Source organism: Macrosteles quadrilineatus, unplaced genomic scaffold (assembly GCF_028750875.1).
Source record: "Macrosteles quadrilineatus isolate MER2022 unplaced genomic scaffold, UCM_ALF_1.0 Scaffold_2__2_contigs__length_208266976, whole genome shotgun sequence".
Lineage (NCBI taxonomy): Eukaryota > Metazoa > Arthropoda > Insecta > Hemiptera > Cicadellidae > Macrosteles > Macrosteles quadrilineatus.
In genome coordinates, this window is record NW_026542595.1 from 47,243,506 (window position 1) to 47,387,684 (window position 144,179).

At 36.3% G+C, this 144,179-nt stretch overlaps 5 protein-coding genes across 6 annotated transcripts; 2 read left to right on the forward strand and 3 right to left on the reverse strand.

Moving 5' to 3' along the window:
* Positions 1-1,821: 1,821 nt before the first annotated feature.
* Positions 1,822-6,596, reverse strand: LOC128984151 (uncharacterized). The gene is made up of 3 exons (XM_054403441.1): positions 6,584-6,596; positions 3,833-6,070; positions 1,822-1,940 (listed from the first exon to the last, which is right to left on the reverse strand). Exons 1-3 carry the CDS (start codon positions 6,594-6,596, stop codon positions 1,822-1,824), a joined length of 2,370 nt encoding a protein of 789 aa, XP_054259416.1.
* Positions 6,597-12,580: 5,984 nt separating this feature from the next.
* LOC128984152 (THAP domain-containing protein 2-like) lies at positions 12,581-17,199 on the forward strand. Its single transcript, XM_054403442.1, has 4 exons — positions 12,581-12,651; positions 12,853-13,090; positions 13,585-13,743; positions 17,137-17,199. Exons 1-4 carry the CDS (start codon positions 12,581-12,583, stop codon positions 17,197-17,199), a joined length of 531 nt encoding a protein of 176 aa, XP_054259417.1.
* Positions 17,200-17,586: 387 nt separating this feature from the next.
* On the reverse strand, positions 17,587-46,054 carry LOC128985851 (uncharacterized). Its single transcript, XM_054405794.1, has 3 exons — positions 45,928-46,054; positions 25,637-25,801; positions 17,587-24,494 (listed from the first exon to the last, which is right to left on the reverse strand). Exons 1-3 carry the CDS (start codon positions 45,998-46,000, stop codon positions 24,283-24,285), a joined length of 450 nt encoding a protein of 149 aa, XP_054261769.1. The 5' UTR covers positions 46,001-46,054; the 3' UTR covers positions 17,587-24,282.
* A 4,873-nt stretch (positions 46,055-50,927) lies between these two features.
* LOC128985879 (protein germ cell-less-like) lies at positions 50,928-82,662 on the reverse strand. Its single transcript, XM_054405840.1, has 8 exons — positions 82,302-82,662; positions 69,013-69,136; positions 68,171-68,267; positions 66,643-66,925; positions 66,005-66,189; positions 64,039-64,240; positions 61,578-61,793; positions 50,928-54,893 (listed from the first exon to the last, which is right to left on the reverse strand). Exons 1-8 carry the CDS (start codon positions 82,451-82,453, stop codon positions 54,701-54,703), a joined length of 1,452 nt encoding a protein of 483 aa, XP_054261815.1. The 5' UTR covers positions 82,454-82,662; the 3' UTR covers positions 50,928-54,700.
* Positions 82,663-84,001: 1,339 nt separating this feature from the next.
* Positions 84,002-119,082, forward strand: LOC128988032 (cytochrome c oxidase assembly protein COX18, mitochondrial-like). Of its 2 annotated transcripts, none has more exons than XM_054409205.1 (6): positions 84,002-84,711; positions 86,850-86,987; positions 90,006-90,153; positions 109,543-109,664; positions 117,404-117,514; positions 118,880-119,082. In XM_054409205.1, exons 1-6 carry the CDS (start codon positions 84,280-84,282, stop codon positions 119,045-119,047), a joined length of 1,119 nt encoding a protein of 372 aa, XP_054265180.1. In that variant the 5' UTR covers positions 84,002-84,279; the 3' UTR covers positions 119,048-119,082. The 2 variants fall into 2 exon arrangements, with proteins under 2 accessions (XP_054265180.1, XP_054265181.1); XM_054409206.1 differs by having other exon boundaries at positions 84,002-84,564.
* The last annotated feature ends 25,097 nt before the right edge of the window (positions 119,083-144,179 follow it).

Genomic DNA, 144,179 nt, shown 5'->3' on the forward strand with positions numbered 1-144,179 from the left:
ATATGGCACCTTTATTGCAGATGATAAACGTTGACACCACCGACTATGTGTATGGTAGTAGTAGATTCATGCAGTTTAATAGCCCGCACTATATATCTGTGCTAAAATCAAGTTTTGAAAGCATTGAAATTGATTTAAGGGACAACACAGGGAAAAAACTGCCATTCAAGTTCGGGACGTCCTGTGTTAAACTACACTTTAGGAAGAGAGCTTACGATTGAGATAATGTCGACTCTTAATGTATATGATCCTTATTTAGCTTACTACCGCAATCAGTTAGGTAGTGGTGTAAGTGTTGTGTATAAGGGTTCACCTTACCAAAGGTGACATGGTATAGGACGTTTTCTTGGTGGATTGTTTCGTACAATAACACCTCTCCTTCGGTCTGGAGCAAAGACTATGGGCGAGGAGGCAATTAAATCGAGTATAAATGTCTTAAAAGATGTTATAAACTCAGTGCCTCCTAATGAGGCGATATCAGCTGGCGTCAAACAGTTTACAACAAATTTAAAACGTAAGGCTGATAATAAAATAGACAGTGTATTAAGTGGGTCTGGTTATAAGAGGAGGAAAATTAATGTTACACCTCAGTCTTTGAAGAAACTTCTTGCAGTACACAACAAGAAGCGCTCACACGTTAAGAAGACATCACAAAGAAGAAAAAAGAAGAAAGCAGTTAGTTCAGCCCTTAAACAAGTGAAAGATATATTTGGATAATGGCATTTCTTCACCACCAGTCATGTGAGTGTGTTAAATCGGAACTAGATTTGTTTACTATACCTGCTACACAAACCAGTATTGAGAGTGGCAAATGGGTTCAATACAAACCAATATCATCATTAACAGACGATTCACCAATAGAATTCGTAGTGCCGGGGCATGGTGATGAGTATTCAGACTTATCTAATACCATGATAAATATTAAAGCAAGTATCCTTAAACCAGATGGTACAAAATTAGAAGCACTAACTGATACATCGGTTGGTCCGGTAAACAATTGGCTACACTCAATGTTTAGTCAAGTGGACTTGTATGTAAACCAAAAGCTGGTTTCTCCACAAAACAATACTTATGCCTATCGTTCATATATTGAAACTTTGCTCAACTATGATGATAGTGCAAAAAACACTCATCTCAGCTGTGCTCTGTGGTATGATGATACACCAGGAGAAATGGACGACTGCGAGAACAAAAATTCAGGCTTGGTAAACCGTAGATACTTTACAAAAGCAAGTAATACCGTCGATATGATTGGTCACTTACATGTTGATTTATTCAATCAAGAGAAATTTCTACTTAATGGAGTGGAACTTCGTCTACGTTTAGTAAGATCCAGGGATACCTTTTGTTTAATGTCTAAAAATGACAAATACAAAGTCAAAATTGAAGAAGCTAATCTTTGGATACGCAAGAATAAAATAAACCCCACAGTATTGTTGGCTCACAGCAAGACATTAGAAAGTGGGACAGCTAAATACCCCATAACACGTGTTGAAGTGAAAGCAATGACCATCCCTTCAGGCATTCAAGGTAAGACCTTGGACAATGTTTTTCTAGGACAGTTACCCAAAAGACTAATTGTTGGGTTAGTGAGCAACAAAGCATTTAATGGTGATATAAAATCGAACCCCTTTAACTTTCAGTCTTATAAGTTAAACTTTTTCTCATTGTATGTGGATGGTGTTCAAATACCCACAAAACCACTGCAACCGGACTACTCTGAAGATAAGGAATTGTCAGTAATGTCATATCACACATTGTTCAGCGGCACTGGAATTCATTTTTTAAATATGGGAAACAGTATCACTCGCACAGACTATTCTAAAGGTAACTGTCTAATGGCGTTTGATCTGACACCTGACCTTTCTGCCAATGCCACCAGCCACTGGAACCTGATTCGTCATGGAAGTTTAAGGATAGAGCTTGGATTTTCCGAAGCCCTGAGTGAAACAATTAATTGCATAATCTATGCAGAGTTTGACAACGTCATTGAAATTGATAAAAACAGGAATGTGACTGTTGACTATGGCAGTTAAATAACCTTGTGTTACAGTAACAATAATCAGTATTCATCTATAACTCATCAGATATGGATCGTGAGGAGAGTGTTGTCTTGGATATCCAGTGTTTCAAGGATAATGACGGAAATTTCATAATCAAGGAAATTTCAGTTTTAAACATAGCAACAGGATGTTTAATATTTCACCATATTGTTTGTCCACCATTTGACCGTGAGCTATTAAGAGTGGAGAAAGTTACTGGCTGACGAAATATTACCACGGCCTCGATTGGGACTATGGCGACATAACGTACCAGGAACTGCTGAGAAAGTTAAGATCTAATTTTGCTTCACACGTGTTTGTGAAAGGTAAAGAGAAAGCTGATTTCATCAAAACTCTCCTCCCCAGGCAATGTAATGTTATAAACTTGGAACAACTTAATTGTACTTCTTTACACACTCTCAAATGTACTTTTAGTTCAGACTCTTTAAGATGCAAAAACCACAAGAGTGTTGAGCTTAACTGTGCACTATCTAACTGTGTTAATTTACGAAAGTGGTACATACAAACTCAAACATGAATGCTACGGAGGTGAAATTTTACTTGGATAAACTACCAGTACAGAATATAGGTGTATATGCATCAGATTGTTTGCCAATCAAAATCGCTCCTTCAACAGCAATTATAGTCAACACGGACCCGCATACTAAGCATGGAACTCACTGGATCGCTATTTACTTGGATGAACACGGCAAGCTTGAATATTTTGATAGTTTTGGACTACCACCGAGTGTGCCAGACCACCTCAGATTCATCAGGAGAAACTGCTGGCAATACTTCTACAACCACAACGTTTTACAAGGAACCCTCTCCTCAGCTTGCGGACACTTTTGCTTAACATATCTATACTTTAGATCATTGGAGTATTCAATGCAAGACTACATTTCTTGGTTTACGAATGATGTAACTAAAAATGATTATATTGTATATAGCTTATTTAAATATTCGTTTTGGGATTTGTAAATAAATGCACAGTCAAATACAAAACATGGTATTTATTTTTACCTCTGTTGTAAAACCCTCACCTTAGATATAGTGTTTACAAATTTTTTAAAAATTTAAGTGCTAACAAGCCACTCAATTTATAAATTTCAATTCAAAAAGAGGTTTAACCATTGAAGTTTTACATCAACTAAATGTGTACTATATTTACAAGAAACAGTATTTACAAGAAACAGTATTTACAAGAAACATTATTTACATTAAAATTATTTTTTATAATTACAATACTTACAAAGGTCAAATGTGTATTGAGAGAAGACAATTACAAATTTAAAACAAATGTTTCACAGTAAATGATTATTGATATTAAAATAACATTTATACAAAAATAAAATATAAATATATTAAGTTGAAGATTACCGTACATTAATTTAAATTTAATAGGCCAAATAAAGGTATGCGTTTAGGAGAAACATGCTTTTAAAAGATATCCATATCTTGATCTGCACCCTGTGGTACGAGGCTGTGTCCATAGGGGTATGTAGTTATATTATCTACGAACAAATACCTTTTGCCATCGTAACCACTGAGAGTGAGTTTGTTCTCCCATCGGGTGCAGACCTTATGTTTAGTAGACCTAAATGTACTATTCATTGTATACAAATCTAGATTGTCTACTATACAATTTCTGTAGTGGTCAGCCCTCAACTTGTGCTGAACAACAGCCTTAGTAACACCTTTACATTTTTTTATATCTTTATTTTTTGAGTCCTGAGGAACAATGCAATAAACTTTAGTTCTAACGCCAAGGAATTCAAGAATGAACTCACCGTTCATCTCATCTTTCATTTTTCCTAACACCTTGGCGTTCGTAGGACTGTAAGCTGGGTTGTCTTTGTTGAGGGTGCTTGTATCGAGATGTTGCATCATCGATCGGAACTTTTCGTACATGTCTGCAGTGTACAGTTCAAGGATAAAACTGTCTGTATCCATGTACAACAAGTTCACGTTCTCCGCACCGAACTCGTTTACTAGCACATCGTAGAAGAACCAGTACATAAGCTCCTTACTAATATCTAATATGGAGGAACCTACATAAAGAGGCTTCTCAAGAACGATGCTTGTTTTAGCCAAATGGAGACCAGCCAATGATTCAGTAAATATTGTGCTGTACAGAAAGTTGGGCTTAGCAATGCATTTTTCCAGCTTTCTGTTGTCAGACACAAGTTTGAAGTTCATACGTTTACGGTAATTTTCCATCGTTTTCCCAAAAACAGAATTGTTAAACAATTTAAAAAGATCTTTTTCAAAATCGTTCTTGGCCTGTTTACGTAGGTTCGTGTTGAGCTCAATGTACGGTTTCAACCACGGAGACTGATTGAACTGAAGGGCTCTGTGAACTTTGGTTAGCTTTAAACCATGGTTTAGTGCCTGTTTCAGAATACGGTAATGTACAATGTAGTTACTTTTAGGTTCTAAAGTGGTAAGTAATTTGGACATCTTTCCGCCTGGAGGGACTTTTCTCTCACAAAGGAAGGGGAGACATCTGTGGGGTCCATGGAGGGATTCAGGGTATTCAACATCAACCTCAAAGATGTAGCCTACGTCAGCATCATCGGGCAAAGACTCCACTTCTAGGCTATCGATTTGCTCTTGATTGAGCCAACTGAAGCCTCCAGTGGGTAGATATTGTGACATGGCCCAACCGTATAGGTTATTAGCGTCTACATACGTGATGTATTTAGACGGAAGGGACGGATTGTAACCATCACAGTGTTTGTTGTTGGCTTTAGACCTTCGCTTACAAACCTGTGATATCCCTCCCCTGATGCTGTTTTCAAAGAAGAGGTACATATCGTGATCCTGAACTGTCTCTAGTTTTACATTAGTTTTGAATAACATTGCATCCCAACTGAAACTAGGTAATGTGATGTAGTGGGCGGGGTCAAGCTGGTGGGTCTGCAGACAAGTCTGCCGGAAATTCTCAAAGATGTCTGCGAGCAACAGAACATCAGTGAGGAGATAAATATCACTATAGTGTCCGAGGTCTTTTACATTGAAGGTACGCCACACCTTCTCAGCGTGGCTGTACTCTTCGTCTGAGATGTGCTCGAGGGACATTTTACTGTAGAACTTGACTTTTTCGGGGAGTTTGGTTTCATCTAATTTTGAAAGGGAAGAGACATACTCATATGGGAATACCCCCTTCCGAGTTAACAGCTCGAACTGTTCATCTACAGGGAACCGTTTCCTGGTCTCATTAAGGCAATCTTTAGGAAGGGATTCAGCCAACTTTGATAAACTAGATGGGAGAAATCTCAAACTATCCAGGAAACGAAGTTTTAGTACTCCACGGTTGGCTTTTTTAAAGGGAACGTACTTTGTGAAACTAATGTACTTTTCCTCGGAAGTGGGGATTACTGAAATTTCACCGGCATCACTGTCAAGTTCTGGTATGATAAAGTGAGAGTCGTACGAGAGATTGTGAAAGTAGCAATTTATGGTGTTTTGCTCGTGAAACTTAAGGTTGCACGAGTTGTGGGCAGCACCTCGGAACTTATAGGGAGCGGAATGCATGTGGTCCCTAACCTTGAGGTCTTCGTTTGTAAACACTTTACCACAAATGTGGCAATGCGTTGCTGCCTGAAACGAAGCCTCTTCATCAGGGGAGAGTTGCGGAGTCATTTGCCTGTCACCATACAAGATGTCGCCAATGTGCAAAACGTCTTTTCTTATGGATTTGACAAAATGTTTTGCAGCATCGTGACCTCTGTACTGGCGGATTTGCGTAAATACACCCTCAGAGTCTTTAACAAGGTAGCAATAGGAGTACGGGACATGTGTGTGGGTAATAGGGGAATCTGATTGGGGGTCTTGTTCATTAGGTTTGAGATAAGCCTCAAAGTCGGCGTAGATCACGAACCGCTTTTTCTGGCTTCTCTCAGGGTTTTTGAAGGAGATTTCCTTGTCAGAGGAAAGGTCCAGGCGCAAAGGTTTTTTAAAACTACAGAACCGTTCATGTTCATCCAGTCTCTGCTGACCACTAAGCCCTAACTTGTTAGGCGTGTCTTGAAAAAACGCAAAACACTTTTTACACGTATAAATCTTACGATCGTGTTTTGTCAATTGACTATGGACTAGCTGATTGAAATCATTAATATAAACATAATGGGTATCTTTATTTTTATTGGACAACAAAAGTAAATCTCTGTGATCCTCAAGTTCGTGGTCACAGACTTTTAGAGGGTACACAAGACCCTCATCGTCCAAACCGAAGACATTAATTGAAATATTGTTGACCTTTTCAAAGATGTGGATATCTTTTAACTTTACCGGGAAATTAATGCATTGCCAATTGTACTTTTCAAACAAATCTTGCGCGAAACTATTGGGATTTGTAGCGTCCCTATGAGTAACAAATTTAGCAAGCAGTGAATACTTAAAACAAAATTCATTACTGTTCCTGGTGTTGATGACACCTTTGTACCTCTTAGGTAACGGAATGTAACCGGATCCTCCCCTGAGTGGAACGTATCGATTAACCCTAACTTCGAATTTTGTGACTTTCAGAAATGTCCAACCTGACCCTTTCATGTCGCACTCTTCTTTCTCATGAAGGAGTTTAGCGAACACGTCAGAGCAGAATTGTTCAATGTCTGAAGTCTGCAGGAGAGGAGAATTTACAGTTTTGAAATTTTTACGGCATGTTTCTCCATGAATGTTTTCAAATTCACATTCCATGAAAATGTTAATCTTTACGGCATCATACATTTCCAGGACTTTAGCTAACAGTGTTGCCAGATGTTCAAAAATAAATGTAAAGAACAGCGGAAGCGTAAACTTACGGCCGAACCTCTTGCGCAGCTCGTAAGTCCGCAGCCGAGACTGGAAGGCCTTCTCAGTATTCACAAAGCCCGGAACCTCGTCGTCCCCGCCGTTTGAAGCTGACGGCAGCTTCGAAGTGATGCTTGTTGAAATATTCTGCTGCCGCTGCTGCAAGACAGGACACGAGAATTCCAGATGCCTTGTGAGACTAGATTTCCTCATGAAGGACCTTCCACAGTGGTCACATGTTACCGGATCTGAAACAGTAGAAAAAAGAGTATTAGTAAAATCCTATGAGTAATTGAAAGTTTGTAGTTTCGGTTAAACGCATTAATACTTTTCTCCTTCTATATTAAACATAAAAAAATAATAAAAATAAAAAAATAAAAAAAAATAAAAAATAAAATAGTTCAGTGGTACGTTTTGTTAATTCTGGATAGTTAAATAGTTGTCAATCAGTTAGTAAATATTTCAATAGAAATACTTTATAGACAGTTGTAAATAAATACAAAATTTATCAAGTATTGAAAAACAAAACAAAAGGAAAGAAACAAGTATTTAGAGATATTGTTATGGCGATCTTTCAAAGTAATAAAAGAAGAAAAAAACAATGCTTGATTTTGTAGTTAATTACAATTTTTATTTATTACTTTTAAAACTTCGTAAAGGGTTTAGTTTAAACATATACATTTTATATATTAATTTTTTTTTTACTCTTTAATTTGCTTACTTTCAATACATAATAGATAGATATTAAATTACCAATAGTGCCATGGGTCTTCATGTGAGCAACAAGGTTTCTCCTATGGTTGAATGACTTGCCACAGTCGTCACACTTGTAGCATGTTGATGGAGTATGGGACCCAGACGAAGTTGAAGGAGTCTCTCCTGCCGCACATTCTTCACCAGCTCTAGAAGTGCTGGGCAGACACTCGTCCTCAGCTACGCCTGAGTCTAGCTTCATACGTTCTAAAACATAATTTCCCCAGAAATGAAATAAAACAGAATAACTATAGTTGTTTACAATGTGTTCATATCATGAGAGTTTGTGTTTCAGAGACATGTTATTTACTCATTGTTTTTTCATTGTCACATCCTAATCATTTAGCACTAAACTTTGCTGAATTACACATACTATGTTGTGGAATTAAGAGCCTGTTAATTCAGAACCAACCCTTTATATTCATGGTTTGAGGCAATTTCTGTTTAGATTGATTTACGGTTACTTAAATTCCCAAAACATTACTATATTTTTATTCAGTATATTATAGAACCGTTTGTAAGGTAAACAGTAAGGTGGAGAATATATGAATGAACAATTTACTTTGTTATATTATGTTGTACGTATGTAAAAATCAAAATAAAAATAAAACATCAGTGTTAATAGAATGGTTAGACAAATGTTCTAGAATAATATGTCGTTGGTTCTTACTTGAGTGGAGGGTAATGTGACGCTGAAGATTGCGTCGAGACTGGAAGTCTTTGCCACACTCATTACACTCAAAGGTATCACCATCTCCATGGACACTCGACACATGACGGGATAAGTTGTGTTTTAGGGTAAAACTGGCATTACAAACACTGCACTGAAACGCCATCTGTAACACGCATTTAAAAACATATTAGAAAGCTTTAGTTTATATTGCGTTATAGAGATAAAGAGATCTTAATAAAAGTTTATTAAACTTTAGAAATGTACAAGTTGACAAACTTTTTTTATTTTACGCTAACTCAAAGCCAAATTTTATTTCAACAGAGAGCTTTATATTATAGGCTAACAAATATGATAAGAAACAGAACCTACTGAATGAAAGGTTTTATCATATTAGTAAACTTATGTAATAAAACGAAGAAGAAAAAAATTGATAATTGAAGTATTTGGTCGTCTTACATGAAGATTGACTTCAAACCGTTTTTATACAAATGTTTCATTATAAAAAAAAATTATTCTTACTCATAAACTTAACATCGAATCAGGAAAATGAAAAATCTATGTAACTTTCATATTAATAATAAATAGCGCGCTTGTATGTGTGTGTGTGTGTGTGTGTGTACTACAAACTATAGAGAGAATTACATGGGGATAAATACAAGCGATGTTACGTTGTTAACTCTTACCTTAAATAGTGTTGTATAGTTCTAGGAGGTCTAGCAGGTCTAGCAGATGTAGCAGGTCTAGTAGGTCTGGTTGTCCGTACTAGAGCGCGCAAACGAATGACTGAACAAGTCAGGTTGAGAGAAGCGCGCTTGTGTTGTAAGGGAGGGGGTGGCTCTGACAACACCTAAGTGGTGAATTCTGTCTCGTAGGGGGTGGAGGGGGCGGGGTTGGAATAACGAGGAGGGAAATTCAAATTTAAATGTTCAAGTCCCAATACACATACAATTAATAGCAAAATGATACAAATTGACAAAGAGTTCAATTCACACAACACTATATACATATATTTACAAAAGGTTATTTCACAACACTTGTTACTATTATTACTCCCTAACAACCCTAAGTCTTTTTACAAAACAATACACACGGTAGTCGTGCATCATATCATCATCAGAGTCTGACTCTGGATGGTGATAATTGGTCTGTACAACACAATCCTCCTTTTCAAGAATTTCAAATAGGGGACGATGCAAACAAATACAGCAATAATTCTCCTCTTTCCACAACACGTTGTAGAGGACCACGTCCGAATCAAGGACATCGTGGTCAGTGTCTCTCGAATATTGCCAATCATCGGCATCAACCCCCCACATGCGTTTGATGTCCCCACGGTTGTATGAACAATGCTTCCTAAAACAGGACTCACACATCCTATAGCTTCCCCTAGGATTACTACAAAAGTAGAACTTATACACTACATGACATTGCTCCGGGAGGAATTCTGGAATGCCAAGGTCCTCATCTGGATATCTCACAATCATCACAAACTCTTCTCGCGACAAGTTTTTTAAGTTGACGGAAGTATAATTAATGTCTTCAGGTGGCGTCATTGGTGTTTGACTCCACCAAAGATCATGAGCCCGAGACCGTAAATACTGTTTAACGCTTAGCGGTAAAGGTAACTCCTCAATCACCGACGCATCATTCAACGAAACACAAAACTTCACCGCAGATAGCTCCCACAACGCACTAACACCAGTCGAACTCATTGTCGGATCGGAGAGGTACTTCGCGTATAACACGGAACTTGTAGCGAGTGGCTTACGAAGAGCTTATATAGCGCTTATATAGGGGCGGTGTGAAATTATATTTAGGCTATGGCAGTTGTGAATGAGTTTTACTCTGTAACTAATGTCTTAACCCTGTCTACATAATATAATTGATAATTTAGCCTACGTTTACTTGTTAAATAAATTTAGTTTACTTAAAAAAAGGTTTATAACAAATAACACCACGATAAGTAATAACTGTTACAACAACATAATATAATATGCGGCTTTAATAACCCTAGCTTACTTAGTTACAAATTGATCATATAGGCTAACACAAGAGTGATAGCAATATTCCAGAAATCTAGTGGACCACTATTTCCACCCGGTTAACTTAGCGATTGTAATTACACGCACTTTATTTTATAAAAATTTTAGTGGACAGCTAATGTAGATATAGCAGTAATTCAGAATATCACAAGGTTACAATGTAACACAATTACGTTCTAGTAAATTATACAGTGATCCCCAACGATAAACACTATATCTATTTGAGGTAATTGTATCACATCAGAGTTTTTGTTTAAAACCATAAGATATTTTCAACTAATAAGTGGACAAAGTTTAGAGCAAAATTAAAACATATTGGGTAACTAATTATCAAAGTAGTTTAAAAGACCCTCATTATTACCATAAAATTTAAGATTACACCAACGGATTTACACTATTTCAGTCCAGTGAAATTATGCTCCCTAACGGATTAGGAAATTCTAGCAACCATTGTTAGCAGCTTTCACGCCTGCCAGCTTAATCACCAGATTCTCAAAGTGTGACTTACTCAGAATAGTCAAGTGAAACTATGATTCCTAGCGGATTAGGAATTGCCAGCCATCCATTGTTAGCAGCTTTCACGTGCATCAGTGAGGTCACCAGGTTCCAAAATCGTGGCTTAGTCTAAATAACTATTCTATTAATCCATCCAGGCAGGGTGGGAATAACCCTTAGTACCATATGTAAATATTAATTTCAACTTCCATTAGCGAAATATAACCCACAACAGAATATTCTACTTGTAGTCTACACGTTACATATGTACCGAACATCAAAATATGATAGTCCAATGCCATTAAGTATTTTTTTTCTCAATATATTTATATATTTTTATTTATTTGAAAAGAAAAAATTAATCCAATTAATTTGGAGAGGTATTGTATGTTTGACCGTGGCAGATGGGTTAAACAAGAAAAGTGGGGTTGGCCGAAGGTCAATCCCACTTTTCTTGTTTATCCCATCTGCACAGGGCAAACATACAATACTCATCTACTGATGTAGTTGTGCCGTGGTCTATATATAAGAGAAAAGAGGATTTTTATTTTAACTGTTAATTTTCTACAAAAATAAATAAAATCTAACAAAAAACCACTAAGTGGTAACACTTTCCCCGCCAAGTCAGCAATCCAAAAAAGTTAATAAATCATTACTTTTTCCGCCAAGAAAAACAATGTAATGTATGTAAGTTTGGCAACTTGGCGGCAGACTTTTGCTCAATCACTTTAAAAAATACCATAAAACTAGTTTCATTGAGCAAGTATCTCTCCCATTGCTAGGTGAGAGCTTATTTAACAAAATTTGACCTTATTTGTGCCACATTTCATAAAATCATAATAGTGATGGTTTTATATTTACTGATTACCTCGAAACTATTATACTTAGTTGGACTAATTAATTAGAGAAGTTGATTTGTTAGATTATCCACGAACGTAACGTAACTTTAATGAAAAAAACCAAGCAAAAGTCTGCCGCCAAGTTGCCAAACTTACATACATTACATTGTTTTTCTTGGCGGAAAAAGTAATGATTTATTAACTTTTTTGGATTGCTGACTTGGCGGGGAAAGTGTTACCACTTAGTGGTTTTTTGTTAGATTACAAGTTACAACTTGTAACTTTATTATGAAATGGGCCCCAGGATTACAATGAATTCGCCAATACCTATCCGTTGTAGGTTGGAGCAATTCAGGAGTCTCACACTACAGGCTGGCTACCTGTGTGCGTAAAAGTATTTTCCCTCCTCTCCCTTAAAAAAAGCTGGAATGGATCACTGTGGACTCCCATATCTCTTGATTCCAGTTAACCTTGTAAACATCGCAAGCTACCCTTCTCATTGATAGTAGTACTCCAATCCTGGAGTAGATGGAATGAACATGGACAGTGGCTAGCTCTGTAACAGAGCAATCTTGTCCCAATATAAGAACAGGTTGTTTAATTTATCAAAAAACCAGTAATCAACAGAGAAGAACAACTTTTAACACAGGCCTCAGGCAGATCGATAGAATCCATTAACTCTACCTACCTACACTACCTACGTTACGTTGTTACGTAGTTCCATCGATGTATATAACCTAACTGGATCGCGCCCTGCCACGAGAGCACAGCGCTGAAAACGAGCCGGCGCAGAGTAAGCTCCCCCCACCACTGGTGGGCAACCACGCGGCGCCGGCGACTGTCTCGTGCGTTGACTGCACTGTTTACATCCCATGTAATCACTGTCGTACTCGTGATGTTAGTGGTGGTATTTTTTGTTATGTCTAATGAAAGTTCTACATCATGCCACAGAGGTGTGTCGCATTCAACTGCAACAAAAGTGCCAAAAAGGGATCGGGAATATCCTTTTACAAGTAAGTACTGTTCTCTTGTATAGTTTATACTATTTATAGTTTCGTGGCATTAGCATAGGTCATTAGAATGCTGTGTTGAAAAATATTTAAGATTAAGTACACAGTAAAAACCTGTATTTAATTTTGTCAAATAGATTAAATATTTTATTTCCACAAAATAAGCATATCTTGTTAAGTCTCTGATTGAATACGTTTTTTTAGCTTTCCGAAAGATCCTGAGCTGCGAAGTAAATGGATATCTGCAACAAAAAGGAAAAACTTCAACCCTTCCAAGCATGCCCGTATATGCAGTTTACATTTTACCCAGGACCAATTTCAAATCCGACCAAACAGCAATTTTGAATTGTTAAAACCTGACGCTGTGCCATCAGTATTCGACTTCCCTCCTCATCTAGCTTCAGCACCACCAAAGAAAAGAAGGATTATAATTAAAAAACAGGTAATTATAACATCATGACATTCATGAACTGTGATACTTTTTAGGTGAAATCGTAGATATACAAAATGTTTGTAGCCTAATTTATTTCCTTACATAGAAATGTAAAATATCCAAAATACAATCATTGTTCATAAAGTGGTGATGATAACAAAGTACAAAAGAACACGTAAATTAAGTAGTGATTGCCCTGTAATGGATTTTACGATGAAAGTTTACTATCGATAAATCTACGATAGCCACACATTTTATTGGAGGTCATGCTGTTTGAAAATTAATAAGAAACATTTCACTAGGACGAAATGAAAATAACACATGTTTTACTACTAGGACAATCAAAATAAAGATTAAAATGAGTGTAAGTGCTATTATAAGCTATAAATAGTTTGTTGTTATAGATTGGGTTTTGCCAGTTTCACTGTGACCATTATGTGTTTATGTTGATAAACATTATAATGTTTACCTATTACCACATGATTAATATAGGCTATTTACAGGACATCTGTGTATCTGATGACATCTGTGTATCTGATGATATCCAGACACCAACTGCTTTGTTGCCGAAACATGACGATTCCTCTCCTAGTACATCAATTATCATTCCATCATGTGAAAAACCAGATGAAATCCAGTGTATTAGTATTACGAACAAACAGGTAAGGGGTTTTTTTAGAAAGTAGGGTAGAATATACAAAGATTCAACACTTAGTTAATATAAAGTCGATAACTTTACTCAGTCATACGTCTTTTGTATTAAAATTTACGTCTATACGAATCTTCATCAATGAACATATTAACCATAGAAACAACATGGAAGCTCTTAGCACGTTATCTGATTATCTTAATGCTTAATACTTTAATTTAACTCTTAATTTTAATATTTTTAGACGCCACAAACACCAACCAAAAATTTGCTTCGACGGAAAATCAAGATTCTACAACAACGGTTAAAGAGGAGAGAAAAGAAGATAAAAACAATGAAAGATGTGATTATTTTATTAAAGAAAAAAATTAATGCTCCAGATAGACTGTTAGAACTATTAGAAGATAAGTTTTCTGGGTTTCCTCTTGACTTAATTGTACATAGTATTAAGAATAAGAATGCTAGGAACTGCAGAAATTTTTCAGATAAAATGAAAGAATTTGCTTTGACCATGTATTTTTATTCGCCAAAGGCATATTCATTTCTCAGAAAAAATAACTTTCTATTGCCTCACCCTGCAACACTGAGGAAATGGATTGCAAGTTTCAACTGCCTGCCTGGTTTTTTGGAGGAGGTATTGAATTATTTAAAAGCAAACTTGGAATCAAAGCCTTTTTTAAAGAATGTAAATCTTACATTTGATGCCATGAGCATCAGGAAGCAAGTAATTTTTGACCATAATTTAGGGAAGAATTTCGGTTATGTTAACCTTGGCAATGAAGTAAATGTTGGTGAATCCGAAACCTTAGCTTCTGAAGCTTTAGTTTTTCAAGTTGTTTCACTAACAGGTAATTTTAAATGTGCAGTAGGCTATTTTCTCATTGATAAAATAGGTTCCGATATTTTGTCTAAGTTAGTTAACATGTGTGTATCGAAGTTGCTAGAAATTGGAGTTATCGTCCATAATGTAACATTCGATGGTGCCAGTTCCAATATAACAGCTGTGAAAAAGTTGGGATGCCAATTGCCTGAGAAACCTTATTTCTTTGTTAAGTGTAATGGCGTATCTCATAAGATTTGTGTCATGTTAGATGCATGTCACATGCTGAAATTAGCCAGAAATACTTTGGCGGACAAAGGTACCATTCAGACAGATGATGGAAATGTTAGTTTTAAGTATATACAAAATCTTAATTCTTTGCAAAAAGATGAAGGATTATCATTGGCTAACAAGTTGTCTGACAAGCATATATGCTATAAAAACAGAAAAATGAATGTAAAAATTGCAGCTCAAACGTTGAGCTCTGGCGTTGCTGACGCTTTACAATTTTTGTTAATGAAGGAACATCCCAATTTTGTAGGTTGTAAACCAACCATAGATTTCATTAGAATAATTGACCAGTTATTTGACATTTTCAATAGTAGAGACCCGTTTGGGAAAAATTTCAAATCCCCCATAAAGAAAGAAAACCTTATGTACATTAAGATGATCTTAGACAAAAGTTTAAACTATTTAAAAAGTTTAAAAATTGAAAACGTCCCCATCTTAGAACACCCTAGAAAGACATTTGCTCTCGGTTTCATTACTAACATCAACACAATTGGCATTTTAATTGATAAACTACTAATTGACCTCAAATTGAATTACATACTAACTTATAAATTTTCTCAGGACCACCTGGAGTTGTTATTTTCATGTATACGAGCTAGAGGAGGAAATAATAACAACCCAAATGTAAAGCAATTTCAGTGGGCCTTGAGAAAACTTATGTTCCGTAACAGTATCCAGCCTTCTGCAAAGGGGAATTGTTTGGTTTTTGACGAACACCATCAAAATTCGGTCATGAGCTTTGGAGAAGCAGCGCGGTTGCATAGTAATGAAACCGAGGACAACGACGACGACTTTGAACTTTTGATTAATCTTTACGAGGATACTAATAGTACATTTAAGGACAATGCATTGCACTATATATGTGGTTTTGTGACAAGGAAGATTATAAATAAAATAGAATGTGAGGAATGTACAAATCTATTGATTGATGACGAACACAACTTGAGCCCATATACACATTTTACAGATCATGTAAACAGGGGTAAACTAGTCAGAGCCTCGTCAGATGTGTTTAAGATTATAAAGTTTTTGTTTAATCAATTCAGAAGTTTTGCTTCAACCAACTGGGCTAAAATGAATGCCTATAATATATGTGCTTTGGCATCAAGGATGTTTGCTGGCAATGTATTCCGAGGCCACAAATCAAACGGAGATCTTGGTGAAGACAATCATGATCTAATGCTCATTAAAATGATAAGCATGTTGTTTTCTAAAGTATATTGTCATAAAGTGTCAAAAGAAAAAACCTTAAAAAGTAATGTTTCAAACCTCGGCGTTCGGCAGAAACTAAATAAACTTATTTTGTTTAGCCACGTCTAGCAAAATATTGAAAATCTTTCAAATTTATGATTGTTGTCTAGCAAATGATTTCTATTTGTAAAAGTTGTTTTTTTGGTTAGATTAATTAAAGTTATATCAGAACTACAAAAGTTAAGTTTTATTTCCTTTGATTATTCTACACTTGGGAGTTCAATACCGGTAGGCCTACTGAAGTTTTTCTCACTACTGTGAGAGTGAACAATTAATGTTATATAATATAATTTAACGTCAACTGATGTACTATATAACCCAACTGACTGAATAAAATAATCCATATCGATGCATATACATAACATCAAAACTGTGTTATAAATCCAAGACTACCAACAAGAAAGTTCAATTTTAAATATGTGTTCCGGGTCCCTATATTATAGTTTAGATAATGTACCTATGAGAAAAAATTACATACAATACCATACACGAAAAGAGAAATTCATTTAAACATTTTGGTGACAATAAGGAAGTAAAAAAGTGCGATGTGTCGGTGGTCACAATGCTACTTCAATGCTATGGCCCACTGCGGTTGCCCACTTGTGGTGGGGGGAGCGGCGCGGCGGCGGCGGACCGTTTTCGTTTACCAGCCGAGCGCGATCCAGTTAGGTTATATACATCGATGCGTAGTTCCTAGACTTTGTCACAGATGCTGGATTGCCTGCTTCCTAGACAATACTAAAAGTTGGAGCCCAAATAAAATTCTTTTGTGTTATTTACATCCACCAAAACCCTACATCCACCTAAGCAATGGAACTCGTCTTTTAATTGTTTTCCCCAGGTATGTCGTCAAAGCAGAAGGGATGCGGAGCAGGGAATGTGATATTTTCCCCTCAAATACTACCATAAATAGAATATAGGTGAGCTGTAATTAATTAGATAAACTCAATTAAATGTTTTATTTAATACCCAGCAACTATCAATTTTTTCTGGTCACTGTATGATTAGCTACCGTATGACCATTATTATCAAATCACGGCACAGGGTCAGATCAAGGCAACACTGTGTAGCCTGGCCAGACAGTGTTTACAGCTGGTGTTGAACTGAACAGATAAGCGAGTTATTTGGTTAGTATATTTGGATAGTTATAGTCTGATAGTTGTTTTAATTAATTCCTTAAAATTAATTCTTCTTATCTTAATTTATTTGATATTATAATTCCACATTGCTGTTATAACCTATAAGTCTAAATGTGGGAATAAGTGGAACATCTTATGCTCCATGCTCCAGGCTCCCTCCTCCATTCCCAACTTAGGCTGGTCCAACAGAGCACAACAGAGCCAATAATCAGCTCTGACCCCACAGAACCTTTCCTTGTTTTCTTAGTTTTGCCAATGAATACAAAAATTGGTTTTACTACTTAGCTTACTCTCAGCAACTAAGCTTTTGAGGCTGTAGGTCTGCATTCTTGGGGAATAGTAAATTAAACACATATTACAAATTATATAATCAACCTTTGTCAAATATATTTAATTTAAATAAAAGTGAGTCAACAAACCTTTATGTGATGCAATTAACTTAACAGCACTGCAGATAAAATTTTAAAATAACAACACTAAGTTCAAAAAGCTAATACAATAGATACAACACTAGTCTGCAGGTACTGTAACTATACATGGAACAAGTGAGTTAGTGGTAGAAATACTCTACTATCGATTGGATTTTATTCTTTCCTACAATAATCTAAAAAGCTTAAGATAAGGAAACTACAGTCATACAAACATCATTTTTAACAATGCCTGAATGTAATCTATGTGAATGGGCATTAAGTTAAAATGTATCTTTATTCATGTTTTATGATGCCTTTGCCTTCAATCTTTCAATCTACAATATTGAAAATGTTTGTGTGGCTGTGGCTAGAAATTGGACTGTCCACATTTTTATTTATATGTAATTAGCTATATGTCTTTGACTGATAGCTAAAAAAGTATGCAGCTTAAAGTAGCTTGGAGTTGTAAAAACAGTCTAATAAATAGCATGAACCGAAGTATCACTCGGCTTTCTGAGATAAGTATTTGCATGTGACGCACTATGGGCCGAGTCCGAGAGATATTTGCGCCTCCCTCTCTCCCCTTCCTTGAGGGAAAAATTGTTCTCTTCCTTGTAACCCCAACAAACCCACGTAAAACTTAGAAACCTCTTGCGCCCCTAGGGCCGGTAAGCAGCCCTCTATGTAAAATACCAGATCAGCTGATTTATGACTATTCTCTCTCTCTCTCTCTCTTTCGAATATTAGCTCCCTTTTTGCTTGCCAGTGATGCTCATGCAGACAATTTTAGCAACCTGTAGAAACGTGTATTTAAATGAAAATAGTACCTATTATCATTGCCTATACACTATTATTTTTTAGACTGTGGCCCAACTCTAATGTTTAGCAATAAATCAACTTGGCTGACAAAATTAACTCCGATACTATCATAAATAAAAGTGCAATTTGCCAGCACTTGTATAAATACCGTATTGGGTTTCTAAGCAAGCATTCCTCCTTTATAGTCATATCATTACACAAAACACAAATCCTCCACCCTGCACTTTACCAAATAGGCCCATATTTTCAGTCAAAGTGTAAGTAAAAACCTGATAGTTTCTCTCTACTTTTCAATACATATATATAGTTCGTTAGTGTTTAAACGCTATATAATTAGTTGTTTCTGGTTGTTTAAACATGCAAATTTCCAAATGTTTAAGAATATAATCTTCTGTTATTGCTTATAAAAAACTGTAGTAAATTTGCTTTGAGCTGTTTTTTTTTTTTTTTTTTTTTTTTTACTTTTGCAGGCTAAGGAAAATCTTAAAGGAATATTAAGACATAGCTTAAATTAATTATCTACCAAATTTATTGCTTGGATACTTTTAGAATAGTTAAACAAATTTCATTCAAATCAATAAAATTTAACCAGCTTCACTTAAGTGTACACATATCAGTACTTTATTTTAAAGTAATCTAAGGCAATAAATACAAGCTATAAATGTAAAGCTGATGAAATGGATCTTATTAATAATTAATAGGATGTCCTTTATTTTACAGTACTAATGCAACATGATATAAATACATTTACACTTTTACAGTAAACAAAGATTAAAATCTAAACATATAAAAGAAAATTGATGCCATGAACCAATGAAAAACGGTAAGAAACCGGTAAGAAACACAGGTCTCATGATCACACGCTTTAAACATTTACGTTCCACGGTTGTGCTACAAACTTGTGGTTTTGTAAAGGCAGAAATTTATTATTGTATTAGCTTGGCTATAGTAATTGTTAAAATCAAAAAGAGGTAGCAAAGTCTATGAAGTATTGATGATTTCCACTCTACTAAAACAACTGGTATATTATACTTTTTAATGGTGAGTAGTCTGGTTTACTTTTAACAAATAAATTGTGTAAAGGCCTAATAATAATAATAATAAAAACACTTCCAGAGTACATATGTAAAGGAACTATTTTATAGGATTGCCTGCAAGGAGATAAGGCTTCATGTTCATGTAACCTTACTAACAGCCCAGTCGCCCAGTGCCCAAACAGTATAAACATGAGATCTGTTTATCTTAACATTTAGAATTTATCAGTATAGCTTATAAGTTTACAACCTAATGTCACCAATATTAATTGATATAAATTAATTTTGATTATCTCAAAATTCTCTCTGGGAGCACAAAACTTGAGATTCGTAACAACAAATTTTCTTGCAATATAATTCAAACTATTCACTATACCAGATACTTTGAACGGGGTAGAGGTTGAAGAGAATTAAGTGTTTCTTGATTTAAACCTACTTTAAGAATAGTAACAGAACATAGTACCCATGGAAGTTTTAAAATTATAAGAATAAGAATGTTCTATAGGTATTTTTTTTCACGTGGATTGTTTTGTGCTCCATAATGTAACTGTATATCAATTAATTATTAGGACTAACACTGATAACATCAAAATAAAGTCACATTTACCGTAATGTATCACATCGTCATTAATGTTGTCATTGGTGTTTTATTGAAATGTACAAAACTGTTGATATGATGGGGGATCACAGGGGTCATAAGTAATAAAACATACAAAGTTTTCCTAGCAAAGCAATGTTAAACCTACAAATGGCAAAAGTTTGTACAAGTAATAAATATAATAATTACCAAGCACATGTCCACAATGGCAGACAGAAAAACTAAGCCAGTATCAAGGGAAATTCTGACACTAAAACTTTTACACTAGGTTTTTGGAGTAACAAAAAAATCATTTTTAGTAGGAATTGCAAAGACACAAATACACCACATTGGTTGTCAAGCTTCTTAAACTACCTAAACAATAAAGGAAATACAATTTAACTACTGTAGCTGATATAGCTGACACTCTGATAAAAGTTTGATTTATTGTCGGTAATAATAAAACCATACTATCTTATGCTTTGATCCAGTGAGCTACGGAGTACAAATAGTCAGATTTAGTTATCTTTGGTCACAACATTGCTATTAATTGCTGCGGAAACAGTTGTGAGGAACACTTGTCACAAAAATAACTTGACTCGGTATAACTTTAAAAACTGAACAAATCATAGCACAAAATTGAGTGATAGGTTACTTTTGACTTGGCTACATGCACCCTGCAGCTGATAAAAGTCCAAAATCAAACCATAGAGATCAAATTTATCTAAAAGAAGTGTAATAAGTGTCAATTTGTGGTCCTTCTAAACAATTATGAATGTTATAACCTAATTTTAGAGTTTCTCCTTGGTTTTACTTAGCCAATCAATAATAAATGTTCAATGGGAAATAGAGTGTAATTCATCTTGGGTCTCTCGGAATTCTGAATTCTGATTGTCTACTTTAACAGTAATTAATCCCATGTTCATATTACCAATTACTCTACCCCTTTCACTGGGATTCCTCTAACCAATGGCTATTTATCAATTCATCCTAGTTTAGTGAAATTAAATTACCATTTGATTTTTTTTTTTATTGAAACTGAGGTGCAAATTCAGTTTTCCGTTAAAGCAGTTTTTTTTAATTCCTCTAGCAATAGGTGGTAGTGATCCCCACATTGAGAGAAACCCAATGAGGCCAAAGTATTTATTATTATACTACTACTAGATATTTTTTTTTAATCCCTAGAAATAAATCCTGAATACTGGGTACTTAACTATGAGCAAACTAGTAATCTTAAATAAATTCTTTATTTTAAATTATCAACTAGCCACTTAAAATAGTCTTACTCTGATCTGTGGTAAATTTAGTGATTTTTATTTAGAAATAACACCTATTTTTAGGATTAAAACTGAAAATTCACATTACAAGAGGAAGAGTTTAAAATTGTTAACTTTTTAAAATGATTATAAGTTAATTTAATTAAATAAATAAATAGAGACTACTTTTAATATACTAAGAATAATTAAAACACGGTACGGTCATGAAACAACTGTTAGATTATTATTCATCACTTGTTAGCATTGAAACACAACTACTTTATGAGTAATATTAATTACAACTAATTCAAGCTATGGATGGAATTATTAAACATTTACAACAAAGTTAAAACTTAACTTACAAAAGCCTACTTACAAAGTTATTATACAAAATTATAGTAGCAAATACAATATTTTTTGTAAAATTCATCTATCATACCTAGGACCTCAACCATTTCGATGTGTTAGAAAGAACAAAAAAACTGTTGTAAGAACGTTACAATTGAGAAATATAAGATGTACAGTAGTGATAAACCCAATTAATGATTGTTTGTCATTACTCTAAAATACCAGTGTGAATGTGATATATGGTTGTTCACTTTTCCAAATATATCATCTTAGTTTTATGCATTGTAAAAAATATGAAATTTGTTACTTATTTGAAACAGAACGTGAAATCTTTTATTTTATTTTTTACATGGTTATTCGTTGTTAACCAATTTTGTGAAAATTTGAAAAGAAAACTATTTTGGAAGTTGGAAGAAAAATCTGTATTAGAGCATCAAGCATTGCTGTTGATATTAAAATTTACAGTATTAAACCATTAAAAAAACTCATATGACATATCAGTAAACCTATAAGGTAGAAGGACTGTAGTGGCCACTGTGTTGTCTTCTTTTATATTAATAAAAGTGGTTCTTAGTTACTAGTAATGATAACTTTAAATTCTATTCTTACTCTAGTCTAGATTAGAGGGTGAGTTCATGTATTAAGTAGAAATTAACCACATTGTCTCATTGTCATTGAGGGAGGGATTTTTAATAATGGTGTGGTGCTATTTTTATGTATTTTTTGGATTTGTAACAATAGAGTTTTTATAAAAATTTTAGAGTTTGCGATAGGTCCTGAGGTTGAAAATTATACAAAAATGATTGAATAATAGGCTACATAGGTCCTAGAATGCTATTAACATTGATAATGAATGTAGGTAATCTAAAGTCAATGCAATAAATTAACTTCCTAAAGGTTAGGTATTAAATACAAACAGAGTGGAAGCATGTGGGTTTTTGAAAGCCAAATTGCCCTGAATGTTTCTATAAAGCAGCCTCATTAAAATAAAAGAGCAATTTGTATAATACACTTAGTTTAACAACAAAAACAATATTTATCATCAACATAAGATGTTTTAAAACGTCTTTCTTAGGTACATAGATAAAAACCGTTAACATTGCCATAAAGACTCTCAACACCTGGGGAGTAGAGGAAATGTGTAAGTGGTGACGTAGGTACTGTGACTGTGTCACTAAATTTGAGGTAAAAATAAAGTCAATTCTACTTGCTTGATTTATACCACTCACTCATAGGCTTTACATAGTCATATCTCCACCTTTTTAAGTGAGTTCTTAAATTAGTTTGTCCGTCCCGTCTACAGCTTACACTTTATGATATGCAACAACATTCTCCAGAAATGGTTTTGTTTCATTTCAGAGTCTTCGTGTCAATGTTACTGATTTAACTGTCTTCTAAAATTACGATAATTATAATTAACACTCAAAATATGTCAGTTATTTAAAATATCGCAAAATTAATCTGTTGGTAGTAACCATAAAGCACAATATCATTTTTAGCTCGTACACATTCATTCCCACAAACACTAACATACAAACGCACACAACACAAGTATAGAACTGACAATAACACTCTTACAACTAGGATTGAAAAAATATATACAGTTGTGTTAGTGTAGGAAAATAGCAGAGGTATGGCAAGGCATCTCATCTATGAGTAGTTTCTCAGCTACTCAGGTAACACTCAAATGCTTTAAAACATTTCTGTGGACTGATAGTTTTCATTAGTTTTATATTTACCAATATCTTGTGTTTTTTTAAACTACTTGTAGCAAGGATCTTTACAAAACTGAAGGTATGTTAAAGTATTATTTGATATTACATTACTTTAAACACTCTGTTAAAATATCACTCAATAGTGTTCCTATTGTGAATGTGAACAATTACAATTTAAAATTAACTCACTTTCTAGATCTACATATTCTTGGAGTTTTTCTTTGGTTGACAACTAAAGTAATTGTATACTCAATTCATTTGTTCATACTTGACCTCCATTTGGTTGTTGAGGAAAGGATAAATAACAAATGAACAAGTGAAAATAACACTCATTATCAACAATGGCAGTGATTAAATAGGCAAAAACCCAAACAATAAACCAAAATTTGATGGATATAAGCATGAAATATAGTTTCATGATGTTTTGACCTTCTTCTCAAATGGATTTTCATACTATCTCAGGTGGGGTTTTACTGGCACGTTAGGTATGTGCTAAAAACTAATAACTTCCTGCAAAAAGACAACTGATGATTTTGCCAAACCACCTGACTTAAAATTTATTTTACATTTAAACATATTCTTGCATCATAAAGCAACAACTTTTGACTAAAAAATGCTAAAACTGTTAAAACTATTGCACATCTATATTTTGATATACCTACTGTAGAGGATTTTTGAGGTACTCTTTGTTTAATATCTACAACAAATTGCCTACAGTGTATTTTAAAGGAGGTTTAACAAAAAAGAGCAATGAACTCAAAGTATAAAATCATTTCGTAATTCTAGGTGACCTGAACTAGAAGCAAGCCGGTGTTACGACTATCATCCACACGCCTTGAGATCAGATCGGTCAACAGTAATAAGCGAACCAGTGTTAACAGGAATGGAGCTGTTATAACACGCTGGCCCCAATAGCAGACATGGCCAGCACCATGAGCAGTCCGGGTGCTATTGTCGTGGAGGCAGGATTGCAGATGTCACCCTTGCAGGCGCAATACAGCATCTGCACATCGTGGGTCCCCGACCTCCTCACGCAGGACTTCTCTTCTCTGTCGGGGTCCTCTATGAATCCACAGCTACGCACAACTCGGATCTTGCCATATACTGCAACAGTCAAGGAGTAAGATCTATTTGAAATGTTGAAACTATATTTATTTGAGTGGTTGGCTATCTACTTTTTTGTTTGCTTGAACAACATTCTCTAGTTACAGTAGGTGGACACAGATACTAAGGGGCATTAAACAGGTGACGCACTCATATTTGATCGATGAATAATCCCTTACTACCTTGTTTGAGGTTTGAAGTAAGACAGCACATTGTTAAGAGCCTTTACACACCTAGGTTGAATAGAAAGAGAACTAATGCAAAATAATGGATTCAATTAACTAACTGCTTGCTTGACCAAGCTTATGGTTTTCTAGAACCAAGTTTGGTATCCAAATGCTAGACGAGGGACTAAGATGCATGCAGTTAAGTTTTCTAAACTATCCTAGTTATAGCTTGCAAAAATATGTTGAAAGTGACGCTTTGCAGCCTTTGCAGCTAAAGACAGTTGACAAACTGAATTTGGAATTGAAATAGAACATCTAGTCCCTCTTCCATAGAATTGTTGTGATTTACATGTGTTTTTTTTAATTGGCGCTATAAATTTTTGGCGCTCTGGGCTATAGCCCAGTCAGTCCATACACAAAGTGGGGCATGTTTAGAGATTACTAAACAGAGACCCTTCACCTTATTGAATAAACTATATTACTTTATGATGATGGACAAAGGACATTAAAGTATTATATTTTAATTTTAATACACGGTGAATGGGTTCTCAATTCAGGGTGGGCTCGGGATCACCGGGTTAAAACCATAATATATTACACATTGAATTTCCATTGGTGGTTGGCAGGACAGAAGGTCTATTATACTGAATACTCTAACCAGCTGGGCTTTTTTCATTCCATAGAATTGCTTTATAGTCGTTTCAGTTTGAAGCAGAACAAGGAATGTGTACTACTATTGTATTTTTACACCTGTGTGTGTGTGAGAGAGAGAAAGAGAGAGAGAGACAGAGTTCTTGTGTACAGTAATTGCTAACCAACTGGATGGTGTGTTGTTAGGTAGGTCTAAATGTTTTTTTTTCAGTTTATTACATAAGTAACATAAGTATAAGAGCTGCTATTTGCTGAAAAATTAAGCTCATCAACTGGCAGCCCTGCTTTTACTACAGAACATTAAGACAACGATTCATAAAATACCTTTCTGGACATTCTTGCGACAGACAGTGGGCTCCATGTATGGCAGGTGCTCTAGGGGAGGCTGCATGGAGCAATTAATCTTCCCCAGACTGTAAGGGTCGAATGGATCACCACAGCGAGGGTCATAGGCAGAGTTGCAATGGTAGCAGATGATGGACTCCACACCTGCACAACATCAATGTGATCAATGGATCGTTTTGAAGAGTTAAGGTGGGCACTAACTGAACACACAAGGATCAAGTGCAGCCATCTGCTGAGTTTGGCAAGGAAACCTATGTGCTTAAAAGAGTCACATTGGTACAGACATTATACTTTAATACTTTTAATTGAAATGGCGACCATTTGAAGGTAGGTACCAGTATTTTAAGCAAAGTATGAATGGAGATGAGTGTAGGATGATTGACGAGATCTTGTAGTCTTGTTACTGACTAAGGACGTGTTCCTTCCTTAGACAGGACTGTTTGTTAATTAATAGTCCATACAGTCAATGGCAACTAAGGGAAAGGGACATACAGTTTATAGCGGAATCTGAACCACATTTTTGCCTTAATACTACAGTCTTATTTCTTGACATGTAGTATTGATAAATCATAACAATATTTATATTACGAAGAGAATTTCGTAACCACATAAAATAAATAGGCACTCTGCACCTATCACAGGCATTTTGTTTTGTCCAAACCATCTAAGTTCACAAAACTTCCTTGACTTAGTTATTTTTATTCGGCCAATTATAATGTTATTTAAATGTTCGTTGGCAAGATAGTTCAACAAATGTTAGTAACCAGAAGAGTTTTATTGTTACAGAGAAGTCGTGCGGAGGGTATCTGATCTTTTGCGGCTTCTCTCATCCGATTAACGTGTCTGCATAACTCCAGTTACTGCCAACCCTACAAAGGAACTGGCGCACACACAACTGTAGTTTTTAGAAACAGTTTAATATATAATGTAGATCCATACGATGCTGACAAATCAGAGCAAGTGTATATTTTATGACTAAGCCGAGCAAAGGACGAATGTTAGAAGAATGAGATGACAGCTTTATTACTGACTATTGTGACTGTAATCAGCTGGTTCTTTGGACCATGGACAGCTGGGTTAGTTGTGAACATTCACAACATTTCAGAATTTTCAATTTTATCAGATCAAACTTTTTGCTTTTTGAAGTTTTTTATTCTGTGGTAAGCACTACAGAATACTTTTAGCATCAACATTTTTTTAAAGGGTATATTTATAGGTACATCAATCTCAATTAGATTATGCTTTTGGACTTTTTGTCATTTCCAATATTAATAGCTTGCCTGATCCCACTATAGCCTGCCTGTTTCCACTATAGATTGCCTGTTCCCACTATAGCTTGCCTGATCCCACTATAGCTTGTCTGTTCCCACTATAGCTTGCCTGATCCCACTATAACTTGCCTGATCCTACTATAGCTTGTCTGTTCCCACTATAGCTTGCCTGATCCCACTGTAGCTTGCCTGGGGCAGACCTTCCCTAATCCCCTCCAGTCCTCCTTGCTATAGTTTATTAATTTTTAGTTAATTTGTTCTTTTCCAAAAATTTTTCATATAAATTAAGTCTCTGCCGGACAGAAAAGTTTATTCTCTCCTACTGCAGTGAATTTAGCTAGGAGCAGCTGTTTCAACTACACAAGTTGGTTTTATGATATTCAATAGCATTAAAAGGTTATAAGGTTTACTAACAGGGTGCAGCACTATTAATTCTTTTTGCGTTTATGACAACAGCTAATTTGAACCAAAGCAGCAAAACAAAAAGCTGTGAGAACTTAAATTTTTTCTATTGTTTAGGTGCAGTGGTAGAACATTATGGCTATAGTAGATGCTATACTATAGTATACCGTAAATTATAGTAAACAAAATTTTCTTAAAACGTGTCCTCTGCCTTTGCAAATGCAAAGCATGACTCTCTATAAACTATCATAGATAATAGTGGTATTAGTCTCTAGGTTAACAAGTGGGTAAATTCGTAGGAATGGAAGTAGCTTAATGCTGTCACAAGAACAGAGCCAAATAAAATTTTTAAATTTGTTTAGTTTTTTTTAGTTTTTTTTTAATACCAAATATACCAAAAGCTTAGTGAGCTGTTTATTGCAAAATGGCCCTAAAACTAAATCTATCTACAGCAAAACATATTTATAAAAATACCATTAACTTTTTTTAATATTAATGTTTACGTTCGTTATAGTCGTGACAGAATTTTGTGTTTTTCCATAAAAGATGCTGTATTAATAAAAACCACCAAAGATATTGTGTTACCATAGACATTTTATGAAACTTCAAATGGCAATGAAATAAACAAAATCAAAAACATTCGGAAAAAGAAAAAAAATATTATTAATTCCTTTTCTTGAAAACGTACGTTTTTAAATTTTTACTCACCTACAGAATCTGATTTTTTAAATTTCTAGATATACTTGATTGTGAGAACAGAGGAATGACAAGTAATTAGATGGAAACAATTCTAAATTGAAAAGAACATATGTTTACAAAGAAAAGGCAGTGCTCTAAATTGATATTTTTTAACAATTTAAAATCAATAGGTTTGGTACCTACCGTACTCATAGTTTGCTGATACAGGCAAGGTGACAAAGTGTGTGTGTTTAGTGAAATGTCAATAAAGCTTAGTATGAATTCAGTAAATTACCCAATTTTAATCCAAATAGTTCGGTAAACAGGACAAATTGAAGCAGTTTACTCCATAAGGATAATAGCCTAAGAATTTTAAATTCACAGGTTTTGTAATTTCCTCTGTAGCCTTTATAGGCTTATAGCAGGTTTCAACACTAAATTATTTTTGTAAGCTCTACAAGATGGGAAGAAAAGAAATAGCAGCAAAGTTATGGTTTGAGGTTCAAAAATGGTGGAAAATCTATTCACCCCATATAACCCAGTTCCCAGTTCCCACACAGTAGTCATAGTCCCACTGCTGGATTGCAAAGCGATTGAATAAATGTGAGTTTACATAATTGTACCAAATTTAATCATAATCGGATGTTTTTTACTCGAGTTATCGATCTGAAGGACATATGTTTAGCCTGTTATAAATAAATTTGACCGGATATGGTCCAAAATCCGGTCCATCAACATCAAAACAAAAAAGTTGATCGGTCCTGGGTCTATGTCTATCGTGAGACATGCTATACTATATGTAATAACGTCTTCCTTATATGGAAAACTCGCTAATAACACTTTCTTGCACATCGTACATCTCAAAAAGATGTTAGCCAAGACCGGGACGGACGTCACAGCAGGGGACAGACGATGACGTCAAAGTGACGTCACGACGCTATCGACCCCAGTGGGAGGGGGGGGGCTCCTGCCTTCCCATGAATGCTATCACCATATTATGTAACATTAACTTTAGCAATTCCTCCCCTAAATAGATTTTAACAAACAAATCCAATAATCATATTCTATTTTTAAGTATCTAAGTAGGCATACACAATACACTTTATGAGTTAGATCATAGACTAAGGAACTCTATTGTCTGTGGTTAGATATAAACGCTAACGAAAATATTTGAGTTAACACAAATTTCACTGTTCCGTATTCAGCACGAATAGGCAATACGTGGTGCACCATCAATGCATATATGGCGATGCATCGATGGGAGAGCAGCTTGATGAAGAACAAATTCACCCTTTTATAATGATTCCCAGTCAGGCCTTTGTACTCTTACTCTATAAACTATAATGACTCAATGACATGTTGCATGACCGCACCACAGAGATCACTCGCACAGTAGGCCTATACATGCGCTTGGAATCCAAATCGTAAATTATTTTATCACATCCTAGGACGTAAGGCTCTAGCCGGGAACTGCACACACATTACTGCAGGCTAGTCCTGGGTGGGTCATAGAGCCTTGGAGGGTTGCGGTATTATCACATATGTCTAGATAAAATCCATTGGTGATTGGCTGGTTTTGTGCTTGGGACCTCGGGGTCCGAAGCCCCGCGATATACCACCAGGACCAGTTCGCACCTCTCAACCGTACATTGCTACAGGTTTCGTGTTGAAATCATAGGTTTGACGCCACAACTGTATTAATCTTAAACCAAAATAACACTGAAGTAGGTTTTACCATGGTCAATGGTTTTACATAGTAATTATTTGTTGGGTATCCATCAATACTTGCGGGAAATTAAAAAAAAAGTAACAAGGTTTGAAGTGAAACAGAAACTACTATAGTAGAGAATTAAATATTAATAATGTGGTAAGTAATATTAAATTCTTTCCCCGAATTAATTGACACGTGAATGTATCAAAGCTGTTATATTTGTTAACACTGTACTAATTTCCATGCGGGGCTATGTACCAATATGAACTGAAAATTGTATGGGACACACGATCTTTTCAATTCAATTCAATTCAATTATTTAAGATGGGGACGCCACTATGTGCGTATTTTAACCCAAATATGAGTGAAGGATGAGTGTAGGATGAGTGGCGCGATCTTGTAGTCTTGTTAGTGACTAAGGCCGACATGTTCCTTAGACACAGCTGTTAATTAATAGCCCATACAGCTAATGGCAACTAAGGGACCTACAGTTTATAGTGGAATCCGAACCACATTTTTCCTTGTAATTTACGAATTGGTCTAATTATCAGGATAATACTGCGGATAGTCGTAGTACTCACTAGTGCGGACGTTAATCCACACCAGGGAGCATCGCATCCACAGTGCATCCCTATAAATATCCACAATTCGTGACCTCCCAGTAGCTGGATTACAGGACGACGCCACCCGTCCCAGTCTATACTAAATTATGAAGGCAATGTCGGGTGAAGCCGACGGGGAACAGGTAGTAGTGTAATAACATTATAATGCAAAACATATGCATTGGCAAGCATATAATGGGTTCTTTATTACACGATTCCTCCATGTTATCTTCATTACTCTAGACTACCGGTAGATCAACTTTAGATCAAATCGGTTTTCTTGATCGATCTAAATGTGGTTTTAATGTTTATATCTTTACTGTCCGTGTTAATACTTTAATAGCATAGACAAAAATAGGAACTAACAATATATGAGATATAATTATTTCATAATATACATCTCAGTTACCTCTTATAGAAAATATGTTAAAGAAAAAAGCTATCAGGCATTTAAATTCAATTAATAGGCAATATAAATAAGACTACGTTTAATTGAAGCAAACTGCTGTAGAGGTACAGCTTTATGAAAAAAAGAACTAGAATACTGTAATTTCTTTTTAGACAATTAATTGTCAACCACCTTTCCATATAAAATATAGATAATTTAATTGACAAATTAAAAAAAAAATCGGTATTTAATTATTGAAAAAAACTATCTTAGTTGTTTTCTCATTAAGAAATTTGTTTTAAGTCAAATACAATATAAACCAATTTAGGTTTTTAGTCAATTTCCCATACAGGGAAACACTATTACTGCGGGTCTTATGGTAAACCTGGACCCGGGACCGATTTATTTGTTTGTTTTGATGTTCTCAGAGGCCAAAAACACAGTTGTACAAAACAAACTTTTTTTGTATTTGTCTACTTTACAATCTGTTCTTTAAATATGTTGAACAATAAGTAAATGCCATATAACCTCAAAACTTTGGACATCCAAGGGGAGTAGCCCGAGAGGAACTAACCCGAGGGAAGTTAATAATGACTTAAGTTAATAATAAGGGAACTCAGGGACCCGACCATCAATGACATTTCTAGATGTGGACCATTCATTGTTGTGCTTAATTTTGGCTGTATCGGTTTTGTATTTTAGTCGTGACAGACAGACGGGCAGACACCACTTCAATTGTATAATAATATAGATAGGTAGATAGATAGATAAATGATTAACTGTTGTAGTTTGCTTGTTTATGGATAAACTGTATTTCAATCACATTTGCAATTTTGTTTATTTCATACTAAAATAAGCTATCCAAATTTCTATAAAAACACAACTCATTACCTCCCCTGTAACAGCAAACCTAAGTACTCGTTAAAATTAATGTTATTTGAATAGGAAATAAATATTACGATTTTAAAGGAATATTTTAGTAGAAATTCAGCTAGGTAAATGGAAATTCGCTTAGTGTGCAGGATTGCTGCGGCGTGGTTATTTTTATTAAATCAGCCATTGTTAAGTCATTTACGTTATAACAATTATAATGGCTGCTATTATGAAAAAAAAATTATTAGCGAATTACCCATATACGGAATAAGCTAATACCGTAGTAGGCCTACTCATGGTAAGACCTGGACCCGGGACCGATTTACTTTTTCGTTTTGAGGTCCCTAGAGGCCAAAAACACCATCCGTTCAAATTTATATATATATATATATATATATATATATATATATTTATTCATTTATATATTTATTTATTTATTTATTTATATATGTGTCCGTTAGCGCGCTAACTCGAGCAAAACTCATCCGATTTTGATGAAATTTGGTACAAACATGTAAACCTATGTTTATTCGAACGAGTTCGCGAACCAGCATGATCGGACTATGGGAACAAGTGTTTATGGGGGGTTTTATGGGGTAAAAATTGGTTTTTGCCCATTATTAACCCTAAAAACTTAAAATTTAACATTTTCTTTCCAACCCATTTTGTAGAGCTTAAAAAACAAATAATTTAGTATAATGAAGCGTTATTATGCGCCTAATGGTTACGGAGAAAATTCTAAATAACTGTAAATTTAAAATTCCCATGTTATTCTTATGGAGAATAAGTAAACTGTTGTAGTTTGCTTGTATATGAACATATTTTGATCAAATTTGGAAAATGCATTCATTTCATTCCAAACTATTAACATTTTACAAAAAAAAAACAAACATTTTTACCTAAGTAAACCTAAGTACACGTTAAATTAATGTTATTTAAATAGGCCTAGGGAATAAATGTGATATTTTTAAAAGAGACATTTTTGTGTAAATCCAATAAAGCAAATGGAAATTCGCTTAGTCTGCAGGTTTGCTGCGGCGGGGGTATTGATTATTTTTACAAGTAGGCCTAGTATTTTGCTATTTCAATTTGACGTAATTTGTAAATTTCACAAATTGTATAAATATGCCCGGTCCAGTTTGTAACCAACTTATGAGAGAGGTCTCATACTGCCTATCATTTGACTTCTTGGACGAGTGAAATCGTATAGTATAGCATGAAAGGAGCACAAGGAGTTACAATCTATTTCTGCAGTACAGTAGTGCCAATGTTCTCTGCTGTTTGTGAAATCCAGTTTGTGTCGACGCAGTTGTGGAGAGATGTCAATGTTTCAATCTCCAGCCCCGTCACCATCTCCTGCCATTTCCGCCGTAATCACTTCGTCCGTTCATCGCCTGTCTACCACCTCGTTCCAAACACCTTTTTATGATAAGGGAAAAGGGACGGCCCCTTTATTCGCTCTTACCGTCATCGTTGTATAAGGGGCTAGACTCTACGCTATTGTTGAAAATTACTAAGTAAATAATCTACACACTACACACACTCACAATACTTAAATGCAAAAATGAAAAAGTAAAATGTAGGTTATTCGAACAATTTCAAAATTGAATGCACGCAAATGTAAATGTTGTGGTAGGTTCTGATTAAATATCTTCTTAATATTAAATTGATTTAAGAATCTTTTTCTAGGCGTTGTTTCTTTGTTGTGGCATTTCAGTTTAAAAACTTAACGTGGCACGAGCCAGGAGCCTCTTGCGAGATAAGTATACACCCCTCCCTTGATCGACGGTGTTACGCCGTCATGTGTACAACATTGACGACGGTTGAATTGCGGACGGTTGGCGGAAAGTGGATTAGGGATAGTGGATGGATTGTGGACATTTTGACGGAAGGTTGATTATGAATTGTGAACATTTGATGGAAGGTGGATTATGGGGCAGTTATTGCATTGTGGACAGTGGGCGGGTTGGGAGTAGTGGACATGAGGGATTGGTGGGAGGTATAGGGTTGAAAGTGGATTGTGGACAGTGGATGGTGGACGGTGCACGGCTTACCATGAAAAGTAAGGGCGTAATTGGATCTGCGAAGCCTCCCTATCCACCCTCCACCGCTCCAATTAAAATGTATCTCGAGGGTTTTTTTGTTAAAGGGAAGAAACAAGATAAAATAAAACTCAATGAGCCACTTCCACGGTTGTATGATAACGTGACAGCCTGAGCGATAACAAAAGCAGGGACTTGTAAATATAAACAACTCATTAGATTTAATAACTTAAAGAATGTTTCGGAAAAACGTTTTTTGATGTGAAAGGTGTAAGTTCGGCCACGTCCCATATCACTGACTTGAAATTAGATGAGATAATAGTAATTTAATGAAGCAAAACAAAGTATGGTAACGTTTGATCTATAATATTAAAACGAAACAGTGTTTTTTTTATTTCACGATTCTGAATCAACCACTCGACGGATTTTCATGATTTTCGTGTTGAAAGAAAGATAATTTTGAGAACTAGGGAATGTCGAAGCCATAATTTTAGTTTAGGGTCCCAGTTTTTTGGCAATTAAGTTTTAATTTTTTTAAAGTCTAGCAGCCGACGCTAAGATTCTAAACTAGCTTTTGGCATAAAACAATTTGTTTAACATAACAGCTGTAAACATTCAGCTTTTGTGTCACAAATTCAGCATTTGGATAAAAATGTAAAGACTTACTTAGGGTTGACTTATTTATACTATGTGTAATGCTAATCATTGATACGTTCAGTTCTTCTGTAAGAGGATGACAGATTAATTAAATATGCATAAAAAAATAGTAGGATGTTCAAATTATTTTTTAAAGCAATCTTTGTAATCTTTGATTTGTTTTAGAGCAATATAATTTGTTTTAACTAACAGCTGGTTAAATATAAACTATGGTACTATGATGTTATTTTATTTACTCTTATTTTGTCATTGATTATAAGAAATAAGTAAGATTAGTAGAGTTAATTAGACCACAGTTTTAACCAAAATTGATTAAACCACGGTACAAATCGAGGCTCTGTATTAATAAAAAAGGATAAATGAAAATTATTTTACTGTTCCACTTTTCAAGGAAAGATTAGAAAAATAACAATGTTTACATGTTTTATTTCGTTATGGTAGCTTTTTGTTTACAATTTATGTTTGTCTGCTTTAACTTTGTTTGAATTAGGCCCGGAAATATTGAAGTCATAAAACGAAGATCAAGAATAATCAGGAATCACGATTTTAAATTACCACCACAACCTCAGCCGGGTTTTATACAAAGATAAACAGATGGATGACATAGATTGAACACAACGTCAACATTGACCTAGGATACTGCAATTAGATAAACCATCCTTTTATGAAATCGTGTTCAGTTGTGGTTACGTTTGGGGGTGCCTATATCAGCGCCCCCAAACGTAAAAATATCACTTTTATTTCAACTGTGAATATATTGTAGTTTAAATGAACTAATATGGGAAATTACGATGTACATTTATTCAATAAGGGTGGGTAATGATCAAGGTCTCATTAAAACCGCAAGAAACTTTGTCTTTATATGTGTGTAAACTAGCTGATCTGATTTGTACACGGTTTTAACTGACTACTTAATTCCCGTAGGACGGGCTAACACCTCGTTGATGTTTAAAAATTGTTTATTCTAGATTCAGAGTGGAGTGGTCGAATCAGGATAATAGAGTTGTCGAACTGCAGCTTGCCTTTAAACGTCAGCCACTTTATACTAGTGAAACGAAGCAGTATTTCCCGAAGGTATAAACATAATCGCGTCGATAGCTGCGAGGAAGAAAAGGATAGTTATTGTTTCCCCAAATTGAAGTCTGACATGACGGCAACCACTACAGTAGTCACGCGCCGATGTTCACACATACAGTACATTGGAGCTTCCGGATCCTCATTGCACTACTTGTAAACGTGACGTCACTAGGCACAGTGCAAACTTGCCGTTTACATTTGTATTGTACAGCCAGGGCTATTGTTATTTTAATTCCCGCATCGTGCGCACACAAATAATTCACCAGAGTTGAAATTCCCTAAACTCAACAAATAAACTAACAGAGATCTGTTTCCTTCGGACTTCGAACCTTAAACCTGCATTATTATTTGCGTCGAACAAACTCAATAACTTTTTAAAAACATACTTGACCTTGGAAATTAGTCTTTTGACTCTAATAAGAATTTCTTACAAGCAGATTTTCTTTTATCTGAAGCTTATTTACTTCTTATCTGTCAGTTTGAGGGTCGGAGGTAACATTTAAAGGGGGTTGGGGGAGGGTTGTGTCAATCGATGGAGGTACCGCCGCGTGCCGCTCATCCAACATTCATTGGCTTCGATCACGAAACTTGACAACTACTGTACACTATACGAAACTACTACACTGACTCGAGCTATTTCAATTGCCACTTGAAATGCAAAAATGTTTAACCCAGATCGAGACAAAATTTTAAACTTTATTTGACAATAAAAAAGAATCTTAACGTTTCTAAATATGACCATGCTGTACCACACATCCATAAACAAATTATATGCATCATGTTAGGAGTACACATGAAGACCTCTCGGTGTTCTGCGTGAGTATGTTGTCAATACTGTATATTTTTTATCCTTATTCGTTGCGGTGGAGAAACATGAGATATTTGGCTGCCAGTCTAGTTTACTGGAACCCTTGCTCGAAATCGAGCAATTGTCAAGTACCTGTATTACTATTTTAAAACTAATAACATACTTTTCAATGAATTGTAAGACTCAACTAAAAGCTTATCTTATGTAACTAATGGAAATAATCACGCTGTTCATAACAGTTTGACATAATCAACATTTCTTGTAAATGATTTATACATTTTCAGAAGCTAAACTTTTTTTAGTGTTTAAAATGTGTTCCGACTCACCCATAGCCGCATAAAGTTGTACATGTTACTTCATGATTGATACTGTAGCTTACATGGTACCACCATTGTCGCCAGTATGTTTACAAAATGCACTACAGTATTATTATTACATTATTTTATCATTATTAAATTTGATTTTTTATATTTTGTTATTTTATGAGCAATGTTAGCTAGTGTATGCTTGTATGCTTGCTTGCACAAAGATCTCGAAAACGGCTCCGACGATTTCCTTCAAACGTTATAAATACTTAATTTCTGGCCTAAACGTGTTAATACAGTTAAAACTGCTAAAAATCTAATTACGTAAAAAATAAATGAAATTAAAAATAAAAACTTTTTAACATTGGCCTTACGGGTTAATGTGACCTAGCCTAACTGGGCGTTGCTTTTCAGAACATGTTCATGCTACAAATCAATCGTCTGTGTTGGCTGCGATGATGAAGTAGCGGCAATGTAAGTCGGTTACATGTGACCTAGCCTAACTCAGTGGTGCTTTGCAGAACATATTCATGCTACAAATCAATCGTCTGTGAAGGCAGCTGCGATGATGAAGTAGCGGCAATGTAAGTCAGTTGCATGTGACCTAGCCTAACTCGGCGGTGCTTTGCAGAACATATTCATGCTACAAATCAATCGTCTGTGAAGGCAGCTGTAATGATGAAGTAGCGGCAATGTAAGTCAGTTACATGTGACCTAGCCTAACTCGGCGGTGCTTTGCAGAACATGTTCATGCTACAAATCAATCGTCTGTGTTGGGAGCTGCGATGATGAAGTAGCGGCAATGTAAGTCAGTTACATGTGACCTAGCCTAACTCGGCGGTGCTTTGCAGAACATGTTCATGCTACAAATCAATCGTCTGTGAAGGCAGCTGTAATGATGAAGTAGCGGCAATGTAAGTCAGTTACATGTGACCTAGCCTAACTCAGTGGTGCTTTGCAGAACATATTCATGCTACAAATCAATCGTCTGTGTTGGGAGCTGCGATGATGAAGTAGCGGCAATGTAAGTCAGTTACATGTGACCTAGCCTAACTCGGCGGTGCTTTGCAGAACATGTTCATGCTACAAATCAATCGTCTGTGTTGGGAGCTGCGATGATGAAGTAGGGGCAATGTAAGTCAGTTACATGTGACCTAGCCTAACTCGGCGGTGCTTTGCAGAACATGTTCATGCTACAAATCAATCGTCTGTGTTGGGAGCTGCGATGATGAAGTAGCGGCAATGTAAGTCAGTTACATGTGACCTAGCCTAACTCAGTGGTGCTTTGCAGAACATATTCATGCTACAAATCAATCGTCTGTGAAGGCAGCTGCGATGATGAAGTAGGGGCAATGTAAGTCAGTTACATGTGACCTAGCCTAACTCAGTGGTGCTTTGCAGAACATGTTCATGCTACAAATCAATCGTCTGTGTTGGGAGCTGCGATGATGAAGTAGCGGCAATGTAAGTCGGTTACATGTGACCTAGCCTAACTCAGTGGTGCTTTGCAGAACATATTCATGCTACAAATCAATCGTCTGTGAAGGCAGCTGCGATGATGAAGTAGGGGCAATGTAAGTCAGTTACATGTGACCTAGCCTAACTCGGCGGTGCTTTGCAGAACATGTTCATGCTACAAATCAATCGTCTGTGTTGGGAGCTGCGATGATGAAGTAGGGGCAATGTAAGTCAGTTACATGTGACCTAGCCTAACTCGGCGGTGCTTTGCAGAACATGTTCATGCTACAAATCAATCGTCTGTGTTGGGAGCTGCGATGATGAAGTAGCGGCAATGTAAGTCAGTTACATGTGACCTAGCCTAACTCGGCGGTGCTTTGCAGAACATGTTCATGCTACAAATCAATCGTCTGTGTTGGGAGCTGCGATGATGAAGTAGCGGCAATGTAAGTCAGTTACATGTGACCTAGCCTAACTCAGTGGTGCTTTGCAGAACATATTCATGCTACAAATCAATCGTCTGTGTTGGGAGCTGCGATGATGAAGTAGCGGCAATGTAAGTCAGTTACATGTGACCTAGCCTAACTCGGCGGTGCTTTGCAGAACATGTTCATGCTACAAATCAATCGTCTGTGTTGGGAGCTGCGATGATGAAGTAGGGGCAATGTAAGTCAGTTACATGTGACCTAGCCTAACTCAGTGGTGCTTTGCAGAACATATTCATGCTACAAATCAATCGTCTGTGTTGGCTGCGATGATGAAGTAGCGGCAATGTAAGTCGGTTACATGTGACCTAGCCTACCTAACTCAGCGGTGCTTTGCAGAACATATTCATGCTACAAATCAATCGTCTGTGTTGGGAGCTGCGATGATGAAGTAGCGGCAATGTAAGTCGGTTACATGTGACCTAGCCTAACTCAGTGGTGCTTTGCAGAACATATTCATGCTACAAATCAATCGTCTGTGTTGGGAGCTGCGATGATGAAGTAGCGGCAATGTAAGTCGGTTACATGTGACCTAGCCTAACTCAGTGGTGCTTTGCAGAACATATTCATGCTACAAATCAATCGTCTGTGTTGGGAGCTGCGATGATGAAGTAGCGGCAATGTAAGTCGGTTACATGTGACCTTGCCTAACTCGGCGGTGCTTTGTATTCTGTGTTCTGAACTTCAGTTACTGTGTCACGGAGACACTCACGATATTGGTCACGCCATCCTACAAAACGCAAACTTAAGTAATAAACAATCTTTTACCTTCGTCTCTACCCAAACATCCATGCTTCCTTGTTCATTAGGTTGGGTAAGATGGTTTTGTGAACTACTATGTGTTGTAATATACGTCTTAAAAGATAATATTTTCTATCTATAGGCATGTTTAATCCAAGACGCGTGGATTACATAAAGTTTACCGATAAATTATATTGGAAACCAGAAATCACATTTTAAAAACAAAATTTGTAATGGTATTTGTACTTCTATGATGGATCATCAGTATAATTTCATTAAATAATTGTTCGATTGGTAGCAGATTGTAAACGGCACATAGCTATAACATTGTAAGCTGCTATACTGTATAAATTAAAACTGCTAACTTTTATTTGAACGTTTAAACTAATACATCCAATATTTCGAATACCGTATCACGATAAGTACAGAAGCCTATTCTAAAAACTTTCGATCACTAAATCATGCACCATGAAATGGTTGATAAGAGTTGATGTAATGTTACCAAATTTCAATAGTATACACATTGTGAATTATCAATCACAACGTTGTCCAAATAAAAGTGAAAATTTGCATAACTTTTGACTGTTAACTGACGTGGCAGGGGCGACTGTCTGAGGGAATGCGCATATTGCCTTATAATTGCCAAGACACCCTCCCCAAAAGTTGGATGCCAACCCAAACAAACGCGTCTTTCCACCCTCGCAGTTACTGTATTGTGTTTGTTTTATCCCATGCATTTCCCCTCATATAGAGTTAAGTTTAATTTATGTATTTATAATGAGTGCATAGTTTACGGTTCCATTACAGCGGGTGGGCCACTGTATCGCTGGCTAATGTATATTTACGAGGGCCGAGGGCCGTGTGTTTGTCTGTGTATGTGGGGTAAACGGGGAGTTCCTGCACCTACGCCGCCTCCGCCCCGCCGAGAATAAGCAGGATACACACACACACACACGCCATAACTACGTGCGTCCTTAATATTGTACGAAGACCTCTGTAGACTGTGGAGCGACGTCAATCGACGATACAAACAATAACAACAACACAACAACTGTCGCCTCTGTAGTCAATGAGCAGATAAACAATTTGCTACTCAGGATAACCGACTCAAACATCAGTATCGGTGTTGTATCAAGAATCGTAATATTGGGTTTTATTTCATTTTCGAATACTTAACGTTTCCCATAAATACTAAGTCCTCCCTAAGGCTACGGTATTTTTATGCTGATTATTATTGTACACATTTTTCGCCAAGATGAGTTAGAAAACGAGTTTCACGACGTTTTAAAATCTTGAATTTGGTCCTGTCTTCAGGCGATAATGTAAAGAACCCATTAAAAGTTTAGTAAACAAACTTGATTTTTTCAATTAAGTTACCAGTTTGCAGCAATTCCAATAAATGATACTAAGCGTAACGTTTGTGTCAATTAGTTGTAAAACTAAACGAAAATGAATGATGATAGACCTGAAAATGTTTTTTGTAAAGTAGCTTTGAAACAATCTAGAGTTTACAAATCACGCCAACCATTAAATAGTAGAATTAAACTTGCCAACTGTTTAAGGACCGCAGGTATTGTACTAGACGCGTTTAATCAAGTGCACCGGACATCTACTAGATATACAGTATGTATGCGTGTTACCGCACGGTTAGCTGAATCACTCTCCACTGAACGTCCATTCATATTTTAACTTAAACATCACGCACATACATAACACGAGCAGGTTGTAATCGCAGAATTAAACTAAGACCAATTATTTTCCAATGACTTGGACTAAATGCTATATCATATTACTTCAACTTTAGATACAATGTATTGAGTTTACTTGCATAATGTACATTTTGACATGTTACATTTAACATTATTTTTGGTCTTAGTTTATTTAATTTACATTAGAATAGAGTATGCAACTATCAGAGTGTGTACATTGTTTGATAACTGATTGTTACTGGCAGTTTTGCTGGTTCTTTATCCCGCTTCTTTAAAAGCACAATGATCCTAAACGAAATTAAGTACAGTTTCGAACCATCAAAAAGCATCTGATTTTTCTCAGAATCAAAGTGATCAAACTGGGAACCTTCTGATTTCTAAAGTACGGTCCGCGAGAGACTGCAGTTGAGGGAGGAGGTTATAATACAGTATGTAGGTACTATTTTTCTCAACATGGCCCGAACGATTTTTATAAAAATGTAGTATGTTTGAGCCCTTTCAATTCTTAACAAAATGGTACAACAATTGCTGTAAAAATCGCGGTCAACTGTTATTGTAAATTATGTTATTTTCCCATAAAAACCCACAAAATAATGAAAAATCGGATTTTTGTTTAAAAGGTTGGTTGATTTAAAAAAAATAGTATGTTATTGTTCTTATAACCCTAAACAAAATAGTACAACCCTCATTGCTGTAAAATTTACGGTTCAAAAGCTATTGCCACTTTTGTGATTTTCCCTATCATAGTTACTCCCACCACCTACCAATGATAAAGGTTGTTGACAAGCTAAAGGGAGAAAGTACGTGTTAGATTGCTGACACCGTTTATTTCAAAATAAATTACTCTAAAAAACTGTTTTGTTACAAAAAAATTGGACCAACCGAAGAAGGTGAAAATTAATATATCCAAGCACCGGACATTTATATACTTACATATTCTGCTTTAGAGACTACAAAACCTTTCTTCGAGGTTATTATGTGAAAGGGTCAGGGGATGAAACTTAGCAGCATAATTCAATTACCACTGCGGTGAAAACATGTTGACATGGTCGTTATTGATGAAGGGGGAAAGACGGAAGAATTGCGTGGCGCAAGAGACTGTCCAAAGTGAATAGTTCGCACATCAATATTTGAGTCGGAAATGAGGGCGCGCGAGAAATTACTGCCGCAACAACTGAATAAAGCTTTTATATTCTCTCTCGCCTCCTTCAGTCTTTACCGACATTTACAGAAAATATATGAATAATCCACAGTAGAAAAAAGTGCAATAGTATTTCAAACGTTCCTCTAGGGGAAAGGTATCAACCTCACCATCAATTTTATGCCGGTATAGGGTTTTAATAAAGTCTTTGTTCATTGGCATTTTTAATGTATAATAAATATGTCAATAGATATACTCAGACACAATAAACTCGAATGATACCTAAATTATTACCATTTACCTTAATAAACGTTGACACAGTAATGTTCAAGATTTGTGATTTTTACTTACAGGAGTATTTTATTAAATTCATCAGTCAATAATGAAGTGTAACCAGAGAGCACAAAATGAATACGTTTTAATACAACATACCGGTACACAGCAAACTCAAATAAATACTCAATTATTATGGTTTGCCGTGACGATTTTATTCGAGATTTGCCATTGCTGAAATAAGTGATCTTCTTGTTAGTACAGTTTGCGTGATTTGTCACTCGTGTCGTATAGGCCATAGAATTCATTATCAGACGAATTTCTCGATTTTGGAACGAGAAAATCGAATCCTTCATCCCAAAACGTCGTTATGTTATAATTTTCTTCACAGAACACAACTCTGACGTGCTGTAACTGGAACGTAATTTTGCAGTAGAGAATCGGTCTCTATTTTTCTATTTCATTTCGTAACATTTGCATGGACTTAATGACCTAATATAAACAATTAGAGCCAATTTGCAAAGCATCGTAGTGCAAATATGCTGATCGTTATCTATCATTAAATCAAACCCCAGTCACATTCGTATGATGAACGCCCATCATCACAATGATTCCAACAATATCATTCATAGCCAAAGTAAACTCTGTTTGCACAATTTGATAACAAAATGGGGAAATCTTCCAGTCATTCCTGCCTAGTCGCTGCATATTGTGTCCTCCGTATCGAAAAAAGTTTTGCTCTCCTGTCCCTCTCCCTCCAATTTTTAGTTTTCAGACGGAATTGTTGTTTTTGGTGAATCGACTAATTGACATGTACACAGACTGTACTTTATGCGGCTACGATTTCAACAGATTTACGAACGTAATCTAATTGAAACTTGTGTGAAATCGTCTTAAATGTTAAGTTATTATTACCCTTAGTTACCCTGAAAGCTATTTACGCATCTTTTTGTAAACTCATTCCTCAAATTGTTGGACCACCTCAGAACCTTAGATATGTTTTCACTTTTTTTGAGGATTTTTTGGTTTTGGGCATAATACTATAATTATATACTGAGACAAGTTTCGCCCTCTCTGTAAAACTTGAAGTGCCTGTCACAATAACCGGAACCCCAATATTGTTAAATGGTATCAAGCTCCAATCAACTGTCAATAAGAACGATCTTACAGTTTACAATGCAATGCCCGCAAATAGTGCCGGAAACAAGCTGCCATCAGCCAAAAATATAAACTTGATGAATCATGTGGAAATGGTGAGTATTTATCTATCTATGGATTACTTAACAAGTAGTAGCATAATGCAATTTTTGGACGATTTTAAAATGTATATAATCAAACTACTTGCCATCCCTGACTTGTTTTAAAATTGAATGAACACTATTATATTATTTATAGTTTGTTTTAGTTATAGAATGTAACGAATTTCAACTAAGTTACTGTTTATCATTGAATTTATTCTTGAAACTATTTACAGTTAGTCCTGTATTTTGGTAGCCTGTTTAGTATTCGAAATACGTAGTTATGCCTACTTAAATCATAGCTTACAATTGCGTGATGGAATGAATACAGTTTTATTTCCACTGAAACAATCCTCCGACAACGACAACCCCATAGTAAGCCCGGGGATCAGCAGCTTGGGGAACATACTTGGGGCTTCTTGCGACACTAAACTCAAATACCTCCATCGTGGCCACGGGTAATCAATAAAACCACACACAAACTCACAGTTTTCACCTTTCTTGGTTTTGTTTCTTATCCAATGATCGAATAATTAGTCAATATTTGCGCTGGCCATTGGGTTACAGATCGAATGGTTATTTTTTATTCAGGCGCTTTGTTTGATAGCATGAAGACTGTTCGATTCAGTTTATCTATTTATATGTTATATACCATGTTTCTTTGAAACCTTTTTTCTCAGCTCGTGTGCATCTGAGGGAGAATCTACGCATACTGTTACTGTTAGAAAGATATTTGCCTGTAGCTGTGCAGAATCCCTTTATAAATTAAAATAGGTTAACAAATAAGCACAAAAAATAACATGTTTTATTTATAGTGTGGGGTGAAAATAGAGTAGTCTGTACTGTACATTGCATATTTTTGGTCGAGTTTTCGACCACTGGACGACCTCTAGTATATTTTAATAGGCAAGCATGTTTCTTTAAAACCTTTTTTCTAAGCTCGAGTGCATCGCAGGGAAAATCTACGCATACTGTTGGAAAGATATTTTCCTGTAGATGTGCAGAATAACATTATGAATTAAAATAAGCTCAAAAATGAATTTGAAATTTAAAAAAATAACATGGACCTTATGGTTTGCCATACTGGTGACCAAATAACAACGAAATATAAACAGAAAAGAAAAACAAATGAAAGAAATTCCAATCACATGTTTTAATTTACAGCTTGGGGTGAAAACAGAGAAGTCTGCAAATTGCATATTTTTGGTCGAGTTTTCGACCACTGGACGACCTCTAGTATATTTTAATAGGTAAGCATGTTTATCTCAATCCTTTTTTCTAAGCTCGAGTGCATCGCAGGGAAAATCTACGCATATACTGTTTGAAATATATTATCCTGTAGATGTGCAAATCCTGATCCTGTTCCCTTCATAAATTAAAATAGGCTCAAAAATAAGCACAAAAAATTAATTTGAAATTTAAAAAATTAACATGGACTTTATCGGTTGTCATGCTGGTGACGAAATAACAACGAAATATAAACAGAAAACCAAAACAAATTGGAGAAATTCCAATCACATGTTTTATTTACAGCGTGGGGTGAAAATAGAAAAAGCTTGTTCATTATATAACTTTGGTCGAGGTTTCGACTACTAGACGACCTCCAGTTTGTAATTAAAATTCCATTTAATAGTGCACCGGTACTCAAATGTGTAATATGTACGAGTTGTTCTTTTACAATCGCGAGGGTAGTAAAGTGATAAACTATTATGTAAAGGCTGTAATTTAACAAGCTTAAAAACTAATTAACAAAATGTAGCAAATTTGGAGAAGTATTTTTTTACACGTTAAATCCAGATTGAGCAGTCCTATACTGTAGTAAACAAAGCGTAGGCTACACACATGACAAAATAATACTATTCCTAGAAGGCTTCACATTTCTTTTCGTTTTACTGCACTAAGAAGGGGGGAAAATACTATAAGATGAACAGTATACACGAAAAAAGAAAGACCATCGAGTTACACTGTAAAATACAGTATGGAAAAACACGTGGGGTTTTAACGTATTCAAGCAAGAAACGAATAACCTACAAAGGCAAGGGCATTCTGTTGAGGTATGTAGCAATTTGTGAAGTCATCGCGTGCTACAAGATTTCTGTTTTAGATCAAGGTGTAGCATTCGTGTCAAGTGAAACTTAACACTCTGAATGACGTGTGTAGGTAAATGAGTTAGTGCGCGTTGTGCGTGTGACGCAGCGCCGGCCGGGCCCGAAACGGCACACCCTATACATCTAACACCTCCGCAGATCCGGGGGGATGGTGGTGACTGGTGACCGAGGTGTTTCAAGTAGGTCAGGTTCGATCTCTCAGCTGAAAATGGCCGCCGGGTCAAGGGTAAAGGATCGATACGACCCGAGGAAAACACCTGGAGCTACCACACGGCTTCTAGGGCCAGTGGGGCGAAGACCTACCTGGACATAACCAGCAGAGCACGAGGACGACCGCCGGGGAGAGCGAGATGAACCAAGCACTACAGTGCTTCATGGCGGAGCACGGTGACAGGCGACAGACGAGAGGCGACTGACGGTTCCGACACGGAGCGGGTGACGAGGGGAGCGCCTGCGCCACACGGCTACACACCACCGTGCGACTAACAACCCCGCGCCCCGACAATCACTGGATACATACATAACTCGCATGGTTATAGAAATCCTTACCTACCTTAACACACTAATTATCAGATCCTCCGTTTCTTCTTTGAGTTCTCCGTGACCCGATAATTTACCGATCCCGGAGTTGGTTTAGGAACGGAGTTTACGCAGAATGTTCCCCAATACAATTTTGTTTATGTTTTATTCTTTTCCCATTTCATAGTAGGTATTGTAACAAACAGAGATTGTTATAATAAGTTAATTTGCACAATCGAATTTTAACGTCATATTGTTTACGATAATTGTTTCTAGTAATAAACAGGTTATTGCACTTTGGAATTATTATACATGGTGGAACGAAGTTAGTTTTACAAATTCGTATGTGTTAATTAATCTTTCCTTTCCAATTCATACTTTATTGGAATGGTTAAGTGCGTAATATATACAGAATGTTTATAAAAGCTGGTAGTATTGGTGACAAAATGGCACTAATTTAGATTTCCATACCATCCATCACATGTAGGAAATAACATACAAATTAAGATTTTTTTTAATATTTGTATTTGCTTCAATAAAATTGCCATAAGTGCAATAAAAATTGATTATTTAGAATTTATTGTAATTTTCAGAATCCTCATTAAATTTTCGAAAGTAATACTACAGAGTCATTGAAATGAAACATCTCTATAAGCTCTATAAGTTCGCTTAATTCTGCAATGGAAGTTTGAATTTGTGATTTTTGAGAAAAATGCAAAAACTTTTACACAAGTAGTTTTTCTACGCTAAACTGGACTAATAGAGAGTGTCAAATATTATAGCTTCTTTAGTAATAACCTTCAAAATAATGTATACAAACTTACTGTTTATTTGATTTATTGTTCTTAAATTTAAGAGTTTCTTTTGAAAAAACTCGAAACGAATTTCCTTTATAAAACATGTAGAGTATAAAATTGGGTAGAGTATAAATTAAAACTGGTTAGAGGCTAAGTTAGTCAGGTTTGCCCCATTTTACAATTAAAAATCGTTATATTTCAGCTATTTCTGATTCGATTCTTTTAAACTTGGTATCGTTTGATAGGGAATTAAAAATGCTAAATAAAAGTGTACTAAATTTTTTTTCATAAAATCAGCTATTTGTTAATAATTTATGTTTAAAACTTACAATGACCACCATTTTTATTTAAATTTTAGGTTGAATAAAGATGATTTTTTTCTGACGTGGGTCTCTTCTACCTTAACATACATAATCAAGTTCCATAACGATCGTCTAATAAAAAAATCCAAAAATAAAAATGTTTATGTAAAAGTGGCGGATATCTGGTTAACAAAGCGATTTTGGAAAAAAACTTTATTCTGGATTGTCACTTTATTTTTACCCAAGGAATCACTACGTAAAATGTCCCCACCTTTTATGAACCACCTGTATATTACGCACTTCCCCATTTCAATAAAATATGAACTGGAAAGGAAAGTATTATGTCGACCCCCTGAAGCTAAATAACTGTTTCAATACAGTCCCCTTCCCATAGAATTCCACTATAGGTGTGTCAAATGAAGAGGGATCACTTACTGTTTGCAACAAACTATTGGTGTTAGGGGATTTTTTTCATTTTTACTCCTATCTTTATCCTTTAGATCCTCTCATGTGCTACATTGTCCGTATTATTATAATATGACTATATGGTCTGAAGTATTAAAACCAATAAAGAGAAAACACATTTCGTCATTTGACAGTTGAAAAACTATTCCATTTATTTACAGTAGTAATTAAAATTAACCTACATGACTTCTGTTTTTACAGTAAAATATTTTAGTTTTTCATGTTAGCTTACCGGCACTTAATAAGTTGAAAATATTTTCCAGCGTTTTTCAACCAACCCACAAATAATTTTTTTAACCCGATTCTGTTGTTGGTTGTTTTTCCTCACAGATACTCAAATCTAATGAAAGTGGTACCATTTTTATTTTGACTAGTCGAACCGTGCGAAGAATCACACTAAATCCTTCTCAAATCCGACTTATTGAAGTACAAAACATACTGTACTTCATACTGCGTAGTAAGTTGTGCATCGTTGATTTTAGGAATAGATATGGGTTTAGACATAGATAAAACATACAAATAACCCACTTTAGATGAATAAAATTTTCAAAGTACAATTTTAAGTTATTTACCTTTTTACATATTTACAGGACCTAATTGAACACTATATTGGAAGTGATAATACGGCCATATACGATTTTTGTTTTGACGCCTTGTTTTTACACATAGTTTTCACTGAAACACCGCACCCTTGACAAAGCCAAAAAAACAGTCTGTCTATATGAATTTATTTAGGTCATAAGGGGAGGGGGTAACTTTAAAGGTAAATTCCTTCTTAGTCAGTGTTTGAAAGGATTACGGTCTTTTTGCGTAGTATGACAGTTTGACCGAAGTCAGCCAACTTCGCTTTCATAGTGTAGGTGTCCAAGTGAGCCACAACCAATCTTTGAAAATGCGTAGGTTTTTCATCAACATGATAAAAAGAGTTCTTTTTAGCGTGGGTTTATGAGGTAACTAACCTAAAGGGCTTAAATGAGTTACAAATTCGACACAACATTCATTGAAACCTGTAGTAAATAAAAGATAAGAGAAGGTGTTTAAAGATGGAATTCTTAAATACATATTATAGAATACGTATATCAAAATTAAGGCTATATTGTAAATAAAGAAATATAAAACGTAAAGAATCCATGCAGTACTTACTTTTGAGTTGTTCTTGTTTAGACTTCTTAAAGTGAATAATCTGTTTTCATCTCCGGGGTTGTTTATCGTAAAAAGCACAGACTACTAAATTTGTATGTTTTTGACTTATTGCCACTCAGATAAAATACTGAGTAAGGGATATTTTTGTTAAGCTTTGTACAACTAAATCTAGACTTCTACTGGACCGATTTTGTTGATTATTGGGTCATTGGAAAGCCTAATTCATGTTCATTATATATCTACAACTTCACGTAAAATATTTATTTTTATCACATATAAAACCCCACCTAATAGAGATAATGCTACATGTAAGGTTATTTTATTAAAGTAAATTCAACGGGGAGTTCAAAGAAAAAACAGTTATGCTACATCAAAAGATATAGGTGATTTAGTAAAACACTACACTTTGAACCTGGTGTTTGGGGGGAGAGAGGTTTAAGGGTAGCAAGGGGTGGGGATTCGGGGAATTTTCAGAAAACACCCTTCCTATCTCATACACTATCACCATGAAAATAATCAGCTTTACATCTTTCATGTCTTTGTTGGCCTTTAACTTAAGTTACTGGGCTATTAGGCAGTGGCTATTCGCACGTCAGACGTGAGCCGCTACCGCGCACGTCTGTTCCAAATGATGTCACTCACATTACTGTACGCTCCTAATCCATTTACAGTACTTTTATAACTGTCTGGGAACAAGTTGCACACAAAGAAAACCTAGTATTAGGAACGGTAGTACCTCTAACCTCATTAGCCTAATGGATGGAATCAACTACAACTTCAAGTTTTTCTGCCCGTAATATTAATTATGAAATGAAACTGTTCTTAACTAACCTTGCCAAACCAAACTTGCTGTAACATTTCAAAATTCCGTTTGATAGCAGAAATGGCCTTTTACGCTCCATCTACTGTTAAGTAGAACGTCCAATCCTTAACTGAATATGCAGAAGCTCGCCTTTTTTGAAATAAATTCTTTTAAACGCTTCGAAATAGCAAACAATTTAATTAACCTCCATCTTCACTGAAATTTAATGTGAGTAATTCAAATTGAAAATGACTTCTAGAAAAAGTAACTGTTCCCTTTACATTATTTTGCAATACTGGAACTGGGACTGGAACGGGAATGGGTTGTGACGTCGTTTTGACGTGCACAGTCACTTCGTTTAAATTACTTGCAGGATGATATAATAGATCGTTTTTTACGAAAAACTACTGAAAAATGAGTGATCTGTATACTTCCCTGATGTAGTAGGCAAAAGGAGCTTTAAAATGACACCTCATTTATTAAAATTGGTTAAGAATTAAGGAAGTTATAGTGTACCGGCAAAAAAAGTACTTTGGAACTTTTGTTCTGTGAAAAGTACTTTTGTCATTAAAGAAGTAGGTCACCAATGTTATAATGCACTTGATGCAGTTGCCTTATAATTCTCTCAATATATTCTGCATTTTAGAAATTATAATATACATATATATTATACATTATATATATATATATATATATATATATATTATAACATACATATATGTAATTTTTTTTGTGGTTATATGTTTTGAACAATTTTAAAGATGTAGCTTAATTAGTTGTGATTCTATCGAGTTATTTTTAAGGCAGTTACTTGATTTTGATTAACATAACTAACCAAAAACATTCAACAATAATTACTTAATGAAGCAATAAATAATGGGGGGCAATTTTATATTATTTTAATGGTAGTACATATTCTACAATTGAATGAAGCTAAGTTAAAATTGCGGCTTGTCCATGTAGGCTATTTTTCCTGCTTTTTCATACTACCAGGCCCACTTTTATAAACGGGCAGACTAGGCATTTCGGGCAGAGGTTTGGGGGCGCCCACCGGGTGCCCCCTCCCACCCGCACTAGGAAAAAAGGGGGCGCTGCTTTTGGGTTTGCGCAGGGCTCCACTGACCCTTAACGCGGCCCTGCTGGATACAATGTATTATATATAATCATTTATTGATTGTATATTTTCAACAAGTTCAATTTATAATACTGTCTATTTACGAAAACTGAAATAAACATTCAACAAAATAGGACAGGTAAAACAAATGCAACACGAGATTTAAATATAACATTTATATTTTTAAAAGTATAAAACTATAACTAGTGCAACTATATTACATTCAAGAAAAGAGTCTGTGTACAAAAAGTGATACATTTGAAAATGTATTAAGTATGCTTGGGCTTGGATATAATATTGGAGTTTCATTCAACATCACAAACCAACATAAGTTACTACAGGCACAAGTTAGTGTTTACCAGTGTGCATTTAAATTTAGTGACATTTATATTAAATGTTAATATTTAATTTATAAATACATGGATTATAAAATTTATCAAATATATTTAAATAAATGGGATTAGCAATCTGACACATACTTTCTCCCATTGGCTTGTCAACAACCTTTATCATGGGTAAGCGGTGGGAGTAAAACTATGATATTTTAAAGAGAAAATCACAAAAGGTGCGATAATTTTTTAGCAGTAATAATTGTTTACCCGCAATGGGGGGTTGCTCTATTTTGTTTGAAATTATAAGGACTATAATTAATTAATTAAATTATTTGAATCAAAACCAGTTTTTTTCCTAAAATCAGATTTTTGTTATTTTATGGGGTTTTTAATGAGAAAATAACATAAGTTACAATAACTTTTGAACCATAATTTTTACAGAAATGTGTTTTGTACCATTTTGTTAAGAATTTAAAGGACAATAGCACAGTACATAAAAATTGTTCTGGCCATTTTTTGAGAAGTTCCGATTTTTCCGTTATTTTATGGGAAAATTACCATTAAAAATCAAAATGTAAAAAAATGAAAAAAACACCTGGAGATACCATGGATTAGTGCAAACATACCACATTTCATCAATATCGGACAACAGGGGTGGTCTGTAGCTCTGTACACATCCACACAATACAGACAGACACACACAGACATCACTTCGAAAACCACTTTTTTGGGTTCAGGAGGACCCAAAACTGATATATCCACTCAAAACTCAAACTCGAAAATTTTTACGAAAACAATACTTTCTCCATATCCGAGATTTGTATAGGGGGAGAAAGTAAAAAGCAAAATGTAACCAAAATATGATTTTTTTAATTAAATTTTTTTTTTCACTAATATCAGAGATTAAATGTACTTCATTAAGCAACATGATATAGAATCTGAATAGAAAACACCCTTGGATTTACCCCCTTGGTATTTTACTATCCTTGGAGTTTCTAGTAGTAGAGCCAGAGTGTGTTGATGTGTTCTCTGCAATTTATATATTTTATACTAAAACCATCCCTACCAAAATAACAACCTATTTGTAAACTAACGCTGGTCCTGCTCTTATAACCAAGCAGTAAAGTGCACCCGTAATATTTACTCTTGAGAGAAATGTTTGGTGAACATCAACATACTGAGTGTGTTACACCAAAACAATGTCCGATTATAATAGGATGATATGCCTACTATAGCAGTAGCCAAAGATAATCAGACAGCAACTGCAACAAGTTCCATACACTACCTACATAGTAAAATCAAAGATTACACATGGTACGCAATTTACATAGCATGTGTAATCTTTGGTAAAATAAACATTCAGTACTTTTAAACCTGTTGATTTTTTCATAAATCTAACATTTACTTATATTGAAGATATTTTGCCAGGTTGAAGAAAAGCTCTTGTATCCAATGAAGGTTGTATACAAAGTAGAGGTTAAATTATGTTATTTAAAAAAAGAATGGTTAAATACAAAAGGAAGCAAAAGCAGCAGAATCTTGAACATAATGACTGTTAAAGGGATGATGATACTTATATGTTCTGAAGATTGACTCATGTTGAAAGGTTGACGTTTAAACACAAAACAATAGTTACTGCCATGTTCTAAAGGTTTTGGTTTTTAATGAGTTGTAATGATGGATAGTAAATTTATTTTAATGAAAATGTGAAAGTTTGTATGGAAAAAGTTCTATATACTCAACATTGGAGCAATGTTTATCACTTGATATCTATTAAATTAAATGTATAAAAGGATGCAAAATTAAAATATAATTACTTAACACATAACGGAATGAAAATATTTATGACACATTACAAATGTTGGAAACAAAATACTTTAAATTTACATAAAAAGACAAAAAAATATACCCCTAAGTTAAAAATTTCCTAAATTTTCCCATCTATAATTTATTATAAACCCCAAAAACATGAATGTTTAGAAGAAATATTGAACACAATACATTATTTAATCACTTATGAACACATGCAGTTATTGCGAGCTACCATGATGAAAATTAAAATAATGTGTAGGACTGTCGTATAAATATAACATTATTACTACTCTTATTATTACTACAATGGTAACCTTATTTATAACAAGTTTTAATTGTTGGCACTTAAATTACTGAAAAACATGAGGAATGAAAAAGGAAGTTAACTCTGTTCATTAACAGAAAACAGTCATAAGTAATGATTAGTTGATCACAGGTAACAATATCATGATTTATCATCCAAATCATAAAGTACACGATTAATATAAAACAAAATCAAACATTGTTCCTGAGCTAGGAGTAATTTTAAGTAGAAGGGATATTTAGAGCAGGATTTTTGAAGCTGAGAGGCTTGAACTAAAATAAAACACCTTCATATTATGTGTTACAGTTCCAGCCTTCAACATTTCGTTATCCTCCCCATCTATACACAATGTGTGCTTAACACAACAATATGTTGTAACAAGATATGCAGCACCAGTATTACACTTTTCTTTTTAAATGGTTTGATACGATTGCGTCCCCTCAAATCACCAGAGTCAATCGTAAAAAAAAACTGGTAGAGTTTGTGTTTAGTAGATTTGGGGGGTGGGAATAGAAAAGCAATTTCAGTAACACCGTGTGCTTTAGTACAGAATGCGGGGATTAGTTTTTCATTGAAAATGCAATTGGTCGCCTCACCTGTCACATCTACCAACACCAGTTCTACATATTGTTCTTCTTTGAGTGATCACACATCAATGAGGGATCTTTTATCTGATATATTTAGTCAAAACAAACTACACTGATGGATCCATGGTGTACTAAGCTTTGTATAGGGAAAGAAGATGAAAAGTGCTGGTGGAGTTAGAAGAGGGTGGATCATCATAGCTACTCATCCGCCTAGATGCTAACTGTTGTAGGCTACACCTAGGCGTGACAAACCAAGATCTACCCATGTAATTTGCACTCAGAAATATCCTCTGGTACAACTGGAGGTACACACTACTTTCCTCTTCCTGTCTCATTTGATTGCATGTTAAATCTTGAACATAATCTTTTGGTACCGTGCTGTGCTACAGTATGCGATTTCTTCTAAGTTAGTAGTTTTAATGATAATCAGAGATCATTTACTTCATGGTCCTCTCAGCATTTCAAGTAGGAGCTAAATATTTAAACTAAACTCAGTTTATTATAACTTACTTGATTTTTAGTTAGCCTAACTATAAATACAACTTGGTGTTAGGAAAATACTCAAAATGTCAAGACGTTATCCTGTTATCTTAACCTCTTGTTAAATTTTAGTTTACAAATAAAAAAATTCTTTTGTGAGTTTTATAATAACAGAATGCAGCTACCATTATGTTATATCACAAACAAATTAAACATCTTTGCACTCAGTACCAAACAAGTAATCTGTTAAAGTCCAAAGAAAAGCTCATTACTTGTTAAAAACATTAAACTGAAATTAAAGCCACATACAAATTAGTCGTGTATTACACAAAATAAATGTTAATTTGCTTGTTTCTTCATAACCCAAAATAATACATATTTTCTTTAAACACAATGGTTGGCAGATTATGTTGTATGTGTCAGACAGAGGTCGACGTGGAAGGTTGAGGTGTGACAGACAAAAGACAGACACTGACTATCAGAGGATAGTCAAAGTCTGGACACAGATCCATCACCTTGACCTCATGGTTGCGGACCAACATAACAGAGATAACACCTGATGACTGGCTCAGCTTTGTCTGTCTCTGCTTGTCCAGGGTTGCCAGAGTCACCCTACACAACAACAGTTAATTATATCAGAGGAAAATTAGTGGAAAATATGAGGGAGTTAATATGTGAATACAGTAAACCCCCTCTTAACCGACCCTAATGGGACCGGACCTCGGTCGAATAACTCAAAAGGTTGGTTAAAACGGGCAATCCCTAAAATCATAACATAATGAAGTGCTATTCATTTGGAATTATGTAATCATTATTTTGAAGTCATACTTGCATTATTTATAAAATAAACTACTCTTATCTCCTTTTTTGTATTGATAGAAAAGACACAAATAAGCACAAAACACGGTTAATCCAAATAGGCCTACCTTCAGTGGAATATAAATTATACTACTAGGCAAGAGTCAATAAAAATTCATATTTTAATAACTTTAGTACTGTAATGTGTTAATTGATGCTTTCCAAATCCATCGTAATACAGTACAGAACCTTTTGTCAAAATTCAAGATACAAGCAACCATTTTGTTACAAGACAGGATGTTTATTTATAGCCTCTCACTGGAGGCTCGAGGCACAAAAACTATCTTGACCTTGGAGTTGTTAACCCCCCTTCCCTGCTCTCCATACAATTGGGTTGCGTTGCTTGTTTACTCCAGCGATAAGATAATCAGTTAGTTCTCAAAATCGTAACGTACTTTACGATGTTAAAAATTTTCCGCAAAGATAACAAACTGACAATATGCTATATTTTTTGTTATCAATACAAAATAACTTATTCTTAGTCATATCCTGTGGAGATAAGCGTATGGTTCAGTTCTCATCGCCCAGCGTGGGAGCGGAAATGCAGAGATTCCTACAAAGCGGCAGGTAAACCGAGCTGCTTTCAAAGCAAGGTCGGTTAAAACAAACTGTATTATTTTACAACCGAAGGCGGATAATCCGATTATCGGTTAATACGAGGTCGGTTAAGAGGGGGTCTACTGTATTGAGTCTGATTCAGTAGAATTCCACTACTCCAAAGTAACTGGGACCAAGCCCTGTTCTGATCATTGGGAATTCAGAATAAACCAATTTCTGTAGTAGTTGTTCATTGCGGTCGTGGATGATGTACACGGTTTGGCTGTGATCACAGGATACAATAATGATCACTCAATTAGTACTTTGCCAATATTGGCAAAAGGAAACACTAATTAATAACTCTGAACCCACCTAAAAATATCAAATCAATACCACCTGCCCCAATTCTCTTGCCCTGTACCCAACGGATGCAAGAGAAATTTATAAAATTATAATGAATTTAAAAAAATCAAATTCTTGTTGATATGATGGTGTAAGTCACAAAATTGTACGTCACCATGCAAATTACATATGTCAACCTCTTGCTGATAAAATAAATGTCTCTTTACTGCAGGGCATATTTCCCAGTGTTCTAAAGCAAACAATAATCCGCCCAGTTTTTAAAACTGGCAATTCTAACTTTCCTGAAAATTGGCGTCCGATCGCGAACATGTCTACCTTTTCAAAAATATACAACCATGTTTTTGCTCAAAGGCTTCTTGATTTTTTATTAAAAAAACAACCTTGTATGTAAAGAACAATTTGGATTTGTAAAGGGGAAAGGTACGACTGATGCCACCATTGACTTAATCACCAAAATAATCAGTGCTGTAAATAATAAAAACAAAGCTATCGGGGTATTTTTGGATTTTCAGAAGGCATTTGATTGCTTGGACCTCAGTATAATTTTTGAGAGGCTTTATAATCTGTGAATCCGTGGCCTGCTCCTTGACTGGATAAAGTCATATCTCCTACAAAGAATTTAAAGTGTAAAGTGTTAACGATTGCATAAATTCAAATAAGCTAGAAGTGAATTTCGGAATTCCCCAGGGCTCAGTTTTGGGGCCTAATTTGTACATTTTATATACAAATAGTATAACTAAGAATCACCATAACTATGTACGCTGACGATTAAGCCCTCTTGTTTGAAAGTAAATCATTAGATAACCTAGAAATTGATAGCTTTGTATAACTTGCAAACCTTCATCAGTACTTTAATAGCAATAATTTACACGTTAATCCAAGCAAATCAAGCTGTATACATTTTTCAAAAGCCAATCATTCTGAGGCCAGCCCAGTAATGTTTATGAACGAATTTAAGTTACCCTTAGACACATAAGTGAAATATCTAGGATTGATAACACATTTTCTTGGACACCTCATGTTGATGCGCTGTGTTCCAAGCTATCATCTCAATTATTTTTAATGATTAGATTCGCGAAATATCAAAATTTATTACTTACCCAATTAATTTATTTTTCACTCATAGAGTCAAGATTAAGTAAGGTACAGAATTATTCTCTCAAGCAATTTATTGATTGTCTGCGACACAATCAAGTTTTTTTTGCATTTTTAGATTGCAAAAAAGAGCCGTCCCTATTATGGCAGGTGTGTACAGAAGAACACCTTGCCGATTTTTTTTTTAAACCTTTTGAAATTATAACGTTACCTTTGATATGTATTATTGAGATTCTATTATATTATAAATTTAAATCAACAACAGTAGCAACCAGTGCAAATATTCTCAATTATAATACCAGGCAAAGACACCATCATAGACAAACCTCTCATAGATTGGAATTAGCTGCATCATTACCTCAAAATCTCAGGCCAAAACTGCTTAACAAATTACCAGCCAATCTACAATCCTTAACATCGGAAGCGAAATTCAAAATTAAGTTAAAAATACCCCCGCCGCAGCAAACCTGACGCCTAAGCGAATTTCCATTTGGCTGAATTGATTTTAAATTGATCTATTTATTTAAATAACATTAGGTTTAACAAGTACCTAGGTTTGCTGCTACAAGGAAACTAATAAAGTGTGTGTTTTAAGTAAAATAATTATTGCTTAGTATAAAATGAATATATTTGCCAAGTTTGATCAAAAGATATCCATAAACAAGCAAACTACAACATTTTACAATATTCTCCATAAGAATAACATGGGAATTTTAAATTTACCATTTTTTTAGTTTTCTCCGTAACCAATAACCGTACAAAAATACTTTGATATACTGAATTGTTTGTTTTTTTAAGCTCTTTAAGAAGGTTTAGAGAAAAATTGGGAAATTTTGTGTTTTGAGGGTCAAAAGTGAGAAAAACCAATTTTTACCCCATAAAACCCCCCATAAAACCCTGTTCCCATGGTCCGATCATGCTGGATCGCGAACTCATTCAAGTTTATCTCGCCTTACACCTTCAAACCAAATTTCATCAAAATCGGATAAAAATTACTCAAGTTATCGTGTTCACGGACACATATATATATATATATATATATACATATATAAAAATTTGAACGAGTGGTGTTTTTGGCCTCTGGGGACATCAAAATGAAAAAGTAAATCGGTCCCGGGCCTAAGTCTTACCATGAGACCTACGGTAATAGCTACTTCCCTATAGGGAAATTCGCTAAAAAAGACTGCGCATGTTACTCTGTTGCAGAATTTTTTGAACAGCCCAATTTATATATAAAAAAAAGGTTAACACGTTCGCTACTGAGCGTCGCATATATGCGACGCCGCGGTCATTGCCACAGACCGAGGTATACATTTGAATCTTACACATAGACCGGCTGTCACTTGGATAACAGTACACACAGACCACGGGCGAAAACCTGTAAAACAGTGATAATTTACATTGTAATACGCTACAATCGTGTTTGTAAATAAATTATTCTTGTTTCTTTGTATTTTTTATAACCTTTTGTAATGTCGCATATTTGCGACGCCCGGTCTACAGCGAAGACAATAGTGAAAATTATTACAGTTTTCTTAAAATAGACTAAACGTCGCATATATGCGACAGTTCATTTTTTTGTGTTTTAAGGTAAAAGTTAGTAAAAAATAAACAGAATATTCAAGAACAGTTTATAACTGAACAAATATAAAAGCTACATAGGATAATGCAGCATACATACTGCATACATACATACAGTGATGCAGAAAAGTAAAGACCAGTTTTTCCAACTATTATATGACGTCACCAATCATCATATCCATAGACCAAGCGACGCAGTTGTGCGTCAGACATCTCTGTAGACCACTGCAGGGAATTCAGTGCCTTCAAATAGACCACTACAAAGATATAAGCATTTTAATAACATTAGAACCCCGACGCAAATATGCGTCGGCAGTCTATTTTAATGTGACTAGCCGTCGCATATATGCGACAGCAGTCTATGGGTGGAAACCGGCCGTCGCATATGTGCGTCGCTGGTCCATGTGAATGGAAAATTTCGTACTATTGCAGTAGCGAACGTGTTAAGCTAAGTCCACCTGCTCTGTATTAAGGAACGCGGCAGCGTTCCGCCCCGCCAAGTCCCCCAGCGGTACACAGCTGCTGCAGTGTATATATACATGACGTGACAAAGTGGTTTTTTTACTCGTCTATAGCTCTGAAGAAACAAAAGCTATTAAAATAATTATTCATCTACTGGATAGGGGCACTCATTCTCAACAAAATGAAAAAAAGAATTTAAAAAACGGTTGTGTTTGAGCCAGAAAAACTAGTTTGAAAATTCACAAATTTTCCATGTTCTCCTTCTTCTCCTTGAATGTTGACGGACCTACAGCCCAAACCACTGGCTCAATTTTAATGTTTTTTATGTTGTTTGAAAGCCCTTAACGTGTAGATGTGCCTTTTGAGGGTCTCAAGTCGGTGCGTTGACCCATAAACCCTTGGCAAGCCCTCAAAATACGATTTTGGCCCATTTAAATAACATGGGATTAAAATAAAAACAAAAGAAGGACCAGCTGCGATTAAATCTCATTTAATTTCAATGTTAGAGAAATTCATAGGAACAGCTGAAAATTATTTTAAAACTTTTATAAAGTATTTTTTCAGGTATACCCACGGTATACCGAATGATTTGAACTACCTACTATATAAAATTACTTAGAGCAGTGATATTCCCCGATACTCTCCATTGAAAAATGCAGTGTACCGATGGTACACTGGTACAGCAGCTCGTCGTTTTTAACAGTTTAATACTACTTATTAAAACATATGAAACCTAGGAACTTGAAACTTAGTACTAGTACTAAGGTTTGTTTTATGTTTTGTTACACTAAAACAAATAAAACAATCGGGAAAATCACTCTACGTATGTTAAACAAGCAATTAAAAAGTGATATGTAAATTTAGGATGGATGAGTTTTTCAAATATTTGTTTTGTTTATGCTATTTCTAACAAACTTAATCTGTTTGATTACATTTTTACTTCTCTAATAAGGGCTAAATTTACACTAGTCTTTAGATGTACGGGTTTAATTATCAGAACACTTATGTAACACCAACGCATTTCATGTTGTTCAAGATGACCATTGATGAAATTTGAAACTGAGTTTAAGCCCAGGGGGTTTGTTAAATAGTAATTTTGGTACGTGTGTCAAAAAGTTTTTAATCTGTTTAAAGCAGATTAGACCAAAAATGTAGAATTTAGTTCTACACAAACAATATTATTAAAATTAAATGAGATGTAGTTGTGCCGTGGTCTATATATCAGAGAAAGGAGGATTTTTATTTTAACTGTTAATTTCCTACAAAAATAAATAAAATCTAACAAAAAACCACTAAGTGGTAACACTTTCCCCGCCAAGTCAGCAATCCAAAAAAGATAATAAATCATTACCTTTTCCGCCAAGAAAAACAATCTAATGTATGTAAGTTTGGCAACTTGGCGGCAGACTTTTGCTCGATCACTTTAAAAAAAATACCATAAAACTAGTTTCATTGAGCAAGTATCTCTCCCATTAATACATTGCTAGGTGAGAGCTTATTTTACAAAATTTGGCCTTATTTGTGCCACATTTCATAAACTCATAATAGTGATGGTTTTATATTTACTGATTACCTCGAAATTATTATACTTAGTTGGACTAATTAATTAGAGAAGTTGATTTGTGAAATTATCCACGAGCGTAACTTCAATGAAAAAAACCAAGCAAAAGTCTGCCGCCAAGTTGCCAAACTTACATACATAACATGGTTTTTCTTGGCGGAAAAAGTAATGATTTATTATCTTTTTTGGATTGCTGACTTGGCGGGGAAAGTGTTACCACTTAGTGGTTTTTTGTTAGATTAATTACTTTTACAGTATGTGTTATCAGTGTTATAGTACCAGTTTTGTACTTTCATTAGCATTATTTTATTGTTTATATTTAGAAGTATTTAAAGTTGACGTTTGTAATACAATGTATATTGTCTGACTACAATAAAAGATTTTGATTTTGATTTGATTTTGATGTCTCTGTGTCTTCGGAAGATGTTTAAGATTTCCCTGTAACCTCGGAAGACTTTTGTTATTTTCGAGTGGAGTTTTTGTTTTTGCAGTAGCAGACAGCACTGTGTGATCAAAATTTTACCACAATTGTTGGTAATGTTCACAATTTTGACGCGATCGTGTGAGACAATAATGATGTCTCTGATACAGCAGAAGATGTACGATTTCGGCCATTACTATGAAAGAAATTCTTGATTCTATTCTATGTTTAGTTTTTTACTGAGCCTTAAAAAATAATAATAGTTTTCCAACTTTAGTTTGAAATATGGGTTCTGGAATAGCTGGGCCCTCCTGTAGTAATGAAATGAAATGTCAATGTCTCAGAAGAGCTATTCTCAATTCGACACTCAATTTGTTTATTTACTTGAACAGTAGCAATCAGAACAGATGTTTCGTACCTTAGCATGACATTGCGTATGCCATTGTAGCTGAGTGGAGCATCATCACTGGCTCGACGCACTGTCAACATGTTGTTAAAGGTTGACCAGACGAGGTCCAGCCCAAAGTTGAACACCTTCCACTTCCACGTGTGATTGTCCTTGCTCTCCAACACACGGCCACACCGAACACAAGATGAAAAAAATTTCTCCATCCCAATCCGCTCTTTCTCGGGTCTAAAACAATCAGGGTTTGCAAATTCATGTGTATTCTATATTGTCTTTAGTACTTTGTTTTCTTTAGGAACAAATTTCATTAAATAATATTATTAAAGATTTCCTAATGGTGACATCTAACACCGCATTTTTAAGGGTGGATGGTAGGGTGTTAAAAAGTTTGATGCAATCAAAATAAGTTTGTTTGAAAAAAGTTGTGTTATGTTAAGTAGTTGCCTAACATTGGGGATTACAGAAATTATATATTGAAGAGTTATTTGTTTCGAAAAGATGTTTGTTTTTCCAAAAAGGAAAGACGTTCAAAAATATAAATATACGAAAAGTTATAAGATTGTTACAGAAGACACCTCTACATGCTTTCAGGCTTCACATTCTAAATACTAGTGTCAGTCCCTTGGTCTGTCGAGTAAAAACCATCTTCTGAATCTTTAAGACGATTCAGCATCCCACATTGGGACACACAGACTGCTACAAACTTTGTCCAAATGCTTAGAATAATCAAGTCTAGAGCCAATGATTAAATCAAGAAGATTTTTTTGATGACATGACTCAATTTCCTTGTCACCATGAAAAATGTTAGATATTCAGCGATCACATAAGACCAATAGATGGATCACTGGGGTTGACCGATGAAGCCAACTTTTGCATGCTGCGACAGAAGTAAAAATTATGTTGTTTTGGGTTTAAAGTTCATCAGTCACATAATTATTTTATTATGTCACTGGAGTCGATATCTTTCAATTTTGATTGCATAAACATTGTATTAATACCTGTATTTTTTTGTAACCTTAACCTTTGTAAACAGCTAAGTAAAAAAGTTTGGGTTTTGGTTTTAAGATTCAAAATTTCTGGTTTTTGTTGAAGCAATTTCAATAAGTCTGTGTATAATGTCATATTAATTATGAAACATATGACAATATTTACTATGTGTAATTGTTCAGTTTTTATTAGTTGTGTTCCAAGTTCTGTCTTTTATTAAGATACAAGCTGCTATACCCGTGCTTTGCAACGGGAAGAAAATGTAACCTATTAAAGTGGTGCTGATGTGTGTTTTAAAATACATGATGTGTGATCGCGGTAAAATCATGACCATTTCCACCGGTTGTGTAGACATTATCGTTGTCTTCCGCGATTGCGGCAAAATTCTGATCATCTCCCACAGCCGTGTTGACATTATCATAGTTTTCCACGGTCATGGAAATTCATTGTCGTCATGTCCGATCACAGCAATAGCGGTTTCTGATCGTGCGATCCACGCAAACTAGTTCTGTGCATTTAAAGTGTTTTTATTGATGACATTCCAGTAATCCAGCAGTATCATAGTCCTATATTTGCCAGATTACTGAGAGTCTACTGTACTTAATTAGCCTTTAGCGAGTTGGCTTTGGAGACTGGCCAATAACTGGTCAAGCCTTGTGTATTCAGTGGATCAAGCATGCATCAATCTGGTCTAACATTAGTGACTATTAGCTGCTGTGGGAACGGGTATAGAGCTTCTGTCGTCTACTAAATTAAATTCCACTTCACCATGCAATATGGAGCATCCCTAGACCTGTATTAGTCATGTAGGCCTATTTCAAATAGAAGCCTCAGCAAAACTAGTAACAGACTAAAGAAACCTGCAAACGGTTTTGTTGGGACAACTGTTAGTACGAGGAATCGATTCGGACCAGAAATAATTTTCCAACCAAACAGGTTGAGCCAAGCTGAGCTTTATTTATTTAATCACAGAAGTGTCTGTGAATATGCCCCATCAAAAATTAATGATTTAATTGTCATATAAAAATGTCATGACCTTAATAATAATAATTTCATATAATTTCATGGTCTTCTCATGATAGTGGGAAATAAATTATGATGATATTGCCGTGACCATAAGAGATGTTCACAATTTTGATGTGACTGTGGAAGATATTCACGATTTTGCCATAACCTCAGAAGACATGATTCATGATTTGGCAGTGTCTGAAGATGATGTTCACAAATTCGCCGTCACCGCTGAAGATATTCTTGTTTTGCCGTGACCACATAAGACGTTCTTGACTTTTCCATGTACAATATTATATTATGTTTATCCGATTGAAGTACTATAAGTAGTATTTTTAAAATCTGGAACGCAGCCTTCTACATGATGTTACCAGTAATGGTAATAACAAGACAGTCTCACATACCACCTATACTATACAGTGAACATGGCACTGAGTACAGCGCTATCTAGTACTACTAGGAAGTGATATCCACTTACCCTCTGTCCTTGCCACTGTCCAAGCATAGCAGACTGGCCCACTGGTCTGTCAGTACAGGGTAGAGCCAGACCTCAGGCAGTATCCTGTCTGTTGTCAGTGTCCGCAGGTCCTGTACTTGGGTGATCAGTGAGCCAATGTGTAGACCTTGGAACACTCTCAGGTAGTCCTTGCCTTCAGGACTCACCAGGAAGGCTGATTTATCTGTCAACAACAAATCACTCTTATCAATGATTGTTTTTCTAGACATCTGCTAAGCATAATACAATTATTCTCGGTTTTATATATATTATCAGGATCCTATAGGGATAGTGCTAAACATAGTTACAAAAGAAAAGTATACAGCTTCATACAATACAGTAGAGTTTGAAAAATATCTGTAAATTTTTTAAACATATCGTGGTAAAAAAAGTTGTTGAGTATTGGTTTTAGCAACAATTTATGTCTATTATTTAAGACTGCAACACACTTGACAAATAAATAAATGTGAAGGTTGTCCGTATGTTAAAGACTCCAACAAGCTGCCAATGACTAAAAAGCTAGTCAAAATCTAAAACCAACATCAAGTTCCTTCCTTCATCCACTACTTTTCTATCTAGTTTCCACCCAATGGGACTACTAGTATTGCCATAGTGAAGAGTATTTGAAAATGTCGAGAAAGAAAATTCACACCCCTGTCAAGTATGTAGGCTATGGCATTCTGTGATTAGGTTTGTGTAGGAAGGGGCTCAATCGGTTTTGATTAGGCTACGGTTTCCAGTTAACAGATGTGTATGCAAAAAGTTGTTTTGTATTAGAATATGTGAATGAGAGGTTTATGGAGTTTAAATAAAACCATTGTCATTTGGACAATGGGACCAACAGTTGTTGTTTATAAGTTACGATTGAATTTGAGGAAACTTTGCTTGGTAATCATTGTATTTCAGACCTTCAGGGCTGACCGCATAACTTAATAATCTTATAGAGATGACCTATATTTGTACAACATGAGACGTCCCTATTAGTTCAACAAACTCCCTCATTGAGTCACATAGCATTCTGCATGCAAAATTCCCCTAAAATTGGCCACTGCTTTAAAAGAGACTGAAGAACAATAACAGTCGGCCTATACCATGGAAAGCAACATGCAATCATGTTTCAGACCAACTCAAAATTCCTGCCTAACCTTTGTGCACATTTTGTATGTCCAAACACTTCATTCACGTCCATCAACTGGTGAACGGGTTCAATAGCAATTAAATAAATAAATAAGGTCTTTATTCATGAGCAAATTTCAGTAACAATACTGTTTTACAAATTGACTCAAATGATACAATTGACAACAGTGATAACAGAAATATAATCATAGAACACGGTTTTTACTTGGGGGAGTGTCAATTTTCTTTCTTGGCCATTGTAAATACTATGACAGAACTTATTGTCCCATAGGGGGAGGGACACGACGTTGGTCTCAGATTTTAACTACCTGGCTTGGCTGCCCCTGGAGCTGAATGGAGACCTTCATTTATAGACGACCCTCGTATATTGTTTATCTATTCGACTTGATAGCCAACCAAAGACTAAGATGGTTTTTGTGAAAGAAACTGCTATGGAGCAGATACTACCAAATGCTCTTTAATTTACCTTGCCCTTGTATGCGTATAAGGAGTACAATATAGAAGAACACTCACAACTACCCTTCAAATCTGAAGGTAGCTTTTGGTTACTAACCAAGCTGGAATTTTTCATTGGGGTATTAATTAGTGATGCATACTAATTGCAGGTTAATGTCTTAAAGTAAAAAAAAAACTACCCGAATTTGAACTTCACCGTTTCAAAAAATTCCAATGTCTCTAAATTTATCTGGTATAAAAAATTAATGAAAATATAAAAATTAAAAATTCAAGTACAACTTCAGGTTTTTGAATTAACTTGAAATAAATAATTTTTGGCAACTAAGAGTTTGGTAGTATAATGAGATTTGCAAACCTGGTCGTTGATGGAAGAACTCAGTGACTTGTTTGGAGTCTGATCCTGTGCAGCCGTCCTCATCATGGGTCCAGTGTGGATGTAGCCTCAAGAACACCCAGAATCTGAGCAACCAGTAGAGACAAAACTCTGTCTGTACCACCACCAGGTCCTTGTCTTGCACCAGAACTGCCATCAGGTCTGGCCTACAACACCACAATGGTATAGTACACCATTACTTGGAAATGCATTCTTCTACTGGAATCTAAATTTATAGCCTATATATATTAGAATTTTGGAACAGATGGTATTTTTGGCCTTTGGGATCATGACAACCAAAAAGTAAATCGGTCCCCGGTCCAGTTCTTACCACAAGATCTACGGAAATAGCTTAATCCCTTGATAGGAAATTCGGTAAAAAAATAAATAAGTTGTTGAATCTAGTCTTTGGGAGATGACTATGTAGTAAATTTTGCATGTGTTCCAGGAGTCCATCAACATTAGGTTCGCAACACAATAGGGACAAATTACAGGATGTAAATTTATTACTTTAGAAAATAAAATGCTGAGATAGATGTTTACAACGTATGCTACTATAAAAATGAAACTAAAAAGATTAGTTTCAAAACTAATTTGACCAAATTAAAATATTTTCTCACTCAATCTGTCGCAGGCGTTTGGCGTGGGAAGGGTAGTAGGTCATGAGGTTGGTCAGGAACCACTTGACGGTGGCATGTCTGATGCGCTGCAGCCCGTATTGACTGGCCGCCTCGTAGTAGCTAGTGGCCGTAAGAGGACTGATGGTCTCCACCATGATGCAGAGACATTGGTCTATCAGTCCGTCCAACTGAAACATTGTAGCAGCCGCCAACACCCCCACCACGTCAGCTGGCTCAATAGACACCTCGTCCTGGTACAGTGAGCCAAGCACCACCTTTAGTGCTATGACATGGAAATATGTGTTAAACGGCTTTCTGACAAAGCAAACCCTGATTAACCAAAATAAAGGAGGCAATGCCATTTTGGATAACCTATTTTTACGGTTAGTCAATGCTAGGAATTAAAAGGACTAAGACCGTTCAAAGAGATCTACAACAGTAGTTTTTAATGTTATTTTATTTGATGTCATCTTAAAAATCTACACCTGCATACACTAAATCTATTTCTTGTATGATAATTGAGAGTAATTGTAATTGTTTTCTGAACTTTATCTATGTAATTGTCTGCTCCATTACATTCTGTTGGTCAAGCCAAACCAACTAATTGTGACAAGACATACAGTTCCCATTGCCTAGCTAATTTTGGAATGTATTCAATTTTTTTATTGATGGCTTCAGTTAACCTGGGTGTTTAACAGGGTGTGGTTGAAACAGGGTTGCCACCTTTGATTAGGGACGAATCGGGATGGCCCCCCCTCCCCCTAGTATTAACAAAGACATAGACACAGGCAAAGGGTCCAAAGTCAGGACTGTCCCGACAGAATTGGGACAGGTGGCAACCCTAGGTTAGAATGGGTTTTACTGTAGTTCACACTTTTCAGTAATGAAATGAATAGGAATTACAACATTTTGGTTTTTGGGGAGCCTAGACATAGCAGATAAAATGTATGGTCCATCTTTCCAATTGACATTTATTTAAAATCTATGTTACATTTAAATCAATGAAAATTAGACTTCATGTTGTTAGCCTCCGGATCACTGGTATAGTAATAAATAATGGTTTAAATACCTTATAGGCCTACTGTCAAAGTGATCCTTTGTAGTCCAAATATATAGGCTACTGCAGTTTCGTTCCCGATGATGGGAACTTCATCATGCTGTCAAGGACATCAAATTTCGTTCCAGAGGAAGTCGTTAAGACCTGGAATCGTTAAGACCTTAATCGTTCTAGACCTGCCCTCCGTACGTATCGTGTTTCCCGGTACCGGCGTTTTTGTAATGTTTATTTATTGTTTGTGTTTTCGTTTGTGTGCTAAATGTATGACATCGATGGATTTTCATTTTAACCTTAACGACTTCCCCTGGAACAAAATTTGATGTCCTTGACAGCCTGATGAAGTTCCCATCATCGGGAACGAAACTGCAGTAGCCTATATTTGGACTACAAAGGATCACTTTGACAGTATAAGGTATTTAAACCATTATTTATTGAAAATTAGACATGTCTAATTTAATGTATTAAACTTACAGTCTAGTGTTATGTTGGGATCTGCTATCTCTATCCTGATGTATTTGTTGTCTGTCTCTTTCCAGGAACCAGAAAACATACTTTGAAAGTATGGACTCTGAAAAAATTAAGTTAAACCATTTTAATGAAATAATATGGTTAGTACAAAAATTATTATGCATTTATGCACTGTATTTGTGTTTTATGATAATAATGATTGATTTAATATGAATCCATGAGTTTATTCATATTGTAGAAAGAGTTAACTACTCTTATAAGCTGCTTGGCATCATAACATAATTTCTTTTAAGATAAAACTCTTAACATTTTGAGGTTTTTAATTTGTTGAAAACACTAGTTGCTGATATTAATTTCACTGTTCATTATCATTGGCCACCAGAGCATTTTGACCTAAGCTGTCAGGGCTGAGACGGAGAATTCGATAAGTTAGCCTATGCCTATGCTTAGATATTTTTTCTTTTTAAATACAGTTCTAGTCTAGTAGCTGTTCTTAATAGCAGTTCTGGTCTAGTCTAATACTAGTTTAGGTTTTGACCTGATTTTAATTTTTTTCATTATCCTACCCATGTTGAGGTTTAGTGAAACAGTAAACATTGTCTTGAATAAATATTACCTGGAGCACAAAATGTTTAAACTCAAAAAACTTATCTGTTTTTTTACTGCAAAAGGGAGGGTTCAATTCCCAGTACGCCCACAAATCATATGGGTTTGGACCACTTTACCAAAAACTGTTTGTGTACCTCCTGGACAATGCGACAGGCGTAGACAAAGACAAAAAAAGTATTGACAAAGACTATCAATAAGAACCGAAACAACAAAATATTGTATGGTAGTGGTTTTACCTGAGTCAAATAAACCTTATGAAGTCTCCACTCCTTTCCAAGAGCATCCACAACAACATCACTATTTCTTCCATCAACAAACAATGCCTTGTATATATACTGAGTTGTGCAGGTGAGCTTACGTCTAAAAGAGGAAGTACATTGAGATTAAAATGTTATCAAAATTATAATTCGGGGAGATTTATCACAACAAACGTTTAAAACATGTTTAAACTTCTAATCCAACCATACAGGGTTATAATTTATTGGTTCAGTCAAATATTGCTTTCCTTTTAACTAGCTTTGCCAATTCCTATGAATACGGGATATTCGCTCTCCTCCTTCCATTCAATTTCCTGAGGCTTTTACTCCTTTCCAAATTTTACTACCTAGGCCCTATCACTAGTAGGCTAATTCAAAAAAGCAAAGCTATTGCCTAAAACTAGGACCCAACTTACCTTAAAAATAAAATTTTTGTTTTTTCTGCCCCTGAGCACAGAAAACATACTACTATAACCCAGAATACCAACCGCATGGTAAAAAGCATTAAGCGTTTTGAGAGAGCTTTGCCTGTCAATCCGTAGGCAGCGCCACCAGCGTTGCTATGCTGAGTGCATGGCAACGCTGGTGGCGCTGCCTACGGATTGACAGGCAAAGCTCTCTCAAAACGCTTAATGATTTTTACCATGCGGTTGGTATTCTGGGTTATAGTAGTATGTTTTCTGTGCCCTGAGCTATAAGACTTAATAAATGGTTTTAAGTTACCTTTGTCAGTAGCTCAAATGGTCGTTAAAACTCTACAACCAGGTTTCGATGCTGAGTTGCACCATGATCACGTAAGTCAGCAGGATAAGTTCTTGCTCACATGTCGGTCAAGTTGACGTGGTTAAAAAGTTTTTGTATGTGTTTTTAACGTCCTGTATTGTTTTTATAAACTTTTTAACGACGTCAACTTGACTGACATGTGAGCAAGAAGTTATCCTGCTGATTTACGTGATCATGGTGCAACTCAGCATCAAAACCTGGTTGTAGAGTTTTAACGACCATTTGAGCTACTGACAAAGGTAACATAAAACCATTTATTAAAAATAACTATGAATCTTGATTAACGACTCCATGGGATCATCTAACAATAAAAGTGTTGATTTGATTGATAACCACTTACACTAGGCTAACCAAAATCTAAACGTTCTATACAGATTGTAAGTTAACAATCGATAACTTAATACAACGGCGTCATGATATCGATTTGGCCAAAAAAAATAGCCGTTCTAATCGATTCTATTAGCCATGAGCAACCGGTGGTGCAGCTAGTGGAGACACCAGTGGCGACACCAGTGACTCACAGCTTTTTGGAACCTGAACACTAGAGGCGCTCATAGCTTGCTCAAACCGCAGAATTTATATTATATATAAATAATATTTATATATAAATTTATATTATATACCGGGTGTCCCATGATAGTCCCCTCCCTGGTTAATCTTTTAATTGCTGCATATTTTCAAACGAGCTTCAATATACACGTTACTAGGGTGAAAAGTACTTTTTGGTGGTATTTTGAAATTCACCCCCAATCCCCCAATACCACCCCCCCCCCTAGGACTATACCCCCTCCTGTTCAATATTGCTCTAGAGGAAGCCCTACAAGCAGTAAAAAATTCACCCTTAGGACTAAAACTAGGGACAAATATTAATATAAGGGTTTTGAGTTTTGACAGAGATATTAATTAATGAAACTGAATATGTAGGACTTAAGATAAATGACGTGAAAACACAATTTATGAGAGTAGCAAGGGAGGAAGATGGAAATATTGCTAATTTTCTCAAAATAAACAACCACAAATTTCAAAGAATAATAGGATAAATGCAGCAAATAAAAGTTTGTATGCATGTAGAAAACAAATTAAATCAAAGTTGTTATCAAGGAAAACAAAAATTAGAATCTACAAAACAATAATTAGACCAGTACTTTTATAATATAAAAAGAGGGGAAAATTGGATCCTGAGAAAAAATACGGAAAAGAAGATTATAACCTTTGAGAATAAAGTTCTTAGAGCTTTATATGGTCCAGTATGTGAAGAGTGAGTATGGAGAGTCTGCCAAAACCAAGAGTTAAGAGAATCATTACGAGACCCCGATATTGTAGGAGAGGCCAAAAGCAGTTTAAGGGTTAGGTGGGTTGGCCATATCTTGAGGAGAAATGAGGAGAGCTTGTTGAAGAAGGTACTAAGGGGAGATCTGAGGGGAAGAGACACCAGTAGGAAGACTAAAATCTAGGTGGTGAGATCAAGTCCAGAGGGATATGGAAAAGACTAGACTAGTAGAGGATGATTCGGAGGACCGAGAGAACTGGCAACAATATGTTGGCGAGGCCAAGTACCAGCTTGGGAACAAGTGGCCATGGCAGTAGGTAATAAGACAGTAACCCCAAATAGGGGTTGCAGGGGGTAACTTAAAATTTTTGAATAGCAACACCTATCAAGTAGCACATCATTTAAAAGAGCTTTAAATAAATGCGGCAAATCTGACTTTCATAAGACAAATTAAAAAAAAAGTTACTTATGTCAAGAAATGTTTGACGTTAATTTAACTGGAGCTTTACATTCCATCACTTTAATTTTTTTCGTGGTTGTAAATTATAAATAACCTTCAGTACACGTGACCAGGGTGATGACACACACTGATTAACATGATTTTGAATTTCACCATCCACCCCCTAATAAGGGTTGCTAGTGGGGTTTTTATTTTTTTTACACTAATTTGGGGGTGGGGGTGAAATAGAAAATCATGTTAAAGCACGTGTGAAATTAAAAAATACCACCATAAAGTACTTTTCATAACCCTAGTAACGTGTATGGAAGCTCGTTTAAAAATATACAGCCGTTCAAAAATTAATTTTTGTTTATTAAACTAAACAAAAAACTAAATACGGCAATAACTAAAAATACCCCCGCCGCAGCAAACCTGCAGACTAAGTGAATTTCAACTTGTCTGATTACATTAAATGTAGGCCTAACTCAAGTTATCGCGTTCACAGACGTGTATATATATATATATATGAGTGAAAATTTAAAAACGTACGTTTTCATGTCCCTGGACTTTTACTTCGTAGATACTGGATTTGTAGTTTATTATTATGTGTTTTAATATTTTTTGGGGCAGGGGCAACATGTTACACACATTTATTTGGTTTTAAATAGGTTCTAGGTATTTTTTTCGTATTTTTAAAGTCTCGAAATTCACGACCATGACGTGTCCCTAAGATACATTTTCCAACTTTCACGCTGTTTTTAGACTAATTATTCATTTCGAAATATATAAAGCCATATTTTTATGTCATCAATAATTATTAAACTTACAAAAAAGGAGCATATTATAATTTTATTGTCATTACAAACTGACTACCATGACAAAATAAGTCTGTCCCTCGATTTGGCGTCACGACCATTTGGGAAAAATTTACAACTTTGGAGCACGACAGTGGCAAGCCTGGTGTCGATGGAGTCAGTTGGTTTTAGAGACTAGTTCGGGGTGTACGTCAGGATTGTAGTGCCGGTCGTTTCGAGTTGAAAGGAGGAATTACAAGATTAATAAAGGAAAGATTGTGTTTTTTGTAATTTTTGTGTGTCCATGACCGTACGTAGTCATTGGATGAAGTAGACATGGTGTTAATTTTTTTTAAAAGATATTTCAATTGCTAGATTAACCTAGAAGTCCAGTTTGTATCCTCGAACATGAGGTGCAGGGCTAAACCAAACACACTGGTCGTGACAATAACTTTAATATAATTGTAAATTGAACAGTTTAGTTCAATTGAAACACATATTTTTATTATAACTAACAGGATAATTGAAGGATTGTTTAGAAAGATTTAGATTATTCCAGACAATTCACGACCATACCGCTTGTCCCTGACCATCACGTTTATGATTTCTATCATAAAAATTTCAAAAATTAAAATATCGTCGTATTTCAATGTTTTATACACAAAAGAAGCACACCTCTATACAAACATAACGATTTTTCGGGTCTCAGGTAAGTTTTTTCGGAGTTATACAAACTTTAAAAGATTTTATTGGCTTTTTTTCAATTTTTTGAGTTTTTTTATTTTTTTCTAGAAAGACCAAATATACCGGTACCAAAAGATCAGTGACCTTTTTATTGTATAATGGTCATAAAAGTAAATTAATTTATAGCAAAACATAGTTATAAAAATAATATTAACTATTTTTAATATTCATTTAAACGTCCGTTATGGTCGTGACATGATTTTGTGTTTTTCCACTAAAGATGCTCTTTTAAAAAGAAACTAGGCCTACCAAAGATATTGCGTTACCATGGACATTTTATGAAACTTCAAATATTAATGAAATAAAAAAAATAATAAAAGTTTTGAAAAAAGGGGAAAAAAATTTGCAAAGTGCTTTTCCTGAAAATGTACATTTTTAAATTTTCACTCATATATATTTATATATATATATATATATATAGGAAATCTATTTTTTGATAGTTTTGTTCACTTTTTAGGGCTACTTTTTCAAGAAATAAGTAAAATAATAAAAACCAGAGTACCCTGAAATTCATTTTTATTAAACTTATAGATATTACTAGCAGAGTACCTGTCCTTCGTACGGGGTTGGAATATAAGTATAAAATGCTTATTGCAGTTACACTCAAACTTTGCGTTTGCAATAAGGAAATACACAGTTTGATAAAATTTGCTTTTTTTATATTTACAGTATTCTATAGTATTACACATCTACCATAGCCATAATGTTCTACCACTTCACCTAAACAATAGAGAAAAATAAATTATCAACAATTCGCAAAATATCACAAATTATTCATGAAATGAAAAACATAAACATAACTGTAAACAATCCTACTTTGACAGTTCTCATTGCGAATCACAGTTTTTTGGTTGCTGCTTAGTTCAAACTAGCAGAGTACCCGTCCTTCGTACGGGGTTGGAATAGTATAAAATGCTTATTGCAGTTACTCAAGCTTTGCGTTTGCAATAAAGGAAGACAGAGTTTGATAAAATTTGCTTTTTAAAATTTACAGTATTCTATAGTATTACACATCTACCATAGCCATATTGTTCTACCACTTCACCTAAACAATAGAGAAAAATATCACAAATTATTCATGAAATGAAAAATTGTAAACAATCCTACTTTGACAGTTCTCATTGCGAATCACAGTTTTTTGTTGCTGCTTAGTTCAAATTAGCTGTTTTCATAAATGCAAAAAAAATAATGCTGCACCCTGTTGGTAAATCTTATAACTTTTTAATGATTTTCCATATCATAGAACCAACTTTTTTAGTTGAAACAGCTGACTAAGTTCTTTAATTCCCTTTAAATATGAATACTCATAAGGTTAACATGGGGAATTACAGAGCCACTGGGGCGGAGCCCGAAAGGATTTTTGAGATAAGAATATGCCTATATGTTAATCGGGAATGTAAGCTATCATCATGCCAAATTTCAGCCCAATCCGTTCAGTGGTTTATGCGTGATTGAACTTCAAACAAACAAACAAACACACAAACTTTCACATTTATAATATTAGTAAGATAAGATTAGCTGTTTTCATAAATGCAAAAAAAATATAGTGCTGCACCCTGTTGGTAAATCTTAAAACTTTTAAATGCTTTTCCATATCATAGAACCAATTTTTTTAGTTGAAACAGCTGACTAAATTCTTTAATTCCATTTAAATATGAATACTCATAAGGTTAACATGGGGAATTACAGAGCCACTGGGGCGGAGCCCGAAAGGATTTTTGAGATAAGAATATGCCTATATGTTAATCGGGAATGTAAGCTATCATCATGCCAAATTTCAGCCCAATCCGTCCAGTGGTTTATGCATGATTGAACTTCAAACACACAAACTTTCACATTTATAATATTAGCAAGATAAAAATTATAAACATATAAATCTATATATATATATATATGGTGTTTTTGGCCTCTGGGGACATGAAAATGAAAATGTAAATCGGTCCCGGGCCTAGGTCCTACCATGAGACCTACAGTAATAGTTACTTCCCTATGGATAAATTCGCTAAAAGGATATAATAAACTGTTAATAAACACCGGTATACAGGGTGTTTTTTTAAAAACTTGCATCTTTATTTATGTAAAAACCGCAATAGATAGAAATATGAAGTTTGCGGGAATCGTCTATTGACGTAGGGGGCCCAATTGTTTTGAATTCAACGTTATATTCACATTCCCCCCCCTTTCCCCCTGCCCTTAACTTAATTTTGTTAAATACCAAGGTACCCCTTGTGACATATCAAATGAATGAGCATGAAAAAAGAAAATGTTTGATGAAAAAAAAATTGAAAATCGGTTCATAAATTTGCGAGATATTTCCCCCCCCCCCTCCACGGAACTTAATTTTTTTTTATAGCAAGGTACCCCTTGTGATATATCAAATGAAAGAGCATGAAAAAAGAAAATGTTTGGTGAAATTTATTTTTCATTTGATATGTCACAAGGGCGGGTACCTTGCTATTAAAAAACAAGTTATGGGTAGGGGAAAAGGGGGGTGATTATCTCACAAATTCATGAGCCGATTTTAAATCTTTTTTCACAAAAAATTTTCTTTTTTCATGCTCTTTCATTTGATACTAGCTGTGTACCCGTTCTACGCACGGGGATCTTATAATATTCAGTTGAAACCTTCTTATATAACGAACAGCAGTTGGTTTGCATATTTTAAGATATGCTGGCCAAACTATTATACATAGCTTCATTTTATGTTGTTTTTTGTTGTTCCGGATCGGTATGACAATCAATAAAAGGTTAAATTACCTCTGTGTCTGCCGGTCGATCCTATAACGGTAGGCTTACTTTTATTTTTACTATCTGATCTCGTTTGCATGGCTCAATCACGTCCTGGTTGAAGTTCGTTCGCTACGCTCACTCACCTGTATGTTGGAGCTCGTTCGCTGCGCTCACTTTCCTTCAGGTTAGCTCGTTCGCTACGCTCACTTGCCTTCAGGTTAGCTCGTTCGCTACGCTCACTCGCCTCCAGGTTGCAAATTAGCTGTTGTCATAAATGTAAAAGAAATAATAGTGCTAGTGCTGCACCCTGTTGGTAATCCTTGTAACTTTAATGCTATTGAACATCACAGAACAGAACCAACTTGTTTAATTGAAACAGCTGTTAAGATTCAATAATTTCATTTCTCATAAGGTTAACATGGGCTTCCAGAAATTCCACGTCAAAAATCGACAAAAACTTGATTTTCAAGGGTTTACTGTTAAATATCTAACTGTCTCATATTCGATGAAATACGTCTAAAACCATCTCATATATGTATAGTATTTGGAAAATAAGTTTCAGGCGGGACAGTGCTATAGTTATTGAGGAGTAGTTGTAATAAAGTGCGTATTTTAGCGTTACCAAGAGAATGACAGATAGACAGACAGACAGACAGACAGACAGACAGACAGAAATTGAGATAAGGTTTGATTCGGTTTCTCTGACCTATGAAATGTAAAAATAACCAAAAAGTTCATTATTCTAAGCAATGTACAGACAAAACTCTAATTTTATTTATATAGATAGATGTCACAAGGTGTACCTTGCTATTAAAAAAAAATTAAGTTTGGGGGGGGAAGGGGGAAATATCTCACAAATTTATGAACCGATTTTCAATTTTTTTTTCATCAAACATTTTCTTTTTTCATGCTCTTTTATTTGATATGTCACAAGGGGTACCTTGCTATTTAAAAAAAATAAGTTGGGGGCAGGGGGGGAAAGGGGGGGAATGTGAATGTAACGTTGAATTCAAAACAATTGGGCCCCCTACGTCAAAAGATGATTCCCGCAAACTGCATATTTCTATCTATTGCGGTTTTTACATAAATAAAGATTCAAGTTTTTTAAAAAAAACCCTGTATTATACAAAGTAGGCCTAATGAACAGAAGATAAAAGGTGAGACACGTCTCACTTGACTCAAACCACAATGGCGACTATGTGACAGGCTTAGTTTTTTTAGGTTATTAGCACGCGCAGTCACTGGCGACACCAGTTGTACACATCTAATAGGCTCCGTATTCTGCAATGCCCCCTACTGCCTGGACACTAAAACTGTGGCGACACAGGTTGCTGGGCAAAATCATTCCCGGCAACTTCACAGACCACTTTTTCGGTGGCACCACCGATCACCCCACGGCTAATAGGCACCATTAGAGTCCATGCCCTCTACACGTCGGCCACTGATGTCGCCACTAGTTGCGCCACTGGTTGCAAATTTTTTTTGGGTAATTTTTTTTTTTTTTTTTTTTTTTTTTTTTTTTTTTTTTTTTTTTTTTTTTAGGGAGAGGAGGGAAAATGCTTTTACGCACACAGGTAGCCAGCCTGTAGTGTGAGACTCCTGAAAATTGTCGGACTACTCACTAAAAAACCCCCTCTTACTCTGTTGGACACAGACCTGGAATTGTTTGTCACATTACTTCAAGTCAGGCCAACATGTGACCTATGCCCTCAGGGCTCGCACCGTTTCTGGCATTTCGATTCTTAATGACCTACAACCGCATCCCGGTCAAGGTCGATCTTCTTGGCGAGGAGAATACCCTGGATATAATGTGACACACAGGTCCAATTGTCCTCACCCTCCGTCATAATCGGTATGACCGTGTCCACCGACAGCAGTCCTATTAATTGTTGAGCCTCCAGGCAGGGCCTTTCCCAGCGCTGGCAGTGGAAAAATGTATGTTCCACGTCATCGAGAATGCCTGGGCAGTATATGCAGTCGGGTGACACGGCTTTGCCCATCCTGAACAGGTACGACCGGAAAAAACCGTGTCCCGTCAGAAATTGGGTGAGGTAGAAGTCCACCTCTCCGTACCGCCGATCAACCCAAGGTTGGACTTGCTGTATCAGTCGCCTGGTCCAGAGTCCCCGTGTCTCCTGTTCCCAGCCCTCCTGCCACAGCTGGTAGGTGCGGGTGCGTTCCTCTGTTCGAGCCTCGTCCTCCCCACGGCCCCGGTAAATTGCCTTTCTCTCCGCCGCCAAAAGTTTGACGGGGATGACTCCAGCAATCACCAGGACGGCGGGCTCAGACACTGTTCGGTAGGCAGATGCTACCCTCAGTGCTGCCTGACGCTGCACTCGGGCGAGCCGCATCCTGTATGCCTCCTTATTTAGTGCGTCTGCCCACACCTCCGCACCGTACAAGAGTACGGACTGGACCGAAGACATTAACAGCCTTCTACGACTGGACCGAGGCCCTCCGACATTGGCCATCAACCGGCTAAGAGAAGAAACCACCCTAGCGGCCTTGTCCGCTGTACGGAAGATCTGATCCCGCCAGCTAAGCTTGCTGTCTACCATGACCCCAAGATACTTGGCAGAACGAACAGTTTGAACCTCGACGGCTCCCACCCTCAACGGCACGATGGTGTCAATCCGTTTTTTTGTCAAAATCACGATCTCGGTTTTGCTCAGAGCAAGCGAGAGACCATGGTCTGCCATCCATGCGTTTATGGTACGCATAACTCGGTTTAGCTTTAGCTGAGCCAGCTCAACGCTACGTGCAGCTATCAAAGCTGCAACGTCGTCTGCGTACCCAACCAAGACTGTTTCCTCAGGCATTTCAGACCTCAGAAGGCTGTCATAAGCGACGTTCCAGAGGTCTGGGCCGACTATGGAACCTTGGGCAGCACCAGAAGTGACACTCATCGTCCGCGGGCCCTCCGCAGTGTCATACGTTAGGAGGCGAAACCGGAGATAATCCTCTATGATGCGCATGAGGTATGCCGGCACGTGGAAGGTGTTCTCCAGAGCATCCAGCATATCGCACCACCTCGCCGAATTAAATGCATTTCGCACATCGAGCGTTACGAGCAGCACAACCCTGCGAGAGTAGTGGGTAAAATCCTCAGCTCTCATCACGGCTTGCTTCACCTCCTCAATCGCATCAATCGTTGATCGCCCCATCCTGAATCCATACTGACGAGGGGAGAGGTCCCCCGCAGCGACAACGGCTGAATTTAGCCGGGAACGGATCAATTTCTCGAGGACTTTGCCAGCCGTATCCAACATACACAGAGGTCTGTAAGAGGCTGGCAGATCTGGGTCTCCCTTGCCCTTCCCAACAAGCACAAGCCTAGCTGTCTTCCAGCACAAGGGGAAAACCCCTTCAACCAGGCAGGCGTTATACATGCTCAAAAGGATCAAGGGGTTGGTAGTCAAAACCTTCTTGAGGACTTCACCGGGCACCCCATCGGGACCAGGAGCCTTGTTGTTCTTCAGGGATATGACGGCCGCCACCAGCTCTTCAGGGCTGAAAAGTGGGACGTCGTCCACCCTTCCATAATCCCGCAGTGGGCGCAACGCGTGAGCCGGGAAAAGGGACTCGACTATCCTCTCCATAGTGACCCTGTCCATGACGGAAGGTGGAGAGCGGGTTCCAAGTTTCATGGTTACAAGTTTGTAACCCAGGCCCCACGGGTTGGAATCAACATCGTCCCTTAATTTATCCCAGCAACTCCGTTTACTCCAATTGATGGCTCGACGAAGATACCTCCTAGCCACCCTATAAGCATCCGACTTACGCCGTCTGTCTAGGGGTTCTCTAGCCCTGGTAGCAAGTCTTCTGGCCCTCAATGCCGCTCGACGCAATTCCGCAATCTCGGCAGTCCACCAGTACACAGGACGCTTATTGCACCGGTATCTCCTGCGAGGCATAGACTCATCGCAGGCCGAGACAATCAGTTTCATCGTGGATGCAACTAACGCCTCTGCGTGAGGCACGACAGTTGCAGGATGAACCACCGGCGTTCTTCATTGAATTTTGCCACATCCAGTTTTTTAATGTTCCATCGAACGGGCACTTGACGAAACGCTGCCACTTGTCTCTGATGACCATCCAGGACGTCAAAAATTATGTACTGGTGGTCACTGGCCGTGTAATCCTCCAGGACTCTCCAGGCTCTGATCCTTGGCAAAAGAGACTCAGATGCAAGGGTAATGTCTGGGATCGTTCCCCGCATCCCAGGGCGCCGGAAAGTTGGCGTGTTGCCCTCGTTGACGACAACGAGTCCGGCTCTGGCAGCAAAGTCCAGAATGTACTTGCCCCGGGAATTTGTGAGGGTCATTCCCCACTCGACAGCCCTAGCATTAAAATCCCCACCCACGACGACGTGTCCTGTGGTATTGCGCACGCTCTCTTCAAGGCGGTCTATCTTCTCACGAAAGTCACGGATGACCTCATTGGGAGTGAGGTAGACACTAAAGTAAGTGACATCCCGGCACCGAACCCAAACGAAACCTCGGCCCTTCGCGTGACCGCTCAGGGGTAATAGCGGCCTAATAAATGCCAAGTTACCTTTGGACCAACCTGGTATTTAACCAGAGGCAAACACAGCAACTAACATCATTCTCTGATTGCTTTTTTGTAGACGGAGTTTGAGAAGCTGTAACTAGGGGTCTTAATCCCGGCCGATTTTTGATACCTAGAAATCCCGGGATTGGTGACTTTTAATCCCGGGATTAACGGGACTGCAAAACCTATGTTTATATTGATTTTTGTGTGTATTTGAGGACTTTTACTTACGGAAAATTAATAAAAATACGTCCAATAACACTTGAAACACATACTCTTTATTTTTAGAACGATTATATGAAATGGTATAAGTAATGATCTTTTTTGATTGGAAAATTTAACTATCAATAAACTCAATAGGCGAACGAATGTAGGCCTAAATAAATATATGTTTCAGTTTTTAAACGATTTGGATTTACTTTCTGTAAATGTTATTACATTAGTTAAAATTTAGAACTTAATTACAGTAGGCCTACAAGTTATTTTGAGCTTTACTTTTGACATTAAACGTAAACAACGCAATTCGTGTAGCAAACATAACATTGCAATAGGAAATTTAAGTATTATTTTCATTGAAGCCATAAAATATAACTATAAACTCACGATTATAATCTCATTATTAAGATTGCTTATACTGTATTTAGGGTCTAACTTATAACTTTATCTTCGTATTTGGTCATTAGTGTGGTGATTAAATTTCTTACAATCTAAAATTACTTTTTTCATACACACGCTACTACATAAGCAGATGGTTTATTGTTTTAGAGTATCTTATATTGTTTTATTGCTGTCAGTCAATATAACATTTTTTACGCTGCTGCTTGTGATTCTTCCCATTTTATCTTTTTCTCTCAGCTATCTTTACTCTATCTATTAGCGTGACATATAGCCTACGTGCGAGTGCTCGTGATTTTTTAAATGTATTTATTATATTTTAGAGTGACATATCAACATTTATACATACTGTAAATAAGAAATACGGGCTATGAAAGTTCCCCGTGGTTATATTTATTTACTTATAAAACGGAAACATTGCTCAGTGTAACACTGGTAAGGGGCCAGTTTAAAACATTAAAGTAGTCAACGAGGGGTCTTCTCGCTCATTTAAAATGGCTAAAAAGTTAAAATCATAATATTATATAATCCCGGGATCGGCTGAGACGAATCCTGAAATCCCGGGATTGAGACCCCTAGCTGTAACATTATCTGAGAGGTAAAATGGAAGAATTTTGATTTCAACTCTACAGGTAAAATTATAGGCCTATATTTAAGTAATTTTAAATAAGAATTGCATACAGCAGCTATTTAGGTAAATTCAAAAATCGAAAACCAACATTAAGTTAGTTGCTCTATTTTTGGAAGCATTAACTTAAGTCTATATAAATATGTTTAGGCCTATAAAAAGTTCAATAGATATGATTGGAAATACAGATTAACTTAGCCAAGTTTTACGTAGGCGTAAATTTTTGAAAGCCTATGATACCTGGTAGGAGCAGGGGTACAGTTTCTTAACTGGGCTATGCTAACACTGATTGAAACTACCTACCTATCGAATTGAAAATATTGATTAATACTCGACATTTTTAAATATATACTGGTGTGAAACTGCCACTGTTGCATTATACAGTATAATGAAACCGTCATAACCTAACCTAACTAACCAAACTTGCTGATAATCAAAAAAATTGCATGAAGGTTTACTAATCGAATCGATAGTTTCAATCGATATTGGCATAGCCCAGGTAAGTGTTGACAGTATTGACATACTCAGGAGCAGTCGTATGTCAAAGTTTTGCTGCAAAAAATAAAATTTAATTCTCTACTTCTTTCATTGAACTAATGATGATGACTTAGGCTTGGAGCAACATTTAATTGACCAAAATATTTTACTTACGCTAGGCCTACCAAGTAGGCAAGCCTCTGAGACTTAATTTAACTAAAAACTGTTTGCTCTTACTTTTTTGGAGAGTGAAGGGATTCTTCTAAGTTTGTTTCATCTTCTTCCTCAAGAGAAGACATCCTTTTTCGTTTATGGCTAATTCTATTATAGGCCTCAGTTACACTTACAGGAGCATACTGAGAAACAAATTTACTCATTGATTCACCCATGATAATTTCACCAAAAATGGAAGGACAGCTAGCAGTTACTAATTTTTAGACAGTAAAACAACCATTTTTAACGACAAGAACTTCTTTTAGTATAATTCAAAAGATTCTGGTCTCCCACTTCCTTTGTAAGGAAAATGTTAACTTTCACTTTCTTCCATAAACTCACCAAGTTACTCTTTCATCATCGCGAAAAATATTGTGATCGTGATGTGATTGATTGTGCTTTGCTTGTGCATACTATGACATAAGGCAAATGGTAAACAAAGATCAGCTGTTTAAAGATCAGTACTGCCACACAATACAAAAAAAGTTCAAGTTTTTGTTGATATCGATGAATAATATTTTTATTTAGATTCTTTGCTATTCAACGATATTTTAATTGGGTTTACTTAAACTAATATGTTATTGCACATTTTATAGAGTGTGTTTTAGTAGTGGAAAGCATCTGGAACTTCGGTGCGGAAGGGACGGGTTCGATCCCTGACACATCTACAAAGCTTTAAAAGGTTTGGAACGATTTCTCTTTAAAATGCTTAAATCAGGCAGAACCTGTAGAACACATGAATGAACACATCTCAGACGTGCGCCGCAGCCGCTACCACCAGTAGCGGTCCCAGGGAGGGATATCCCCCCCCCCCCGAAATATTTTATATTTTATTAGCTAACATAAATACTTGGATACTTTTACTAGCACTCTGATCAAGAGATTTTAGAGCTCAAATACTTACAAAAATATGTTTTTAGGCTTTAAATTCTAAATTTTTATAGGATAAGGATATTCCATACCCCCAGGCCCCAGACCCCCCGGCCACCGGTGGTCATTCCCCCCGAAATGAAATACTGGGACCGCCAGTGGCTACCTCGCATGTCTGTTCCAAATGACGCCATATCACGTTCCTAATCCTAAGAGTTACTTTCATAACTGTTTGGGAACAGGTTGCACTCAAAGAAAACCTTGTATGGTAGTACACTTCTTAACCTCATTAGCCGAAATGGGTAGAATAAACTTCACGTTATCTGCCCACAACTATAATATTGAATATGAAATGAAACTCTTCTAAAATAACCAAAATTGCTGTAACATTTCAAAATTCCGTTTGATAGCAGAATTCTGAAATGAAACTGTTCTTTAACTAACCCAACTTAACCAAACTTTCTGTCACATTTTGAGGTGAAAAGAGTCACTTAGTTAAATCACGTTTAAATTTAGTACTTAATAAAAATGTCACTGGCATAGACAAATCATTTCTTTGACCTACTTTATTTTCAACTTCCTAGACTATCATAAAAAATCGCTTTATTTATTAAAATGTTTTGCATAAATTTGGTTCTCGATATTTAGATATTGGTTCTTATTATTGGAATATAAAGAAATAAGATATTACACGAACTTGAGTTTTTAAATGTTCTATAATCTTTGATCGAATCTTAGTCAGTGTTTCATGATGACTATTATATGCTGCCACTATTTATTTAATAAAACAACCTAAATCGTCTGCACTCTGTCTGCAGTGCATCTGCCCGCTGCCCCGCACTCTGTCGGTAGTCTGCACTGCAGTTTGAAGTAAACTAACTAAACTAAACCCTCTCCGGACCGGATGCTTTACCTGTCAGCGTCAGCTTTGAAGATGGGATTTGATTCTGAAATTGTTACGATTTTGCCTATTAGATACTGTTTCATCCAAGTTTTCTAGTAGTTCTTCTCTTAATTTATATTGGTGTCACTATTCATTTTCGTACAATGAAAGTCTTGAAGTGATGAGGCCTACCCCATACTGACTTGGTTAGCCCTACTTGAACATTTCTGTTGAGGGACCCTATGTAAAATGTCTTGTTTGCTGAGATTTGTGAAGCATTACCATAAAGCTGTGGGCTTCAGTTCTACTTATGTTCAATTTAAACCTTCTAACTTATATTATAATATTTACCGAAATTCAAGTAATACAAAACTGTTGACACATAACCTATCAACATTAAAACACAGTAGTTGTGACTCTATACTTCTCAGTAATAAAAACATTAATTTTGATTTTATCATAGTTCAAAGAAGGTACTTTTCTTTAAGAGAATCGTTTGAATCTGCTGTAGCTTCACATACTACTGTGTTTAAGGTAATATCAGAAAGTTCAGTAGTTCAATTTACACAAAGTCTTGTCGTTGATTTTCATAACACTACTGGTTTACCATGGTGGTTGTCAATTGTAGTCCTTACTTGCTTAGTTCGATGTTTCATCACTCTTCCTCTTGCTATTTATCAGGTAAGCAATCATAAGAATATAGGCCTATTGTATTCTCCTGCATATCTTATTTGTGCATATCTTAATAAATTTGTTTATTAATGCCCTGATCAATTTATGATCATTTTGGCTGGCCTACAGTTCCGCAGAAAATCTACGCTATTCTATTGAATACAATTTTTATTTGATATATCAATTAAAATATTTCACTCACTGTAAATATTGATTCTTTGTTATTACTATGAGTTCATTCAAGAAGAGGGCCATTTGCCACTCTTTTACAGCCTGTTGCAGTTTACAGGTTAGGTAAGTTTAAATCAGTTTAGTTTGTGATAATGACAAACAAAATAATATAATTTATTTAGTTTTCAATCCTTTTAACACGTTCGCTACCGATTGCCACATATTTGCGACACTAAAGTCATTACCACGCCCCGAGGTATACATTTTAATATTACACTTGCAGACTGCGGCAAAGTAAAAATGAGTTTTGCCAACTATCACATGACGTCACTAATCATCATATCCACAGACCAAGTGACGCACGTATGCGACAGACATCCCTGTAGACCGATGCAGAGAATTCAGGGCCTTCAAATAGACCGTTACAAAGATATAAGCTTTTAGCGAATTTCCCTATAGGGAAGTAGCTATTACCTTAGGTCTCATGGTAAGACTTAGGCCCGGGACCGATTTACTTTTTCATTTTGATGTCCCCAGAGGCCAAAAACACCACTCGTTCAAATTTTTATATATGTATATATATATATATATTTTCTTGCATTTTTAGGGCTACTAATATAATAAAATTAAAACATATATAACAAAGTACCCTTTTAGTAAATTAAATGGAATGAGGTTATGGTAAAAATGACTTGACAATGGACTTAGTTCCGAAACATGTCGTCATGAAAAATAAAATAATTACTAAAAGGGTACTTTGTTATATATGTTTTAATTTTAATATATATATATATATATATGTGTCCGTGAACACGATAACTTGAGTAATTTTTATCCGATTTTGATGAAATTTGGTTTGAAGGTGTAAGGCGGGATAAACTTGAATGAGTTCGCGATCCAGCATGATCGGACCATGGGAACAGGGTTTTATGGGGGGTTTTATGGGGTAAAAATTGGTTTTTCTCACTTTTGACCCTCAAAACACAAAATTTCCCAATTTTTCTCTAAACCTTCTTAAAGAGCTTAAAAAAACAAACAATTCAGTATATCAAAGTGTTTTTGTACGGTTATTGGTTACGGAAAAAACTAAAAAAATGGTAATTTAAAATTCCCATGTTATTCTTATGGAGAATATTGTAAAATGTTGTAGTTTGCTTCTTTATGGATATCTTTTGATCAAACTTGGCAAATATATTCATTTTATACTAAGCAATAATTATTTTACTTAAAACACACACTTTATTAGTTTCCTTGTAGCAGCAAACCTAGGTACTCATTAAACCTAATGTTATTTAAATAGATCAATTGAAAATCAATTCAGCCAAATGGAAATTCGCTTAGGCGTCAGGTTTGCTGCGGCGGGGGTATTTAATATCATTAGACACAGACGCAATATGTGATGTCAGTATATTTTAATGTGACCAGCAGCAATCTATGGGTAGAAACTGGCCATCGATGGTCCATATTAATGAAAAATTAGTAGTACTGTTGAGGTACCGAACGTGTTAATTTGGTTTTCAGATAGGTACTTAAAGCTGATAGGCTATGACACTTCCAAAATCAGCCTACAAAATACTGCCTGAAAAATGCACTAAATTAAAGAAATATTAGGGGTGACCTACTATGACATACGACACCTGTACTGCACAGTTACCAAAATACCAATTAGTTTTTTTATGGTGTCGTACACCTGTATCACTGTATTATTTTTTTATTTACCTAGCTGCCGTCTGAGCATAAAAAACACCTTAGTTTCACTTGGTTACCAGTCAAATTGTAGGTGGTAAAATGGAACAGAAAAATGTGTGGTAACTTACTACATATTGTAAAATATGTCAGCCCTAAGTTACAGCAGTTCTCCCCATTTACTTTACCAAACTCAATATGCCTCTTTTGGAATTAAAAGTGATTAATTAATAATTGGATGTTAATTTAACTAGGCCTAATAAAATTTTAAATTATGTTTTTTTTTTCAGAGCTATGTAATTGCAAGACTTGAAAATATAAAAAAAGAAATGGAAGAAATAACAAATAACTTGAAGTATGAAGTTGATAGAGAAATGAGAAAGAATAGATTCACAGAAAAGAAAGCAAGAGCACACTTTTATGCAACTGTAAGTCGGTATGGTAGGTAATTAGACAGTAGTTTGTCAACTGTGTCAAAATTGTAACAGTGTCATGAAAAGAACAAAAACCAATAAATCTCATATGGTAATTGAAACTTAAAGCCAGTTGTCAATAAATTGGTAACAAACTAAAGATCAAGTTTTGTTTACAATACAGATTTATAACTTTTTTAGGTAGGAACTCCACTGTCCTGTTAAAGGGATCATTCATTAATCGATCTGATTTTTTTTTATATCAATATTTTTGTTTTCCTTTACGATAAATTCCTTCTGTTAGCCTATTTTAATATCTTTCAACCAAATTTTTTTGAAACAAATTTTCCTTATGTTTTATGTATAATATTGAAGCCCATGATTTTCCAAACAAAATGGTATATAGAACAGTATAATTAACATTGTTTTCAAGCTTCTCAGATCCGTTTTAATAAAACCTTGCAAATGAGCAAAAAATAGGCAGACATTAAGGCCAAAACAAGGGACACTCAGAGGGTTAAATTACAAATTAACAAATGATCTTGTTAAGGCAAAAATAATATATGTGCAAATGAGATGAAACTGTTCTAAACTAACCTAATATAACTAACCAAACTTGCTGAACCATTTCAAAACCGTAACAGAAAAGGCATGTGGGGAATACGGAACGGAATTTTGAAATGTTACAGCAAGTTTGGTTGGTTAGGTAAGGCTAGTTTGAACAGTTTCATTCCAATATAGCCTAGTATTTTTGTATATTGTTTGTTGATATTGAACAATATTTATTTATCGTGGTTGTCAGCTGGTTGTCTCATTTTTTAATATCAATATATCGGATCAAAAAATAAAATATCGATGTGTAAAAAAATCATCGATAATATGAAAATTCCCTTTAACATGAGTACTCCTTTTTACTAGGCCATTTCAATAAAGCAAGGGTAACAAAAATGATTACTCAAGGTCAAGTCATGGACTTGAATGAGGTTTAAATAATTCCCAAGCATAGTAAAACCAAAAGATAAGCAAACGCCAATTAGACTTGAGGCCACGAGAGTCTACAGTTGGCGGCAGCATAGCAAGACTGGACTATAGGCCTACCACTTTAAAAAGAACCTGCACAGAACCACAGCTGTCTCACGCACGTAAGGGTGATGGCGGGGAAGGGCCTGAAGCAGTAGTGGGGATAAGTCGTTGATGAGGGGCCAGGGGTCTTTCCCCACCACTCTGACTCTCCTCCCTGCCCAACTCAAACAGGTGCGTGGTTTTTTTCTAAGTGGTTTCTATAGCGCGACATTGCAACATTGCCCGTTCACTATTATGGTATGATTCATTCTCATTTAGCCTACAATATACATGTTTATGGAGCAACCACTAATAATAATCTGAATGAGATATTAAAACTACAAAACAAAAGAAATCAATCAGACAAATTCTAAATATGGAACAAACCATGTTAAAGAATTAAGAATTATGACGGTATTTAGGCCCCCTTCACACTGGGCCACCATGGTGGTGACACCGGTGGCGACACCATGGTGGCTACGTTACATTAGCATTGATTTAAATGGGACATCTTCACACTGAGCTTTGGTGGCGCGTCTGGCCGCGCGACCAGAAATGCGGTAGCTCGGGGTTGCGATTTTCAGAGACACCAGTCTGGTGGCACCACCACGTCGCACCATGGTTTCTTATCGGACTGTTCACATTGGAGCGACTGGCAGCTCCACCAGTCACTACCAGCGGGCATTGCTCAGTATACTAGTTTACTAATCTTTTTAAGTTGTTAAGGTAATAAATATGGGGAAACGATTTTATTGATATAACAAAATTTATAGGTACTCTTTTTCATTTACATATTATCGTAATTGCAATGTATACATTGAGTCAAGGTATTACAGTGTTATTAATAAATGGTATATTAACTATGTTTTTATTTAATTTTCCACAACGTTAGTACTGTATCAGTTTCTCTTCCGGAGATATTTTATCTTTCAGACGTCCCAGAAGCTCATCAAAACTTAAAACACCCATTCTTGAGTAAGTAGTAATTGTGAAACGTGTCAGGGTTATTTCCAAGGTCTTGGTAGTGAATGAAAAAAGTCTCTCTGGTACTTATATCTCATAAAAACGGATGAACAAAAAAATATGTTTTTTTCTTATGTTTTCACGATTTCAAAAAAATATATACGCTAAGCACTTGCCTCTTCGACGTCCAACTGGAGCTTTGTGGCTGCAGCTGCACTGGTGGCTGAGCTGGTGGTCCATGCGCATTTTGACCGGCCACCAGTGTCGCCACCGGTGTCGCCACCATGGTGGCCCAGTGTGAAGAGGCCCTTAGACTTTATTTATATGAAACTATTGTTTACTCAAAACAAAATCAAGAGCAAATTGAGACTGGTCAGTTTATCCACCATTATAATACAAGAAACAATTAAAAAATAAGGTTCCAAAGTCATCGATTAAAAATGTTTGAGAAAAAGCCAAATTAGGCCTATATAGGATCTAAATTTTTAAACAAAATTTCTTCCATAATTCTGTAGATAGAAAATTCTCCCACAAATCAAGAGTTTTCAAAATTTAAAAGAAAATTTAATGAATACCTTAGAGAGCATTATACTCACTAGATGAGTTTTAAAATAACTAACGACCTTAAATTGAACATTTACCAACAGAAATTATGGTTTTTTTAACATTAATGTACTTATTGACAGAAATTGTATTAGGTAGTTATAAGGATTAGTTTTAAGAAATGACGCATGTTCAATTTACTAACGCTACAAAACAACGAATAAAGAATGTTTTGACTTATTTTTTAACACTAATACTGTACACTAAACAATATTTTCAAATAAGCTGGTATTATTGGATTTGGCAACACTGCGTTGTCCTTATTGCCCAATTCAAAGTCACATGGTAAATAGTCTCCTCCGTCAACTGCACTCTCGTGGCCCCTAGTGTAGTTAATAGTTTCTTAGTTATAGTACCTACTGTTGTTTCAGATATAGCCTATAACTTCTTATGTTGAATGTTTAGACGAAAAAGGAGTGGAAACGTTTGATTGAGAGGGACAATTGCCATCCTGTAAAAGTCTCAGTCCTCGCCTTGATCCAGATACCAACTTGGATTGTCTTTTCAGCATCTTTCCGCAACTTGGTTTATATGTTACCTCAGCAAGACGCAGGTAATTCAATTGATAAAAAAAGTGTTTCAAGTTCTTATTTTCAGTTTTAAATAAAATATGAAGGTAATTTTAGTCAATATTCGGCATTAGATTTTGATATTGTTAAATTTGTCAGAAACTTAAAAAACTATCTCTAGAATAAAAATCAAGATCTATTCAATTAAATAAGTCATCACACTCCGGACATTCTACACTCATCCTTCACTTATATTTAGGTTAAATACACATATGTGGCGTTCCGATCTCAAAAATTAATCCAGTCCTACTTCCGAGGCCATTTGTGAGATTGTCAGTATGCAAAAAGTATACCTCAGCGGTACAAACACTGCGAGGGTTGGGCTTGATGATAGGGCTGCTATCTTACTGCATCCAAGCCAGCAGGATTTCCACTTTGTGCGTTTTCTCTCTCAGGCTCTTCCGTCCTCTCTGCTGGTAGTCATCACTGCCCTTACATAGGTAGAGGCCCTTACATAATACTACCATCCGGAGCCAGATGGACCAAGGTTATTTTTACGAGGTGTTACTCCTCCGCCTCACCCTTCCTCATCAACTTGCTAGATGAGTCTCGGGCTTGGCACCGGCAGTGGTGGGGAATTTACAAATTCCAAAATTAATTTAGACACCAATGACACTACTATTATAAAGTTCAATTGGTTCCCTACGTAGAAAAATCACAAGTTGTTTACTTTTATAATTAATAACATAGAAAAAAAATTTTTGTTTTACCTTACTGCAGCTGATTTTGGGTGATACCTGGTTTCCATAATAACACACCTTGTTTGTTATTTGCAAAAATTAATGTAAAACAATAAGCAAGATATTTATAAACATCATAAAAGTAAGAAGAAACAAAAAGGGGGGAAATGATAATAATTAAATAACTAGTGGCGCTGCGTAGCTGTGACACAAGCGGCACTCGTAAGAGTCGTAAGTCAGCCACCGGGCCTGCAGCGGCCATACGAGTAACGCTCGTAAGTCAGGGCCATTGGGTTAAGGTAATAAAACAGCCGTAAAATAAGATAAAGATAACAACGACCTAAACACCACTTATTATTTCTCCTTGTTATTCTATTCTTTCTAATATAGAGGGCAGCACAAAATGGGGGAGGGGCTGCTTCTCTGGCTTGGGGGGCAATTGTGCCTCTGGCATTGGGGGGGATGGGCACCTCTGTGTAAAATGTTAAAACGTTGAAAGACTGAAAGATGGTTTTACATGGATTTCTTCGGGGTACTTTAGCAATAATTCTAAGTGCCTTCTTTTGAAGCCTAAACATCTTTTTACCATGGCAAGAATTTCCCCACACGAGAATTCCGTATGACATTAAAGATGAAAAATATTAGTGATGAACTGTTAATTGAGCTTTAGTGTCAGTGAGTAAGAAATTGTTCTGAGGGAAAAAAATTGCAGAAGATTTTTTATTTATAATTTGTCAATGTGAGGAAGCCAGTCAATAATACATTTTATGGAAACAATGTTCAGTTGTAACATAGATTTATGTTAATTGCTATGGGAGTTGTCAGTAAATCAAGCTATTATTTTATTGTGGAGTTGTGCTCCACATGCTATTTCTCAAACTTTAGTCTCTGTTTTAAACTAAATCGATGGATGCAGCCTACCTCATCAAGCAAATGTATACTGTACAACCTTCTCTAAGCTTGCTACTAAGACAAGACTAGGCGTCGCATATGCAGCCGTTGTGACTCAAACCCCTGACACCAGTCGCCAGTACGATGTTTACGGCGCAATGGAAGACACAGTGTGATCCGTGGTTCGCAGAGTTTAAATTCATTGTTAAATATAACTAAATTTAAATCTACCTGATGATAAAGCAATTTGATGCTGGTTTATTGAATGTCGTGGCACAGGTAGTGTTTTAAAGGACATTCACATGGCCGGCCAAAAACAAGTGTGGACAAAATTAAAGAAATCCGAAAATCCTGCAACAGAAGCCCGAAAAAATTTATTCCAAGACAAAGTCTTCAGTTGAACATACCTAAATCAACACTCCATGATGTTATCCGTAAAAGATTTATTGATACATGATATATCTCAGTTAATACTCGCCCAATCTTAAAAAATAAGGTGTCAATCGATTAATAATAAAATTCTCTTAAAAAAGAAGATAGCAGCTAGCTTACCTTGAAAGTGTGGGTAGGCTACATAGAACAAGTAGAAAACAATTTGCACACAATATTTCGTCCCCTAAGGGACTTTGTCAAGTGTAGAGAGAGTTTATAAATTACAAGATGGCTGCTGTCATGGCTGATAGCTGTTGTCAACTATGCAGGGTTGCCACATCTCATTAGTCTATTTACAACTATGTACACAACTTTATATATACACACACATATAATATTTTATATACAAACTAGGCCTATTATGTATTTAGCTAGCTGCTGGGACAGGTTTATCTTAGGTTAAGGTTGGGGGGAGTTCTGGAGTTGGTTATATACTGGAATGCCAGTTCCCACCTTCTTAACATGGAAGGGTTGCATTCGTCCTTTGGAAGTGATTTTATTACTTTAGTTGTGAAGCAACTATCAAAGTCCATGTTGTGATTGTTGGCATGGATGGCCACAGGTTTTTCTTTACCCTTTTTGACATCTTGGCGGTGGCCATTCATCCTTTCTCTTAGGGTGTTTTTTGTCATGCCTATATATTGGGCCTGGCATTGTTGACATTCCAGTTGATATATTAGGTTTTCTGTAGTGCAGGTGTGGTGGCCTTTGATTCTATACTCTGAATTATGAATATTGCTGGAAAAGGTAGTGACTGGCTTATGAATATTGCAGGTCTTACATCTGTTACTGTCACATGGATAAGAGCCTTGGGGGAGTTGTTCTGGTAGGTTGGTGGAAGGATCAGGTAGTTTCGGTCGGACGAGCATGTTCTTCAGGTTTGGAGGCTGTCTGTACACAAGACGGGGAGGTTCCTCCTCTTCCTTACTGAGGATGCCCATAATTATAACCAAAAGCTCCAGACTGCCTTTGAGAAGAGAGGATATCCACCTGCACTTGTCAAATCCCAAATTAATGCAGCCACCAACAATTTCAAACACCAGAAACCTAAACCACAAAAGAACGCTGAATCAGTTACGCTGAACCTAATTACAACCTACCACCCTGGCCTATCATCAAAAATAAACAATCTCCTAAGCTCTGGTTTCAAAATTTTACAACACTCCAGCCAAACAAAAGATCTCTTCAAAGAACCTCCAAGTGGACTTTGATAGTTGCTTCACAACCAGTGGCGTATCCAAGGACCGCCCAAGGGAGCCGGGCCCCCCCCGAAATTTTTTTTTTTTTTTTTTTTAGTTGCCCACAAGGCCACGACGTAGAATGCTGAAATTGTCTTTGTAGTCTTTGTGTCTTGTAGACACGCGGGAGCTTTGCAACGTGCGTCCTAGAAACACAGTCAAATAATGAGTGTGTACACACTACACAATACACATGCAGCGCCAGTGCTTCCGGCTTCGGCCTTCGGCCACCGCACGTTGAGCGACGCCACTCCCCGAGCCGTCCTTACCTACGCGGTGATAAAAATAGACTTGTCCATCAGAGCATCAACCTGACACCACAGTATTGACTAATAATCTAGCCAGATTGAGACGGCAAACAAGTAAATCGACAAATCTTTAGGTCTATTTGATATACATGTTAGTGTCCGTGTCAAGTGGTGGCATTAGTTACACGGTGTTCTAAGTGGTATTTTTGTAATCGACATTGGTGTAGTTGTTTTATTTGAAGATAGTATAGTCTCATAACCTTAATGTTTGTTTGACCATGGATAAATTTGTTTTTAAGAAACCACGATTGGATTGTCCAGGTCCACCTACTGCTTCTAGCTTAGTAAGTTATTCAACTTATTAATTTTTGTAGGTGTAGGCCTAGGTGTACATTTAAAGGCAAATTAGTATAACTTTTTTCGCTACACTACTGTGAAACGACTTGTTTTCGTTACGTGAGCTTTACTACGGAAAAAATGATTGTTATGCGAAATAAATTTTAACTATTTTTTTTTATTTTGCCGACGTAAACAGACGAAAATTTGTTATTGTTTTGTAATCGGTTTCAATTTCGAACAACCAAAACTGTAGAACCAAATATTGAAGTCATATCCTAAAAAATGTTATGCGTTTCGTTATTTGCCTAACTAATAAATAAAAATAATATTGAATGTCTGTTTTAATTGTGAAAATAATTAGTCTTTGTAGCGAAAACTAACGTTCAAAACACGAGTGAAAGTGGGTCTATTCATATTATCGACCTTTTAAAATATAGTGCTCGATAAATCTCACACTCCAAACCTATGATCTCAAATATGTAATGACTCACTTTCTACTCTTGTTATGAAATTGAAATATACTATTCTGTTTTTATAGCCTAATAAGAATTATATTCCGTGCTTTAAGAATATTCCCGTCAAAACAATTATATAAAGATAATTGTTTACATTATATTAATTTATACATTTTATTTAGGCCTCCTTTTTTTGCCAAAATTTTGAACTATTATTCCAAAGTAATTGTTTTTACGCATGGACGATCATTAGAGTTACCTAAGTCATAAAAAAGGGAGATCCATAGAGTATTAATTTTAAACTATAAAGAAATATTTGCGTATCAACGTTTTGGACATTTTATCTTTTATTTTCAGAATGTCCCATCTACTTCTGTGGCTAAGACAAACTTATTGTGTGACCCGACCCCGACTTTACCGAGAGATGAAACCTTTGCCAAAAACGACATTGGGAACTTCGTCGGGTTAAAATCTTTGTCTGACATTGACAAAGAGGCTGCTTTAAGACAGACATGGGAGCCTTCAATTACATTTAAAGGCCACATTCAAAAAATAGGAAACAAACAGCGGACATTTCAGATCAAATGGATTAACAAATATCCATGGTTAGCGTATTCTCAAAAGTTGGATGGTGCATTTTGCAAGGCATGCGTAGTTTTTTCTACTTCGACTGTTGGAAAGGGTAATCATGAAAAACCCGAAAGTTTGGTCACGAAACCTTTCAAAAATTGGAAGGACGCAATAGAAATATTCGAAAAGCATAACAAAAGCAAGTACCATAACCATTCATGCACTTCTAGGGATGAGTTTTTGAAAATTTTTGACGGGAAAATGCTGGACGTTGGGGAACAAATCGTTGCAAAAAATAGAAAAGATGTTGAAAAAAATAGATCCATTTTGAAATGCATGGTGGAAAACTGCATTTTCCTTGGTCGTCAAGAGCTTTCATTCCGTGGACATAGAGATTCTGGACGGATTACGGCGGAAGACCCTATTTCAAATGACGGTAACTTCAGAGCTTTATTGAGATATCGAGCAGCTCACGGAGATAACCTACTGGCTGATCACATCCACTCTTCTGCAGGCAATGCCATGTATTACAGCCCATCTGTGCAAAATGAGTTATTGAATCTTATTGCTGGTCAAATACAGAGGTCAATTTTGACAAGAGTTACTAAAGCAAAGTTTTTTTCCGTGCTTGCAGATGAAACTACAGACATTTCGAGAGTTGAACAGTTCTCGCTTTGCTTTCAATATGTAGATCGTGATCTTTTTGAACTCAGGGAAGATTTTATTGGATTTGTTCCTGTATTTGATTTGACAGGTGCAGCAATTGCAGAAACTATAAAAAGTCAAATTGGGAAGTTTGGGTTGGACCTAAACAACTTGCGAGGCCAAGGGTATGATGGCGCCTCATCGATGCGAGGAGCTTTTACAGGAGTCCAAGCACAGATAAAAAAGGACTATCCAAAAGCAGTTTACACCCACTGCTCTTCACATTGTCTCAACCTTTGTTTGGGTGATGCAAGCAAGATTCCATGTGTTAGAAACTGTTTATCGACCATCTCTAACATTTGCACATTTTTCCGTGCAAGTGCAAAGCGCACTAAAGTCCTGAGAGATGTTTTGACTAGCGCTGGGAAAGATATTAAAACCCTCCATAGTGTGTCAGAGACGAGATGGGTGGAGAGGCATGATGCTGTAAGTGTCTTTGAAGAATCTTTCGAGTCCATTGTTATGGCTCTTGAAAGAATTATGGACTGGGGTGATGATAACGGCTCTAAAGCATCTAGCTTTCATACATGCGTGTGCAAATTTGAATTTATCATGACACTAACGGTTATGAGTAAAATGCTCTCACAAACCTACATCATATCAAAGTACTTGCAAACCGAAAACATTGACTTGAGTTCAGCCATAAAAAAGATTGAACTTGCCCAGCAAAACATCTCTAAAATGAGAGCAGAGGGAGACAATGAGTTCTCAAAACTTTTTCGGCGGGCTGAAGAAATGGCACGAAACCTAGGGATTGAACCAAAAACACCCAGGACTGTAGGGACTCAAAAATATAGGTCTAATGTAGAAGCGAGAACTCCAGAAGAGTTCTACAGAAGAACAGTATTTTACCCATACGTGGATGAAATGTTGTCATCCCTAAGTGAGAGGTTTACAGCCCACAAAAATATTCTCACTGGGTTAGACAGTGTTCTCCCATGTAATGTCAAAAACAGACAGTTTGCTGATCTCGAGCCTGCCTTGGAATTTTATAGAAGTGACTTAGAAAACACTAACAAAACGATACTCACTGCTGAATGGGACTTGTGGAAAACGCATTGGGAAAACGTCACTGACCCTCCAAAACACGCGGTTGAAGTATTGAAGTCCCTAAAAGGAGAAGATGACGCGTTTCCTAACATGACGGCAATTATTAGTATTTTGGCAGTTCTCCCTGTTACAACAGCATCTGTTGAAAGGTAAATACTTAAAATCACATAATTGGCTTGTATTCAAATTCAATGGACAAAGTTTTCCATTAAATATATTACTGAACGGTCAATTGAGAAACATAAATTATTCAATCAAAACATAATGGCATTATTATTCAAACATACTTAAGCATAAGAATGTCCTATTTCCTAACATTCTTTTTTGGTTCCATTATTTTTACTGAGAAAACTATTATAATTTAACTTCAATAGTAACGATAATTGTTTTATAGGATTTGTCCCTACATAATTAAATAAACGGATAGGAACAATTCCTTTGTTAACTGGCTTTTGTTTTTCAGATCCTTCTCGACGTTAAAAAGATTAAAAACCTGTTATATATTCCAAATATCTATCTTTTATTTAATATTGATCATATGACTGGAATAATTTCATATTGTAAATAATTCAATGTTTACATTTATTATTAAGAAATAAACATGTATCAAGAGTTGTGTTCATATATTTTGTATTATTTTTATATCTAATAATTTGGCGACGAGGAAGAAAATGACTGAAATACAAGACCTTATATCTACTTTGAACAGTTTTATGACATTAATGACACAACATACAAGTCAACAGACAGAACAGCCTAGATCAAAACATAGTACCAAGGAACTACTACAGAGCAATGCCTTGATGTTTGATGCTTATGATGAAAGTAAGGAAACGTTTGAAAGCTACACTCAGCGTTTAGAAATATTTTTTAAAATAAAAGGATTGACAGACAATGATTCAGAGACTGAACAATTGAAAGGTTTATTTTTAATCAATTGCTTAGGTGCTAAGCACTACAATCTGATCTGCAGTCTAACATCTCCAGACAAACCAGACTCAAAAACATATCAAGAATTACTGATATTACTAAATGAGCACCTAAGCCCAAAGAAGAACATACTTACAGAACAGCACAAATTCTTATCCCGTTTACAAGATGGAAATGAATCAATCACAAATTATGTCACAGTCCTCAAACAACTGGCTTGTTCAGCAGATTTCAAATCTGGGTGTAAAGAAGGAAAATGTACAAAATCAGTTATAAACCTCATGCTCAGGGCTCAATTCATCAGAGGCTTATATGACTCGGACATCAGAGAAAAACTCTTACAACTGGGGGAAATATCATTTGACAAAGCCTTAGAAATCGCCTTGGCTATAGAGGCATCAAAACTTGACAACCAGATTTTATATACTAGTAATAACCAGAATGACATTCACAAAATAAGTAAAACAACAAAGAACAATATCGGCCCTAAGAATAAAAGTTTCTCAACCAAAAACCATTTCTCTAATGACTCAAGCAAAAAGAAAGACAGGAAAAACAAAAGGCTACAGCGACTGGGACTTTTAGATGTCTGTTTGCACTGTGGAAGGAATAACCACGAAACACAAAATTGCCGATTAATAGATGAACTAAATTGCAGGTATTGTCATAAAGATGGACACATAGAAAAGGTTTGCATAGCGAAACGAATACAGGAATTACAGTCTTCAGAGAAAAATGTAAAAAGAGTTGATGAAATTGATTCTGAATATGAATACGACGTTCAACGGATCATAAATGTATTGAAGAATGACGAAGGAGATGACAGAATGATGATTAACGTATCTCTAAATGGTAAACAGCAACGTTTTGAGTGTGATTCCGGAAGTCGTGTTAGCATAATAAATAATGATGACTTCAAGAAACTAGACTTACGTGTTCCAGTTTGCAAAACAAGTGCTCTTTTTCGATCTTATACTGGACAAATTTTCAAACCAATCGGGGTCTGTACCCTAAGCATATCTTACGAAGGGAGATCTTGCAGAGAGGATCTATACATTGTAAATCTACCTAAAAACGCTATTCTTGGAAGGGATTGGATTCGAAAATTGAAAATTAACTTACACAATATTAATCTTGTTAATATGAAGAAACCAGAGGTTGATACCAACACTGTTGTCAAATCTATCAAGCAAAGATTCTCAAGCGTTTTTGAACAATGCATTGGTAAAACACCCAACTTTACATGCTCTTTAAAACTAAAGGATAATTCAAGACCTGTGTACTTAAAACCCAGACCAGTACCTCATGCTCTTCGAGAAGCTGTTGAGAATGAACTAGATAAACTTGAAAAAGAAGACGTAATAGAGAAAGTGGATCAATCTGAGTGGGGAACACCGATTGTTGTGATTCCAAAAGCAAATGGAGCGGTCCGTATTTGCGCGGATTACAAGGTAACTGTGAACCAACAACTACATGACAGTCGTTATCCAATACCAAGAATAGAGGATATCCTTAACAAAATGAGAAATGGAAACTATTTTTGCACTTTAGACATTTACAAGGCTTATTTACATCTTTCAGTGGACTCTGAAAGTTCTAAAATCCAGACAATTACCACACATAAGGGTACATATCTAGCAAAAAGACTGTTTTTCGGAATTAAGACTGCCCCAAATGAATTTCATAAATTTATTGACCAAGTCGTACAAAATCTTGAAGGGACAGTGGCTTATTTTGATGATATTGTTGTACAAGGCTGCACTTTTGAAGAATGCAAATCCAGGCTCATAAAGGTCTTAGAAAAATTGGAACAACACAATCTACATGTGAATGTTGAAAAATGCAAGTTTTTTGAGAGAAAGGTGCAGTATCTGGGTCATATCATCAGCAAAGACGGTATCCAGAAATCACCAGAAAAGGTGAGGGCAATCCAGGATGCTCCCCGTCCAACAAATATCACAGGAGTGCGTCAATTCCTTGGACTAGTACAGTACTATTCAAAGTTCATCAAAGATGCATCTACACTGCTAAATCCCTTACATCAGCTTCTAAGGAAAGAAAAACGTTTTCACTGGTCCCAGGAATGTGAAAAAGCTTTTACTTGTGTTAAAGAAGAGATAGCAAGTGACACAGTCCTTACTCCATACAACCCAGACTTACCCGTGATACTTGCTACAGATGCTAGCCCTGTTGGCTTATCAGCTGTGCTGTCTCATAAAATGCCAAATAATAAAGAGAGGCCTATTGTGTTTGCCAGCAGATCCCTCACTGCTGCAGAGCGCAACTATAGCCAATTGGACAGAGAAGCAACTGCTGTATATTGGGGGTGTAAAAAAATGTTCGATTATATATACGGAAGGAAGTTTACTCTTGCCATTGACAACAAACCACTGATGACCATATTTCATCCAGACAAGAAACTACCATTGTTGACTTCATCCAGGATGCTTAGATATGCTCATTTTCTTTCAGGATTTGATTATGAGATTGTACACAAAAAATCAAACGACCACTGTAATGCAGATTACCTCTCAAGACATCCCTTACCCATAAAAGAAGAGAATATAAATGTGGTTGACGAAGATTACACTGTTCGAAAAGAGACAATACACTGCATAACAACCGATACTATCATGGCTAAAGACATAGAAAAAGAAACATCACTTGACGAAGAACTCTCTCGCTTAAAGGAAAAGCTCCTAAACGGAGAAGTCGCTGACCCAGAAATATCACTTCAAGACGGAATTATTTTTAGAGGAAATCGTGTTATCATTCCAAAAAAGCTACAACCTAAAATCCTCCAAGAATTACACTCAACACACGTAGGAATAGTGCGGATGAAGAGTCTGGCAAGAAACTACTGTTACTGGAAAAACATTGATACAGATATTGAGAGTATGGTGGCAAGTTGTAAGGCATGTTGTGAGAATAAGAAAAATCCAGAGAAGGCTCCTACCCATGTTTGGGAAATACCAAAACGCAATTGGCAGCGAGTCCACATGGATTACGCAGGACCTTTTCTGAATCACAACTTCTTGATTGTTGTAGATGCCAGGTCAAAGTGGCCAGAAATATATCCGATAAAAAGTGTGCCAACAACTGCCAGTACTATTCATTACCTCAGAGAAATATTCAGTCACCATGGCCTACCAGAAATATTGGTCAGTGACAATGCCACAATTTTTAAATCTGCAGAGTTTCAAGCATTCTGTAAACGCCAAGGAATAAGACAACGATTCATTGCACCAGGAAACCCCTCTACAAATGGTCAAGCGGAAAGATTTTGCCAAACACTCAAGACAAAACTGAGGTGCATGCAGTTTGAACAGGGCACTTTACATGAAAAACTATGTGCACTATTATTTCGGTACCGAGCTACACCACTGAGTACTGGTGCATCCCCAGCACAATTAATGTTTGGCAGGAACTTGAGAACCAAGCTAGATCTCTTAAGGCCTGGCGAAGCTGACAAAAATGAAGCTTAGCAACCAATATTTAACAAACATTACAATATTGGGGAGAGAGTACAATCAAGAAATTACGCAGGATCCATTCTGTGGAAATTTGGAACTGTGGTGGAAAGACTGGGACGACTTCACTATCTCGTAGAAATTGATGATGGGTATGTAATAAAACGCCACTTCAATCAACTTCGAGCTTGTCAAGTGCCAAAAGATTCTACTCATTACAAAAGCCCTCTACCTAGCTCATTGACACAAACAAGGCAAGAAAGTTCAAACAACCGATGCGACCCAAAAGCCAAAGTACCACCAAAGCAAACTAATCGAACTTTAATATTCCAAAATACCAATCAAAATTGTTCAAGACAACCTATATTCATGGGAAATACAAGGTACGGTATGTTAAGGAAATCAATAAGCAATTTAGAAAGGTCACAAGATACAGAAAATGTCTCAAGTAACACCCCAAGCTGGGAAGGAACTATAGACACTGAAACATCGGATCCTACAGCAAGCACTATGCCTAATACTGAGGAAAAAAGCCCTATACATAACAATGAAGCGTCAAGTACAATCCATCGTACAAGCAGCCGACAAGAGGCCGAAGAGCCAAGTACAATCATACAACAAGACGCTGAAGTGTCCAATGCAAACTCACAACCAGATGTAAAGATGTTCCTGTCCCTAAAATTCGCCGCTCATTGAGAATCAGAAAACCAATTATAAGGATGAACTTGTAAATGAACATTCTCTTAAATAAGTAGGGAGGAATTGTTATATATTCCAAATATCTATCTTTTATTTAATATTGATCATATGACTGGAATAATTTCATATTGTAAATAATTCAATGTTTACATTTATTATTAAGAAATAAACATGTATCAAGAGTTGTGTTCATATATTTTGTATTATTTTTATATCTAATAAAACCTATTTAAGAAACAGCATGGGAGAAGAAAGACTCACCTCTCTTGCTCTTTTGTCAGTCCATCGTGACATTAAAATAGATACTGAGGAAATCGTGAATCAGTTTTCACGATCTCCAAGAAGACTGGAGTTTTAAAACATAATTGATTCATAGATTTTTTGTAAAACCAGTTTGAGTTTGTATGCAATTAAATGTACACTTTTGAAAACGAGAGTTGTTTTTTTAGAACTAGCTAACAATACCTTTTGGATTCACGTCAAAGCAATTTATCAATACTTAATCATTGATCATTATAATACCAATACTGCACATATTGACACTCTAACGGTCTAACCATAGATAAAACATAGGGGTGTTTTTTTTTATCTATGGTCTAACTTATCATTTTATTTTGGACATCTAGCGTTTAGAGTAAAATCTACTTCAGCGACGTCCACTTCCTGGATAACCTGGTTTCCTAAGTAATAATTAATATCTTTCCAATATTACATTTTTTAATTTGATGACCTATACGATTTGTTATTCTATGGTGGTAATAAATGTGTAAAAATCATTCAAATCGGGCAGTTTGAAGTCGTTTTAATGATAAATAGTTTACTTATTTAACTTAAATAACATGCTCCTTAATTAATATTGGTTTTCTAGACTATTAACTGTCCGATCAAAAGTATTTTATTATATTAATGATCAGGGGGAAATGCTTATTTATGCCAATTTTAAATTACAATTTTATTTATATCTGGAAAAAAGTTATTGTTTTTATTAGAAGCCTAGTTGTAATTCATCGTCCAACCAGACATACGAGAGAGGGGGGAGCGAGATAAGCAAGCCCTGTGTTGCCAGTTAGTGCAAATCTCAAGTGAAAAATTATATAATGTAGGCCTACTGTAAAGTGCTGTACTAGCTAACTCATCTTAAAGTTTATTATTTTGTACTCTGCCTTTTTTGTATTCTACAAGTATCATAAAACGAAAAGTTTTTATACTATGTATGTACAAGTATACTAAGTTACATAACTAATGTGCAATATCATGGTGGAAGGAAAATGTTGAAAATGCCTGCCTTTTCTATTTATTTGTAATAGTCATACAGATGATATGAATGTTGTCTTTACTATCAGCTGTCTGTTTTGTTGTCCAATTTTGTTCCTTGTCATGAAAACATTAATGAGAAATACATTTGATTATTTTATAGTTTAAATTCGTTTTTCGTCGTAGTTTTACTTAGATTATCCCTAAACACCTCCACTTGGGAGAATAATTCAAGAGGTTATGGTCGCCAGCATCGTTTTATGTACATAACAGTGTTGGGAAATCTAGTCTACTACGTACACGGTAAGAACAATTTATTCTGACGTATTTTTCTGTTTCAAGAGTATTATTTCTTTGGTATATCTTTCGATCGAGTTCGTCCAGCTCTACAAATGGAATACGTGAAAGGTATAAAACCATTAAAAGGAGCAGAAGATTGGCCGACGTGGAAAGATCGAGTGTTGGACGTTCTAGAGTTGTTCGACGCGGTTGATATCGTCGAGGGAAAGAGAGAAAAGCCTACCCTCTCTGAGCCTCCAACTGAAGCCGAAAAGGAAGAACTCCAAAAATTCAACAAATCCACGACTCAGGCAAAAATAGTTATTTCTCAGTGCGTTAGTGATGATCTACATCAACGTATTTCCGGAAGATTATCAGCTAAGGAAGCGTGGGACATTTTGATCGAGCAGTTCGATAACAAGGCAGAAGATCAGTTGTTTCGTCAGTGTTTGGATTTCTTCAGTATGGAATGGGATGATACCGAGGATGCCCCGACCGTGCTTTCAAGATTGAAGAATCAAAACCGCGAATTTGCAGCTGGCCTCAAAACGCGTAACATCCAAACAGTCGAAGATTTTCTTGAGCTCCTGTTTGTGTCAAAAGTGTTACACGTTTTGCCGAAGCGTTTTGAATCGTTCAAGTCTAGCTACTTACTTATGAAGGCAAACGAGAGCAAGAAACTTGAAGATGTTTCATCTGCATTGATCCTTCATGAGCGTAATGTTGCTCCTACGTCAAAAGCTGGTGACATTCTTAGTGCCACAAACATCGGTGGTCAGAAGAATAGGAAACCAAAAGGTGACACTTAGTGCAAATACTGTTCGGGGAAAGGTCATTGGATTCGCCAGTGTTCTAAATGGAAAGCTGACGGCAAGCCTGCGTATCCAGCTCGAGCTAACGGCATTAGCACTAGCTCAAAAACGAGTGACACTGATAAGAAGAGAACGAAGGGCTCGCAAGTTAACGTGACTGACAACCGAAGTGCGCTGATTTCCATCAGCAGCGACATGAATATCGTGAACACGGACGACCAGTGGTGGATCGACAATGGCGCTACCCAGCACATTACGTCAAATCTGAGTTGGTTCACGGAGTACAAACCTTTTCCTGCAAACTCGAACGCAACAGTAAAGGCGGCGGGAAAGGAAGTTATAAAAGTTCTTGGCAGTGGAGTCGTTGAAGTAGCGAACTATGAAAATGGAAAACTGGAAACGTTCACACTCAACGATGTCTGGTATGTTCCTGACGTTTCTCGGAACTTAGTGTCCATTCTCGCAGCTCATGATCGAAACCCTAATAGCAGGTTTGAATCAACTAATACCGAGTGTCGGTTCACTATTAACGAAAAAACTGTATTCAAAGGTACTCGAAACTGTGGTGGAACTTTGTATCGTGCCTCATTTCACACAGTTCAACCATCTGAGGTTTGCGCTAATGCAGCAGAAGACAATCGAATTCTGCAGTTATATCATGAGCGCTGGGGTCACATGGATAAACGCTACGTCCGATCGAAGCTCGAATCCGAAATGGGTATCAAAGTGCCAGCCAACTACGAGATCTGCGAACCGTGTCAGTTCGGAATGGCACACCGTCTACCATTTGGAACACGAGAACGCCCCTCAGCCCCCGGTGAGTTGTTATCCGGCGATGTTTGCGGCCCGTTTGACCCATCCTTTGGAGGTCGCCGATACTTGATCGTCATAAAAGACCACTTTTCAAGGTACCGATACTGTTTTGTCGCAAGGGAAAAATCTGCTGTGAAGGAAGCGTTGCGTGAAGTGTTGTCTAAAGCACGCACAATTGGTCATCACGTCAAAGAGTTTCTCAGCGACAACGGTGGTGAGTTTGACAACGCCGAAGTTCGTCAAATCCTCAGAGAATATGGTGTTAACCAACGTCTGACAGCGCCGTATACACCCGAGCAAAATGGTGCTGTAGAGAGAGAGAACAGAACAATCGTCGAAATGGCCCGGACCTTCAAGTACGCCAATCCAAATGTAACATTTCCTGCAGCGATCTGGGCGGAACTTGTCATCACTGCTGGCCACGTTTTGAACCGAGTGGGAAAGTCAGCAGTTGCCAACAAATCACCCTTTGAGCTCTGGTTTGGTCAAAAGCCGAGGATCAAACATCTGCGAGTGGTCAGCTCAAAGTGCTACGTCCATGTTCCTGTTCAGAGGAGGCGAAAAATGGACAAGAAAGCTGTGGTTGGTTACCTGGTTGGATACGATGGCGATGAACGATATCGAATCTACGTCCCAGAGAGAAGAGATATCGTAGTTTCTCGCGACGTCGTTTTTCAAGAAATCGTTGGAGACTGTGACAAGAAAGTTGAGTGGCCCATCAAGATTGAGAAAACCAATGACGTCAAAGAAGATTGGCAAGAAGTTGAAGAGACTATTGACGAGCCAAGTTCTCCAGTGAAGGGTAATGATGAGCCTATACCGACTGAGGACCCGTCAAGTAGCAGTGATAGTGAAGATGGAGAGTTATCCAACGATCCTGCAACTCGGCACTCGACTCGGGAAAGAAGGCAACCCGAGTGGCTAAACGATTACGTCTCGTCTAACTTTGCCGAAGTTCTTCTTGTTGACGATGAACCTAAGTCTTACACTGAAGCCATCCGTTCAGAAGATAGTGCTGAATGGAAAACAGCAATGGACAAAGAAATGGGGTCCATGCATAAACACGGTGCATGGGAATTGACCGAACTCCCTCCGGGAAAGAAGACTATCAACAACAAGTGGGTCTACCGAATAAAGCGCAATCCTGATGGAAGTGTTGACAAATATCGAGCGAGATTGGTCTTCAAAGGATGTGCGCAAAGACCTGGTATTGATTATGCCGAAACCTTCAGCCCGGTTGCTCGTCTGGAGGTCGTTCGATCAATATTGTCCATCGCAGCTGTTGAGAAGATGGTTCTACGGCAGTTTGACGTCTCAACTGCGTTCTTGTACGGAGACGTTGAAGAAGAGATTTTTATGAAGCAGCCTGAAGGATATTCAGATGGGACAAATCGTGTTTGTTGTCTCAAACGCAGCTTATATGGCCTGAAACAGGCACCTCGATGCTGGAATAAACGATTTGACGACTTCATGAAAGGCTTAGGATTTCGACAGAGCCGTGAAGATCCCTGCGTCTACATTTGTCCTACCCCTGCTGGAAAAATCATCGTTGCACTCTATGTTGATGACGGATTAGTCGCAGCGACTAGTCAGACTGAAATGGACTTATTTATTGGGCAACTTCGTTCACAATTTGAAATTGTTGCTAAAGAAGTGTCATACTTTCTCGGACTCGAAATTTCTCAAAGTGGTGGTGATATATTGGTCTGCCAATCAGCGTATATCAAGAAGATCATTTCTCGATTTAACATGGAAGGATGCAAGCCAGTACTTACTCCTATAGAGAAGCTCACTGCTCAAACACCAGGGAAAGCCTCCGATTTTCCATACAGATCGGCAGTTGGAGCCCTACTTTATGTTGCTCGTGGTACTCGTTTTGACATTGCATTTAGTGTAAGTGTTCTATCACGTCACTTAGAAAATCCTACACAAGATGATGTCACAAGAGCAAAGCGTGTTATACGCTATTTGACCGGCACTGTGGACCAGAAGCTAGTGTACCAATCCAAACCTAAAACACGTCTACTGGAGTGCTATAGTGACGCGGACTTTGCTGGTTGTCCAACTACAATGCGTTCAACAAGTGGAGTTGTTATTAAATACGCAGGTGCAGCTATCACTTGGCTTAGTCGTCGTCAGGAGTTAGTTTCGGACTCAACTTGTGAAGCTGAAATCATTGCAGCTAATCTTGGTTCAAAAGAAACAATCTGGATTGCTCGTTTGTTCAAAGAACTTATAGGATTGTCTGCTGTTCCTATTCTGAAAGTTGACAACGAATCAGCAAGAAAACTCTGTGAAAACCCCGAGTTTCACTTTCGTACAAAACATATTCAGCGGAAGTACCTGTTCATTCGAGACAGGATAAATATAGGTATGCTGACTGTAAAGCACATCGGTTCAGAATATCAACTAGCAGATATACTGACGAAGCCTATAACTCGACCAAGACTTCAAGTTCTGCGAGAAAATCTTGGACTATGCAAATAAGGGAAAGTGTTGAAAATGCCTGCCTTTTCTATTTATTTGTAACTAGCTGTACCCGCGGGCTTCGCCCCGTTTAACTTCATAAGTATTCGCATGGCTCATTCACGTCCTGGTTGAAGTTCGTTCGCTACGCTCACTCACCTTTAGGTTGGAGCTCGTTTGCTGCGCTCACTTGCCTTCAGGTTAGCTCGTTCGCTACGCTAACTTGCCTCCAGGTTGAAGTTCGTTCGCTACGCTCACTCACCTTTTGGTTGGAAATTAGCTGTTGTCATAAATTTAAAAAAAAATAATAGTGCTGCAACCTGTTGGTAATCCTTGTAACTTTTATGCTATTGAACATCATAGAACAGAACCAACTTGTTTAATTGAAACAGCTGTTAAGATTCATTAATTCCTTTTAAATATGAAAAATCATAAGATTAACATGGGGAACTACAGAGCCACTGGGGCGGAGCCCGAAAGGGTTTTTGAGATAAGAATATGCTTTAATGTTAATCGGGAATGTGAGCTATCATCATGCCAAATTTCAGCCCAATCCGTCCAGTAGTTTATGCGTGATTGAGCAACACACACACACACAAACATACACACAAACATACACACAAACTCACAAACTTTCAGATTTATAATATTAGTAAGATAGTCATACAGATGATATGAATGTTGTCTTTACTATCAGCTGTCTGTTTTGTTGTCCAATTTTGTTCCTTGTCATGAAAACATTAATGAGAAATACATTTGATTATTTTATAGTTTAAATTCGTTTTTCGTCGTAGTTTTACTTAGATTATCCCTAAACACCTCCACTTGGGAGAATAATTCAAGAGAAAATACTCACAATGGTGCAATATAGTATTGGCTTATAAGTGCCATATTCTTTATTCTATAAATCGAGTGTAGTTTTATTAGCTTGATTCATTTTATTAAAATTATATCACACAGATAAATAGTAGTTTGGGAATTTTTTTTTCATTTCAGAGCAGTAAAAGCTAATTTTTAGTGGTATTACACCTAGATTATTCTCTACTTTAGAGCCTCCAGAGGTGTTAGAAACTGCAATTTTACACCATAAAATACAAAAATTTATAACCCCGGACCCCCCTTCCCCCTGGGGGGTATCCCCCCAGACCCCCCGGATAGGGCCCCCCCCCAAAGCTGAATCCTGGCTACGCCACTGTTCACAACTAAAGTAATAAAATCACTTCCAAAGGATGAATGCAACCCTTCCATGTTAAGAAGGTGGGAACTGGCATTCCAGTATATAACCAACTCCAGAACTCCCCCCAACCTTAACCTAAGATAAACCTGTCCCAGCAGCTAGCTAAATACATAATAGGCCTAGTTTGTATATAAAATATTATATGTGTGTGTATATATAAAGTTGTGTACATAGTTGTAAATAGACTAATGAGATGTGGCAACCCTGCATAGTTGACAACAGCCATCAGCCATGACAGCAGCCATCTTGTAATTTATAAACTCTCTCTACACTTGACAAAGTCCCTTAGGGGACGAAATATTGTGTGCAAATTGTTTTCTACTTGTTCTATGTAGCCTACCCACATTTTCAAGGTAAGCTAGCTGCTATCCTCCTTTTTCTAAAATTTAAAATCCTGGCCTAGAGCCTTTCCTTAAACAAAACCATTCTCTTAAAAAAGTTATTCTTGTAAAGATTTTGTAAAATCAACGGTTTTTGAGTTATTTAAGAAACCAAATTTTAAATGGCCGCCATTTTGTTTTACGATTTGAAAAATATTCATATTTTTTTGTAGCTTTTTTTGGTAGCTAGTTGTCATAAATGTTAATGCAAAGTTTCCATTTCATATGTTTAACCATTCCTTAGAAAAAAAACTAATAACTGAAAAAAACAAAACGGCAGCTGTGTGAGTAACTAAGGACTTCCGGACAATTTAAATATGATATTTAGGTATGTTTCTCACAGCAATGCCCTATAAATATTGGTAGAGAGTTCCGGGACACCCTGTATATCATGTTTATGAGGTTGATCGAGTTGTTTGTTACAGCTGCTGCCTTGATCAAACTGAGCTTGTCCATGGGAGGTTTACCGTGGTGTACAGACCTAACTGTATCAGACAGCTTTGTCATCCCAATAGCTCTGGGCCTAACTAACCTGGCTATCATAGAGGTATGTAACACATCAAACTGAGCTTGTCCATGGGAGTTCGGCTGTGGTGTACAAACCTCACTGTATCATACAGGATCCCAATAGCTATGGGACTCACTAACCTTGCTATTGGAGAGGTATTGTAGAGGTATGAGTCACATCAAACTGAGCTTGTCCATGGGAGATCTGCTGTGGTGTACAGACCTCACTGTATCAGACAGGATCCCAATAGCTATGGGACTCACTAACCTTGCTATTGGAGAGGTATTGTAGAGGTATGTGTCACATCAAACTGAGCTTGTCCATGGGAGATCTGCTGTGGTGTACAGACCTCACTGTATGAGACAGGATCCCAATAGCTATGGGACTCACTAACCTTGCTATTGGAGAGGTATTGTAGAGTTATGAGTCACATCAAACTGAGCTTGTCCATGGGAGATCTGCTGTGGTGTACAGACCTCACTGTATCAGACAGGATCCCAATAGCTATGGGACTCACTAACCTTGCTATTGGAGAGGTATTGTAGAGTTATGAGTCACATCAAACTGAGCTTGTCCATGGGAGATCTGCTGTGGTGTACAGACCTCACTGTATCATACAGGATCCCAATAGCTATGGGACTCACTAACCTTGCTATTGGAGAGGTATTGTAGAGTTATGAGTCACATCGAACTGAGCTTGTCCATGGGAGATCTGCTGTGGTGTACAGACCTCACTGTATCAGACAGGATCCCAATAGCTATGGGACTCACTAACCTTGCTATTGGAGAGGTATTGTAGAGTTATGAGTCACATCAAACTGAGCTTGTCCATGGGAGATCTGCTGTGGTGTACATACCTCACTGTATCAGACAGGATCCCAATAGCTATGGGACTCACTAACCTTGCTATTGGAGAGGTATTGTAGAGGTATGAGTCACATCAAACTGAGCTTGTCCATGGGAGATCTGCTGTGGTGTACAGACCTCACTGTATCATACAGGATCCCAATAGCTATGGGACTCACTAACCTTGCTATTGGAGAGGTATTGTAGAGGTATGTGTCACATCAAACTGAGCTTGTCCATGGGAGATCTGCTGTGGTGTACAGACCTCACTGTATCAGACAAGATCCCAATAGCTATGGGACTCACCAACCTTGCTATTGGAGAGGTATTGTAGAGGTATGTGTCACATCAAACTGAGCTTGTCCATGGGAGATCTGCTGTGGTGTACAAACCTCACTGTATCATACAGTATCCCAATAGCTATGGGACTCACTAACCTTGCTATTGGAGAGGTATTGTAGAGGTATGTGTCACATCAAACTGAGCTTGTCCATGGGAGATCTGCTGTGGTGTACATACCTCACTGTATCATACAGGATTCTAATAGCTATGGGACTCACTAACCTTGCTATTGGAGAGGTATTGTAGAGGTATGAGTCACATCAAACTGAGCTTGTCCATGGGAGATCCTCTGTGGTGTACAGACCTCACTGTATCATACAGGATCCCAATAGCTATGGGACTCACTAACCTTGCTATTGGAGAGGTATTGTAGAGTTATGAGTCACATCAAACTGAGCTTGTCCATGGGAGATCTGCTGTGGTGTACATACCTCACTGTATCATACAGGATTCTAATAGCTATGGGACTCACTAACCTTGCTATTGGAGAGGTATTGTAGAGGTATGAGTCACATCAAACTGAGCTTGTCCATGGGAGATCTGCTGTGGTGTACATACCTCACTGTATCATACAGGATTCTAATAGCTATGGGACTCACTAACCTTGCTATTGGAGAGGTATTGTAGAGGTATGAGTCACATCAAACTGAGCTTGTCCATGGGAGATCTGCTGTGGTGTACAGACCTCACTGTATCATACAGGATCCCAATAGCTATGGGACTCACTAACCTTGCTATTGGAGAGGTATTGTAGAGTTATGAGTCACATCAAACTGAGCTTGTCCATGGGAGATCTGCTGTGGTGTACAGACCTCACTGTATCATACAGGATCCCAATAGCTCTGGGACTCACTAACCTTGCTATTGGAGAGGTATTGTAGAGGTATGTGTCACATCAAACTGAGCTTGTCCATGGGAGATCTGCTGTGGTGTACAGACCTCACTGTATCATACAGGCAGTGTTGGGGAAGCTACTTTTAAAATGTAGCTAGCTACAACTACTGCTACATTTCCAAAAAAGTAGCTTAGCTACAGCTACAGCTACAGTTCCGAAAAAGTAGCTAGCTACAACTATAGCTACAATGAAATGTAGCTATAGCTACAATTTTAGCTACTTTTCCAAAGACGTTACTTTTTATTCCACGAAGATTAGGTAAATTCAAAATTAATTGCAACTACATTTTTATTGAACAAACATTTAAACAAAAAATGTCAGTATTGTATCATTGACTATATATACCTATAGGTATAGTTAATGATGGTATCTTAGTTTGTTATAACATTACTTGGAAAACAAATTATTCCTAGATAGTATTTAATTTGTTGGAATTATATACCTAACATTACAACAACAGAACCAAATAGTTGGGTTTCCCATCATATTTGTTACTTATTTTTAAATATTGCATTATTTTTAAGCATCTTATATGTAAATTCAAAGGACATACAACCAAACTATATTTTAAAAGCTCATTTTATTTCTTTAATATAGATTCATTTATAGATGTCTTATATAAACGATTAAGACCAATAAAACTGTAAAAAGATTATTTAAAAATACTTGTTTCTGTTACAGAGCCTAGCCTACTGAAATTGGAGTTTATTGCCTTTCTTTACTTTTAATGTTAAAAACGACATTGCTATAACTTTTACCCATAATGATAAGTTACTTGTTCTATGAATAACACTTTTCAATGTCAAGAAATCGTCCTTTATTGTCATTATGCATAGGGAAAAAATTGTGCTTCAACCTAGTTGGTACAGAAAACAGTATTCAGCAACTTAAGTTATCCTGAAATCGGCTTTTGATTTAAACATGTTGAAATTTGTAAAGTAAAAATAACATGTAGGCCTACTTGGCTGTGTAACAAGTTGGCTATAGTAGGCTTGTTCTTGCAAAGGACTAAACAGATATATTCATAATAATTGAACTTGGAACTTAGTATTCGTGGTGATGAACCACAATCAACAGCTGAAGCAAAGGTTGATAGACCAGCTTTCTCATTGTTTTAAGGTTTAGTGTTGGTTTCCATTAAAACCCAAGTTGAAACACTATCGATATAATAAAGAAACTAAATTGATTACTAATTTCCCTGTCAATCACTTGCAAGCACTCAATAGCTTCTCTTATCACTGGTAACGTTTAAAAGTCGTCTGCATCTAGCGATTTTATTTCATCTGACAGTAATCATAGAGTAGTAAATTAAGGAAATGAGAGGCAAAAATGTGGATAACACTCATTTAATGGCCTCCATGTCCACACAACGTTGTATAGGTCGAATGAAACGGCTGCAACCAGCTGTATGAAACCAGCCTAATTTTTTTTTAAATCTAAGTTTGAAAGGTTTCACGTAAGGTTGAGGTTATGATAAAAATCACTATCTCAAACAATGTTAATGTAGCGAGAAAAGTAGCTAAAATTCCGCTACAACTACTTTAAAAATGTAGCTAGCTACTAAAGCTACAAAATCTTAAAAGTAGCGTAGCTACAGCTAACGCTACAAAAAAAGTAGCGCGCTACTGTAGCGTCGCTACTTGTAGCGCGCTACTTCCCAACACTGCATACTCAGGATCCCAATAGCTATGGGACTCACTAACCTTGCTATTGGAGAGGTATTGTAGAGGTATGTGTCACATCAAACTGAGCTTGTCCATGGGAGATCTGCTGTGGTGTACAGACCTCACTGTATCATACAGGATCCCAATAGCTATGGGACTCACTAACCTTGCTATTGGAGAGGTATTGTAGAGGTATGTGTCACATCAAACTGAGCTTGTCCATGGAAGGTCTGCTGTGGTGTACAGACCTTGCTGTATCATACAGGATCCCAATAGCTATGGGACTCACTAACCTTGCTATTGGAGAGGTATTGTAGAGGTATGAGTCATATCAAACTGAGCTTGTCCATGGAAGGTCTGCTGTGGTGTACAGACCTTGCTGTATCATACAGGATCCCAATAGCTATGGGACTCACTAACCTTGCTATTGGAGAGGTATTGTAGAGGTATGAGTCATATCAAACTGAGCTTGTCCATGGAAGGTCTGCTGTGGTGTACAGACCTTGCTGTATCATACAGGATCCCAATAGCTATGGGACTCACTAACCTTGCTATTGGAGAGGTATTGTAGAGGTATGTGTCACATCAAACTGAGCTTGTCCATGGAAGGTCTGCTGTGGTGTACAGACCTTGCTGTATCATACAGGATCCCAATAGCTATGGGACTCACTAACCTTGCTATTGGAGAGGTATTGTAGAGGTATGAGTCATATCAAACTGAGCTTGTCCATGGAAGGTCTGCTGTGGTGTACAGACCTTGCTGTATCATACAGGATCCTAATACAGGGGTGCCCACAAGGGGGGGCTGTGACGCAGATTGCGTCATTGAAATTCTTGGGGGGGGGGCTCAAAAAATTCAAATGGGGGGGGGGGTGGCTAAAGCTAATTTCAACAGTGTTCAACGTGACGACAATCCAAAATATATTACGAAGTCGCCAGATAGAAAGTGGATTAATTAATGACAATAGTTATATTATTGAATTCAATTAGTTAAAATAGGATTTTAGGATAGTTTAGGATTCATGTAGAAAGTTATTATTCAAGATTAGCAAGACGTGAGATCTAAGAGGGAGCGCACGGGATGGCTCAACTGCTGTGATAGATAAAAGATAACGCATGGTACAGACACGTCCAGCTACACCGCGACTTAGCCCAGAACGCTTTGTTGACATAAAGCTAGTTAAAATACAATCAAGTAGCATAGGCTACAATCTACAATACTTTACACTATTGTGTAGATACTCGATTACCTGAGTTAATAGGAAGGGTGAGTAATGAAAAATATGGTTAATCCAACATAGTATAAAAACAGAATGATGACAAACCCATTAAAACGCTGTAAACAGCCATTAAAGTTACGATTTGCATTCTTATAAACGAAATTCAATATTGCACAATCATTATTATTGTGCAATAACATTATTATTTTAAAATTTTTCAAATCATTTATCTTGGTTCAGTTGTACAAACGGCAACGTTTAAAATTATAGCTAACTCAAACTCAACTGATAAGTAGCCAAACACTGCATTGCTATAAATAACGTAAATATTAAAGGGACCTTTAGGAAGTGTTATAAGGTACTGCTCATGATGGACATATAGGCTACCGAGGTGCTGTATCGCAGCATAGGAATTGATAGGTAAGTAGGCCTGATAAAAAAGTGTAAAATTATATTTAGAGATAACTAAAACACTCTTAAAAAAGAATGTAACGAGAACAATCTTGTTATTCTTTTTCTTTGTTCTTCTGTTCTTTAATAGGTTTCTCTTCAATTCATACACAAATTCAACACAACTCAAATCAACTCAAATTCAACTCTTAAAAAAGAATGTAACGAGAACAATCTTGTTATTCTTTTTCTTTGTTCTTCTGTTCTTTAATAGGTTTCTCTTCAATTCATACACAAATTCAACAAGTCGCCATATTTAGGCCTACTCATTGGCCAATCCACAGCCTTACTAAAGTTACCATGGTTACTAATCACTCAATCACAATTTACTAAACATTATATCGTCATCATTCCCCAGCTGTTGTATCTGAAATCTGTTGTAACACAGCGCACAGCAGACAGAAGTGTAAAACGGAGCAGACGATTGTTGGCGCAAGCGTTGTTTCCATTTCATTTTTATCAAAGGAGCTGTGATGTTTCTAAAGGGAGAGAGAGGGGATCGTTATATCATCAAGAGAAAGACGCTGACAATTCGTTAAGAGGTTACGAACGCTATGGATATTCTGGCAATAAACAAATCTTTAAATTGAGGTGACTTATAAAACTCTAATTTTATTTATATAGAAAGATAAGTTTTCCAGTCCTGTACAACACTGATTCACGGTCTTTTCCCGGTAATCAAAATTCAAGTAGAACTTGATACACACAGAATCTCCAGTTCCCGACCTGGATGATGGCTAGTTATTTAATTTAATTTACAGTTATATATTTAGTACCCGTGATAAATCAAACCCGTTATGTAAGCCAGAGCCACACGGTTATTAATCTCACTTGGTTTTGGTTTTGCTTATAAACGTGATCGGAAATGGTTAGGGCCTACACAGTATTCGTAAACAACATTTATGTAAACATATCAGTGACAGCTAGAAAAAGGAATCTTTATCAAAACAGCTGTTCGTAATTTCATATATGACGTCTTCTCTTAACAGATTATTAGTATTTCATAAATGACGTATGTAGTAAACATGGAGAAAATAAACTAGAAAAATCACACAAAATTGGGTTTTTGATCGTCCGTTATTTTATTTAAAAAATAATGAGGCCATATTTTAATGGCTATAAGGACACTCTCACCAATCCTGTGGATACAATTAAACCATTATAATCATAATCAGTACTCTAGTTATCTTTAGAGTAGGCTGCGTAAAATGCCTTCTGGGCCGTGACAGACGGACATAATTTGAGATAAGACATGTTTCAACTTCTTCAATGTATAAAACGTAAAAATAACCCAAAATATGTATAATTCTGAGCAATGTACAGAGAAAACTATAACTTTATTTATATAGATTGGTTTGAATTTTAAATATCTAAAAAAAATTATAAAACTTCTTTTATAGTTTTACAAATAGTGCTGGGTGGGGAAATAATGTTTCTCATTTGTTGTGTACATCATTTATGGTGGGAGGGGGGGGGGGCTGTTGCTCAATTTGGGGGGGGGGGTGCGTCATGAGTCTAGGGGGGGATGGGCACCCCTGCCTAATAGCTCTGGCCTCATTATCCTGGCTACCATAGAGGTATGAGTCATATCAAACTGAGCTTGTCCATGGAAGGTCTGCTGTGGTGTACAGACCTCGCTGTATCATACAGGATCCTAATAGCTCTGGCCTCATTATCCTGGCTACCATAGAGGTATGAGTCATATCAAACTGAGCTTGTCCTTGGGAGGTATGCTGTTGTACATAGACCTCTTTGTGTCAGACAGCTTTGTCATCCCAATAGCTCTGGCCTCACTATCCTGGCTATCATAGAGGTATGAGTCATATCAAACTGAGCTTGTCCTTGGGAGGTATGCTGTTGTACATAGACCTCTTTGTGTCAGACAGCTTTGTCATCCCAATAGCTCTGGCCTCACTATCCTGGCTATCATAGAGGTATGAGTCATATCAAACTGAGCTTGTCCTTGGGAGGTATGCTGTTGTACATAGACCTCTTTGTGTCAAACAGATTTGCCATCCCAATAGCTCTGGCCTCATTATCCTGGCTATCATAGAGGTATGAGTCATATCAAACTGAGCTTGTCCTTGGGAGGTATGCTGTTGTACATAGACCTCTTTGTGTCAGACAGCTTTGTCATCCCAATAGCTCTGGCCTCACTATCCTGGCTATCATAGAGGTATGAGTCATATCAAACTGAGCTTGTCCTTGGGAGGTATGCTGTTGTACATAGACCTCTTTGTGTCAGACAGCTTTGTCATCCCAATAGCTCTGGGTGTCACTAACAAAGTTTATATCTAGTTCTACTTGTTGACTTGATCAGTTTTTTAAAGTGTTTTACTTCTTTCTGTCTTCTCTGCACAGATACAATCCATGATGCACCTGGGAGAGAAAACTAGGCTTCGTAGATATATTGCAAACTTTTTCCGTGGCTTCGCAGTATTCATGATCCCTGTCGCAGCAACAGTACCATCGGTAAGTTGTATAACTTCTTGCTTGCCTGGGACACTGATAAAGTGCGCTGATATAAATAAGCTTAAAAAACAACTTAAAAAAAATATTTAAACAACTTTTTACATTAAAACCCCTTAAAATTATATATAAAAACCTATTGTTTCTTTGCCTTGATTTGTTATTCTTAAATTTAAAAATTCTCTTGAAAAACCCGGAACGGCTAAAGTTCCATTTCCTTTAATGTAACATGTATTTTGTTAAAAAATATGGCAATAGCTGCAATAAAAATTATTTTTAAATGGGGTTTATTGTAAGTTTTAGAATCCTTGTGAAATTCCTTACAAGAATATTTTTTTGAGCATAAACAAATACTTTGAATAGAAAAACCTCTAAAATGATGTAGATACTACACCTCAAATGCCGTCAATATCTTTACCGATAACCCAAAACTAACTTAAGTAAAGTTTACCAGTTGATTGTAGTCCACACATGCTAATGAAAATAACTCAGCTACGTGATCTTTCCTCACTAAAATAATTATTAACACATCTGAAAGAGTTAATTTTGGTTATTTACACAAAAAAAAAAAAAAACTAACGGTTAATTTTAAAACCCACAATACTAAAGCTAAACATAAATAACAGTTCTTTAACTTTTAATAGTTGCCTTGATGGCAACTATTAACTATGCCTTGATGGCAATTACTACCTGATTTTTTTTGTGTGTGGCACCAACATTAGCTTAAACAGACAACGTCTCTCTAATTAGCACATCTGTTTATCCGCTTGTGAATTTTATTTTTATTTTCACCTGGAGATGAGTAGACCAACCTCTTAAAAAACCACACATAAAGGTCCAGGTTCGTGCACATACATACTTAAGAGTATCGTAAAAATGTCTCTGTGTTTAAAAAAATCTACGTTTTTGTAAGAACGAAATAAAGATGACAACATTTGCCTGAAGATGATCCCGTAGATATCAAAACCGGTCGCCTTACAAGGTCATAAGGTTCACTTGACAGATGGCAATTGCGCCAGTACATGTAAGACTTTATGGCGCTTAAAAGATGCTATAGCTTACATTAAGTTGTCCTTTCGCTTTCAGTTTTATCTAATGGTTTTAGGTCTGCATATTTAACAGTACCGGTACAGTAATCAGTAATTTACATCAGTGAGTTCTGTTGCTGCTCAATTTAAGCACTTTCATTTCTATTCTAAAACTTAAAACTTAAAACCTTATCATAAGAATGACATATAAATCTTTCCTTAGTCATAACTACTTCTTCGACCATGTTCTTTTTAAGTGTGGTATTTTTGAAGAAATATAATTACAGTATCCAATTAGATATTGCCCACTCAGTACTTACAATGTAATGTATCTGTGCAGGCAGTGTCGCTGTATTGGTTGTCGTCCAGTGTCATCAGCTTGGGTCAGAATCTAATAGTAGTCTCTCCTAGAGTACGGAGGTTCTTCAATTTCCCCCCCACCTCATCCTTCAACCCTCATCCATACTCTCACCTCGCCCAACAGATAAAGAGTAAGTTCAGAAGTTAACTGATCTGATCACAAAGTAAACGTTTTAGCAAAGCTATCTTGTCTTTCTTTGATCTGGTGCCTTTACCACATATGTTGGATGGGGATAGCTAACATAGTGTCTAGTCTACTACTAAATAATTTAATAAACAAATTTAAAAATGTTATGCTACTACAACATATTTGTAGTTCCTCATAATTCCCTATGATGTTTAAAACATAATCATATAATTAATTGCAAATGATACTCATATAATTCCTATGGAAGGAAGGCAAGCAGAAACTAATTAAAATGGATGGATATAAGGGCGTTCTACCGTAAGATTATTTGGAAGTTTATTTCACAACCTTTATTTAGCTAATATCATTGACTTTTGGATACTAAAGAAGATAGGTCCATTTAAAAATAAAATTAAAATTTGTACCAAAAATATTTACTAGGCTTTATACAATTGAAAGAGCAACTAAAATACTTCTATTCTACATATCCCCGAAACAAATTCAGGCATTTATGAGACCGGTGGATACGTTTTGAAATTCCTATGTCGTAGAATTCTGCTGCCTGCGAGCTCAATCACTAGACTCAATTGGATGTCCTCATCCTAATTTTGATGCACAAAACAAATTATGAGAATCACTCATAGCCATGTATGGACTGTAGGGTCGGTGGTTGAGGGGAAATCCCTCATTTCCCTTCAATGAGATCGTGTGTGTGACTTGATCTATGAGGTTGGGTGATGTCAGGCAAAATCAAAACTTTGCACATCAACTCTATTTCAACCATTTTGAAACTGAATGCACCATTTCCGCACAGAATTTTCATTTACCAGCCTATGTTGTTTCCTTACACCTCACACCGTTGACAAAAAATTGATATAGGTTTTAACATGTTCGCTTCTGACGACTCCAATCAGAGTCATGCAGTACTGGCATAGCGTGCGTACGACTCCGGACGGAGTCACGGTGCAGTGTTATACAAGTTGGTCTACTGTGACCTCCGCATTTATCGGTGATCAACATCATCGGTGGTCAGCATGTTGTGCTGGTCCTATACTTAAATTTGGTTTAGGTTGGTAGTAAAATATCCCGTAAAATCCCGTCTGGCAACACTTTTTGTCCCGTTTTTGGGCATTTTCTCTCTTCGAGCCACATTATAAAGACACTGGCTACGGATCCAGGCAGTGCTGCTATATGTGAGTTTTTTCAGTAAACTACGTCCACTCTGGGGGTAACACAGCACCATCACCAGAGCTGTTTTGCCGCTGTCAAGACTGAAATATTTAAATGCTATTGCGTTCACTGATTCACTAGCGCGCCGAGGCTGCGACACATTTTTCTACCATCCCGCCAAAGGGATTCTTGCAACGAACGTGTTAATTTAAGTGTATGGCCAACAAAAACCGTATTACAGACCACACCTCACAACTGGTGTACTTTTCAGTTGCAGCACACATTTTAGACTTATTGCGACAGCACAATGACTCCTCCACAGGACGGCTGGACATTCATTAAGTAGGCGAACACATCTGTGCTAAAAAGCATCAGACCAGCTCATGACTATCGGCGTCAGACAAATGTTCCTTACTTTCTCAATAGTCCTTTTATGTGGACTAATATCGCTAATTTTGGATTGATTACACATACTTTCTACCATTAGCTTGTTATCAACCCTTATCATAAGCAGTGGGAGTAACTAACCTATGATATTTTATGGGAAAAATAAAAAAAGTTAAAATAAATTTTGATCAATAATTTTTAAAGCAATGTGGGTACAATATTTTTTAGAGTTAAGAGGCCTTAAATTCCAAATTTTGATCCAGATAATTAGAACCCGTATGTAAAAATCTAATTTTTCTGTTACTTTATGGAAAAATCCCTATTAAAACCCAAAATTATTTCCAAGAATTCCAAGTAATGAAAAATGCCTAGAGATACTATGAATTAGTACCCATATACCAAATTTCATTAAAATCAGACCACAGGTCTTGTCTGTAGCTCTAAACACATCCACATACACACACACTCACACTCAAAAAACTCAAACATTTTGACAAAAACAATACTTTCTCTGAGTTTATCCATATACTATGTATTGGGGGAGAAAGTAAAAATTAGTTGTTATGATGTTGTGACAGACAAACTATGAAGAGTCTTTTACATCCATTGCTGTCACTGGCCACACCTTCTGCAGTATGGAAAGAGGACAGTAACAACACCAACGTCTGTGGTTGTGGTGTTGTGGTGGTGGTGGTTATTGATGCTGTGGTTTTGTATTCTGTCACACATCTTTGTATTTGGACATGGGTTATTCATCCAATTTGGTGATTCATAAATGTTGTGTTTTGGTTTTTTAAGCCATAGCTTATAGCGAATTTCCCGTATAGGGAATAAGCTATTACCGTAGTACTCATGGTAAGACCTGGACCCGGGACTGATTTAATTTTTCATTTTGAGGTCCCTAGAGGCCAAAAATACCATCCGTTCAAATTCATATATATATATATATATATATATATATTTATATATCTTACTTCTTACTGATATTATAAATGTGAAAGTTTGTGTGTTTGTTTGAAGTTCAATCACGCATAAACTACTGGACGGATTGTGCTGAAATTGGGCATGATGGTTGCTCACATTCCCGATTAACATGTAGGCATATTCTTATCTCAAAAATCCTTTCGGGCTCCGCCCCAGTGGCTTGTAGTTTCCCATGTTAACCTAATGAGTATTCATATTTAAAGGGAATTAATGAATTTAGTCAGCTGTTTCAACTAAAAAAGTTGGTTCTATAATAATTATGCAAAAGCATTAAAAGTTATAAGATTTACCAACAGGGTGCAGAACCATAGTTTTTTTGCATTTATGAAAACTGAAAACAGCTAATTTTAACATATACAAAATACTGTGATATGCAATGAGAACTGGTCAAAGTAGGATTGTTTAATGTTCAAACACACTTAATCCCTCTTTTAAATTATTAAGTAAGATGTTTCTAATAGTAGTGAGTCAATGAGCCGCATAGTATGAAACATAACGCTGAGGAATACGTTACGCTTAAATTTGAGTAATTCTAGTTACATCTTAGAGTTGTTTAAACACTTGTTAGAAACTAATTTTAAATATCTCTATTTGCGTCGTCAAGGCTCACCTAAATTATTTCTGCTCTCAGTTTTAACTGATAATGTCTAATGAATGCTAAACTATCTGCTTCAATTCAAGTGAACATTTTGCAACAAAGTTTTTGCAGCATTGAGAATTGAATAAAACTGTTGTCTTACTGATAACCTGTATTAAGTAATTTAATTTGGGTCATTTTATTTCTTTGATTTGAGACATTCCCCTAATCAAACAAATTTTTCTCCGTAGAGAATCCTGAAAAGTGGGATGATATCAACCATTTCATGTGCTCCATTTTTTACCTACAAACTCTGGGTTACCAACTGGACAGTCATAATCTGCTTTGAATAGGCTTTTTTTAAAGCAGCAACACCATTGAAAGTTGGTTAACATATGAAGGCTGCAAGGGAAAAACCAACATAGTCAAAATTTTTGTAGGATGAGATAATAATAGCAATGGACTCGTCCGGGCCCATAATTTATAGTGACATAGTATCTTAGGGAACAACAGAGTCAAGAGTTATTGACTGTTTTATTTTCGGTATGCCGGGGAAGAAACAACACAGTCAATGCGAAACAGGGGAAAACCCAACAGAGTCAAGCAAACTGCTTATAGTGCCGTCTTACGGCAAATTCAACTAGTTTGCCTAAAGCCCTTGCTCAGTGTACACTTATTCAGTTTTGTTGAGTAAGGCTTACACGCTAGTTAATGCTTTTAAATAGGTTTTGAATAATGACAACAGTCATCGATGACGTGCTTCATTGTGCAAATTACAATGATAGTGATGAGAATGTTAGAGTTGTACAATACTTAAAGTATTGTTGACTACGAAATGTATTATTAAAGGTAATTATTTGAGATTATGATGATGTTATATTTGTGACAAATTAAATTTATCATTAAAGACAATATAACTTTGATAATTTAACCAGAAATATTCAAATTACCTAAGCCCTCTCGACAGTTTTATTTTATTGTTTAAACTACTTTTGAGCAACTTAAACAATAAAAAAACTGTGTCGGGAGTGAACTTTAGTCAAAACTAAAGATAGTAATTGAAAAGATTTTTAAGCAATATATAAACAGCTAAGTAATGTGTTTGGTCAGAGTATAATTGGCTGGCGTTTGTTTTTAGCCTTCCCAATAAAATGAAGAAGAGTAATATGATTTCAATGACGATTTAATAATGATTCAAGATGATTTCAGTCAACACACAATAAAGATTACATTTATTTAGATTATTTTATGTAAAAATAAGCTGTATTAATCATTGATATATAAAACTACATTCGAAATCTGTGTTATTCTTCATTAGCAGATTTTCCAATGCAGGGGAAAATCCAACTGAGTCATGTAATTTATCTAATATAATTAATTATAGTCATATACAAGAGTAGTAATAAACAGTGTAAATTACTAAACATATACAGGATTAGTTTATAAATATATTTGAGTTATTAAAATAATAAAACAAAGCCAGGTTCAAATTCCATTAGGTTTCAAACTTAGTTTTTACTTTTCTGTAAAAATTTATATTTTTGACTATGTTGGTTTTTCCCTTGCAGCCTTTATATTTTAAAGAGTTGTCTGTCAGTCACAGTATATGACCCGCATCAGAACGTTCTTGCGTTGTTCAGTGGAGTTTCTCTTAATACCTGTCCCAAAGTTTTCAAAGTACGGATTCATTGGTATAATCTTACTACTTGAACTTATCATAGCCAAGGCATTATTATAGTTTCTACTAAATGTTTTGAAATATCTCGATCTGTTAGTGTCAGAAGTAAACATTTCTTGCATGCATTCATTTGATCAGACATTAGGCAAGTTTAGGCCTCGTTCACACGTATCGACTTTTCGCCGTGCACGGCTCGGCGCAAAAACGATTTTCGCAAAAACGCCGCTCGCCGCTCAGGTGAGTCATGCTTCAGTTAGGCCTAAAATGACAGAGAAACGGCAGCAAACATGCGATACGGGTCGATACGTGAGGTTCAGTCTAGGGAATTTTTGTGGAATGACCAGCACGGAAGTTTTAAAACACTTCAGTCACCATAAAAGTATGGAACAAAGTTAGGGGGTTTCTAAAAACTAAGTTTTTCTTTAAAGACAAACAATTGTCAGATAGCAACAATAGTTGTTACGTCTTGCAGGTAAGCATAGTTTACCATTTTCGACTAAACTGACTCATAATACTGGGTAAATTTCATGAGCGGGTAAATTTCATGAGCGTTATGAAAGTGCCGCTTGTATCGTAGCCACCACCGCCGCTTACGTGCCGCTCAGGTTACCGCTTGCCGCTCACCGCTCGCCGCTCGTATCGTACCCGAGGCCTTACTCTCATGTTTTGCGCTAAAAGGTGTATTTAATGTATCATACAAATTATGTAAGCTGACTTCATTTCCAAATAAATCTGGTTAATCTTTACAAACGAGCTTTGTGGCCCATCTTAAGGCATGACTTCACTGTTTAAAAACTAATGTTTTATATATAGTGTATGTTTTAATTATAGCAAATAATAGGTACTATGAATTTGTGAACTGTTCACATAAGTTATTTTTAAACATTTTTTACAAATGTGGAAGATTCAGCCTTTTGTGATGGATGTACTACACCTCTCGATTCCAGGAAGACACTGAAATAAACCATGTCTGCGCATGCGCTAGACTGAGTCGGGACGGCCCCGCGTCGACCTGTGTGAACGCATCCATAAGAGACATGGTGTTCAAGAGGTCGAGTACGGCGCGACGCCGCGTCGTCGCTTGAAGAAGGTCGTGATGTCCATGGCTGCCGTGGACGATACGTGTGAACGAGGCTTTACTTTACCACAGTGACAACACTATGTGCTTTGTATATTTTTTTCAAATCCAGCGATTTGTTCAAGTTCTGTGATTATTTTTTGGGGTCTCGGCGTAATTCGTGATGAGTCCCTGTGATCGCGGCAACGCCAGAATTACAGTAACGTAAGTGTCTCACACGATCGCGGTAACATCCACCATTATCTCAATACTCGTGACAATCTTTTGCGAATGCGGCCATTATCTGGGATCATATTTCAATCGCGGCAAAAAATGTGATGATTTCCGACGAAGGTGGCAGTGGCTGTCATGATTTCTTGTGATTGCGGTAATTTCTGTTATTCGTAATAGTTTCCCACGATCGTAATTTTCTACTATGCAAAATAATAAAAGGCCATTCGGTGTAAGTGCCTAATTAATTTTTTAACTTATTAAGAAAAACTACTGTGCGAGGGGGGCCAGAGGGGTCCCTTGGGCCTGGGGCCCCGGGCATCCGCCCCGTCCGCCCATAGGTAAGTTCGGCCCTGTTCAGAACTGTTCTTCGGCAAAAGACTTCAATCTCCTTTAAACAATTTAAAGCTCACGGTTAAAGACGGGATAACAGAATCAGTTTTATACAAAAGGAGTAGGTATCACAATGGAAATAGTAGACATAGGGAATTTTCAGAAGGGGGTGAAGTCTGGGTACAGAGAGAGAAATAGGTGCTGACTGGACTCCAGGAGCAAGTTCGTGTTGGTGGAATTCTGAAGCAAAAACACGCAGACCAACTACGTAAGGGAAGTGGAGCTTTATCTGAAGGGGGAGAAGTGTGATATTGGATTACATATAATAGTCTTTATTTTATTATCTTGTTGAAAGTATATGATTTATGTTTTTGTTGTGATGATGCGTGTTAGTGTTGAGATGGCTTTAAGATTAAAATGTTATCTTTAACTAGTGTTTTTTGGTTTTGTTATTATACTACAGTTTAGTCAACTGATTTAATTTTCAACAATCAAAAGTGTACAACCAAAGTAAATATATAGGTAACTTTATAACTTTAAATTGAAGTCATGGCATAACCTAAAAAATGCCATGAGTTCTGTAATGTTCCTAACTGAAAAAAAGAATTATCAAATGTTGTTTTAATAAAGAAAATAATTGGTCTTTGTAGTGTACCAAAAAGTTACGTTCAAAACTCGAATGAAAGTGGGTTTATACAAAATATATTCTCGACCATTTAAAGTGCTCGATATGGTCTCAAATATGTAATGACTCACTTTCTACTCTTGTTATGAAATACACTATTTTACAATTATACATAAAGGAATGAAACTTGGTAAATCAATTTTATACCCATAAATGTGTACTCTTTTAAGCTGTTGCTGTTAAAACTTGTTTATCACTTAAGGGGGACAGCCCACGAGGAGTTAGACGAAATTCTTAAATAGCACCATAGGTCGAGTTTGGAATCAAATTAAAGGTCTCGGTTAGTAAAACACGATGCCACAAACCCGAATTCAACCGAACAATAGAGTAAATAAACGGTATCAGCAATCTGACACATACTTTCTCCCATTAGCTTGTCAACAACCTTTATCATGGGTAAGCGATGAGAGTAACTAACAACGATCTATATATTAGGCAAGCATGTTTCTTGAAAACCTTTTTTCTCAGCTCATGTGCATCACAGGGAAAATCTACGCATACAGTTAGGAAGATGAGCTTGTAGATGTGCAGAATACCTTTATAAATTAAAATAGGCTCAAAAATAAGTACAAAATGTTAATGTAAAATTTAAAAAAGTTAACATGGGTTGCTATGATGGTGACGAAATAACAACGAAATATAAAGAGAAAATCTAAACAAATGAAAAAATTCCAATCACATCTTTTATTTAAAGTGTGGAGTGACAATAGAGAAGTCTGTACATTACATATTTTTAGTTGACTTTCGACCACTAGACGACCTCTAGTCTTAATTAATAGGTAAAATCACAAAAGTTGCATTAACTTTTGAACCATAATTTTTACAGGAATGGGAGGGTGCATTGCTTTGTTTAGAATTATAAGGACCATAACAGACAAATTTCAATCAGAATCGAGTTTTTCAAAAATAAATTTGTCTGTTTTTTTATGGGAAAATAACATAAGTTACAATAACTTTTGAACCGTAATTTTTACAACAATGGGGGATTGCACTATTTTGTTAAGAATTATTACGATTATCACATACTAATTGCAATCAAAGCAGACTTTTTTGAAAAATAAGATTTTCTCTTATTTTATGGGGTTTTTATGGAAAAATAACATTATTTACAATAACTTTTGAACCGTAATTTTTACAGCAATGGGTGGTTGCAGTATGTTGTTAAGAATTATAAGGATTATCACATAGGTACTAATTACAATAAAAACCCATTTTTTTCAAAATATTATTTTCTCCTATTTTATGGGGCTTTTATCAAAATCGTTCTGGCCATTTCAGAACAAATCCTACTTTTCCGTTATTTTATGGGTTTTTATTAAAAAAACTACTTTAAAAATTAAAATAAAAAAACAAAAAACACCTGGAGATACCATGAGAACCCACACCTACATACAGTACCAAATTTCATCCAAATCGGGCCACAGTTGTTCTGTACACATCCACACTTAAGACTCACATTTAACTTCGAAAACCACTTTTTTGGGTCCAGGGGGATCCAAAACGGACATACCCACTAAATACTCAAACTCAAAAATTATTTTGACGAAAACAATACTTTCTCCATATACCACTTTCTTCATATGGTATAAGGGGAGAAAGTAAAAATTACAGCTGTTCAAAGATTTCTTGAATTTGTAATGCTTATTATACGGTGGGGCGCCCGCTAGAAGTCGGAAGAAAACCATAAATGTAAGCATAGGTCAATATGTACATCTCATTAAAGGTCTTTATTAGTAGAAAACAATGCCACAAATTTGAGCTCAACATAACGGCTGTGTAAAAAATGGCAGCTTTTAAAAAATGTAAAATGGCAGATTCGAGAAATATTTAAACGGCTGCCATTTTTTACTCAGTTGTCCGTTTGTGGCAATGTGTTTTACTAAAAAAGACCTTTAATTGATCCCAAACTTGACCTATGCTGCTATGAGAATCTTATCTTACTCTTCGTGGGCCGTCCATCTTAAGAGGTAAAAAAGTAATAATAGCTTGAAAGAGTAGACATTTATGGTTATTATTGATTTCTGTTAGAACCCAAACACCATTTACTGTCTTTACTGAGAACGTGTTATTACTTTATCTCCAATAGTAAAAATATAATTTACCGTTTAGGGACTTTTTAATCACTCTGTATACGTACTGTATAACATTTCAGACGAATTGTGTTTTTGGTATCTGGGGACATCAAAATTAAAATAAATCGGTCCTGGGCCTAGGTCTGAGAATGAGACCTACGATAATAGTTACTTTCCTATGGGGAAATTCGCTAAAACCATGAGACTTGATCGCTCCACTCAATTGGCTATCACTGCTTTGAGAGCACTTGTTATTTGTGTCCTACAAAAAAATGTACTAATTGCATTTTCTTTTAGATACGTTCTAATTGTTCAAAAATAACTAATGAATATGTAATAGAGTATTTTAATAAGCAATGGTTTTTCTAATTCATCCCAATAATGAACGTCTAACACTTAATACATGATAAGGAGCTGTCTTCCCTATCGTGGACCGGTTGTTCAAACCTATAAACTACAACCTTTTCAATAAATCGGTTGGAGTCAAACCTCCTGAATATTAATGAGCAGAGTTGTCTCTCTTTGTTCAGTTGAGGCGCCTGTAATGTTCTGTTTCAGCAATACGGTACACAATGTATGAAACCAACTCATCAATACCGTACTACCTATACTACCAAAGATTACACACAAACTTTGTGTAGCATTGTGTAATCTTTGATACTACTACAATTTTTAAAACTACTAGTCTGTGACTGTAGATGTTTAATTTTTCTGTCCTTCAGGGATTCCTTGTGTCTAGTTTTTTTCATGGTCACAAAATGGTTTTCCCTTTTAGTTACATGCACCTCGTGTCCTTGTGTTCTTGGTTTTGTAAGGAGAAAATCAATCAGTTCCACCTCTTATTGTAGGGTTTTAAACTGTAGGTTTTTAAATTAATCTTTGAACCTACTAAGTGATTGCATATAATAAATTGGCTCTTCGAACTTAATTTTATCTAGATAATTTTATGTGAAACTTATCTTTTCCTTGCACTTGACAGTGTTTAATAGGCCATGTTGCAAGCGGCGTATCGCTAGTATAAGAGCGGCCCGACGATGTCTGTTACAGCAATGCAAGCACATATTAAAGAGAAGACACAAACGGCTATAGAGTGCTCTTTATTCTGAAATGAAAGTTAAGGAAGGAAAGCCAATAATAGATAGGCACACATTATGTACTAGAATCCCGTCAGGATTTACAATATAAAATACCCCCGCCGCAGCAAACCTGCCGACTAAGCGAATTTCCATTTGTCTGAATTGATTTTCAGTTAAATATATTTTAATAACATTAGGTTTAACGAGTACCTAGGTTTGCTGCTACAAGGAAACTAATAAAGTATGTTTTTAAGTAAAATATTGATAGCTTAGTACAAAATAAATAAATTTGCCAAGTTTGATCAAAATATATTCATAAACAAGCAAACTACAACATTTGACAATATTCTCCATAAGAATAACATGGGAATTTTAAATTTACAATTTTTTTAATTTTCTCCGTTACTAATAATCGAACAAAAATACTTTTATATACTAAATTATTTGTTTTTTTAAGCTCTTTAAAAAGGTCTGAAGAGAAATTGGGAAATTTTGTGTTTTGAGGGTCAAAAGTGAGAAAAACCAATTTTTACCCTATAAAACCCCCCGTAAAGCCCCGTTCCCATGGTCCGATCGTGCTGGTTCGCGAACTCATTCAAGTTTATCCCGCTTTACACCTTTAAACCAAATTTCATCAAAATCGGACAAAAATTACTCAAGTTATCGCGTTCACGGACGTATATATATATATATATATATATATGTGTCTATATATATATATATATATATATATACATATATAAAAATTTGAACGAATAGTGTTTTTGGCCTCTGGGGACATCAAAATGAAAAAGTAAATTGGTCCCGGGTCTAGGTCTTACCGTGCCACCTACGGTAATAGCTACTTCCCTATAGGGAAATTCGCTAATAGCTACTTCCCTATAGGGAAATTCGCTAATAGCAAAATATCATACTATGGCTAAATCAATAATAATAATAAATAATAAAGGTAAATTCATAATTTTAAGGATACAACCCTACCCCAGAATCAAACATTGCGGACATGATTTTTATTGTTCACTGATTGATTGGACCGTTCAAAATAAAAATTTGTACAGAACGATATGGTATAAAAATGGTATTTTTGAGCGAAGCTCTTATACGTCGACTCTTATGCATTTCGTAATACGCAAACTCCTCCTAGATGGCTGAATCAATCGTTTTCAAATTTTGCATGGTGATAAAGACCATATGGGTGAGTGCCAACATCTATATGGCGTTAAAAAAAATCTCTCAGGAATCCGCCCCACTGGGTCTCAAAGTTTCAATGTAATCCTTATGGAAGCAGTATTTGACACATAAACAAAGACATATGATCAGCTGTTGAATTTTGAATGCAGTAGATAAAGAAATAGCTGATAGCATTATTCCACAGATATTAGAAAAGAAATGGTATGGATCATAAATACAATCAAATGACGACACTAGCTTGAGGTCCGTGACGTAGGAAGTGGTGAAGGAAGTAGTAAAGGTGAGCTGTCTGGAGTGTGGGAACTGTTTATGAAGATTAGATTAAGGTATCTGCAATTCTAAAATGCTATTGGAAGGGAAGGAAACAGGTCCGCGACGTAGGAAGTAGTGAAGGCAAGCTGTTCGGGGTATGGGTTCTGTTTATGACCATTAGATTAAGGTATTTGCAATCCTATGATGCTATGGGAAGGGAGGGAAAAAGGTCCGTGACGTAGGAAGTGGTGAAGGAAGTAGTAAAGGCAAGCAGTCCGGAGTGTGGAAACTGTTTATGACCATTAGATTAAGGTATTTGCAATCCTAAAATGCTATGGAAAGGGAGGGAAACAGGTCCGTGACGTAGGAAGTGGTGAAGGAAGTAGTAAAGGCGAGTTGTTCGGAGTGTGGGATCTGTTTATGACCAATAGATTAAGGTATTTGCAATCCAATAATGCTAAGGGAAGGGGGGGAACAGGTCCGTGATGTAGGAAGTGGTGAAGGAAGTAGTAAAGGCGAGCATTGGAGTGCGGGGAATGTTTGTGGCAATTAGATTAACGTATCTAAAATACTAAAATGCTATGGAAAGTGATAAAAACAGGTCCACGATGTAGGAAGTGGCTTAGGAACTAGTAAAGTGTAAGCATAGTGTGAGAACTGTCTGTGGTAGTTAGATTCATGTATCTTTAATCATAAAATTCTATGAAAAGAGAAGGAAACAGGCCCCACGACGTAGGAAGTGGTGAAGGAAGTAGTAAAGGCTGGCAGTGCAGAGTAGGGGAACCATTTGGGCAGTTAGATATATAAATGTATCTAATACTTAAATGCTATGAGAAGTCAAGGAAACAGGTCTATGGCGTAGGAAATGGCGAAGGAAGTAGTAAGGCTTGCAGTGCAGAGTGTGGGAACTGTCTTTGGCAGTTACATTATTGTATCTGCAATCCTAAAATGCTATGGGAAAAGAGAGAAACAGGTCCACGACGTAGGGGGTGGTGAAGGAAGTAGTAAAGGTGAGCAGTGTCGAGTGTGGGAATGGATTAATGTATCTGCAATGATAAAATGCTATGGGAAGAGACTGTAGAATGTAGGTTGAAATGATTACGAAGCACGAATAGATACATATTTCGATACATGAAATCGTTTACAATAGAAATTTACAACTGAGTTGACAACAGCAGATTTTTACTCCATCGAGAATAAAAACGATTTTTACCCCCTAAAGAGTAAAAATGCTACTTTAGACCCGCAACGCATGCATTAAAAACGACTGTTTTTACTGCAGTATGACAAAAACAATATAACCTTGATGACTCCGCTCAATTTTGTGGATGCCTCTGCGAACGCCACCTAGTATGGTTTTCGTAACTGTCAGTTTTCAAAATAACACCCTTTTGTCAAAATATTTCAACTCTGTTAAAATTTTTTTTAAGTATAAACCCGAACAATTTAAAGTTATTTGAGCACTGTGGTAACAAAACCAGATTCGAATCTGCGCGGTTGGTAGTTGCAAGGAGCAAAATCTGGTTTAAAGTTTTTATATTCTTATAAAACACACAAGCCTATATAGACGTCATCTGTAATAGACAATGTTCATGAATGGGAGTGAATTCAATATCGATTGATTGTTCTGACGTCACCAAAAAGCTCAGATTAAATATGAAAGACATTTACATATAAATAACTGTGACTCGATGTACACTGATGAAAAAAAGTTTAAAAGCTCAGCGAGTTTGATTAAGACAAATCCAACAATGAATTTGTTGTGCTGGCTTGAAACATGGGGTTAAACTCATTACCTCACGTCATACTTCTATTTTTCAAAAACAATATTTAAGGCCTGTAGACTTTTTTAATTCATCGCCTTGATGTTAATCTATATATATAATACCCCCGCCGCAGTAAACCTGCAGACTAAGCGAATTTCAACTTGTCTGATTACATTTTTACTCAAATATTTCCATAAATAAGACATATTTATTCCCTATTTAAATAACATTAGATTTAACGAGTACTTTGGTTTGCTGCTACGGGGGAGGTAAAAAGTGTTTTTTGACCATACGTGAATAGTATGGGATGAAATAAATAAATTTGCCAAATTTTATCAATACATATCCATAAACAAGTAAACTACAACAATTTTTATTGTCTCCATAAGAATAACATGGGAATTTTAAATAAAACTATTTTTGAATTTTCTCCGTGACCGTTAGGCATACAACAGCGCTTCAATATACAAAATTATTTCTTTTTTTAAGCTCTAAAAAACGGTTTAGAAAAAAATTGCAAAATTTTTTGTTTTTAGGGTAAAAAATGGGAAAAACACATTTTTACCCCATAAAACCCCCCATAAACCCCTGTTCCCATGGTCCGATTATGCTGGATCGCGAACTCGTTCGAATAAACGTAGGTTTACACGTTTGTACCAAATTTCATCAAAATCGGATCATTTTTGCTCAAGTTATCGCGCTAACGGACACATATATATATATATATATATATATATAAATATATATATATATGAATTTGAACGGATGGTGTTTTTGGCCTCTAGGGACCTCAAAATGAAAAAAAAATCGGCCCCGCGTCCAGGTCTTACCATGAGTACTACGGTAATAGCTTATTCCCTATATGGGAAATTCGCTAAAAGGCAAAGCCCTTACTGACTGACTCACTCACTCATCACTAATTCTCTTACTTCCCATTTACCTAGGAGGCTGAAATTAGGTACACTGATTCTTTAGGCATTAAATAGGAAAACTAAGCTGTTTTTATTCTGATCGGACTCTCGGGCTCCGCCCAATTGGCTCTGGAGTTTCCCATGTTAACCTTACGAGTACTCATAATTAAATGGAATTAATAAATTTTAACAGCTGTTTCAATTAAACAAGTTGGTTCTGTTCTATTATGTTCAATAGCATTTAAGTTACAAGGATAACCAACAGGGTGCAGCGCTATTATTTCTTTTACATTTATGACAACAGCCAATTTGCAACCAAAAGGTGAGTGAGCGTAGCGAACGAACTTCAACCTGAAGGCGAGTTAGCGTAGCGAACGAGCTAACCTGAAGGCAAGTGAGCGCAGCGAACGAGCTCCAACCTAAAAGTGAGTGAGCGTAGCGAACGAACTTCAACCAGGACGTGATTGAGCCATGCGAACGAGCTCACTTATAAAGCGGGGCAAAGCCCGCGGGTACAGCTAGTACTCTATTATGTCTGCATAAGATGACATTTCCGAAATTAACATTAAATTTTATGAAGACTTATACTAAACTATATTTACTGTATAAGTACGAATATGGTGTATTTAACACCAACAGTACCACGCTTCATAGTTTAATGTTACTTTCTGCCTTTTACTGTGTGAATTTCGTTCCAAGTCCAAGTTAAATTACTAAAATGCCTATGCTATTTCTAGTACACGAATACAACATTAAACAACGTTTCTTACAAGTTAGCGTATGGATAAACTACATTGTGTTTACAAAATCATTTAACTAAAATCATTGTGTCGCTCAACGATGTATCTTTGGTGTCACTAAAATAATCGCGCATAACGTCTTACAACGCCTGTCTTGAAAACACGATCATCTTCGAAACATTCGTGTATAATCCTAAGTGTTAAGACTGTCTGTATTAATAATAACAATATTTATCTTTAAGATAGTCACGTCGTCATAGTCATAGCAGATTACTCTGCGTAATAGTTTTATTTGAGAAGAGATTAGTAATTCATTAGCAAAGTTTAATCTTTACGATAGGCCTACCACCATGATTTTGTGGCGTTTGTAAAGAAATGAAGCATATTTGTCGATTTCATTCCCCGTCAACACTAACAGACTATAACCCTGAAATAATAAACCACAAGAACTGAGCAACACCTATTTTGCCATCCAGTGTCGATTTTCAACTCGTCTATCTCTGAATCTTTAATTTGACTAACAAAGTTACAGTGTTCCCTCATAAATTAATAATTGTATTATTTTGCATTCTGTTGGATATCCGAGTAATTGTTTATGAATATTCTTTAATGTATCACAATTTGGGATGTAGATAAGTCGGGTCAGTCATAATTTACTTCTGGATCACTTATATCGGATACAAGGTTAAAACATTTTGAGTACTGCAATTGTGCACTGTGATCCCAGTTTTGGAGGCAACTAATGGGTTTTGTTTGACCACAGTCTGATGTATGTGGTTTAAACCTAAAGCTTTTCGAATACCAGATTCATAATCACATGGGAACGGAAACATTTTACACAATTCTGTGTTTACCAAATGTTTACGAATTCATCCATATCGTCTTATCACGACCCACTGTTGAAGCAGACTATTAATGCGGTATCCGGGTATCCCCCTTGGAGATATTAGGTTCAAAACCACCTTAGGTTGAGTGTGTTGCTAGCCAAGTAGGCCTACAACACAAGTAGCGTCTCGGTTTACGGATCGAGAGGGACGGGTTCGGTCTCGATTCACAGAATCATATAGATTTATATTACTTAATTTTTAAGTGTACATGATTCTTTCATCAGTCATAACAGGAATAGACAGTATACAAAATATTGGTCGTCATCAAAACTAGGAACAACTCTGACAGCACTCCATGCGTTTTAACCCTTTACCACCAAGGTTCGGTCTGTACTAGTGTACTGTGGGAGTGTTCCCTCTCACTGCTCAGCGCCGGTGACCTCTGGGTGACCAGTCGCAGATCACAGGTTATCATCTAGTAGCCTGTGATCAAGGTCCATGTCTTGTTATCCATCTTTAGCCTATTCACTTTACTTAAACCATATTTAAAAAAAATGGATTCAAACAGTATTTGATAGTGAAATGTGTCTATGTATTGTATACATTACTTGTACTGTGACAATATATTTTATCAACAAGGCCACTCTCCACCTTATCCACTCATCATTTCTAAAAACAAGCTTTAAAATATAGCCTTCTTCTGTACACTTGTACTTAGTGGGTGTCTATCTTGTGTTTATTAGCAATGTTTACGTGTTTATCTACAGAACTGACCAACCCTTGGTCTTGCCACGTTCACCTAATTGTTACATAGCGTAATTAGTTATTATTCAATGAAAAATTGCCAACTGATGAGTTTAGAATCTTCTCTGGGTCGAACAATTCACCAACGGATTTGAAGTTGGTTACTGTATATGTACTTGGCAACCCAGTCAACTAGATACAAAATTAAATGGTGAATGCAGAATAATTATAGAATTGTGTGAACTATTCTATTTCATCATTGTGATTGACCGAGACCAGCGCATCTTTGGACGGGTTTTATTAAAAGATTGCGTTAATATTGTTAGGTTTCTAAATTTTGAATGTTAAAGACTTTGTCTAAGAATCAGACCAACACTTGAACTACCCAGCATTAAAAATACTATAAAATGCAACAGCTTCTGTCGGCTGCTGTAGAGGCGCGAGCATTCTAGAACTGAGAGAACTGATAAGGCTCGTTCTGGTCATCAGTCTATCAGAACCAATAAACATTTTATCATTAAACATTTAAATTGCTGCGTGTCTATCGAGTCTATTTAGTTTTTTGTAAACAGTTTTGCTATTGATACATCACTGTACAACGCGAGCTGGTATACTGTACCATACTTTTCACGTTATAGGGATCGAGATCACACCGATACAAAGTTACGTGTTTAAAAAAATAATATTATTGAGAATAGACTAAGTGTTCATGGCCCATTCACACAATTTCTCCAACTTATTTACATCGAAATCATATTCAAATTTGTATTTACCCATAATCTAAAAGATACAAAGTTTGACGGGGTCTATGTATGTTTCATAAACCTTATCTCCAACAGTTTCAAATAATTTTGTTTACGATTGGTCCAATTTTAAATTGAGAATCAGTAATGTCCTCGAAGGAGATAATTCAAATGAAGAGAGGATAAGAAAACCCTATAACAAAACTCATTCACAGCGGTTACACAGTCTAAGTTAAATCTCGCATTGCCAGTTACACCATTCTTTCCGTTTAAAGGTCAGTAATTTTACGTTGTTTAAAGGACTATTTTCATTTTCACATTTTCATCACCTATTAGTAAATCATCAGTTTTACATTTAGTATGTTTTACCCATAGTTAAACTTGTATTTTGCTAATCATCCACAAAACACAGCTTTTAAAATTTTTAAACGCAGCATTAAAAATTGTTTATATAGAATGTAATGATGTAGTGTAGAAATAGAACCTTAGAAAAAAGATACATGGACATTGCAACTTGGTATAATATTGAATGCCATATAATGTAATCATGTAACAGATTAGATTATTTAACTGCAGAAACGGTCCATTATGCGCAATTAGTTGGCTGCAATGTGACAGCGCAGTTGGTTGCGACAGCGCACACGCTGAGGGTTATCTCTCTAGGTTTGACAGTGAACTGACCCTGGACCTTGGTGTAGGTTATCCGAGTCCTCTGGCGAAACACAGGCCCAGAGCAAAAATACTGATAAAACTGCAAACTTGGCCTCAAAATATAAACTATCATAGTACCACGAGGAGGCAACCAAACTAGGATACAACGGGTACAACGTATGAAGAGGAGGAAAACGTAAGGGGAACTTAAAGGGACGAGGTAAAAACTAGTGTCATTGGAACGCCGCGAAATAATAACCAAAGTTCCAGCTTGAAAGCCCCTAAAGATTAGTTTCATATTAAGCCGTTTGAACACAGTCTAAGTTACAATCATAAGAAGAAGGAGAAGAAGAAGAAGAAGAAGAAGAAAAAAACAATTAAAGATGAGCATTGAGTACTGTATAATCAAAAAATTAGCACCAGGATATAAGGAAAACTTGGGGGGAAATAAACTCGTGCTACGAGGAGTCACTAACTTGGAGACAGTGTACAAAAGAGCCCCGATAGTTTTAAGTTTACGTAGAAAACGTTTAAACTTGGCGCTCAGTTTATTAATGAGCACTTCAATTGCTGAAGTTCAAGCAAACTTGGGTGAAATCGGCAAACCAATAATAACACCCGGGTGCCTGCAAACTTGGACACCGTCTATAATTTAGCACCAAAAGATAAGCCAAACTTAGAAATTTAAACTATGACAACCGCAATAAATGCGCACAATAAGGTGAGGAAAAACTTGGGAAACCCTAAAAACTAGTTCCTTGATGACTAACTCGGAACCAGCTAACGTTAAATAATCCATACAATATTATCAGAAGACAGGGCCAACTTGGGTAAACGTAAAAACTAGTGCGACGACGCACATAATGTTTAAACTCTAAGGCCTATAAATCAGCTTCAAATTGAAGCCAAACATGGGAAATCGTCTATAAATAAGCACTGGAAGATTAGGCAAGCTTGTAAAATAAGGAAAGACAATCTAGAACTTATAATTGGATGAAATATTTAAACAATTTTCTCTGTTTGTACACAGAAAAAATATAAAATTGAAGTATTTCTAAAAAAAAAAAATATCTTCATAACATTCTCATAAGCTCATGAGTGGGTGTGTAATGAAATTGTCCTTTAATCAATAATTAACAATGTACCGTAATCATATTACTTGCCTTGCAAACATATTTTTGTATGTGAACAAACAAGGTTCGGCGCATGCATATCCTTTGAGGAATCACTGTTGAACATTCTTGGATTGTTATGCGTAACAAAAATACAGGGCAAGCAAATTTGTTACCTACTAGAATCTGTAGACTTTGTACTGTAAGTAGTCGAATTTACTGTCTTCCTCTATTCAAAGTAAAGTAATTCTACTTTCCAAATTCGTTATAGATCAACTGTTAAATCTACATTAATGTTTATAATTACTGTAATTATAAGCCTTTGAAAGTTTATGTATACAAGGTTAACAAAAAGTCTGGAGACCCCCTATTAACTTTTTAATGGGTTACACCAGGAAAACCAAACTCTGCACACCTCTATCTTACTAATATTATAAATCTGAAAGTTTTTGCGTTTGTGTGTTGCTCAATCACGCATAAACTACTGGACGGATTGGGCTGAAATTTGGCATGATGATAGCTCACATTCCCGATTAACATTTAGGCATATTGTTATCTATAAAAGTCTTTCGGGCACCGCCCCAAAGGCTCTGCAGTTTCCCATGTTAACCTTATGAATATTCATATTTAAAGGGAATTAAAGAATTTAGTCAGCTGTTTCAAATATAAAAAAATGGTTCTAAGATATACAAAAGCATTGAAAGTTATAAGATTTACCAACAGGGTGCAGCACTATAATTTTGTTTGCATTTATAAAAACAGCCTAATTTGAACTAAGCAGCAACAAAAAACTGTGATATGCAATGAGAACTGTCAAAGTTGGACTGTTTATAGTTATGTTTATGTTTTTAATTTCAAGAATAATTTGTGATATTTTGAAAATTTTTTATAATTTATTTTTTTCTGTTGTTTAGGTGAAGTGGTAGAACATTATGGCTATGGTAGATCTTTAATACTAAAGTATACCGTAAATTTAAAGAAGCAAATTTTATCAAAATGTGTCCACCCCCATTGCAAACGCAAAGCTTGAGTATAACTGCAATAAGCATTCTATACATGCCAACCCCGTACGTAGGACGGGTACTCTGCTATTATAGCATAAAAGTGCAATTTTTTGTGGGTATCCCAATTTCGTCCGAAACCCCAAAATGGGTTATTTTGGGGGCAGCTCAAAAATTTTAAACATAAAGCTCAATCAAGTGACACCTCATTTTGAAGCCCACCAGTTAAAATTAGTATCTGCGAAAACTAGAGATCTCTATCTCAACCCAATACAAAATGGCGGTAGTTTTTAGTTTTTCTCGTCAAAATCAGAGACCCCACTTAAAAATTTACATTACTATCTCCTATTAACATTTGATCAAATTGTACCAGGAGAGCTTATCACTCCATAAGAAAAACAGTTTACCTTCTAGTTGGTACCAGGTTTTCCCTTGGAAACCCAAAATGAAGCATATTGGGGCAGCTAAAAAATGTTAAATGTAATCCCTGAAAACGAACAGTGTGCCCTCTTGTTTCGCCAATAATCTTTTTAACTGATGGCCTTGAAAATGAGGTATCACTTGGGGGTGCTTTTAAAACTTTAGAGCTGCCCCCAAAATAACTCATAGTTGTATTAATAGTCAAAGGTACAACCCATGATTAATAGGGTTAATAGGGTATATTGATGTATATTTTTACATGGGGTCTCTCAGGGTGATGTTTGTGTAAGTGTCTATAATCTGAGCATAATACTAAGGCAACCCTTAAAACAGGTGGGTAACTTATTATTGCTGAATGCCTATTACTTAAAACTTATTTTAGATATACCGGGTGTTTGAAAAACAACTCCCTATTTTCGAGAACAATTTAAATGGTGAAACATACAAAATCTTACAATTATGAATACGTGGTGTAAAAGAGGATATCTTCAAGTTTTGTTTCTGTCCTAGCAAACTTTGACGTGTGCACCATTAGTTGCTCTACAGGTCAAGACGATTCCCCACTTCTCGCTAGGTATTCGCCAACATTGCAGATGCGACTGACGCAACTGCTCCGATGATCCTTTGTCGTAAATGGCCAATGTCACGGACATTTTCAGCATATACCACATTCTTAACATGCCTCTAAAAGAAAAAGTCCAAAGGAGTTAAATCTGGGCTTCCGAGGTGGCCAGGAAGCTGGGCCATCTCTGCCTATCCATCGTTCTTAAAAAACGAGCGTTTAACGCATCACGTACACATTCTTTGTAATGAGGTGGGGCGCCATCTTGTTGAAATAAATAAATAAAAGTGAAACAAAACTTGATGCTATACTCTTTAACACCATGTATTCATAAATGTAAGATTTTGTATGTTTCACCATACAAATTGTTCTCGAAAATATGGAGCTCTTTTTCAAACACCCGGTATATCTACGAGGCATTCAGAAATAATAAGTACCGGTACTGTATCAAGAAAAATAATAAGCTGTTCATTAATACACCTAACGGGGGATCGTCTAAAATGGTGATTTCCTCGTTTCTAGCTGTCCGAAAGATTTCACTCGCTATTTCTATCACACCCTTGGGCATTGTGTAGGATAGGCCTACTATCGTCAACGTCTAAACATCTACAGTAGACTTGCCATGGGAAAAATATTTTAGTGCTGCTGATTACAATGTGTAATTTATCTGATATGTAGTATAATGGGTGTAGTGCTGTTGATTGTATCCGATGTTTAGTTTCGCCGATAGTATAATGGGTGTAGTGCTGTTGATTGTGTCCGATGTTTAGTTTCACTGATAGTATAATGGGTGTAGTGCTGTTGATTGTATCCGATGTTTAGTTTCGCCGATAGTATAATGGGTGTAGTGCTGTTGATTGTGTCCGATGTTTAGTTTCACTGATAGTATAATGGGTGTAGTGCTGTTGATTGTATCCGATGTTTAGTTTCGCCGATAGTATAATGGGTGTAGTGCTGTTGATTGTATCCGGTGTTTAGTTTCGCCGATAGTATAATGGGTGTAGTGCTGTTGATTGTATCCGATGTTTAGTTTCGCCGATAGTATAATGGGTGTAGTGCTGTTGATTGTGTCCGATGTTTAGTTTCACTGATAGTATAATGGGTGTAGTGCTGTTGATTGTATCCGATGTTTAGTTTCACTGATAGTATAATGGGTGTAGTGTTGTTGACTGTATCCGATGTTTAGTTTCGCCGATACTATAATGGGTGTAGTGTTGTTGATTGTATCCGATGTTTAGTTTCGCCGATAGTATTATGGGTGTAGTGCTGTTGATTGCGTCCGATGTTTAGTTTCACTGATAGTATAATGGGTGTAGTGCTGTTGATTGTATCCGATGTTTAGTTTCACTGATAGTATAATGGGTGCAGTGCTGTTGATTGTATCCGATGTTTAGTTTCGCCGATAGTATAATGGGTGTAGTGCTGTTGATTGTGTCCGATGTTTAGTTTCACTGATAGTATAATGGGTGTAGTGCTGTTGATTGTATCCGATGTTTAGTTTCACTGATAGTATAATGGGTGTAGTGTTGTTGATTGTATCCGATGTTTAGTTTCGCCGATAGTATTATGGGTGTAGTGCTGTTGATTGTGTCCGATGTTTAGTTTCACTGATAGTATAATGGGTGTAGTGCTGTTGATTGTATCCGATGTTTAGTTTCACTGATAGTATAATGGGTGCAGTGCTGTTGATTGTATACGATGTGTAGTTTCACTGATAGTATAATGGGTGTAGTGCTGCTGATTGTATACGATGTGTAGTTTCGCCGATAGTATAATGGGCGTAGTGTTGTTGTTTGTATCCGATGTGTAGTTTCGCTGATAGTATAATGGGTATAGTGCTGCTGATTGTATCCGATGTGTAGTTTCACTGATAGTATAATGGGTGTAGTGCTGCTGATTGTACGATGTGTAGTTTTGCCGATAGTATAATGGGTGTAGTGCTGTTGATTGTGTCCGATGTTTAGTTTCACTGATAGTATAATGGGTGTAGTGCTGTTGATTGTATCCGATGTTTAGTTTCACTGATAGTATAATGGGTGTAGTGTTGTTGATTGTATCCGATGTTTAGTTTCGCCGATAGTATAATGGGTGTAGTGTTGTTGATTGTATCCGATGTTTAGTTTCGCCGATAGTATTATGGGTGTAGTGCTGTTGATTGTGTCCGATGTTTAGTTTCACTGATAGTATAATGGGTGTAGTGCTGTTGATTGTATCCGATGTTTAGTTTCACTGATAATATAATGGGTGCAGTGCTGTTGATTGTATACGATGTGTAGTTTCACTGATAGTATAATGGGTGTAGTGCTGCTGATTGTATACGATGTGTAGTTTCGCCGATAGTATAATGGGCGTAGTGTTGTTGTTTGTATCCGATGTGTAGTTTCGCTGATAGTATAATGGGTATAGTGCTGCTGATTGTATCCGATGTGTAGTTTCACTGATAGTATAATGGGTGTAGTGCTGCTGATTGTACGATGTGTAGTTTTGCCGATAGTATAATGGGTGTAGTGCTGCTGATTGTATACGATGTGTAGTTTCGCCGATAGTATAATGGGTATAGTGCTGCTGATTGTATCCGATGTGTAGTTTCACTGATAGTATAATGGGTGTAGTGCTGCTGATTGTACGATGTGTAGTTTTGCCGATAGTATAATGGGTATAGTGCTGCTGATTGTATCCGATGTGTAGTTTCACTGATAGTATAATGGGTGTAGTGCTGCTGATTGTACGATGTGTAGTTTCGCCGATAGTATAATGGGTGTAGTGCTGCTGATTGTATACGATGTGTAGTTTCGCCGATAGTATAATGGGTATAGTGCTGCTGATTGTATACGATGTGTAGTTTCGCTGATAGTATAATGGGTGTAGTGCTGCTGATTGTACGATGTGTAGTTTTGCCGATAGTATAATGGGTGTAGTGCTGCTGATTGTATACGATGTGTAGTTTCGCCGATAGTATAATAGGTATAGTGCTGCTGATTGTATACGACGTGTAGTTTCGCCGATAGTATAATGGGTGTAGTGCTGCTGATTGTATTTGTATACGATGTGTAGTTTCGCCGATAGTATAATGGGTATAGTGCTGCTGATTGTATACGATGTGTAGTTTCGCTGATAGTATAATGGGTATAGTGCTGTTGATTGTATACGATGTGTAGTTTCGCTGATAGTATAATGGGTGTAGTGCTGCTGATTGTATACGATGTGTAGTTTCGCCGATAGTATAATGGGTGTAGTGCTGCTGATTGTATACGATGTGTAGTTTCGCCAATAGTATAATAGGTATAGTGCTGCTGATTGTATACGACGTGTAGTTTCGCCGATAGTATAATGGGTATAGTGCTGCTGATTGTATACGATGTGTAGTTTCGCTGATAGTATAATGGGTGTAGTGCTGCTGATTGTATACGATGTGTAGTTTCGCCGATAGTATAATGGGTATAGTGCTGCTGATTGTATACGATGTGTAGTTTCGCCTATAGTATAATGTGTGTAGTGCTGTTGATTGTATCCGATGTGTAGTTTCGATGATAGTATTATGGGTATGTTGATTATATACAGATTGTAGTTTCACAGATTGTGTATTGGTTGTAATTTTGTTGATCGTACATATGGTGTAGTGTTTCTATTGTATAGTTACAGAGTGCATTTTTACCAGCAGTATAATGTGTTTTATGTTGCCTATTGTATCTTTGACTACAGTTTGAACTATGTATTCCATTCCTAAGTTATTTGTAGTTATGTTCTTAATGCATGGAGTGCATTAGTTGTTTTGGGCAACCATCAAAGTGATGATTCGGGTGCATACGAACCGAAGACCATGTATTGCTGCCTTGCTTAACCCCCCAATAGAGTCACCCCATTATCTACGCTGAACCCCGCACATGACCAGCCCGGTACCTGAATCCAGGGCCGGGGATAGTATCCCCGGCCCTGCCTGAATCTTCAGCGTCCGCCTCAACGGTTCTTTAATGTGTCATTGC

Excerpts from the sequence above, each read along its gene's own strand:
- LOC128988032 (XM_054409205.1), top strand. The coding sequence starts at position 84,280 with ATGTCTTGTTTGCTGAGATTTGTGAAGCATTACCATAAAGCTGTGGGC. Across the intron at positions 84,712-86,849 it reads TTCCTCTTGCTATTTATCAG|AGCTATGTAATTGCAAGACT; the intron begins GTAAGCAATCAT and ends TTTTTTTTTCAG. Across the intron at positions 90,154-109,542 it reads GTTACCTCAGCAAGACGCAG|CTGCTGCCTTGATCAAACTG; the intron begins GTAATTCAATTG and ends TGTTTGTTACAG.
- LOC128984152 (XM_054403442.1), top strand. The coding sequence starts at position 12,581 with ATGCCACAGAGGTGTGTCGCATTCAACTGCAACAAAAGTGCCAAAAAG. Across the intron at positions 12,652-12,852 it reads TCGGGAATATCCTTTTACAA|CTTTCCGAAAGATCCTGAGC; the intron begins GTAAGTACTGTT and ends ACGTTTTTTTAG. Across the intron at positions 13,744-17,136 it reads TTAGTATTACGAACAAACAG|GGTCAGATCAAGGCAACACT; the intron begins GTAAGGGGTTTT and ends ATCACGGCACAG.
- LOC128984151 (XM_054403441.1), bottom strand. Across the intron at positions 1,941-3,832 it reads AATGAAAGATGAGATGAACG|GGCTTCGGAAAATCCAAGCT; the intron begins GTGAGTTCATTC and ends TGTTTCACTCAG.
- LOC128985851 (XM_054405794.1), bottom strand. The coding sequence starts at position 46,000 with ATGAAGCACTGTAGTGCTTGGTTCATCTCGCTCTCCCCGGCGGTCGTC. Across the intron at positions 25,802-45,927 it reads GCTCTGCTGGTTATGTCCAG|GTGTGGAGTCCATCATCTGC; the intron begins GTAGGTCTTCGC and ends GATGTTGTGCAG. Across the intron at positions 24,495-25,636 it reads TCGCAAGAATGTCCAGAAAG|TATATGGCAAGATCCGAGTT; the intron begins GTATTTTATGAA and ends TGACTGTTGCAG.
- LOC128985879 (XM_054405840.1), bottom strand. The coding sequence starts at position 82,453 with ATGGGTGAATCAATGAGTAAATTTGTTTCTCAGTATGCTCCTGTAAGT. Across the intron at positions 69,137-82,301 it reads TCCCTTCACTCTCCAAAAAA|ACGTAAGCTCACCTGCACAA; the intron begins GTAAGAGCAAAC and ends TTCCTCTTTTAG. Across the intron at positions 66,926-68,170 it reads TCCCAACATAACACTAGACT|CACTAAAGGTGGTGCTTGGC; the intron begins GTAAGTTTAATA and ends TCCATGTCATAG.